At 34.8% G+C, this 144179-nt stretch overlaps 8 protein-coding genes and 1 long non-coding RNA gene across 10 annotated transcripts; 2 read left to right on the forward strand and 7 right to left on the reverse strand.

Moving 5' to 3' along the window:
* Window positions 1–2446: 2446 nt before the first annotated feature.
* On the reverse strand, window positions 2447–4702 carry LOC117337535. Its single transcript, XM_033898563.1, has 4 exons — window positions 4654–4702; window positions 4346–4495; window positions 4018–4047; window positions 2447–2923 (listed from the first exon to the last, which is right to left on the reverse strand). The coding sequence occupies exons 1-4, from the start codon at window positions 4661–4663 to the stop codon at window positions 2517–2519; spliced, it is 597 nt and encodes a 198-aa protein (XP_033754454.1). The 5' UTR covers window positions 4664–4702; the 3' UTR covers window positions 2447–2516.
* A 16092-nt stretch (window positions 4703–20794) lies between these two features.
* Window positions 20795–24406, reverse strand: LOC117337527. Its single transcript, XM_033898551.1, has 4 exons — window positions 24380–24406; window positions 23429–23569; window positions 22977–23015; window positions 20795–22491 (listed from the first exon to the last, which is right to left on the reverse strand). Exons 1-4 carry the CDS (start codon window positions 24390–24392, stop codon window positions 21875–21877), a joined length of 810 nt encoding a protein of 269 aa, XP_033754442.1. The 5' UTR covers window positions 24393–24406; the 3' UTR covers window positions 20795–21874.
* A 748-nt stretch (window positions 24407–25154) lies between these two features.
* On the forward strand, window positions 25155–43981 carry LOC117337544 (solute carrier family 15 member 4-like). The gene is made up of 12 exons (XM_033898573.1): window positions 25155–25224; window positions 27418–27518; window positions 29466–29793; window positions 35997–36095; window positions 36355–36440; window positions 37127–37266; window positions 38107–38276; window positions 38611–38789; window positions 39968–40154; window positions 40895–41095; window positions 41783–41917; window positions 42420–43981. Exons 3-12 carry the CDS (start codon window positions 29490–29492, stop codon window positions 42671–42673), a joined length of 1755 nt encoding a protein of 584 aa, XP_033754464.1. The 5' UTR covers window positions 25155–25224; window positions 27418–27518; window positions 29466–29489; the 3' UTR covers window positions 42674–43981.
* A 3233-nt stretch (window positions 43982–47214) lies between these two features.
* On the reverse strand, window positions 47215–74040 carry LOC117337552. The gene is made up of 12 exons (XM_033898586.1): window positions 74009–74040; window positions 71255–71416; window positions 70638–70745; window positions 69555–69609; window positions 69149–69252; window positions 66708–66828; window positions 65882–65948; window positions 60750–60777; window positions 59632–59806; window positions 56424–56559; window positions 55593–56113; window positions 47215–55195 (listed from the first exon to the last, which is right to left on the reverse strand). Exons 2-12 carry the CDS (start codon window positions 71325–71327, stop codon window positions 55084–55086), a joined length of 1500 nt encoding a protein of 499 aa, XP_033754477.1. The 5' UTR covers window positions 71328–71416; window positions 74009–74040; the 3' UTR covers window positions 47215–55083.
* Window positions 74041–74274: 234 nt separating this feature from the next.
* LOC117337562 (epsin-2-like) lies at window positions 74275–87539 on the forward strand. 2 transcript variants are annotated; one of them, XM_033898598.1, is made up of 10 exons: window positions 74275–74337; window positions 75257–75323; window positions 76681–77335; window positions 78273–78381; window positions 79227–79432; window positions 81055–81081; window positions 82962–83226; window positions 83721–83975; window positions 84526–84687; window positions 86017–87539. In XM_033898598.1, exons 3-10 carry the CDS (start codon window positions 76838–76840, stop codon window positions 86220–86222), a joined length of 1728 nt encoding a protein of 575 aa, XP_033754489.1. In that variant the 5' UTR covers window positions 74275–74337; window positions 75257–75323; window positions 76681–76837; the 3' UTR covers window positions 86223–87539. The 2 variants fall into 2 exon arrangements, with proteins under 2 accessions (XP_033754489.1, XP_033754498.1); XM_033898607.1 differs by lacking the exon at window positions 81055–81081.
* Window positions 87540–99017: 11478 nt separating this feature from the next.
* On the reverse strand, window positions 99018–102350 carry LOC117317195. The gene is made up of 2 exons (XM_033871977.1): window positions 102324–102350; window positions 99018–100880 (listed from the first exon to the last, which is right to left on the reverse strand). The coding sequence occupies exons 1-2, from the start codon at window positions 102348–102350 to the stop codon at window positions 99018–99020; spliced, it is 1890 nt and encodes a 629-aa protein (XP_033727868.1).
* A 1700-nt stretch (window positions 102351–104050) lies between these two features.
* Window positions 104051–109586, reverse strand: LOC117337574 (inactive polypeptide N-acetylgalactosaminyltransferase-like protein 5). Its single transcript, XM_033898618.1, has 3 exons — window positions 109417–109586; window positions 106789–107442; window positions 104051–105072 (listed from the first exon to the last, which is right to left on the reverse strand). Exons 1-3 carry the CDS (start codon window positions 109578–109580, stop codon window positions 104118–104120), a joined length of 1773 nt encoding a protein of 590 aa, XP_033754509.1. The 5' UTR covers window positions 109581–109586; the 3' UTR covers window positions 104051–104117.
* Window positions 109587–111038: 1452 nt separating this feature from the next.
* On the reverse strand, window positions 111039–113967 carry LOC117337583 (polypeptide N-acetylgalactosaminyltransferase 1-like). Its single transcript, XM_033898630.1, has 3 exons — window positions 113672–113967; window positions 112193–112843; window positions 111039–112036 (listed from the first exon to the last, which is right to left on the reverse strand). The coding sequence occupies exons 1-3, from the start codon at window positions 113839–113841 to the stop codon at window positions 111082–111084; spliced, it is 1776 nt and encodes a 591-aa protein (XP_033754521.1). The 5' UTR covers window positions 113842–113967; the 3' UTR covers window positions 111039–111081.
* An 18519-nt stretch (window positions 113968–132486) lies between these two features.
* LOC117337590 lies at window positions 132487–135925 on the reverse strand. Its single transcript, XR_004534867.1, has 3 exons — window positions 135851–135925; window positions 133770–133917; window positions 132487–132769 (listed from the first exon to the last, which is right to left on the reverse strand). It is a non-coding gene; the product is annotated as an uncharacterized LOC117337590 (long non-coding RNA).
* Between the last annotated feature and the right edge of the window lie 8254 nt (window positions 135926–144179).

The following is a 144179-nucleotide window of genomic DNA, read 5'->3' on the forward strand; positions in this document are numbered from 1 at the left end:
TCATCATATCTACATTACACTTTATTTTGTCATCTACAGCAAAAATGGGACTACTTTTTCATAAAAATTAACTTACAAAACACATAAGAGAAGCAATATATGATCACAAGGCGATACACACAGGCCATAGAAATAGCTATGTAAGAACATTTTTACATTAAAACAATGAAAACAATGAAGACAGGAAAATTTAAGAAAATATCAATTTACAATGGGATTGGTTGATGCATGAAATAAACTCTCATCAAATGAACTTGATGAACAGAAGAAGTGCAAAACACAGAAATATTGCTTTACAGAGAAAAAGAAAAAAGGAAAAAGAAAAAAGAAAAAAAAAGAGCGATAAAATTATAATTATGACCATGCCTTTTGTGTCATTACCTTAGTGGTTAATGATTGTAGATACTGTATATTCTGTATATACAGTATGTTGTTAAAATTAACCTATGTATCTATGTTTCTACGAAATTTGGACTTTGGTATATTGATTATTGTGCATCGCAACCATTATTGGAAATCAAATACCACGATTCAAAGCTAGAATTTAAGGAAAGCGGAAAAAATTCCTTGATACATACACATGCTGAACACACGATAAGGGAGATAACTCCTGTAATTAAATATACAAAACTGCCACATCAAGTTTACTTCCTTAATTTAAGTCACAATACACTACGTGAGTGTGACTAAATTTCTACAAATACCACAGACATTCCTACTTTTACTTTCTGTCTTTATCTTCCGTCAGGAAGTGGCAGACCTGGATTTTCCACAAATCAGTATACTGATGCATGTAAATAATAATTACATGTAGCTCTACGACAAATTTAAAGACACAGTCAATGTACGGACTTGTGGAGTGAAATTGACAGGAAGTAAAGTAAGTGTATTTATTTACAAACGAATACATCATATGATCTGTTTAAATAAGATTATATTTTATGTATATTTCTTTTGTTAAGGAAGCTAATATTGTCAGCGAAAGAAAAGCAGAACAGATCTTTAACCAACTGATATCTAAATTTAAGACATTTCTCTTAGAATTTTGCATTGTACAGTACGCAGTTTGAACTATAATGAAATCTTATTTCAATATCATATCCGATGTAGCATGTCACTACAGTTGATATCTAAATTTTTTAGCGGTAGCCAAAAGTGGATGAGAAATGGGCTGATTTATCAATTGATTTCTATTAATTTATCTGAATTAACTCCCTCTACACTCATCTCTGTATGTAACCCTTTAAATCTACATGCCTCGGTTTCCTCAACGTTAAGTAGCTTATGTAAAATATTGGATTTAAAGGAAAATTCTCGGTTCAGCATCTCCACTTAAATTCAGGAATGTATTTTTATGGAAGATTTTTAGTTAATTCAGGAAACTGGTGCCATGCATATTCCTCTTCTTTCTTTTTTAATGTAGTATATTTTACACACTAAACAAATCGTATGCCATCTCCACAAAATTAGCCAATAATTATCATTTCAACATCCCATGATAGTTTTGATAATTTATGTAGTACAAAATAAGTTATTTACGCAAATCAGAATAAATATATTAAATATAGCAAAACATGAATCACCAGGCCCGCCCAGGGCGGGGGGGTCCAGTAATTTAGTAATAATGCGAGCACCGTAGGCGCGACCCGATTTTTTTTTTGCGGGGTCCGAGAGGCCGCCCAGCGGGTCCAGGGCAGCGCCCTGATATGGGGTCAAGGGGGTCTAAGCCCTCCGCGGAAAACGAATATAGTACATTTCCAATAATTCGGGATCAGGCGCGGATCCAGGAGTTTTCGAAAGGGGGGTCCAGTAATTAAGTGATCATGCGAGCGCCGTAGGCGCGAGACGATTTTTTTTCCTTTTTGCGAGAGGTCTGGGGGCCGCCCAGCGGGTCCCAGGGTGGCAAAGCCCCCCTGTAGATCTGCAATCGAAAGGGGGATCAGTAATTTAGTGATAAAGCGAGCGCCGTAGGCGCGAGCCGATTTTTTTTTTGTATTTCCTTCGTACCTGTCGGTAATAAGTATCACTCTATTCACGTTAAAACCGCGCATTCTTCTTCATGTTGTGTTTCTGTCTTTTTTCTCATTATGAACTCAATTAACTTCACAAATTATCATCAACTTATTGAATCTATGTGATGAAGTTGAGCAAATTTTTTTATAAAGATATAAATATTGACTTACCAGGCTGTTGCACAGGTCTGAGGATTGATATACTAGTATAAAAGTCGGAATGTTCCGGATGTACAAGATAAAGTTTTTATCGTTGCCTTCAAGAAAACATTATCAGTTCGGAAATATACAGATATTTATCGAAATGAATATATAAATTCGCGTTTTATCCCCTTTTTTTAGATTTTGGATGTCAAAAAGTGGGGGGGCAAAAAGATATGTTTGCCCCCCCCCCACTGAAAAAAGTGTGGGGGGGGGGGGGGGGGGGGGGGGGGGGCAATTGCCCCCCCTGGCCCCCCGCTTCCTACGCCACTGCTATTACATTAGCACTTGTTCAATTCATTTCTACAATAATTTTGCCTCTTCGTGAGGTTTAAGAGTGGTAGGGCCAAACTTGGGGTTATCACCAGTAACATTATCACTGGTATTAGCATCGTCTGATGTAACTTGAACCGGACGTTGATCGCCAAGTTGATCACCATGTTGATGGTCATGTCGACAGCCATGTTGATCGTCGTGTTGATCGTCCATCATTCCAGTTTCCTCATCGTTTCCATTTTCATCAATTTGTTGAACCTTGGTTTCTCCAAGCCCACAACAGGATAAAACAGCTCTAGTAATCCCGGTTAAGAGTTCACGAATCTTTGGTCTACGCCGGGTTAAACAAACTATCACCAGTACAGTGATAGAGATGATAAGAAGGATTGATATCAAGGCGATGAGCCAGGGAGGGTACACGACTATATCAGGCGCTGTAAACAAAACAACACGTATCTTCAACGTCAAAGGTAACTTCAGTTTCAACAACTGACAAAGTATAAAACTTTCGTAGAATTGTCTGTCCATATTCTTTCCTGTATCGAAGACATTTGAAACATTTTAATATCATGTTATACAACAACAACAACAACAACAACAACAACAACAAGTATTTGGTATGCATATTATTCTACCTATTGATATTTGTTTTACAAAATGTACTACAGTGTACGATCTACTTTCGTTTTTGAAATTCTCGGTAACGTTTCAGGCCTAGAAATCATGTGTTCATGTATGACGTCATTAATATAAACAAATCAAGGAAGTTATATACGGACTAGCATTGCGGAAGTTTATTTTGTTCAACATTACATTAAGATTTAGCGAATTCTCGTCAAATTTCCTCAATATTGTCCGTAATTGACAGGGAATAAGGAAATTCATATGCACTTCATTGATATCGCTTTGTCAGCGGCACATATTATGTGTAGTTCAACCATGGGATATGTTGTGTGTTTGTGTGGTACAGTCACCAGGGTAATGGTGGTGACCTTAGGAAATGTGTATAGTCTGTGTGATTTTATAACATGACTCCTGATCTACATCGTGGAGACACAACTAGATTATGGATTAAAAGGATTTAGGATTTCTACATAACGGCGATGAAAACAGGTATATATATAGCCGATTACGATTCTTCAGTTGTTGTTTTGTTTTTGTAGACTAGGGTTCGACGCTCAGCGAGGACAGGATGAGATTATCATTTTTATTTTATTTTATTTTTCCTCTCTTTTTAAAATTAACTGTTGTGTAAATACCAAACAATAAACGACGAAGATCGAATCTTAATTGTAATAAGTACTTTTCTCTATTTTAACGATCATTAGTCTTGCTCAAGTCTGATACTTTGCCCAGGGAGACGTCTATTTAAAATTAACACTTTACTCGGAAAGAAATCTATTTGAAATAAGCATACACTTTAAAACATGTAATCGATATATTGATTTGTGAGATTCAATAGTCCATGTATTTTTTACCTTTGATAAACAACTTATCAACTTGAATTTAATTTATTTTTGAAACTTACCGCTTTTGGGTCCGTTTTCCAGTTTCAGTGCTGAAAAATAGTGCAAATTAAGATGTTCATTTTTCCGTGCACATATAAATATTGATATCAAAGTTATAAATCATATTCATCAAATTCATAACATTCATGTTTATGTTATCCAGTTGAAAAAATGCAGATTCGTTTGACATTACATTTCAATAAATCTTAATCAAAATTTAAAAATAAATAAATAAAAAAATAAAACAGAAAAAAAAAAAATAAAAAAAATAAAAAAAAATTCATCGATTGCATGTAATATATTATTCTTGAACCAGAGAACCAGGGAAGTGCCTCTGGTTGAACTTACCTCTGCAAATAGCTGTACAGTTGGGTATGTGATCAGTTGTAAAACATCTCTCACTCCATGGTGGTTTGGTACAACTGATACAAAATCGTGAGAGTACGTCACAAAATTCTGCCCCTCCTTTACAAAAGTCGCCATAACACGGAATCTCGTCTGTAAATAAACAGAATGGCCTTTTGTTAACATTAAGTAATTCAACAACATAACTTAGTCAATGAAAAGTTGCACTAACAGCGATCGCATCAAAACCCGATGTTTAATGAGCGGAGTTAGATTGAATACAAATTGAATGAACAAACCAATAGGCCTACCTGTAGCCATCTTTATTGCGGGAGTTTCCCTAAATTTCCAACGTAGTATTAGAGCTACCTCCCTTTACCTGTAAACTACAATATTTCTATTCTAAAAATAACACTAGGAAATCCATCGTGTATGTTATTAGACATCTTCGCTAGCCAAGGCTTCTGATTACGTTACACTCCTCGTGGAGTGTAACGTAATCAGAAGCCTTGGCTAGCGAAGATGATTATTAGATAACTACGCTAGAATATCGCCATATAACAAAAACGTTTTAATCAAATGTATTCTATGATTTTTTTTTTTAATTTTTTTCTTATTTTCACCTAATCTAAAAAAACATTCAATCATAATTCATTAACATTCATGTATAGTTAAAGATATATCACATTAAAAGAAGAGTCACAATAATAAATCTATACCCCCACACCCCTATCTTGCTCTATCCGGTGAGATATCAATACCAATCCAGATACAACCAGATAAGCCCCGTCCCTACCCTATCAATTATGACTGAAATTCTAGTAAATGCACATTAAAAAAAATGGTTATGCGCCTTGTATGCATAATGATCACATATTTATAAACAAATCTACATAGAATGGGAAAATGTTGCTTGGACTTTTGCTTGGACAATTTTTTCCCATTTTTTTCTGCGCTATCTAAGACATAGAACATCATTGTTCTCTCAGATAACGTGGCTACCAAAAGTATATCAGTTGTTGGTCCTAAGGACGTCATTTAAATCTATGATTTGGGACCTTTTCATTTTCATATTCTGACAATACATTGGGTTTCATTTTACTGTCTCATGTTAACGCAATTAAGAAAGATATTTGGATCCTGACCCCCGAGATAAATGAAAACATTTATAAATGATACTTCAGCTCCTATGTTATTGTCAAATGTTTATCTGGTGAGATATCAAAATAAATAATACCGTATACAACCAGATATGCCCCTCCCCCATCCCTATCTAGGTCTATACCCACTCCCGGCACCCCAATCTGGAGATATCAATATCACATGGGATGTCTTCTTTCTGAACATTTTCATATTCCAGTTAATACCCTGCGTTTTGTTATATTGTCTTATGTTAACACAATTAAGAAAGATTGTGTGATCATGGACCCTGAGATATATGAAAACATTTAAATAAATTAATTATACTTCAGCTCTCTGCTTGATGTTCAATATTTTTTAGAATCGGACTGGTGAGCCCCCCTCCCCCCAACGGAGTTAGATTGAATACAAATTGAATTAACAAACCAATACCTGTAGCCATCTTCGTTCCAACATGTGGATATTACGGGAGTTTCCCTCAATTTCCAACGTAGTGTTAGAGCTACCTCCCTCTACCTGTTGAACTACAATATTTACATATATATTCTAAAAATAAAACACTAGGGAATCAATCGTGTCTATTATTAGATAGCTAGCACCTCGCCATATCACAAAAACGTTTTAATCAAATGTATTCTGTGATTTTTTTTGATTTTTTTTCTTATTTTCACCTAATCTAAAAACATTCAATCATAATTCATTTACATTCATGTATAGTTAAAGATATATCACATTAAAAAAGAGTCACAATAATAAACCTATAAATATACCCACTCCCACACCCCAATCTTGTTCTATCCGATGAGATATCAATACCAATCCAGATACAACCAGATAAGCCCCGTCCCTACCCTATCAATTATGACTGAAATTCTAGTAAATGCACATTTGAAAAAATGGTTATACGCCTTGTATGCATAATGATCACATATTTATAAACAAATCTACATAGAATAGGAAATTGTTGCTTGGACTTTTTTTTTTTTTTTTCTTTTTTTTTTTCTGCGCTATCTAAGACATAGAACATCATTGTTCCGTCAGATAACGTGGCTACCAAAAGTATATCAGTTGTTGGTCCTAAGGACTTCATTTAAATCTATGATTTGGGACCTTTTCATTTTCATATTCTGACAATACATTGGGTTTCATTTTACTGTCTCATGTTAACGCAATTAAGAAAGATATTTGGATCCTGACCCCCGAGATAAATGAAAACATTTATAAATGATACTTCAGCTCCTATGTTATTGTCAAATGTTTATCTGGTGAGATATCAAAATAAATAATACCGTATACAACCAGATATGCCCCTCCCCCATCCCTATCTAGGTCTATACCCACTCCCGGCACCCCAATCTGGAGATATCAATATCACATGGGATGTCTTCTTTCTGAACATTTTCATATTCCAGTTAATACCCTGCGTTTTGTTATATTGTCTTATGTTAACACAATTAAGAAAGATTGTGTGATCATGGACCCTGAGATATATGAAAACATTTAAATAAATTAATTATACTTCAGCTCTCTGCTTGATGTTCAATATTTTTTAGAATCGGACTGGTGAGCCCCCCCCAACGGAGTTAGATTGAATACAAATTGAATTAACAAACCAATACCTGTAGCCATCTTTGTTCCAACATGTGGATATTACGGGAGTTTCCCTAAATTTCCAACGTAGTGTTAGAGCTACCTCCCTCTACATGTTGAACTACAATATTTACATATATATTCTAAAAATAAAACACTAGGGAATCAATCGTGTCTATTATTAGATAGCTAGCACCTCGCCATATCACAAAAACGTTTTAATCAAATGTATTCTGTGATTTTTTTGATTTTTTTCTTATTTTCACCTAATCTTAAAACATTCAATCATAATTCATTTACATTCATGTATAGTTAAAGATATATCACATTAAAAAAGAGTCACAATAATAAACCTATAAATATACCCACTCCCACACCCCAATCTTGTTCTATCCGATGAGATATCAATACCAATCCAGATACAACCAGATAAGCCCCGTCCCTACCCTATCAATTATGACTGAAATTCTAGTAAATGCACATTTGAAAAAATGGTTATACGCCTTGTATGCATAATGATCACATATTTATAAACAAATCTACATAGAATAGGAAATTGTTGCTTGGACTTTTTTTTTTTTTTTTTCTTTTTTTTTTCTGCGCTATCTAAGACATAGAACATCATTGTTCCTTTAGATAACGTGGCAACCAAAAGTATATCAGTTGTTGGTCCTAAGGACTTCATTTAAATCTATGATTTGGGACCTTTTCATTTTCATATTCTGACAATACATTGGGTTTCATTTTACTGTCTCATGTTAACGCAATTAAGAAAGATATTTGGATCCTGACCCCCGAGATAAATGAAAACATTTATAAATGATACTTCAGCTCCTATGTTATTGTCAAATGTTTATCTGGTGAGATATCAAAATAAATAATACCGTATACAACCAGATATGCCCCTCCCCCATCCCTATCTAGGTCTATACCCACTCCCGGCACCCCAATCTGGAGATATCAATATCACATGGGATGTCTTCTTTCTGAACATTTTCATATTCCAGTTAATACCCTGCGTTTTGTTATATTGTCTTATGTTAACACAATTAAGAAAGATTGTGTGATCATGGACCCTGAGATATATGAAAACATTTAAATAAATTAATTATACTTCAGCTCTCTGCTTGATGTTCAATATTTTTTAGAATCGGACTGGTGAGCCCCCCTCCCCCCAACGGAGTTACATTGAATACAAATTGAATTAACAAACCAATACCTGTAGCCATCTTTGTTCCAACATGTGGATATTACGGGAGTTTCCCTAAATTTCCAACGTAGTGTTAGAGCTACCTCCCTCTACATGTTGAACTACAATATTTACATATATATTCTAAAAATAAAACACTAGGGAATCAATCGTGTCTATTATTAGATAGCTAGCACCTCGCCATATCACAAAAACGTTTTAATCAAATGTATTCTGTGATTTTTTTTGATTTTTTTCTTATTTTCACCTAATCTAAAAACATTCAATCATAATTCATTTACATTCATGTATAGTTAAAGATATATCACATTAAAAAAGAGTCACAATAATAAACCTATAAATATACCCACTCCCACACCCCAATCTTGTTCTATCCGATGAGATATCAATACCAATCCAGATACAACCAGATAAGCCCCGTCCATACCCTATCAATTATGACTGAAATTCTAGTAAATGCACATTTGAAAAAATGGTTATACGCCTTGTATGCATAATGATCACATATTTATAAACAAATCTACATAGAATAGGAAATTGTTGCTTGGACTTTTTTTTTTTTTTTTTTCTTTCTTTTTTTTCTGCGCTATCTAAGACATAGAACATCATTGTTCCGTCAGATAACGTGGCAACCAAAAGTATATCAGTTGTTGGTCCTAAGGACTTCATTTAAATCTATGATTTGGGACCTTTTCATTTTCATATTCTGACAATACATTGGGTTTCATTTTACTGTCTCATGTTAACGCAATTAAGAAAGATATTTGGATCCTGACCCCCGAGATAAATGAAAACATTTATAAATGATACTTCAGCTCCTATGTTATTGTCAAATGTTTATCTGGTGAGATATCAAAATAAATAATACCGTATACAACCAGATATGCCCCTCCCCTATCCCTATCTAGGTCTATACCCACTCCCGGCACCCCAATCTGGAGATATCAATATCACATGGGATGTCTTCTTTCTGAACATTTTCATATTCCAGTTAATACCCTGCGTTTTGTTATATTGTCTTATGTTAACACAATTAAGAAAGATTGTGTGATCATGGACCCTGAGATATATGAAAACATTTAAATAAATTAATTATACTTCAGCTCTCTGCTTGATGTTCAATATTTTTTAGAATCGGACTGGTGAGCCCCCCTCCCCCCAACGGAGTTACATTGAATACAAATTGAATTAACAAACCAATACCTGTAGCCATCTTTGTTCCAACATGTGGATATTACGGGAGTTTCCCTAAATTTCCAACGTAGTGTTAGAGCTACCTCCCTCTACATGTTGAACTAAAATATTTACATATATATTCTAAAAATAAAACACTAGGGAATCAATCGTGTCTATTATTAGATAGCTAGCACCTCGCCATATCACAAAAACGTTTTAATCAAATGTATTCTGTGATTTTTTTTGATTTTTTTCTTATTTTCACCTAATCTAAAAACATTCAATCATAATTCATTTACATTCATGTATAGTTAAAGATATATCACATTAAAAAAGAGTCACAATAATAAACCTATAAATATACCCACTCCCACACCCCAATCTTGTTCTATCCGATGAGATATCAATACCAATCCAGATACAACCAGATAAGCCCCGTCCCTACCCTATCAATTATGACTGAAATTCTAGTAAATGCACATTTGAAAAAATGGTTATACGCCTTGTATGCATAATGATCACATATTTATAAACAAATCTACATAGAATAGGAAATTGTTGCTTGGACTTTTTTTTTTTTTTTTTTTTTTCTGCGCTATCTAAGACATAGAACATCATTGTTCCGTCAGATAACGTGGCTACCAAAAGTATATCAGTTGTTGGTCCTAAGGACTTCATTTAAATCTATGATTTGGGACCTTTTCATTTTCATATTCTGACAATACATTGGGTTTCATTTTACTGTCTCATGTTAACGCAATTAAGAAAGATATTTGGATCCTGACCCCCGAGATAAATGAAAACATTTATAAATGATACTTCAGCTCCTATGTTATTGTCAAATGTTTATCTGGTGAGATATCAAAATAAGTAATACCGTATACAACCAGATATGCCCCTCCCCCATCCCTATCTAGGTCTATACCCACTCCCGGCACCCCAATCTGGAGATATCAATATCACATGGGATGTCTTCTTTCTGAACATTTTCATATTCCAGTTAATACCCTGCGTTTTGTTATATTGTCTTATGTTAACACAATTAAGAAAGATTGTGTGATCATGGACCCTGAGATATATGAAAACATTTAAATGAATTAATTATACTTCAGCTCTCTGCTTGATGTTCAATATTTTTTAGAATCGGACTGGTGAGCCCCCCTCCCCCCAACGGAGTTACATTGAATACAAATTGAATTAACAAACCAATACCTGTAGCCATCTTTGTTCCAACATGTGGATATTACGGGAGTTTCCCTAAATTTCCAACGTAGTGTTAGAGCTACCTCCCTCTACATGTTGAACTAAAATATTTACATATATATTCTAAAAATAAAGCACTAGGGAATCAATCGTGTCTATTATTAGATAGCTAGCACCTCGCCATATCACAAAAACGTTTTAATCAAATGTATTCTGTGATTTTTTTTGATTTTTTTCTTATTTTCACCTAATCTAAAAACATTCAATCATAATTCATTTACATTCATGTATAGTTAAAGATATATCACATTAAAAAAGAGTCACAATAATAAACCTATAAATATACCCACTCCAACACCCCAATCTTGTTCTATCCGATGAGATATCAATACCAATCCAGATACAACCAGATAAGCCCCGTCCCTACCCTATCAATTATGACTGAAATTCTAGTAAATGCACATTTGAAAAAATGGTTATACGCCTTGTATGCATAATGATCACATATTTATAAACAAATCTACATAGAATAGGAAATTGTTGCTTGGACTTTTTTTTTTTTTTTTTTTCTTTCTTTTTTTTTCTGCGCTATCTAAGACATAGAACATCATTGTTCCGTCAGATAACGTGGCTACCAAAAGTATATCAGTTGTTGGTCCTAAGGACTTCATTTAAATCTATGATTTGGGACCTTTTCATTTTCATATTCTGACAATACATTGGGTTTCATTTTACTGTCTCATGTTAACGCAATTAAGAAAGATATTTGGATCCTGACCCCCGAGATAAATGAAAACATTTATAAATGATACTTCAGCTCCTATGTTATTGTCAAATGTTTATCTGGTGAGATATCAAAATAAATAATACCGTATACAACCAGATATGCCCCTCCCCCATCCCTATCTAGGTCTATACCCACTCCCGGCACCCCAATCTGGAGATATCAATATCACATGGGATGTCTTCTTTCTGAACATTTTCATATTCCAGTTAATACCCTGCGTTTTGTTATATTGTCTTATGTTAACACAATTAAGAAAGATTGTGTGATCATGGACCCTGAGATATATGAAAACATTTAAATAAATTAATTATACTTCAGCTCTCTGCTTGATGTTCAATATTTTTTAGAATCGGACTGGTGAGCCCCCCTCCCCCCAACGGAGTTAGATTGAATACAAATTGAATTAACAAACCAATACCTGTAGCCATCTTTGTTCCAACATGTGGATATTACGGGAGTTTCCCTAAATTTCCAACGTAGTGTTAGAGCTACCTCCCTCTACCTGTTGAACTACAATATTTACATATATATTCTAAAAATAAAACACTAGGGAATCAATCGTGTCTATTATTAGATAGCTAGCACCTCGCCATATCACAAAAACGTTTTAATCAAATGTATTCTGTGATTTTTTTTGATTTTTTTCTTATTTTCACCTTATCTAAAAACATTCAATCATAATTCATTTACATTCATGTATAGTTAAAGATATATCACACTAAAAAAGAGTCACAATAATAAACCTATAAATATACCGACTCCCACACCCCAATCTTGTTCTATCCGATGAGATATCAATACCAATCCAGATACAACCAGATAAGCCCCGTCCCTACCCTATCAATTATGACTGAAATTCTAGTAAATGCACATTTGAAAAAATGGTTATACGCCTTGTATGCATAATGATCACATATTTATAAACAAATCTACATAGAATAGGAATTTGTTGCTTGGACTTTTTTTTTTTTTTTTTTTTCTGCGCTATCTAAGACATAGAACATAATTGTTCCGTCAGATAACGTGGCTACCAAAAGTATATCAGTTGTTGGTCCTAAGGACTTCATTTAAATCTATGATTTGGGACCTTTTCATTTTCATATTCTGACAATACATTGGGTTTCATTTTACTGTCTCATGTTAACGCAATTAAGAAAGATATTTGGATCCTGACCCCCGAGATAAATGAAAACATTTATAAATGATACTTCAGCTCCTATGTTATTGTCAAATGTTTATCTGGTGAGATATCAAAATAAATAATACCGTATACAACCAGATATGCCCCTCCCCCCATCCCTATCTAGGTCTATACCCACTCCCGGCACCCCAATCTGGAGATATCAATATCACATGGGATGTCTTCTTTCTGAACATTTTCATATTCCAGTTAATACCCTGCGTTTTGTTATATTGTCTTATGTTAACACAATTAAGAAAGATTGTGTGATCATGGACCCTGAGATATATGAAAACATTTAAATAAATTAATTATACTTCAGCTCTCTGCTTGATGTTCAATATTTTTTAGAATCGGACTGGTGAGCCCCCCCAACGGAGTTAAATTGAATACAAATTGAATTAACAAACCAATACCTGTAGCCATCTTCGTTCCAACATGTGGATATTACGGGAGTTTCCCTAAATTTCCAACGTAGTGTTAGAGCTACCTCCCTCTACCTGTTGAACTACAATATTTACATATATATTCTAAAAATAAAACACTAGGGAATCAATCGTGTCTATTATTAGATAGCTAGCACCTCGCCATATCACAAAAACGTTTTAATCAAATGTATTCTGTGATTTTTTTTGATTTTTTTCTTATTTTCACCTAATCTAAAAACATTCAATCATAATTCATTTACATTCATGTATAGTTAAAGATATATCACATTAAAAAAGAGTCACAATAATAAACCTATAAATATACCCACTCCAACACCCCAATCTTGTTCTATCCGATGAGATATCAATACCAATCCAGATACAACCAGATAAGCCCCGTCCCTACCCTATCAATTATGACTGAAATTCTAGTAAATGCACATTTGAAAAAATGGTTATACGCCTTGTATGCATAATGATCACATATTTATAAACAAATCTACATAGAATAGGAAATTGTTGCTTGGACTTTTTTTTTTTTTTTTTTTTCTGTGCTATCTAAGACATAGAACATCATTGTTCCGTCAGATAACGTGGCTACCAAAAGTATATCAGTTGTTGGTCCTAAGGACTTCATTTAAATCTATGATTTGGGACCTTTTCATTTTCATATTCTGACAATACATTGGGTTTCATTTTACTGTCTCATGTTAACGCAATTAAGAAAGATATTTGGATCCTGACCCCCGAGATAAATGAAAACATTTATAAATGATACTTCAGCTCCTATGTTATTGTCAAATGTTTATCTGGTGAGATATCAAAATAAATAATACCGTATACAACCAGATATGCCCCTCCCCCATCCCTATCTAGGTCTATACCCACTCCCGGCACCCCAATCTGGAGATATCAATATCACATGGGATGTCTTCTTTCTGAACATTTTCATATTCCAGTTAATACCCTGCGTTTTGTTATATTGTCTTATGTTAACACAATTAAGAAAGATTGTGTGATCATGGACCCTGAGATATATGAAAACATTTAAATAAATTAATTATACTTCAGCTCTCTGCTTGATGTTCAATATTTTTTAGAATCGGACTGGTGAGCCCCCCCAACGGAGTTAAATTGAATACAAATTGAATTAACAAACCAATACCTGTAGCCATCTTCGTTCCAACATGTGGATATTACGGGAGTTTCCCTAAATTTCCAACGTAGTGTTAGAGCTACCTCCCTCTACATGTTGAACTACAATATTTACATATATATTCTAAAAATAAAACACTAGGGAATCAATCGTGTCTATTATTAGATAGCTAGCACCTCGCCATATCACAAAAACGTTTTAATCAAATGTATTCTGTGATTTTTTTTGATTTTTTTCTTATTTTCACCTAATCTAAAAACATTCAATCATAATTCATTTACATTCATGTATAGTTAAAGATATATCACATTAAAAAAGAGTCACAATAATAAACCTATAAATATACCCACTCCCACACCCCAATCTTGTTCTATCCGATGAGATATCAATACCAATCCAGATACAACCAGATAAGCCCCGTCCCTACCCTATCAATTATGACTGAAATTCTAGTAAATGCACATTTGAAAAAATGGTTATACGCCTTGTATGCATAATGATCACATCTTTATAAACAAATCTACATAGAATAGGAAATTGTTGCTTGGACTTTTTTTTTTTTTTTTTTTCTGCGCTATCTAAGACATAGAACATCATTGTTCCGTCAGATAACGTGGCTACCAAAAGTATATCAGTTGTTGGTCCTAAGGACTTCATTTAAATCTATGATTTGGGACCTTTTCATTTTCATATTCTGACAATACATTGGGTTTCATTTTACTGTCTCATGTTAACGCAATTAAGAAAGATATTTGGATCCTGACCCCCGAGATAAATGAAAACATTTATAAATGATACTTCAGCTCCTATGTTATTGTCAAATGTTTATCTGGTGAGATATCAAAATAAGTAATACCGTATACAACCAGATATGCCCCTCCCCCATCCCTATCTAGGTCTATACCCACTCCCGGCACCCCAATCTGGAGATATCAATATCACATGGGATGTCTTCTTTCTGAACATTTTCATATTCCAGTTAATACCCTGCGTTTTGTTATATTGTCTTATGTTAACACAATTAAGAAAGATTGTGTGATCATGGACCCTGAGATATATGAAAACATTTAAATGAATTAATTATACTTCAGCTCTCTGCTTGATGTTCAATATTTTTTAGAATCGGACTGGTGAGCCCCCCTCCCCCCAACGGAGTTGCATTGAATACAAATTGAATTAACAAACCAATACCTGTAGCCATCTTTGTTCCAACATGTGGATATTACGGGAGTTTCCCTAAATTTCCAACGTAGTGTTAGAGCTACCTCCCTCTACCTGTTGAACTACAATATTTACATATATATTCTAAAAATAAAGCACTAGGGAATCAATCGTGTCTATTATTAGATAGCTAGCACCTCGCCATATCACAAAAACGTTTTAATCAAATGTATTCTGTGATTTTTTTTGATTTTTTTCTTATTTTCACCTAATCTAAAAACATTCAATCATAATTCATTTACATTCATGTATAGTTAAAGATATATCACATTAAAAAAGAGTCACAATAATAAACCTATAAATATACCCACTCCCACACCCCAATCTTGTTCTATCCGATGAGATATCAATACCAATCCAGATACAACCAGATAAGCCCCGTCCCTACCCTATCAATTATGACTGAAATTCTAGTAAATGCACATTTGAAAAAATGGTTATACGCCTTGTATGCATAATGATCACATATTTATAAACAAATCTACATAGAATAGGAAATTGTTGCTTGGACTTTTTTTTTTTTTTTTTCTTTTTTTTTTTTCTGCGCTATCTAAGACATAGAACATAATTGTTCCGTCAGATAACGTGGCTACCAAAAGTATATCAGTTGTTGGTCCTAAGGACTTCATTTAAATCTATGATTTGGGACCTTTTCATTTTCATATTCTGACAATACATTGGGTTTCATTTTACTGTCTCATGTTAACGCAATTAAGAAAGATATTTGGATCCTGACCCCCGAGATAAATGAAAACATTTATAAATGATACTTCAGCTCCTATGTTATTGTCAAATGTTTATCTGGTGAGATATCAAAATAAATAATACCGTATACAACCAGATATGCCCCTCCCCCATCCCTATCTAGGTCTATACCCACTCCCGGCACCCCAATCTGGAGATATCAATATCACATGGGATGTCTTCTTTCTGAACATTTTCATATTCCAGTTAATACCCTGCGTTTTGTTATATTGTCTTATGTTAACACAATTAAGAAAGATTGTGTGATCATGGACCCTGAGATATATGAAAACATTTAAATAAATAAATTATACTTCAGCTCTCTGCTTGATGTTCAATATTTTTTAGAATCGGACTGGTGAGCCCCCCTCCCCCCAACGGAGTTACAATGAATACAAATTGAATTAACAAACCAATACCTGTAGCCATCTTTGTTCCAACATGTGGATATTACGGGAGTTTCCCTAAATTTCCAACGTAGTGTTAGAGCTACCTCCCTCTACATGTTGAACTACAATATTTACATATATATTCTAAAAATAAAGCACTAGGGAATCAATCGTGTCTATTATTAGATAGCTAGCACCTCGCCATATCACAAAAACGTTTTAATCAAATGTATTCTGTGATTTTTTTTTGATTTTTTTCTTATTTTCACCTAATCTAAAAACATTCAATCATAATTCATTTACATTCATGTATAGTTAAAGATATATCACATTAAAAAAAGAGTCACAATAATAAACCTATAAATATACCCACTCCCACACCCCAATCTTGTTCTATCCGATGAGATATCAATACCAATCCAGATACAACCAGATAAGCCCCGTCCCTACCCTATCAATTATGACTGAAATTCTAGTAAATGCACATTTGAAAAAATGGTTATACGCCTTGTATGCATAATGATCACATATTTATAAACAAATCTACATAGAATAGGAAATTGTTGCTTGGACTTTTTTTTTTTTTTTTTTTTCTTTTTTTTTCTGTGCTATCTAAGACATAGAACATCATTGTTCCTTTAGATAACGTGGCTACCAAAAGTATATCAGTTGTTGGTCCTAAGGACTTCATTTAAATCTATGATTTGGGACCTTTTCATATTCTGACAATACATTGGGTTTCATTTTACTGTCTCATGTTAACGCAATTAAGAAAGATATTTGGATCCTGACCCCCGAGATAAATGAAAACATTTATAAATGATACTTCAGCTCCTATGTTATTATCAAATGTTTATCTGGTGAGATATCAAAATAAGTAATACCGTATACAACCAGATATGCCCCTCCCCCATCCCTATCTAGGTCTATACCCACTCCCGGCACCCCAATCTGGAGATATCAATATCACATGGGATACAACCAGTTGAACAGTATTGTTTCCTCAAATAACCGTTCTTGGCTACCAATAGTATAATAATTGATCCTAAGGACTGCATTTGAATCTACGATTTTTGACCTGTTGTTCTGTCTTCTTTCTGAACATTTTCATATTCTGGTCGATACCCCGTGTTTTGTTATACTGTCTAATGTTAACACAATTTAGAAAGATTGTGGGATCATGGCCCCTGAAATGAATAAAAACATTTATAGATAATACTTCAGATCTCTGCCTGATGTTCAATATTTTAAAATCATGATCATGTAACTTAAATATGGTACTTTATTGATATAGCATTATCTTCCAAATTCTTTTATTCATATGATGTAAGCTGTTGCTCCCTGCAGTACTTACTGTACAGTAGTAGATGATAGAATGTGTCTGTATTACCAATCTGACATAACTTACTGTACAGTAGTAGATGATAGAATGTGTCTGTATTACCAATCTGACATAACTTACTGTACTGTAGTAGATGATACAGTGTGTCTGTATTACCAATCTGACATAACTTACTGTACAGTAGTAGATGATTGAATGTGTCTGTATTACCAATCTGACATAACTTACTGTACAGTGGTTCACAATAAGGTAGTATAGTTAATTCGATGTCAGGTCACTACATCGTTACTAACAGACGGAGACAACTGCTATATGGAGGTCAGGAACAGCTACGATCATGTGAAGATGGTGTTCATGAATATCAATATGGCTACTTTACATACAACGCACTAAAAGGATCAGAATCAGAACAGGGTAGCATGCCATTCCTCTCAGGCACATTATAATTACAATGGTCTTGTATGGTGTTTCAAGGTTTAATTCCTCAGAACAGCTAAGAGTTTATCTTTCATGCTCGGTGGGGGTCTATTCTCTAAAAAGTCATAGTAAAACCTGTATTTAACGACATTTACAAAACACTCACGTTTTATCAACTCATTGAAGCACGTGAGGGGCCTTTATGGGGGAGGACAATCACTGTTCTCCAAAACATTTCGTCCAATCGTTTCAAGTTTTGAATCAGTAAAAGCCTGAATTCCAAAGGCACTGATTTAGTTTTTTGAAGCTTTGTTTTGTTAGCAAGGTATTAAAATTTTGCATTAGATATAGCTTATTTTTAGCAAGTTTTCTCCAAAAGTACTCGTCCATTTTTTTCTTTGTTTCAATCAGTTAAAAGCTGAATACATTTTACATTGCTTGATCAAGTTTAATAGCAAACGATTTTGAAAAAGAAAAAAAAAATGGCAAAAGTGTACGCTACGTTGAAGATAATATATAATTATTTAAAGAGTTTATTAAACTTCATGTTACATGTTCATAGTCGCGAGTGCAAGATTCTGTTTATCACATAATTCGTATTTATCAGAATGTAAGTGAAAATTTCAAATCTATTTTATGTGAGACAGGCGAATATCGATTTGGACAATTAGGACCATCGTGTGACGTCACAAATTCATTGTAATGTCGGTGTAGATGTGTGATCAATATATTTCGGTAAAACTCCACATAAAATACAAATTTAAAGAGATATGTTTGTCAAAATTATGGAATAACGTTAAGGCTGTGATTAATCCTTTATACAACTATACATAACTACACTTTATTCCACAAATACATTCAGACTGTCTGCCAAGAGCTTTTAAATCCCCCAAACCCAATCACCTTTGCAATGTCTCACAAATATATCCCGTCGCCCTTAGCAACGCCCTTCAAATATGTCCCATCACCCTTACTGACGCCCTACAATGTCCCATCCGCATCACCCTTAGTAACGCCCTTCAAATATGTCCCATCACCCTTAGTAATGCCCTTCAAATATGTCCCATCACCCTTAGTAACGCCCTTCAAATATGTCCCATCACCCTTAGTAACGCCCTTCAAATATGTCCCATCACCCTTAGTAACGCCCTTCAAATATGTCCCATCACCCTTAGTAACGCCCTTCAAACATGTCCCATCACCCTTACTGACGCCCAACAATGTCCAATCCGCATCACTCTTAGTAACGCCCTTCAAATATGTCCCATCACCCTTAGTAACGCCCTTCAAATATGTCCCATCACCCTTAGTAACGCCCTTCAAATATGTCCCATCACCCTTACTGACGCCCTACAATGTCCCATCCGCATCACTTTTAGTAACGCCCTTCAAATATGTTCCATCACTCTTAGTAACGCCCTTCAAATATGTCCCATCACCCTTAGTAATGCCCTTCAAATATGTCCCATCACCCTTAGTAACGCCCTTCAAATATGTCCCATCACCCTTAGTAACGCCCTTCAAATATGTCGCATCACCCTTAGTAATGCCCTTCAAATATGTCCCATCACCCTTAGTAACGCCCTTCAAATATGTCCCATCACCCTTAGTATTGCCCTTCAAATATGTCCCATCACCCTTAGTAATGCCCTTCAAATATGCCTTATCACCCTTAATGACGCTTTACAATGTCCCATCATCATCATTCTTAGTAACGTAATTTCAAATGTGTCCCATCACTCTTAAAATGCATTTAAAGGCCCCAACATCACACCCTTAGTAACGCTTTACAATATCCCATCCTCAATTCCATTGCGCTCTGATAAAAAGAAATAGTACTTTCATGTTTACATCCCCAAATAAAAAGGATCATTTTTTTCTTGTTGAGAGTATCTTTATTGTTGAACAAACAGAAAGAAAACATATGAATATAACAATGAAATGATATGATATAGTGAAATCAATGGTATTTCATAAAAATGTTTACACAATATCGCATAAAAGATATACACACAACATCGTAAAGGAGTTCCTTTTTTGATATGATATGTATATAACAATCAAATCGAAGCATTTAAAAAATCCGATCTCATAACTAAATCATTGTGCATAAATCCACAACAAACCTAGGTTTGTTTTTTTGTTTTGTTTTGTTTTTTTTACGTTAATTTGTTGAAATCCCATAAATTTTTACAAAATGAGATAATTATAATTAATAATTGATATATCAATATGTTTATGACATTGGACTAAAGAAGCTTACATATTAAAGAACGTTAATACGTAATGTTTCGTGAATCTTGAACCGTATACCAAAGAAAAGTGAGAAACGCGGACTCCATTAACCAAACTTAATGTTTCAAATTATCTTAAAGGTTAAGGATTGAACAAAAGATACACAAAAAATTAGCAAAAAAAAAAAAATAATAATAATAATAATGAAAAAAAAATTTTAAACAGTAAACAGTAAAGTTAAATGAATTATACTGCAACATACAGCAGCTGTAGAAGTTGCCAATGGTGCCAATGATACGAAGAGTATAAAAAGTTAAGGCCGGTTAATGACACAACACGAAAAGATCAAATATATATATTGGAATCTGTACAAACAAATGCCCGTATTGAAACACAATATCACAATCCAGTAAGCTTTAATGTTCTCTAAGGTGGTTCGCAGTGTCTAGAAAAGGGTGCATATCTTGAGTTTGAAGACTGATTATATTATTTAAATTCCAATCACAGTGTCCCAAACGGTAAATTAAGTTGTAGTATTTAAAGAGGGTTTTCGAAAGAAATGATAATAAACTTGGACAATGAACACTCAAAACATTCTCTCGATGTCCCACAACAAGCATTCAACGCTAACCCAGGCGGAGCGATGTAAAGAAAACATTGAATATGAGTGATCAATATATTTTGGTCAAATTTTACATCAAAAAAACATTTATGGATATATTTTTGGTAAAAAGCTCGTGAGCTGTGGTGATATACTTTTCTCCACAGAGATATGTTCAGAGTGTATGCCAAGAGTTATCGCCCAAATGCCAAAACTCTATCACCATTAGTGACGCCTCTCAATGCTCGATGTCCATCACCTCATGCTCTCAACGCCTCTCAATGCCATTAATCTCGTCTGTCAATGCACTCAGTAGATTATATATTGAGTGTTTTGACAGACGAGTCTTAATACCTATTTCTACCACAATGCCCTGTGCTATTCCACTCTCGCTATAATGCTCGTGTCTTTTGTAACTTTTAAAAAATAACTTACTCGTGTGAAATAAATTCCATATCCAACAACCACTCGTTGTGTAACCTCTATATCTCACCCTTAGAGACGCATCAAATTGCCTCATCTCCATCACTTCACCTCATTACAATTACATATTTTCATCGTATCGCTCGTTGACCAAAACGCAAACGTGAAAGACTGTTCGTACATGCAAAATAGTGATATTGAACGTGTTCCATTTAGCAGAACGGCCGGTTTGAACTTGAACAACCGAACGTTCCGCAAAATGAAACACGCTAATTTTCTGTCATTGTTCCTCAAACTGTCTCCCTTGGTTTCAGCACGTGACCATCAACTTTAACAGACCGACCATTATCTCCCACTTCTTTGACGGGTTTTTCAATCTGATAAAAATCCCGCACGTCTTTGGTGGTGCTGTTGGTATTTGGTGATTGGATACGTGCTGTAGGCCCATGTGTTGTGTTTTCAGATGACGTCGGCAGAAATGGTGGGTTTTCCGATGACGTCATGGAAGTTGTTTGTTGCATTAGATTGAGCGGTACCCCAGCAGGAGGGGTGACGTTTTGTGACGACATCGTCTCTGTTTCGTTTAAAAGGGACTCGAAACACAAAGAACCAGGAAGCATGTCTCCTTGTCTTCTGCCCAGTACACCGGGGTTTTGACGACACCGTAATGGCTCCATTTGCTTGACATAGGTTTGATCAACGTTCTTTTTGCGACGCAAAATGATGTTCGATAAGCGGTACATTTTGTTAACAAGAACAGTGGTAGGTTGGTTATTTCCGCGTTCAATAAATTTTCTGAAGAGACACACGGTAATCAAAATGGCAGAAATCAGACAGACAGCCAACACGGACAGAATCTGTAACCATGGTACCGAGTTGTCGCTTTTCAGATCCATAAGGGGTGCCACTGAAATTATATAAAAAAAATCAATATAAAAGGAATAGCAATCTTCAACAATTCATGCATTTTGTGATGAAATTATGAAACACTTCATTTCAAACAAAACCCGATTTAAAAGTTGTCTGTTATAGCAAAATACACATATTGTAATTCATGAAATTATATAACTTTTTTTCATGTTACACATTTTTTAATATATATTATCAGCACAGTATCGACACAATTCGTTGGATTTTGTGAAATATTTGCCATTCGTTCTTAATTCGGGTTCTTACATCAGCTACAATGTATGCTTGTAAGCCGAAGCATTCACAGTTTTTTTTTCCGAAAAAAATAGTAGAGAGAGAGAAAGAGAAAGAGAGAGACAGACAGACAGACAGACAGACAGAGACACGGAGAGAGAGACACTCACACATAGAGACGGAGGAGGGGGGGGGGGGGGGGTCTATAAAACACCACTGACTGTGACATGCTATGATAAATTAACTTACCTGTTGTAAAGGATGTGGTCACATGCCGGTTGATATGTTCTGTAAAGAGAAAGAGAAATATGCATTTACCAAAAGAAGGGAAGCAACTCGAACTAAAAAATCTTATCATACATGCACGTTATTAATGTTCTAGCTTGTAAAACACATACAATTCTTATTTTGATTTTTTTTCTAAACTATTTTTCGGTTTCGTTTATTTTAAACTTTAACTGAAATGTCAAAGCCATAAGCTTAAGTAACCAAGGGCCATAAAAAGACGCACATTTTTAAAGATTAATAAAATTAAAAGATGTATATAAAAGAATAGCTCGATACAAATCAAGACGAAACCAACTAATGCATTTCAGGAAAATAAATAGTTTACACGCTCAATTTTCAATTGAAATAGATGTTTCTGACATTACTTTTCTAGGTTTTTTTTAAATGTTTAAATGCACATGTAATACACATACCTTTACACACACGAGTGCACCGTGGTATGTGGCTGTCCGTAAAACATGTCTGAAGCCACAGGACGCATTGGAAACAAAACTTTGAAAGATGGTCACAGAATGAGTCTTCCATGCATACGTCTCCGTAGCATGTAACGTTTCCTGTAAATGATAAAGTTATTCCTTTATACAGCCTGTGGACGAAACACCTCGTAATTATTTCGTATGTCAAATTTTGTTATTAGAATGCAAAGGATCTAAGATATATTTTCACAAACTGGACATCGTCCATTTTATATAAAATAAAATGTATACCTTTTAATTCATTTTGCTCAACTTGATAATTTATATAATTTATCATGAAAATTTATATGAACCCAGTCATCTTTTTTTTTTTTTTTTTTTTTTTTGCCTGGCATTTGAGCTATGGGGTGACCATGAGATGAACTAATTGCAGGTACAATGTTAGGCTATAGAAAGCGGTTGATTCTTAGATGACCATTTACCTGTGTAAATTCATATCTAAACGCTGTTATTGCTCTAATATGACTTTAATATAATGTTTAATAAGGCGTGCCAGCCCCCTAGCTCCCTCCACGTTTTAATTGATTGTGCCCGCACTCTCCCAGCATTTCCCGGAGAAAAAATGGAGATTGCATGCACATGTACATTATACTGTAGTCGATTTCATCCTTTTGTATATTCTGATGGTTGTCTCGATAAATCGGCGGTAAAAATATTGAGAAAAGTTTCCTGAATGGATAATTTATAACTGACGATAGATCATCTGTTTGATTTTTTTAATCCTTGAATGAAAACATTTTTTGTTATTGCTACATATGGATGAATATCAATTTTTGAAACTAATTTTAAATGTAACTTAGGAAACAGTAATATATTCTATTCGTCCCATTTATAAATTCAGATGAAAATATTCATATTAATTACACAATCTTATTAATATTGACTTACCTGCGTTTTCCATTCTAGGTCGGTGTATAGTTCTTCAAGACTTGGGATGGGGATAAAATTCCCCGCGATAGCCCAAGTACGAGTTTGGGGGTTTTGTAACAAAATATACTTAATAACAAAACTTACTCATTATTTCATATCAGATTTATGCTACGCTCACAGAGTGTACTATAGAACTGGGTATTTCAGCTGTAAAATTAAGAATTTATATTTCAAATTGATTTAAAACGATACGCGATACATTAATAACACCTCGGAGGGCCTCTCGGGAATTCCCCTATTTCTCCATGCACAACATATAGTTTATTATTTATATGATTTAAAATATTACTATATTAAACCGTAAAAAAAAAAAAACTTGCATAAATGATAATTTTTTTATACATAATAAAAACATCTTTAAATCGCTGGCTGTTGTCTGATACCGTCATACCGAGCTAACATGAATCTCGAATCTCGGTGTACATAACATACACGGTATATATATGCCTACTTTCGGTTTAGGATTCGTTTACAAAGGAACGTATGTTACCTACACAGCCCCGAATTTCCTCTGAATATAACTCAAGACATTAGACATTCTCAAGATAAACACCTCATTTTATAGATATATTGTCTGTTGAAATGTCTTAAGCCTGGTATTTGGGATCAGAGAAAAAACATAGGATTTTTTCGACTAGAAATCAAAGGTTGATTAATGGGATCGATTGTCTATATCCTGTGACCTATTTAATCACCTGACTTCGCACATGACACGAGTTAATGTGTTTACTTCCCGTCATATATGTGAATTGTAGTGTTACAGTGGAGATGGGACAGGTGTTTACTTTATGCAGATTTTTGGTGTAAGCTTTACTTCATTAATTATTCTACCTACAGTTTCCTAATTAATCCGGTATACAGTGCATGTGTACTCGCCTTAGATTTATCAATTTCCAATCTGATTAAGGTAATATGTACATACGCGATTAACACTATTTATATATATGCAATGTTTATTGTCAGTCGACGTATGTAATGTTCTAGTGATACTGATATCAGTTCATTATCTTATTAGTTAATTTGATAATAACTTATCAAACTACGGAAGTTCAGTATACAGTCATCTTAAAATTATTTTTAGTAATTTATGTTCAGCTCCAGAACACTGGAACTTTATTATGAAAGATATCCGGATATCTATGCTGAATTGACACTAAATTTATAAATTAACATTTCAGATGTGTAGATCCTCGGGCTTTATCTGACATCTGATTATTATATCATAATATATTTAATGTACGGTATATATATGTATAGGTATACATATCATCTAATTGACGACTTGTCACTGTGGTTATCTCAGGGTATCGTGCTAGCCATCACTACGCCATATGCATTGAAACGAGCTGCGCGGGTATTCCTGGCTAGGCGATTGGGTGCCGTAGATCGTGTTTTTCCTATCCTACCTATATCATAATTAAAGTCTACAATTTGTTGATATTGATATTGTGATTGGTTCATATACTACGAATATCATTTACAATTTATAATAGAAACCTTTTAATTCAGGAGTAACTCGATGAAGGATTTAAAGGAATTTGTTTTTGTGGACAATGGATACGTGACGTGTATTTGATGTGTAGCTAGAATGTACCTTGCATTAGTTTTAATTGAGTGTACTTATATATATATATTGTGTACATCGTTTATAAACCCTAATTTGTAGTATGGTAGCAGTGTACAGTAAAAATGCCCAATTCTGAAAAATATGGCACATGTTTTAGATATGAAACATTGCCAGTTAACCCTACATATTACCTCTAATAAAGTATATATATTTGTAATCTGTACAACATTTGCAATTTTAATACAGCTCTGAAGGATAAGTAAACTTTTATTTTCTGTGATTTTCAGACCTGTGAATACCATGGTAACAGCTTAAAAATACTCAAAAATTGCAAAATATTATGATATTTGACCCAAAATGACACAATTCTCTACATATTTTTTTTCTGAAACCTATTTGAAATTAAATATCTCTATCCCAAAGACAGAATTAGTCTTGTTTTGACATATGTTGTAAATTAAGTTTTTCTGCTATCTTACCTTTTCGGTGGGCTTCCATTTTTCGCTGTAGGCAAAACTAAAAAATCCAGAAATTTAAAATCCGGAACCAATTTATTAATTTTTGTTTTAACAAATGTGAAGCCTGTATGTACTACTTCATACTGAATTTACCAATTATAGTGTACATTTATTTTTTTCATTTTGTATGCATATCATAATAAGGAGTTATTTGCTTAACAAAAAAATCGTCCATGGTCAGCCTGTCCTAATGTAGCAAAATTCATCTTACTCTTAGATCTCTAGATCTATCTTTCTTCCTGATATTCTTCTTTGCTTTTCTTTCTCTATAATCATTATTCAGTATACTGTGTCGAGTTCATAAAGTTGGTTGTCTTTCTTCGTCATTTTACTGGAGAGTGGGGAACTACATACAATGTAACATTCGTTGACGAGAATATTTGTTTTAGATTACCCCCCCCCCCCCCCCCCCCCTTCAATATTCCTTAAATCTGAGGTAAGATTTATCATAGACCTACAGCGTTATACCACCCTCCCCAATTAACCCTCGCCCCCCTTACCTTATCAAAACATCATAATTTGCAAACATAAATGTTAACAAAATAATAATAATAATAATAAATGCTTATTTCGCCAAGATTCCTAACCTTGGTTCAAATATTGATGAAGATCGTGTGTGTGCATAGTCATACATTCACAAATTGTCCATATGCACATCGGCATGATAGGCAGAATTTAGCAGACATGATATCCGTGGGCGGATGGTTCGAATGTGATGGTATGGGTATGAGTTTTTATCGCCTTACACTCTACCAATCCCATCTTTTTAATTTGCCACATACACTAACATTTTTTTACGAAATAATATACCCCAAAACACCCATTGACTATTTATAATATTATATGCATTCCTTGATGTTTATACAGGTGACGTTGTGCTATTCATAGATTGCTAACGTACTTATCGACAGATGACTATGGTGATGAAGACTGCAGCCTGATCATGAATACATTTCCAAGATTTCTGCTGTAACACGACGTCATCATCTAGTTGTGAGATATATCTGATCAGGTTTGTATATGAAAATACTGGAGTAGCAAAATAACTTCGCCTTTTATGCTATAGAAGTACTGGATTTTCAACAGTTCAGTTATATGTAGGTCTGTTTTGATATCGAGTAATTAAGGAAATAACAAAAGACTTGCATTATTCATGCAAAAAATAACTTGTCAACGATGATGTGGAAGGTCTCCCTCCAATTCCCATCTCCCCAGCTAAATGATCAATATGTTGGGTATAGATTCTAATCCAGCCTACTGGGGATTGTTGCTACCAAGTCCAGTACCAATTGGACTGCGACAGTTTATAAATGTCTTAATGCTGTACCCTACACCCCTATTCCCTTCCTTCCCCTCCACAGCATCCGACCCATAGGGTTGGTCTGTTTGAATTTTCACTGCGTATGCATTCGCATTCCAACTTATCGAGGATCATTACTATCGAAATAAGACTTGTTTTTCAGAGATGTTCATTCGGTCTTAAAAATTCACTATTTGACCCTTTTGGCCCGCCACCATAACTCAAAGCTACTTTCCTGGAGGGCATGCGGCAACTTGCTAAATACTTAAAGAAATAATAAACAAAAAAATTTAAAAAATGTATTAACCATCCCAAAAATAACTTGAAAACGATGATCTATATACGAAGTAAATAGAACATGATCTCTATATGGTTTAATATACATGTACTCGTCCATGCGTTGTTTTGGGATAATTAATTGAAGGTTAAGGTTATTTCTTAGGTTGATGTTATAAACTAACCATACGTAAAAAAGTCAGGGTGAATTTCTTTTTCTTTTTCTGTTTTTTTTTTTTTTGTTTTTTTTTACATTTTTTTAGCTGAATTTACAATAAGGCACTGCGGAAAATGAACTTAAGGTGTAATGTTCATCAACGTCAAAATAAAATTCCATTTCACACCTCATAGTTATATTACTTAAGATACAATGCATGAGAGGTAAAGATCTATCAGCATTGTGGAAAGACATTGTTGTTGGAATGAAATCGTAATAATAAAAACAAAAACAAAAAACAAAAATAAAAAACAAGAAGCTAATTCCTAGAATGTATATTGGACGAAAACATGCACAAATTACATTTTTGTAAATCAAGGGGCCATAACTCAGCCAAATTATGTCCGAGAAAAGTGGCGATCGATCTTGGCCGAGTCATTTAGGCATTTAATATGTTGTTACCAAGTTTCAAGACAATCAAATGATATTTGTTGCTGTTATTGCATGGAAACGAAGTGTGACAGACGGACAGACAAACTCAAATTAATATCACCCGTTTCGTTGAAAGCGGAGGATAAAAAAATATGTGTGTTGACGACACGGTACATGTATGTCTATTGCAAATTATCTATGTAGTTATTGTAATATCTTACTTTACGGGAATAATTTCAAATGGTTGTTGGCCATTTGTCTGTAACCAGCTGTTGTTTCATACAATGAGTGCTTAGCAAGATGATGCTGAATAATAAAGCATTGTTTTAATACAATACAGGACAGTATCTTATATGGCGGAAAGGGGAGTAATATAGCACCACAGAGGTATCAGTGAGAAGGTTTGTTAGATCATCTGTTCACAGTTCGGGAGTCTGGGGTTCGAATCCCATCGCATTTCCACTTCCTGTTGAAGCTTATCAATATAAAACCACCAATGCAGAGAGATATTGTTGTTTGTATTTCATTGAGTGTTGATTGCGAAGTAGATGGAACTGTGTACTAAATATAAATACGTGGAATCGCCAACTACATGACATTATTTGTTTATAGTAAACATCTCTTATATCTTGCACTATTGTATCTTTTAAATGCGTTCCTTATATGATTCGCTCTTTGAATGCTGTATGGACTGCGCTACGTCTATTTGGTAGAGAACCCTAGCTGTTTGTGCTGTTAAGGAGATACGCTATTCTGTCTTTACATTAAACTCATAGATTACATTTTCTTATCAGGGTACCCGTATAAAAGCCGTCAGCATGGCCCAGTTTAACCCAGACGAGAGAGAACCTCTCATCAGCGGAGGTGGTGATGGTCATAGCCAGTCAGACACTGTAGTATTACGAAGAAATATAGACGAAATTGACATGCCCAAGATGGAGAAAGAAGAAAAAAAGTCAGCTTTCAGTGGAAAGACTGGTCTAGTGGTAATATGTATTTTGATGACAGAACTTTGTGAACGTTTGACCTATTACAGTGTGGTGGCGAACCTTGTTTTATTCTGTACTTCCAAACTCGACATTCCCAGTTCTGATGCTGCCAACATAAGTCTCGTTTTCTCAGGTAATATACCAATATATACACAGCCATACCCCTTTATCTGGAACTCATATAAATCGAAGACATTCGTTAACGCAAAGTTAACATTCATTTTCAGCGGTAAAAAATATCTATTGGATTCTTGGTTACTTCGAAATCTCTGGATCTCATTTATATATTCATATATTCTGCTTGGTTCCACTGACTTCGAGATAACAAACTTAATTTCATATTCCTAGGATTTCTTTGAGATGAAAGTATGTTCTATTCATATGGATTATTTTTATTGAAAAAAAACAGCCCTGTGCCAAATTCCGCGCAATGTTTTCATATTACTTTCATAAAATTTACAAAAAAAACTTCCAGTACATAACATATATTTGAAAATTATCAGACATTTTCAAATGAACTGTTCTTAAGTCTATTTTTTACAATAAATAAAATGATAAATAAACTGAAAATGCAACTAAATATTGCACAGTACGATATTTTGGTGTTTACATTGACTATGAGCTGACAGTGATACTGTTACTATTAATGCGTTTGCGAATTATCTAAGATATATTTTATACAAGAACAGATAAAGTTATATTACTGATTTATTTAAATCATTAAGTAACACCATGAATTGATAAAATTTATTTCAGTACTTGGGGGATATTTACCATCCCGTATACATTTACTAAAATGTTAACTCAACTTATTGAAAACACCTGATATAATTAGTTCATTTACATTGTAACAGTATAATATAGCCGCCCAGAACCATTAAAATACGGGGTTATTTATCATACAGTATCATCTCGTTCGCGACAATGTTAAACATCAGTATATCTTCGTTTCCACGATTTTCTAAAACATACTAAATTTGCTATGTATACACCTAACTATAGCGATATGAATTGGTCATCTTTTAGATAATGAACTAAACAATACACACATAACAAGCTGTAACTAATTAGAAATGGTCCACCTGTAACTCAATAGCTAGAAATTGTCTATTTGTAACTAGATAGCTAGATATTGCACACCTGTATCTAAATTGCTAGACATTGCCAACCTCTAACAATTTAGATAAACGTGTCCACCTCAAGCGAAATAATTAGACATTATCCACCTCAAACCAAATATTCAAATATTGCCTGCACCTGTAACAAAATTGTTGCTTTACAAATATATTCCTACACAATTGACAAGTGGGAACCAGTCGAGCCTTAATGAATACAAGTCGAGCCTTAATGAATACCAGTCTAGTCTTAATGAATACCAGTCGAGCATAAACGAATACTAGTCGAGCATTAATGAGTACCAGTCGAGCATTAATGAGTACAAGTCGAGCCTTAATGAATACCAATCTAGTCTTAGTGAATACCAGTCGAGCATAAACGAATACTAGTCGAGCATTAATGAGTACAAGTCGAGCATTAATGAGTACAAGTCGAGTCTTAATGAATATTAGTCGAGTCTTAATGAATATTAGTCTAGTCCTTAATGAGTATCAGTAGAGCCTTAATGAATATTTGTCAAGTCTTAATGAGTACCAATCGAGTCTTTTTGAGTACAAGTGTCTTTGATATTTATATATGCGACTAAAACATTTAACAAAATAGTCAAGAAGCATGCTAATGCCGGTAATGTATTATTTATAAGAATGTCCAACCTATATATACACTTACTACCATAGCTATAGTTTGCACATGAAGGGGTACGCCAGAGCTCATATGACTTAATTATTTGGTGGTACATATTTACTTTTCAGACTACATCTACTCTTTATCAAATATCTAGCATGCAACGCTTTCAGATAAACACAACAAACATCTTCTTTATCTATAAGTAGTTAAATAGACCAGATACTGTCCTGAATACCTGTGTTGTATTGAGCACGGACCTGTTTTGTTTTGCTGAGGGTTTTGGTATCTGAGCGCAAATGCTATCCTTTATGTTTGCTGGAACCAAATCTTCATAAATTTAGGGATAGTGCTTTTTTAAAATTTAATTTTAACACTTTTTTACCCCTCTAAAATAAATCTTATCAAAATATGTTTGTCAACAAATCTACAAATACGCAAATATAGTAAATTAACAGTAATTAATACAGTTTGGTAATTTATAATAGTACATTGACCATCAATTCATAAGATGTTAATCCATAATACATATGTAAACCAATTACACATATATACACTTGTATAAACCGACAATACAAATTCTAACGAGAAGAAATAACGTATAGAACAATAAAAGATAAAGTATACGAACGAGTATATATATAAAATATATACAATACCCCAACAATATACATGTATCAAAATATTTAATACATATATATATAAAATAATATTACATAATAAGATAAATGATATATATATATAAATCAATAGCACATATATAAATACAATAACACACACGTACATATATATACAATAACACATATATAGATACAATAGGATTAATCAAAAGCACATAAATAAATTAATAGTTATAATATAAACCGATAATAGATTTGAATTAATAGACATTATAAAACAAAAATTACAGAAATAACCAACAGTAAGTATATATATATATATCGATAACACTATGAAAAGTATCAGTATGCAGTAAACTTGATATAAGGTATTATAACGTCCCGGTATAAGTTTATGTGACAGGAGGACCTAAGGCTGGCCGACTACGTTATGTTATTTATCTACAGATAACAGGGGTACTGGGCTATTTAGTGCAGCTTACACTTGCGTTTCACAGTAAATGTCAAGAGCCGACGGAACCCGGGCAAGTCTATACACAATTTATCAATTGCGTTAGAGGAATCCCGAACGTCGTTGTTTGTCCAATTATCCCGGTTCGTGATGCATCATCATTTGTCTGAATTGCTGTATGTATAATATTAAACATAAACATTATGCATGCATCATCACGGAAATCAATATTTTCCACCATTTCAATTGAGGACTAATAATGTATTTAATTTCTACAAACACAGATATTAAGTTTTGTTAAATTGTCAGGGATGAGTCATCCAGACAGCACGTGATCGCTTTATTTAAAAATATTTTTCTATACATTGTATGATATATCTTTTCTGGACCCGCATTTCTCTTTCACAGGTTGTAAATTTATTACTTTACAACAGATAAAATTCCTTCCTCACTTTATAGCATGCTAGAATATAAATGTATTTATGGTACATGTTAGTAATAGAATATCACTGAAATTAAGAGCTTGCTAAATATTCCAATAACAACCATTTACTGGGAAAAGAACCTTAATTCAATTAACGGTTTAATAGGAATCTTTTACTTAGAAGAGACAGGTGTTAGGTATATTAAATATAAATTCAGAGTGTTTATATTCAACAAGTGGCGCTTAAAAATATATCGATCAGCCCTTTTGTTCATGCGTAACAGGTGTTTTTTTATGACAGAATCTACACACGTTATACGAGTATATCACTATAGCACAACATAAATCAACCGTCAAACTTATGGCCTACATTCACCTTGTCATGTGTTCAGGCACTTTAACGCCTGCAATGTTTATAGTCATCAAGTGGAGAAAATATTCAGCTTCATTTGAAATTCTGATAATGGATAAAAGGACGGTAATATTATTGTAACGGAAGTGTTGGAATATGAAATTATAAAAATGAGCCACCAGGACAGTAAGAATGAAATTGTTCCAATTTTATCAAAATGCTCAGAAGTCCGAGAAACCACGCTGAAAGTAAATGGTTTTCAGTTATTCGGACTTACAAAGACAACAGTTTTTATTCTGGCGATGGAGTTGTGTGAGAGAATGACGTATTATAGTGTGTTAAGTAACATGGTACTTTTCTGTACCAGCAGGTTAAATCTATCTAGTACTATTGCTGCTGAGGTAACCACAGTCTTTTCTGGTATGTATCTAACCTGATAAAGTATTCTTTTGGAATCCAATATTGAATCTTATTTTCTTTTCAGGCTATTGAACCTTCAATTCCACATTGTGACATCTCTTGTGGCTTATTTTGAGTTTTCTCAGTCCTTTTACGCCCTTATTATGAGCAACGAGTATATTAGAAGGCCGAAACAGCTACAGTACTGTAGAACAGGAAACGCTCGTTGTATATAAAGTTTTTTGTTCTTGTTTTTCGTGGTTGCAACTAATATTGTCGCACTAATTATTGTTATATTATAGTATGTTATACATGGGCTAAGCACGAAAGCTTGTACCTACGAAATAATTCAAACCACGAAGGATGTATACACGAACATTTCATGTCATACAGTATACGATGCTGCTCACTTTTAATTTGTATGCAATGGATGCTGATTTACGTGTGTATATACTTATCCCTGTGAAACTTGTACAGGTTCTATGGGCCTCTTCTCTTTATTATCTCGTCAATATTGAGGATCATAGATGACTGTTAGGGATATTTGCATCATATACGGAATACATGTATATGTATGTGTGTATTTCCACTCAACATTAAAAAAATATTTCTATAAAACAAATATACATTATAACGAAGTATATCAGCTGTGGGGTTTGCATATACCTTCCAAATCGTAATTGGTTGTTTTAGTTTTATATTTTTACGCACGTATTGTGCTGTGACTGATATTGATAGATATGACTCCATTGTGTAATGGTTCATTGGAAAATGAAGCGTTAACTTTAATTGCTATCATCTTTGTACTACCAATATGAATATAATCTGGTGACTGGTAATCTTCTAAACACTATCCCCGATCCAGCTTGTCGTTAAGGAAACACTACTACTCCAGAACAGCTGGCCTTTATTACCCTTGTACATTCTCATTGACATCTATGTATATGTATATAATAGTATTACTAATATATTGCTATATTTAAGAGCGTTTGAGTCAGAATCAATATGTGGTTAGTATGTTGGTATTCACTGCTCTAACTCTATATAATTGTTAAATGCATCTTTGACCTATCATTGTTATTTTGACTGTTTTGTTTTCTATTAGATTTAGATGAAACACCATTGTGTGTAAGTTAGCTTACTGGTCCAGATGTTAGGGGTCTTAATGCAAACAAGGAAACTCTACTACCCGCAGAAAGTTCCCTTTGGTCAAATAGGTGACCGATATTTTTTCCAACCCGATTAAGGAATTCACTTCATCTGACAGGCATGTAGCGGGTGTATTATCATGTTGGTCTTATAGGCTGGTACTCACAGTTTGTACTTTAATTGGCTGAGTTTTCTTGCCTAGATCCAAAACCAATATGGTTCATACTCAATCTGAAAAATATTATAATACCACAACAAACATACAGCCTACGTATTGTCGAGTTATGGGTATGATAAGACCTGTATTGATGACCTATATAGAGGACCAGGGCTATATAGCTATATTGTTAACCTATTCACGGTGAATACGTTATCCTGATAAAAATTATTGTTTTTAGTCTATGTGATTTACTTATTATCTTCGGTTAAAGAAAACACAGGAGATATTGTATTTATTACTTGTTGTCGGAGTATTATAAATGGTTGAAAGACGTAATTTAAAATGAATAAATAATTAAATACATAATAGTTTTAGTATAAAAAAAGATATACTGTATTATCCAGACAGCTGAGATCTGGCTAAGGGACTATATCTTTTTTTTTCTTCCTCTTTTCAAACTTACTTTCTATTTCCCCTTCTTTAGTCGATGTATTACATAAATAATGCAAATGTTTAAATTATTTCCATAGATATACCAAAACATAATTTTAAAAACCAGTTTCTCTGTCTAAAATGTACTTTTCGAGTCTTGACTATCCTCAAATAAACGTGCATTTTGAATAATCTTTTGAGATTGTGGCTAAGTGACTTCGTGAAACTAATTTATTTTTCAACAATTACTAGAAAAAAAAAACGGCAAACAAAGGAGAAAAAACGAAATACAAAGGAACTTGTTATTCTAACTAAAAATCTAAGCTGTAGATTTGTAAGGAGAACCTTGAAAAGGGACCATGGAAATTAGACCACATGTTCAAATAGAGTGAGCGTCTTCTTCATAGCCGAAACAACAATACAAATATAGGTCACATCCGGGTGATATCATCCTCAAAATGAGAACCATTGTGGTGACAACGATCATCGAAGTATGATCGAACACACCTAACTATATATCACACAAAGGGATATAATATTTCCAAATGGGACCATTTTGTCGAAAAGGACAATCTTAACCAAAATTAAACTTTATGCTTTCATTTATAGGTACCGTTTATCTCATCCCTGTGGTCGGGGGATACATATCGGATTCCTATGCAGGGAAATACAACACGATTCTGGGGTCTGGACTGATATATCTCCTCGGTAAGACTTACTGTTTACGAAATTACAAGTTGAAATAATTCGCTATGGGACACTTTTAAATGGCTTACAAATTCATTATATATATTCATACATGTTGGAATATTAAGAGACAAAATGTATTTGCAATCAATATATGCGACAAGCAAACAACCAACCAACCAACGCAATAAACCCCGTACTAATCTTTCGTCATATTTACGATAATACAATGTCTCAAGTTTCCTTAATATTTAATAGATTTTACCTCTTATAAACGCAGGGTTATTTCTGCTGCCGGCATCAGCTATAGATTACACCGGCTGGTTTGGGAAAGATGATGATGGAGCTGACTATGACCTCAGTATTGTAAGTTTGTTTCTAACTGTATATACTGGTAATTGTAGAGACATTGTCTAATAGATACATAAAAATTGTCTGAATCAAGGGACGTGAAAGCCCATGTGATTGTAAACAATTAGGTCATATAATTTCGTATAATTTATCAAAATATATCTGTATTACACTAAATGAAATAAATTCATTTCCTACTCTATTTTTGTATGCAAATGCTTAGAAATACATACATATTATGTGTACCTATATCACATCAGGTTAATGAATATTTTAATGATATAACAGATGATTTGAAAAGAAATAACAAAACTTTCTTAAAATAACAATTCATCAAGATTGATTAATTTTGTTATATAGATCGTTTTAATCATAATCCACAAATTTATATGTTTCACAAGAGTTCATCAAGTTAGTAGCACCAACTGCCTTGTGTTTGTATATTTGATAAGGAAAATAAAGTCACCAAAGCTAAATTTTATCATTTATGATAATTACATATTCATAGATTATATGCTCATATATTTTGGTTTTGAAAGAAAATTAGCATAGTAGAATCTTGTCCCTTTTTATTTAAAATCAGAAAAATAGACATATTAGCTCAAACTTCAAACAAAAGTTTTAATTATCGTACATCAGATGTTAATTTTCTTTAATAGAGATTTGGAACTTTTATGAATCGAAGTTGATTATCTTAACAGGAAACAAGAAAGGCTTACTTTTTCATGGGGCTGACCTTCGTTGCCATAGGAACAGGTGGAATCAAGGCCAACGTTGGCCCTTATGGAGCACAGCAGGTTACCGACCTGGGTCCAGAGGCTGTACAATCTTTCTTCAACTGGTCAGTGAGAATAAATTATACGTATTATTAAATTTTGTAATTTCTACAACCTCTATTTCTACCACAATACGCTGTGTTATTCTATTCTCAAGCCATTGTATAAATGTGCCGACTGTTGGATATACATATATGTTATATGTCACTAGTGGAATATGACCTTCCGGTCTTTTGATTGGTCAGGAATTCGAACTTTGACCCGAGCTGCAATTGTTATTGACGTCATTAATAATCGAATGACGATATATCACCGGGTCCCGGCCGTCACCTGTACATCTTATTTGCATACGCGAAATAAGCCGATATTATTGTGGTAGAAACAGGTCACACGACTCGTGAATTTTGGATATGGAATTTAATTCACACTTTAAAGCTATTTTTTTAAAGTTACAAAAGACACTCGCTAAAGCTCGTGTCTTTTGTAATTTAAAAAAAATAACTTCCATATCCAACACTCACTCGTTGTGCAACCTCTATATATACAATTGTTATAGAAATATGATTGCACATGTGCTTGGGTATATTCAAATACATTGTGTAAAGAAACCAAAACTCCAGCAGCATATTTCTTCATTCATGAACCTCCATATCACTTTCACTTTACAGCATACGCACTGTAAAATCCTCACAAGATTGATTAGTGGAATTGTATGAGAGAAAAAAACATAAAGGAAACATTAAAGAATACCGACATGCAAATGAAACTGTAATTCTAACTCAAAATCAATGGAACTAGGACAAAATACGAACAAAATAAAGCTTTACATGAATATTTGACTCTTGAAAAAACAGACGAGAGCGTTTTAACCGGAACTATATTGTTTGATTTAATTGTCTTCATAGGTTTTACTGGTTCATAAATGCGGGATCCCTAGTGGCCTACTCTGGTGTGGCCTACATCCAACAGAACATCAGTTTCACCATCGGATTCCTTATCCCTCTGGCCAGCATGTTCGTTGCTCTGATCATCTTCGTAGCTGCCCGGAATCTGTACATCAACAATGCAGTGGGAGGTAGGAATATTATGTTACAAGTTAGGTGCTTCAAAAATCATCCCTATTTAAACCTTTTGTTCTAATAGACACTTTACATTAAGTTGTCAGGTCTGAAAACTACAATATTAGTATCCGTCCTTATTATTAGTCTTCTAAAAGGCGATTTAAGAAATATATGAAATGTTTTAGGATATATAAAATAAATATGAGTTGAAAGATATATAGTTATTTTGAGAATTCAGCAAAAGAAACGGAGAATACCGATTTTTGAACCAATCTTACCAAAAATCGGTAGCTGAGGATAGAAATATAGTACCTAAATTATTTCAAAATGTTTGATATTATATTAAAGGAAGCATCTTGAGTAAAGCCTTCGGAGTATGTACTGCTACAAAATGTCATGGATTCAAGAAATCCAGAAAACAGAACGGAGGTCCCTACAGTGACGAGATGGTGGACGGTGTGATCTCGGTCCTCCGAGTGCTCCCTGTATTTTTACTAATCATAATGTACTGGGCAGTATATTCACAGGTAAATAAATAAAAAACTTATACAGGTAATACATGTATAATCATACAGGTATATTTATACAGGTAAAACATGAACAGTGATACAGGTAAACATATCTTATTCATTATAATGTACTGGCAGTATATGCACAGGTAAATAAATGTACATTTATACAGGTAATGCATGTATTATGATACAGGTATATTTATACAGGTAATGCATGTATTATGATACAGGTATATTTATACAGGTAATGCATGTACTATGATACAGGTATATTTATACAGGTAATGCATGTATTATGATACAGGTATATTTATACAGGTAATGCATGTATTATGATACAGGTATATTTATACAGGTAATGCATGTACTATAATACAGGTAAGCATATCTTACTCATCATAATGCACTGACAGTATAGTCACCGGTGATTAAATGTAAATACAGGTAAACACATTTACTCTAATCACAATACACGTGGTGACAATGAAGTACATGTACATGGAAGCAAATACATAACGGGGATTATAGGTAAATATGGAATTATAGGATAATAAATTTTAAACTGAGTCAGCTCAATGATGTTATTAATAGTATATGTAACATATGTGAAAGTAAATGCATCATAAAATGCAATGTACATCTGTGCCATCGTCCTACGACTCGTCAGTAATATACTGCTACTCAAATGTGTATCACATAGTTAGTACCACAGATCGCTTTTGTATGATTATGATATAACAAATGGAAATATGTGGAGTATTTATTTCATTTTTACCAGTGAAATATCGAAAGTTATTCGTTCTATAAAAAGTTATATTTTTCACTAGTGAGTGAAAAATATCACTTTTTCTGATTTTTTTTTTCACTAATTAAAAGTATCACATTTTCTGATTTGACCAGTCAAAACACTGCTTACAAATGAAAATGGGGAAACTTAAAAGCTGACCCAGTATATTTTGCAATAAGAATGTAATAAACAGAATATCTAACAGTATCTGTATTAAGTAATAAAACAGTATCATTAATACCACTATATTTCACTCGTGCAGCTCAAATTTTGATATTTTCCACTCGTGAAATATCACTCCTGCTGCGCATTCGTGGAAAATAACAAAATATCATCAGCACTCGTGAAATATGTTTGGTATTACTGAAGACACTGTTAGATATCCACCATTTCTTTCTGTTTTCAGATGCAGTCAACGTTTTTCCTGCAGAGTGAGAGGATGAATGTGATGGTTGGGGATGTTAAGATGCCAGCAGCTGTACTTAATATTTTCAACACTGTCATCATTCTCGTCCTCATCCCTATCATCGACCGAGGTGTCTACCCTCTCCTGGCTAAATATGGACGTAGTCCATCGCATCTACAAAGAATAGGTTGGTTAATAGTGAACATAATACTAACTCGTGATTATTTGGTAAGATGATTATCCCCTACGTTCTAGTTTTTTTTTATGATGACAATGACGTGTCATTTGTCGTTACCATTTATCTTGTATTTGCTGGGATGCAATTAATGTAATGTTGTTCAAATGAATGACCTTGCAACATTACAATATTATGATGTACGATAAAATATCCTACCTTGATTTCCAGTAGTGATCTTTCTCTTTCTTAATAGTTATATACCAGCTTCCCCACCTATATTGTGTATATGCTATATTTTATTTGACATTCGATCGTAGATGTTCTATATAATGAAACGTAAAACAATTAAAAATCAACTGTTGAATACCGAATAAAAACGATCTTAGATTATGTTATATGATATCGAAATAGCTATATAATACAATTGGGATATCATTTGTCTAATTGAAAAATGTTCATCAGACTAGCAAAAGCCAAGTGACCTGCACTCTTATCCTGTATATTACCCCTTCCTTCACAAAGGCGCCAGTCTTAAACACATTCACACCCACAGCCCAGATGATGAGGTCTAAAGATGCCTCTCAATCTCTTCTCCCATTTAGAGTACCAAATCTTTAATAGACAGGAGTTAAAACATATATTTTTCATATCAAAGTGTACGACCTGCACAAGGCGAAAGAAATTGTTATCACATGAAGTTTGTAAGGTGACCTAAATTCGCAATTTTAAAAACCCTTTTCTATTTCCAGGACTCGGAATGATATTGGCAGCTCTGTCTGTCGTAGTAGCTGGAGTATTGGAAATCTATCGTAAACAAGAGTTGTCAGAATCAGGGGGGATGATTCAAGAATTGGCCGATGACAAATTTAATGCCTCAACTTTATCAGTATTCCTACAAGTACCTGAGTTCGCCCTTGTGGGGGCAAGTGAGGTTTTTGCCAGTATATCCGGTAAGTTAAACTGAAATTGAAATCTTTTGAAGGCTATTTGTCTGTTAGTAAAAGTATAATTAAATTTCTAGAACAGCGAGGATCACTCACAGGCAAAATGCATCTCTCATCGTATATGTTTCCTACGTTTTTATTCCACGGGACTGACTGGCCTACTGTACTTTAGCTATACGTGGTGACGCATATTTCACTATTAATCAGAAAATAATTCAAATGTTGAATAGACATAAATAGGGTAGAGCTAATGATTACACAAGGACAGTTTATAGACGTGATGTAATACAGTATCTACAAATACGTTTCTTGTCGGACGATGTAACTGTAAAATATATGGCAATGTCATCGGTGGGATGATTGCTCTCTGTGAATTTCTTGTAAACCAAGACCCAAACGTAAAGTGAAAGTGGGAATTGTTTCATAAATATGCCTAAACTTAAGGAAACCTTTACAGAATTTAAGGAATGTCCCTAACTAAGATTTTTTCCTGAAATTCTGTATTGCTTTCCTGCTAAAAATCTAAGTGAAGGATTTCCCTAAAGAATATTGATGAATCGGAGGCCAGGTCTAATTGGCGTTTTTCTCTGAATATGAAATTCAAGGAAACTTTGTCATATGATTAAATCTTATCGTTATATTAATATAAATTTTGTAACAGCTGGTATGTATAGCCTCTTGTCTTTTTAACAGGCCTTGAGTTTGCGTACTCGGAAGCTCCAGATTTCATGCAAGGTTTGGTGATGGGTTTGTTCCTAATGACGTCAGGTATTGGAAACTACGTCTCTACTTTGATTCTTGTGATCGTCAAGGCTGCTTCTGTTGATGGTATGTTATTGTGTATAAATAGGGATCGAACGGTGTTTTATTGCGTTAACGATGGCATGAACGCAATGGGATACAGACATATTCTATATACCGCTTATTAATACGCTGAGCGTTTTTTTCACTGCTTTACGCTGATTTTAACGCAGTCAGAGTTTACTAAGCTGAAGAAGGGAGACATGTAAATATTAATGATATATTGTTAAACATGCATCAGGGAAAACTTGTACATACATAACAATGAAACCATAATTCTAACTCAAAAACGACAAAACAACAAGCACCAAACACGTCTGATTTCAAATCGCAAAAGGAAATGGAATATTTCCAAATGAGAATGATAAAACCTGAATAGACATGTTTAACAAGTGATCATATTCTCTTAATTTTTGTTTAAGATTTCAATAAATCTACAATGTTTACTTTCAGTATTAGACATAGGCCTATTTTGTCGAGTCTCAAATAAAACTAGCTTGTTTTAAACTTTTTTTTTTTTAATTTTCAGACCCTTGGTTTCCGGATGAAATAAATGAAGGGAAAGCTGAATATCTATTCTTTCTTATTGGAGGATTGATGGTTGTGAATTTCTTTGTTTTTATCATCATTGCCAAATTGTACAAATCACGTGCATCAGTAGAGGGTAAAAAGAAGGATATTGAAGAACCACAACTATACCTTGCTGACCCAATTATGGAAGTGAAAACACACGACGAACCCGGTTACCATGACAACCCTCTCGCAACAGATACAAAAATGTAGTACATATATGGTTCTCGTGGGAAAACAACTTACATTATGAGCTAAAAATAAAGTTATTTTGGAAATGCAAGATCGAAGATGCCCCTGTTTCAAATAACAATGCGGTACTGAATTTATTGCATGAGCGAAAATTTAGTTTCAGGAGAAAATGCCGAAGATATTTTTCAACGAAAGGTTTTGCTAAGGAAATGCGATGTCCATCATTAATATCCAGGAGATATCTGTATCAAGCTGTGTTCGTTACTGGTTAACCTGCCAAATGTTTGCTAGTGGCAAAAGGTTATGGAATTCAACTGATGAAACATACACTAGTCATTTGTAGTTAAAATGAAATGAATTCCAGGTTTCTCTGGCTCAACTGATATGTAATGATGTTGATAAATATGCTTAATTTCTTCCAAAGTAATACAAAATTAATTTAAATATTTGAAAATCGCAATTATAATGAGGAATACACAAAAACCGATTTGATGCTGACTTGACAAGTACACTTTATACAGAATAATTAATACTGCAAACATGCATATTTTAGCGGTGATATTATTTTGACGCTTCTCGCACTGACATCATTCTGCTTATCTGTTAAAGTTTATATATGCGCGAAAATGTGAGTGCGCCAAGAAATGTATAGATCATGATATTTCAAATTTAAGAAGAATAATGTTATGCTTGAAATTCCGTTAGTAAATTGAACAAGTGCCAAATGGAATTCGACAAGACGAAGATATAGACATGTAAAACATTAACTGTGACTGTCCGACAAGTACAATCAATATGTATCAACATTGTTCATAGCTATTGTCTTATATACTAAGTATCTTAATCATTGTGTTTAATCTAGTATCTAAGTCATTCGAGATGAATTGTCTTTGCATACAACGTCCATTATTCTTTGTATACAACGAGTATTCTTTGAAGGCTTTGAGTTGATGAATAGTCTATGTAATCAACGTCAATGCTTTAAGACATTTAAGTAGATAAACATTCTATGAAAACAACGTTCAAACTTTAAACATTTGACATCATTTTATCACTGGATGAAAAGGAGTTGGGAGTTACCCTGCCAGAAACATGATCAGTATATGAGAAGGAAATCAAAATTGTTATATGAAATATAAATATATATCGGGCATCTGTCGCTTACTTCAAAATCAGTATTTTTCTATTTGTTTAATTCTATATACGTCATAACATTTGAGCAGCTTTATTATCTTAACACTTTCATGCTGTCGCTGATTTATGTACAACAGATACTACCGGTACCTTTTGCTTGAGGTGATGTGATAAATCAGTATTACACAAACAGATCTGATGTACCATGAATTGCTAAACAGTGATTGAATGAGAATAAGTATTTTACAGTATTAATTTCTTTTTTTCTTCAAATTAATGTTTTTTTATTTATAATTTATAAAATTGTATATAATTATTATTTAAGGATTAGCATCAATTATTTTTCCTGTTATACAGTCATAACAGAAAAAACTGGAGTGTACTCTAAATAAACCGCGAAGCGGTTTATGAAGAGAGTACACTCCAGTTTTTTATGTTATGACTGTATAACAGAAAAAAATAATTAATGTTAATTCTTATAATTTAATTTCGTCTTATACACACCAAGATATTTCACTTTCTTTGGCGAACTCTTTTCTGTGATAAATTATTACGTAACGTCATCAGCCAATCTAAAATGACGTTACATTTCGCAACGTCAAAAATTTTGTTATGGAGGTATAACAAAATTATTTCAGCCAATGAAAATGCGTGTTTCATACAAAATTAAATTATACATGAATATTTCTAGTTATTGTTTTAGTAACAATATAAAAATTAGTCAGAAGAAGCTGAGAAGCTTAGATGGACGTCGATAAACGTTCTATGAACTACGAACTCTGATCTAGACTGTGATCTGCTGTTAAGATAATATTTTATCATATGTGATATTTTTGTCAATATGTTTTGTTGTATAACTTAATCATTCTACAACCAATCAACATTTAATTTCCTACTAGAAAATAATATGTAAGTAATAGGCTTGATTTAATGTCTGTGTTGATTATAATGAGATGTTTTCGCCCACTTCAAATGTATGTCCCCGTCTTGTTAGAGAAGAGAACTTTATATTAATTCCCTTGGTTTTAGAAAGAGGGATCTTATAAGGGGCAGATTCACGAGTTGACAAACACAAGTTTTGCTGTGTTTACAGAAGCTTAAGGATCTTACCCCATAGGTGCTAATCACGTTTATAAGACCAAGACCGTTCATCTATATATTAGTCTATAATCGGTCTTGGACTTGTGCTACTTAAGGACTGAGATCCTCTAGGGACCAACCAACCAATTGTTTTCCCATAGACTTTAGTGTTAACGTTTTGGAGTATTTCATTCAAATTCTTGAATTCAATATGACAATTATGGTTTGTAACAAAAGTTTAGGGTCTCATATAACACCTAATCAACGAAAACCAGTTTGGTCCTTCAGCTCAAATTTTCTCTAGGGTAGCCATTTTGAAAATTGGTGAATTTCGCAGTAAGAATTCTCAAAAATCTGAAATGTTTATCTGCTAATTATTATTGCATGAAATTTTGGAAAAAATTCAATCGGACTTACGAAATTTATATCAACATTTCTTATGGATAGTTACCTATCAGGCTACATATCTATTTTCTTACTTCATAGCATACTGGCCAATCAGTGGCTGCCAGACATTTTATCCTTGGCTCAACTTTCTATACACAGGGGCTGTTTCAAAAATCTATTTTTTCAATTGGTTGGTTGTTCCCTATAATGTCTCTGCTATTGTACTAAGTGATGCACAGTGATATGCAAATAGTATAGTTTGGGTCAATAACATTTTCAAGGTCATTGAGTCAAAGGTTAAGATGATTTTATCAATCATAACACTCATGTCAAAGTCTCGGATTATACATACAATGTATAAGCGAGACTTCGAGTTACATTTTCATCGACTGAAATCATTGATGTAGGTCCTTATAGCACATTCAGTTTGATGTGTTTTATTCTTTTTTAAAAGTCATTTACTTAACAAACAGTTAGAAACTGTCTTAGTGAAAATAAATCATGTACATATATTCATATAAATGATATAATTATTAAAATATTTTAAAATGCGTTTAAAACTTCATGAATGCAAGAAATATGAAAAAAATCATTGAATAAAGAAATCAATGTTTTTCATTGTTATTATTGATTAAAAAATAACCAAAATCTAAGTATCTATGTTTATCAAACGATGTACTTACGCCAACAGGAGATGAGATCAAATGTATACTCCATACTGATCAGCATTAGTCCCCGCAGACAGCATTGGTTAATGACCTGTTTACTCTCAATTTTATTAGGCGACCATACAAACTCAGGAAGGACAACGTACGTACAGACACTTATTGAATCGAACCGGATTACTGCATTGAGAAGAGTCTAAACTAACATTTGGTGGAGCTGTGCGCAATGAGTTGGTTGAAAAACCTGTTTGCGTTTTGTAGTCGCACCAGGCACATGAACTTCTTCTAATAATGAATACATTATCTGGAATCGTAAATTATAAGTCTGAATTCAAGCTAGTATAGAATTATCTAACACAGTAACGTTGTTTACAGACGGTGTCCACAAATGATGGGGACACTGACGGACGCTTTTATAGTGCAATCACACTAAAATGCCACATGTTGACAACATAAGGCACCCCCTCGGGTCATATTATGCTGACAATAGGCGATCAATTCATGACTGCCAATTTAAAAGCAAACGTTTAGCAGATAGCATGAAGTACCAATTTTATATACTTTGGCTTGTCCATAACATTCCTCGCGATGACAGACGCTCTACTAAAGGCCAATTGTCCATAACCTTCCTCGCGATGGCAAACTCGCCACTAAAGGCCAATTGTCCATAACCTTCCTCGCGATGGCAAACTCGCCACTAAAGGCCAATTGTCCATAACCTTCCTCGCGATGGCAAACTCGCCACTAAAGGCCAATTGTCCATAACCTTCCTCGCGATGGCAAACTCGCCACTAAAGGCCAATTGTCCATAACTTTTCTCACGATGACAGACGCTCTACTAAAAGCGAATTGTCCATAACCTTCCTTGCGATGACAAACGCTCTACTAAAGGCCAACTGTCCATAGCATTCCTCGCGATGGCAAATGCTCTACTAAAGGCTAATTGTCCATGACTTTCAACGTGTTGGCAAACTCTCTACTAAAGGCCAATTGTCCATACCTTTCTCGCGATGGCGGAAATATGGCTTGATTTCCTATTTTTTCCAATTTCCAACATTTCAAGTTTCGATATTAATAACTTCATGAACTTTAATTTCTTTCTAAAAAAAAATCTAATAAGGTCTTGAAATATATAAGCTCTTTTGCATGTACCAATTAGTCAAATCGATATTTAACACATGGGTTTACATAGGTACAATGTACCAGAAGAGACTGTTCAGTGTTACCTCATTGTGTGTATGATCGTACCACAAACTACTCTTTAAAATCTTTACCAAAAATAACCCGACATTATCAATCTTGATAAAATAAGTTTATTACTGAGTTAAGATAATTACATCATTATCGTGTATGCATCAAAAAGCACTTCATAAAATAACTGATATGACACACAAATACTTACCTAAGTACACAAACAAGCGCGTGCTTTGTCAGACAAACTAAAAATTGACTTTACAGTATTATAATTATATAATCTCACTACTTAGAATATTGAATGTACACTTTATTTACAAGTTTTATATCTTCCAGAAGTACTAACAGGTTCTAACACTGTCAGACGATACATTTCGTGGGTGGGGTTACAAAAGTAAATATTTGCTGTAAGATACAAGTATCTTTATAGTTTTTACTGTAGGCTTTACATTTCAAATGATCAATTCATTACTAGACTGAAAAATTCACATAATAATTATTCCTATATTTCCATCTGACTCAATGCCCTCTAAATAGACATAATCAGTTTCATCCATATTCCTTAGTCCATAAATTCCTATAGGCCTACTTAATTTTTCCCCATTTGAGAACATAACAGAATTTAAGAAATGTCATTAGCTAAGATTTTTTGGGTAGAATCCAATACTGCTTCCCCATGGAAAATTTTAATTTTGAGAATTCCCTTCAAGTTAAGAATGTAGAAAAAAAACCAGGATCTGGTCATACTAAGACACAAATTAGATACAAGTTGTGTTTGTTACAATACATACTTTTAATTATTTTTATATGTTTGAATTTTTTTTTTCGAAGAAAAAATTTAAATAAATAAAATTTTAAACACCTTAACCATATGGGTATTTATTGTAGAAACATAAGCTTTACCTCTGGTTCTCTTGTGAATTTTTGAAAGAGTACCTAACTTATTGCAAATTATTTTCAAAAATATGGCTATAAAATCATCAGTTTGATGACCTTTTTAGCTTGTCATTGATGTAGATAAACAGATAACATTTCCTCTTTCATAAAAAATGAGCAAAACACTTCATTTTTCTCCCAAATATGGAATGTAACAGATTAAGCTTATCCAATGATTTATCTTAAAGTTTGAAATGGCTTTGTATAATTATAAGTTTAATACATTGTTATTTAATCAAAATAAAATTTTCTTTCGTCAATAAAATAAAACTTGAGATTCACTGAGAAATACATTAGATTATCATTACAATTACCCTATTGTTTTCATGAAAAAATATATATACAGTATATATAACTACATTAAATTACATCCAGTTAGGTTCATATAGACTGTAGTCCTGATACTGTGTAATACACATAATTCTGGATAGACATATTTAGATATTTATTGTATGACTGGTACAATATATATGTAATTATACGGATTTCTAATTTTCTACGTATATGTTCATTTTTGTACACACATTCTTCAAACACCAAATCGAGAATTAGACACATCAATGCATGCCGCACAGCAGTAAATACAGTATACTTGTCATGGTAGGATCTCGGACTAATAGTTAGGTACACAGGGGCTTGACACATTCCATTCCTCTGACTAAGACAGAATAAGATATTCCAAGCAGAGTGAAATATTTAACCCCACGTTCCGTCTCCCAGATCACTTAATTATAAGATTACTGATATCTGGGGGTTGGGGATACCCCCTAAGGTTCATGGCCGGATCAGACTCTGGGGTCAATTATTTCATTCTGGGTCATAAGAACATGTCATGTCCCTGTGAAACCTAACGGTTGAATATAAATCTTGTTTACCCAAAAATAGGTGACCATGATTACTTACAACAGCATCCGATTCATCAAATAATCAATCTATTTAAGCACTGATGTCTTTATTTTTTTAGTTTCATTGGGTATTAAAAAATTTGTTTTCATAACCCTGTGAAACTAAAACATAATTGACATCAACGCTTATACATGTGATTAATTTTTTTAATTGATTTTTAAAATGTTAAATTTAACTGATCTTATAAGGGATTCTTTTTCACAAATATGCAACTTCAATGGCCATATTGTGATGTCACATTTCCACGCCATTTACATTTTTTTTTTCATAGAGGTATGAAACAAAATCTCAACCAATCAAAAAGCCGCATTCTGCGTACAAGCAATGGAAAACTAATTTTAGTGTGATGAGAACACTATCTTTACAAAAATCTGTGTATCTTGTATACAACTGAGGTATCATTTATATATCACACGAAGTTTGACATAATTACAACTAAGTATGAAAAAATTCAGCTACAATTTACAACAAGAATTCCTTGACAGTGGCAAACTATGAACACAGCAAGTCAATAAATTGACATCAAATAAGACATCCTTTAAAATTTATACTACTGTATGCAGGACAATTCTCACGGCAGTTAATGAAAACTTGACATTTTTCAACCTCTGTAATGATGGTATTTGCACACAGCATACTATAACATTTAAATCTGATTAAAATAAAGATCATTCTTATACACTACAATATCATAGTGTAGGTGTATAATGATGATATGTATTTTAATCTGATTGACTATGCATGGTTAGTATGTGTGGCAATTCAAATAACACATGTCATGGAATTTACTGAAAGACGAGAGATTTTAAGGGAATGTAGGTAATTCTTGGTATACAGTACATGTATATAACAATCAAATTCTCTATACATGTAGAGAATATTACATGAGTGGCCATGTCATATGGAATTTATTAAACTTATACAATAATTTGATATGCCAGGAGCCTTTAGGTGAATAGCATATCAACTTATCGAACAAGTTTTATAAATTTCATGACATAGTCACAAGTGTAAGATTCTATTTATCACATTACTACTATTTATGAGAATATAAGCAAAAATCTTTCAATTTTCATTACTATATAAGACAGGCTAAAAAAAGTTCCTGTCTAGCAAGAAAATCATGTGACGTCACATATTTATATGACGTCATAATAGTGTTATTACACTTGTCTTACGATATTTATGACATGGCCGTATGACATGGCAGAACGGGTCAGTTATGTGATAAATTAACATTGTACATTCTTGTAATTATTCAACATACTAAACATTGGCTTTTAAACAGTCTCTCACAATTTCTTCTTAACACCAAACTCTTGAAAATTTAAGATTCTTAGATGATTATATCATTTCCAAAAACAAAGGGTTTCCTTTTTGATATCTTTAAATTCTCCGTGCCCTTGGAATATGTCATGATAATATCCAAAAATTAAATGGTTAAAGTCAGAGTTTTTATTCTGTAATCAATTAAATAGCTAACTATAAAAAAACTCTGATTTTGCTGTGATATATTCCAAGGGTGTAGATGAGATAGCGACTCCTACAATTTGGAAAATACAATATCATATAATAATACGAAAGAGTCTCTATACATCAATATCTCATAGCACCACTTAATCGACTTGTTAAACAACTGCACACACTTATACAACCATTTTAACAACCCAGATTCTTGTATGAAGGACGGAAAAAATGAGAAAATATATGATTAATCAAAACATGTATTTTACATTTGTTATAGACAGCAAAACAATTGAATTTCATCTTTTTTTAATTTATTACTTATTAGAATAATAGAAATTATTTCAATTAATGATTATAATTAATTCTTTAAAAAAAATATATCAGTAATTGATTTTTGTTATCTACTCTACAGACCACTTTAATGTTACACCAATATTTTACTTAAAAGAATTAAATGAAAAACAGCTACAAAAACAAATTTTGTTATTGATAAATGATTAGATATATAATTACATAGTAAGAATGTATATATAAAGTGGTAAATTATAGATTGCTGTGATAATAAGTAGATATGCATGTTTGTTTCTCTTTTAATCTGTAACAATGAAATCGGAGATCTGCTCTAAATTAACCTGGAGACATATTAAATCGTGTCTTGAGACACAACATGGAAATTATCTTGAGACATATTATCAGGGAATTCATCAGACATTGATATTATCAGGAAGAAAGATAATTTTAATTTTCTTAATTTCGGAAAAGGAACACAAGAAAATAAAACCTCAAAGGGAGGTAACTCTTAAACAATTATGATGGCCTTTAAAAATGAATAATCTAGCACCTAAAATGTGTTATTTAATTATATATATAGATTGCTCAATTCAATATTGCGTTAATATTTTTCTTGAATGCATGTACAACTGTTCACAACCTTAATAATCTAACAAAGTGAGAATAATTAAGTAAGAGATTGAGATTACATGTGAACACACCACTGAGAATATATTTTGTGAGACAATATTAAGCTGAGGCAAAATAATAAATTGCATAATTTCTACAGGAATTCATAGATTTAAAATAAATATACGAAAGGAGTATATAACAGCCTCATCAACCCATATCTCACTAACGAGTTACAGTGTCCAACTAAGGTGGAAGTAATAGGAGACACATTCTTTTTTCTCTTTAAAAAGCAAAAGCAAAACCAGCCAAGTTCACAACCAGATAAAAATTGCGGAATTAACAAAAAAATGATTTCCTGCAACTTAATGAGAATAAAATTATGTATATATTGTTAAAAAATAAAAACCTTGGATTATTGTTATGGAACACTTGGATTAAATTGATATGTAACAATAAGTTTACTATAACATTTTTCTTCAAAAAAAAATTCTAGTTTACTATAACTTTTTTCTTCATAAAAAAAACTTCTATGAAGTACATATACATTATACATAATACATTTCTATATAAGGCACAATACTATATCTAAAAGTTACCTGGGTATTTAAAAACAATAGTTACTTACATGTAGTGTATGGATACTTATGTGTCAATAATCCAATTGTGCCAAACAATAGCTACTTACATGTAGTGTATAGATACTCCAGTGTCAATGATACAATTGTACAGCAGAAAATTTGAAACAGAGATAAAATATTTATTGACAGAAGAGATATCATTTTGAACTTCATTTCAATTGTGTTAAACATACAACATAAAATCTATATGGAATGTTTTAATAATACTTAACATTGAGATTGAACAGTCCTTTCATGATATGCATTAGTACTATGGAGTACAAAAATAAATTGTTTACTGGCAAGAAATGGAATTTGATTCTTGATAAGTAAATATATATTCATTACAGTAACTAGGTAAAATGGCAGATAGTGCATCATTTATATTTAACAAACAAAATATCTGCTTTTTTCAAAGAACACTAATAACTTGGATAGAGAACTAGATAGAGGACAGCTAAATGTATGTAAATCCATTTCAACAAGTGCAATCATTACAAATATATATCAATTTCAACAAGGAATGGTTGAAGATTCAATTCAGTTTTCAAAACTTTTCATAAATGGAAATTGAAGAGTTAGTGAAATTGAAACCACAAATGAACAAGATATTGAAACTGACAGATGAAATATCTAGGAGGTATAGAGGATACAATTCAACACAAAGAATAATAATGGTTTTACACAATAATGTGTTTTCAATATTACTGGATTTCCTTGAACAGAATGTCGATGCAGTGACAGGTAACATTTCATAAAATTTCATACATTCAGTATAATTTTATCAAACATTAATCTAGGAGCCTCAATAGAAACTGTGAAATTTAGTAGTGACATTGAACTATTATGTAATCTCAGCTGTTTACATATGGTTAGTTATAAAAGAAAAAAATCCTATACATATGATTTTCAATGGTTTAGATTTAAATTTGTGATTTTTACAGGGGAAATTAAAAATTTCTCAATTATTCTAAAAATAAATTACCTTGAAATAACTATTACGATAATTGATATTTAAAAACTACATCTTATTTATATATAATTGTTAATTTTTTAGTACAACCACGTTCTTCTAAATTAACTACAACTTGATTGACACTTTAAAATTAACTTTTTTGTTCTTAAAATTAACTTTTACATTTTCAAATAAAAATATAAAATCATAAATTAAAATGAGACAACAACCGCATTCAATAAATACATAAATATGATCCCTCAGTGACTAGTCTTGCCATATTTTGATTTATATGTGTATGCAAATCAGCACTGTTTGTAGAGTATGAATTGTTTTCATTTCTCTACATCTGATATTTTATATGGTGTATGAAGAGACAAAAAAAAAAAAATTCATGTTATTTTTGTTTATTATCACGAGAGAAAACAGGGTAAAATCATAACACCTTGTGGTGTTTATCACCCAGAGCAAGTATTTATTGCCGTTAAAATCTACCAACATATTAAAAAAGAATATATATTTTTGTCTGAAGTGGGTTGATACAAATGTTTGCCAAAGCATACTTAAAACAATCAATGATAAACAATGCATCATTTCAAAAAAAAAAAAAAAAAAAAGAGAGAAAGAAAATATTTGGAGCAAATCATGTAATACCCTGATATATATTGTATATGTGTAATGTACTTTATGAAAAAATCATAACAATATTTGAAGAAAAACAGTACTTTTCTTTTTGTTTAATAAAATTTCCATTAGATTAAAATAATTTCAATGTGATTCTCGTAGAAAAAGGACAAATTTCCTCCTTGTTCTCGTACTAAATTATTTCATAACCTGAATAAAATTGAAGTTTATCTAAAATCAAATGTATTATACCCGGCTGTGTACCAAATAATCATATTGTTGTATAATTAAGCAAATACATAAAAGGAAAGGTGTAAGCCTGTGATTGTCAACAAAGTAGGGCCATGGGATTTCAGCAGATATAAAAGAGTGAAAACAACAAAAAACAAAAAAACAAAAATTTTAGGACAATTAATCCCATATAATAGCTGCCTCTCTCATTAGCTATCTCCAGAGTTGTTTCCAAATTAATCTCTGTCTCTGAAATCTTAAATCCAGTTATATTGCTTTTTGATTAACATTTTGTTAATGAATAATAACCCTTTTTGTCATTTTTCTCTCTCTTTATATATATATATATATATATATATATATGATTTTGTCAAAGTTCATGTAACGATAGCAACTTTAAGGATTTTTGTGTACTAGAAATGTGTGAAATAGTTTAGGATGAAATTGCGAAAGAGTCAGACTCAAGGAGCTACGAAGTATCTCTACTGTTACACAGATTGGAATTGAACAACATTTTTATTATCACTCGATTATTTGCCAAGATGGAATGGAAAGGAAGTTGCGTCCAACATGTTGTTGTGCTTTTCGTTGCTTTGACATCATTGCAACTCTGGAGTAAAATATAATATCTAAACACTAGAAATTCCCCAGCAATTTTGACGATAACTCAAAAGGCAGCTATTTATTAAATATTCAGCAGAAGAATAAAGTTACAGGTATGGTGAAAAGCAATCATATAAATTAAAACAATTTGCAAATAAAAAAAGCACCAAATAATTCTGTTAAAATAAAATGACTTCCCCACAAGACGTTTTTAATTAAAACTGACTCTGACACTGTTTTGATTTATATCTTGCGGACTGAACTCAAAACTAAAAAAAAGTATGCGAATGTATATAAACAAAACAATAAAATTATCTAAAACATGAAGATTTCAATATTGCAGTACATGTCAAATAGTTTTATTGAAGAAAGAAACATAAGTTAAACTATTATTATTTCCCCTAAAGCTAACAAAATAAGCTTTTAAGATGCAAAAATGTTAACATTAATTTCTGAGAGTTATTTTTGAGATTTTTATTCCTGGATGATTTCCCAGATTTAGCAAGAAAGCAGACATTTCAAGTTAAATTACACAATCTACCTCACAAACACAAACACCACAACATCAATACCATGGGATTAAATGTTTATAACAAAATTACAGTATGGAAAATATAAACTACACACAGTACATTTATATTGTTGCACCAATATAGGAACGTGACACCTTAATGATATGTAATACTGACACCCTGTTTAAAATCGGTATCCATCCAATCAGTAGAAAATTCAGACCTCCATTGGTTCTGTAGCATCCTTAGGGTCAAAGGGCAAAGCCTCGTTATCACTGGTGTCTTCTTCACCTTCTACATCCCTATCTTCTCTGTCTGAAGCTTCTTGCCTGGAAAAAATAATAGAAAGTTAAAAAGAAACTCTTTTAGTTTACGAAAAAATCTAAACACAAAATTTGAAAATAAAACTTATTTTAAAACATTAATCAAGTAAATAAAATAATAACATTAAGTTAAGGGTATATCTCTCTAGAATAAAATTGAAAAGACTAAATAAATTCATTATTGTTTTCATATCATGGTATTAAACTGTGGTTTATTAAAATTCAATGTTCAATAATTTCATTCAAATTAAATGACATCAATAACACAATTTAGGTACAACTTTAAACACACTAATTAAAAAAAAATTCTGATGTTTAAAGATTCTTATGTGAAATCCACATAAATATTAGTTTGGCAGAGTTATCTCCCATTATTAAAATCCATTAAATATTGTATACATACAATCCATCCGAGTTGCTGAAAGAGGAAGAGAAAGACTGTGTGCGTGGAACTGTTACTGCTTGGAATGTTGACAAGAGGTGGTTGCTGCGATCACTATAAGAACTGGCTGGAGCATATATTTCGTGTTGTGGTCCCGGCTCATAATACCGTCCATTCGTAAAATACCCCATCGACAAGTCACTGCCCTGAAGATTGTGGTGTATATTGGTTGCACTCTTAGTCTTGCGGCTTTCCTTCCTTTTGGATTTTGAGGACTTGGGCTCGGGGTGAAATGTGCTACTGCGTGTGACTGGAATGGTATTGCTATGGTATTCTATGGGTACAGGGGTACTGCTGTAGTAACCAGTGTCCGAGTGACGTGACGCCGTGGACGGCTGTTTGCTGTGGCCGTTGTTGGCCTTCTGACGATTTACATGAGGGATAGCATACTGGTGGTATAGACTCTTACGCTGCTCCTCCGGTACCTCAATGTAAGAGATTTTACTAGGTGGGGCCTCCTCGGATGTGGGCGTTGTCTCTTCCTATGTAAATGAAATGACTTTGTCAATAAACTTGTCATGGATAAAGTCACCGATCTAAGAAGTTTAATGTTTATACTGTAACTAAAACAGAGATAACATAAATTTTAATAGACTGAAATGAAAAATGAATGTACACTTGGAATTTCCCATTACAGTGAAAAAGATAAAAAGGCCCAAAACTTAATGTAAAATGTTCAGAGAACGTTTTTAACATTACATATTATCATAATGTAGCTTTTATTATTTCAAGTCATTTCCAATGTACTGATATTTTCATAAATAAAAGAACTATATTAAGTGATCCACAAACCTGATTTTCAAACTGGTAGTCCTCCAGAAGTTGATGCGCCCATTCGAATAATCCTAAGGCATCAGCTGGGATGCTGGAAACTGGTTCTTTCTTATGGAGGAGTACAAGAACTCTACACAGCTGATGGATGACACCCCTGAAACGTTAAATCAATTAATATGTACAACAAGAGATCCCAGAGGGATCTTGGCGCCCACCATTGAATGATCTTCATAGGTTCCATGTCAGATTGATCTTTTCCCTACTTTTCCCTTCATTTTACTAATCTGTGCAAATTGAGACATCCCTCCAGTACTTTTCAAGGGAATCCTAGCTATATAAGAAATTTGAGATTTAACGATAATGGCTGTTTGTTTGCCAGGTTGTTTTCAGGACAGACTGGTCCAAAAATGCAATACAAGTTACCAAGGGGAACCTACTTATGAAATTTGAGAAAGATCCATTCAGTACTTTGATAAATAGAGATAACAAACTTCATTTGTCAAAATCCAAGATGGCGGTCTGTCGGCCATATTGTTTTCCAATTAATCTCAAAATGCAATAAGCATAACTAGGCACCAAGGGAAACCTTCATATGAAATTTGAGAAAGATCCCTTAAATACTTTCTCAGAAATAGTGATAACAAACTTCAATTGTCAAAATCCAAGATGGCTGCCTGTTGGCCATGTTGTTTTCAGATTGGTCTCAAAACGCAATATGCATAACTAGGCACCAAGGGAAACTTACATATGAAATTTCAGAAAGATCCATTCAGCACTTTCTCAGAAATAGTGATAACAAACTTCAATTGTCAAAATCCAAGATGGCTGCCTGTCAGCCATGTTGTTTTCTGATTGGTCTCAAAACGAAATATGCATAACTAGGCACCAAGGGAAACTTACATATGAAATTTGAGAAAGATCCCTTAAATACTTTCTCAGAAACAGTGATAACAAACTTCAATTGTCAAAATCCAAGATGGCTGCCTGTCGGCCATGTTGTTTTCAGATTGGTCTCAAAACGCAATATGCATAACTAGGCACCAATGGAAACCTACATATGAAATTTCAGAAAGATCCATTCAGTACATTCTCAGAAATAGCGATAACAAACTTCAATTGTCAAAATCCAAGATGACTGCCTGTCGGCCATGTTGTTTTCGGATTGGTCTCAAAATGCAATATGCATAACTAGGCACCAAGGGGAACCTACAAATGAAATTTCAGAAAGATCCATTCAGTACTTTCTCAGAAATAGTGATAACAAACTTCAATTGTCAAAATACAAGATGGCTGCCTGTCGGCCATGTTGTTATCCGATTGGTCTCAAAATGCAATATGCATAACTAGGCACCAAGGGAAACCTTCATATGAAATTAGAGAAAGATCCCTTCAGTACTTTCTCAGAAATAGCGATAACAAACTTCATTTGTCAAAATCCAAGATGGCTGCCTGTCGGCCATGTTGTTTTCAGATTGGTCTCAAAACGCAATATGCATAACTAGGCACCAAGGGGAACCTACATATGAAATTTGAGAAAGATCCCTTAAATACTTTCTCAGAAACAGTGATAACAAACTTCAATTGTCAAAATCCAAGATGGCTGCCTGTCGGCCATGTTGTTTTCAGATTGGTCTCAAAACACAATATGCATATCTAGGCACCAAGGGAAACCTACATATGAAATTTCAGAAAGATCCATTCAGTACATTCTCAGAAATAGCGATAACAAACTTCAATTGTCAAAATCCAAGATGGCTGCCTGTCGGCCATGTTGTTTTCGGATTGGTCTCAAAACGCAATATGCATAACTAGGCACCAAGGGGAACCTACATATGAAATTTCAGAAAGATCCATTCAGTACTTTCTCAGAAATAGTGATAACAAACTTCAATTGTCAAAATCCAAGATGGCTGCCTGTCGGCCATGTTGTTTTTCGATTGGTCTCAAATCGCAATATGCATAACTAGGCACCAAGGGGAACCTACATATGAAATATGAGAAAGATCCCTTCAGTACTTTCTCAGAAATAGCGATAACAAACTTCAATTGTCAAAATCCAAGATGGCTGCCTGTCGGCCATGTTGTTATCCGATTGGTCTCAAAACGCAATATGCATAACTAGGCACCAAGGGAAACCTTCATATGAAATTTGAGAAAGATCCCTTCAGTACTTTCTCAGAAATAGCGATAACAAACTTCAATTGTCAAAATCCAAGATGGCTGCCTGTTGGCCATGTTGTTTTCAGATTGGTCTCAAAACGCAATATGCATAACTAAGCACCAAGGGGAACCTACATATGAAATTTTAGAAAGATCCCTTCAGTACTTTCTGAGAAATAGCGATAACAAGAATTGTTTACGGACGGAGGGACGGAGGGACGGACGGACGGACGGACGGACGGAGGGACGGAGGGACGGACGGACGACGGACCACGGACGCAGGGCGATTTGAATAGCCCACCATCTGATGATGGTGGGCTAATAAAATATATCGCACTTATTAGAAAGGTTAGGGTGATATGGATTATTGGTACCCTAGACTGTACCAGGTATTATCATATCACCTGGAGATACACTGTGCTACTATATAGTATATTGGGGACAAGGATCTCTGTCAACCATGGCTACTGACCTCTATGCAAGAACACAAGGATCCCTTTGCTACCAGCTTGTATGTAAGAACGCAGGGATCCCTAACTAGCTACTTACTTGTATGTAGGAACACAAGGATCCCTTAGCTACTAACTTGTATGTAGGAACGTGAGGATCTCTGGCTACTAACTTGTATGTAAGAAAGCGAGGATACCTAAGCTATTAACCTGTATGTAGAACGCGGGGTTCTCTTGGCTACTTACTTGTATGTAGGAACGTGAGGATCCCTTAGCTACTTATTTGTGTGTAGGAACACAAGGATCTGTTAACTACTAACTTGTATGTAGAAACGCGAGGATCCCTTAACTACTAATTTGTATATAGGAACGTTAGGATCCCTTAGCTACTAACTTGTATGTAGGGATGTGAGGATCCCTTAACTACTAACTTGTATGTAGGAACGCGAGGATCACTTAACTACTTACTTGTATGTAGGAACGCGAGGATCCCTTAGCCTACTAACTTGTATGTAGGAATGCGAGGATCCCTTAGCTACTAATTTGTATATAGGAACGTTAGGATCCCTTAGCTACTAACTTGTATGTAGGAACGTGAGGATCCCTTAACTACTTACTTGTATGTAGGAACACGTGGATCACTGTTGCCCATGGCTCGAAGTTTACGGCGGATTTGGTTGAGAAGCATCAGTAGGATTTCGGCCTGCGGGAGCAGTTTCTCGTATTCAACCTGATACTGGTCACGGTCGACGACTCCACTCAGTCGTGCCCGCAAAATATCCACATCAGGCTCTGGAATAGGACAGTGGGCAGTAGAGGAATACATGTACTCTACAATAAACTAATAGTTATGGAAAGCTCTCAATCCAAACAATTTATTTTTAAGTCTCCCTAACACAATATGGAACAGAAGTTACTGTGCAGTTAGTTTCGGTTAAATTTACCTTGGAAATATGTCAGTCAATTTTTATTACACTTTTTATAGTTAATATCTAGATGCAAATTATACTTTTCATAAAATTTAATAGATAGTACTTTTGAAAGTAAAATCCAATATATTACTTTATCAGTAAACTAGTGTTTGTTTGGTGAATATTTGTTTTAATCAAAATGACATGTTAAGTTCTTTAAACATTAACAAGTTAAGTTTTACATACTAGCAATCTTAAATGTTTTAATAGCTTGCTGAGGTTTCTAACGAAGCAGGTCTCTAAACTTTTCAAGTTCTTGATGAGCAAAATTAATATGCAAGGAAATTTTTTGCAACATTTTGTGACAGCTGTAACAGCGGTGGTATCTGCACATTTCTCTTCTACATTATCTAGATCTGTGCCACTGGCGGATTTAAGGGGTTCCCCCCCCCATAAAATTGTATGAATCTATTGTGAAATACACTAGAATGCAGTATTTTGCATTTACCTGCTAAAATTTCTATTTTTCCCGGGGGAGTACCCTCGGACCCCCCTTAATTTGGCATGCCCCCCCCCCCCCCCCCCCCCCAACTGAAAATCCTGTATCAGACCTTTTGTGTTTTAAACATAATAAGCATAATTCTTGATTCTCATAAACAACACCAACTTTCACAACACTTGATTAGGAGTGGAGATTTACTTATAAGCATCTTTTTAGGAAATTTAACATACATGGTATTAATTCAAAAGTAGAAATGTTGGTTTAAATATCAAAACATAATCGTGAACTTGATATGAAAATAGTGTTAATCTGTACTACTTACCATAAGCTTTGTTGTCATAGGTAGGAATCTGAAAATAGAGGTAAAATATTAGGTTGATCATCATTTTTCTGTTTAAAAGTTAACAAGAGATCCCAGAGGGATCTTGGCGCCCACCATTGAATGATCTTTATAGGTTCCATGTCAGATTGATCTTTTCTCTACTTTTCCCTTCCTCTAAGTCTTACTAATCTGCGTAAATTCAGAAACAGCCCTCTAGTACTTTTCAAACAAGGGGAACCTATATATAAAATTTAAGATTTAGCGATAATGACTGTCTGTTGTTTTCTGATTGGTCCCAAAATGCAACACCAGGGACCAAGGGGAACCTACATATGAAATTTGAGAAAGATCCCTTCAGTACCTTCTGTAAAATAGCGATAACAAACTTCAATTGTCAAAATACAAGATGGCTACCTGTCGGCCATGTTGTTTTACGATTAGTCTCAAAATGCAATATGCATAACTAGGCACCGAGGGGAACCTAAATATGAAAATTGAGAAAGATCCCTTCAGTACTTTCTCAGAAATAGCGATAACAAACTTCAATTGTCAAAATCCAAGATGGCTACCTGTCGGCCATGTTGTTTTCTGATTGGTCTCAAAATGCAATATGCATAACTAGGCACCAAGGGAAACCTACATATGAAATTTGAGAAAGATCCCTTCAGTACTTTCTCAGAAATAGCGATAACAAACTTCAATTGTCAAAATCCAAGATGGCTGCCTGTCGGCCATGTTGTTTTCCGATAGGTCTCAAAATGCAATATGCATAACTAGGCACCAAGGGAAACCTACATATGATATTTGAGAAAGATCCCTTCAGTACTTTCTCAGAAATAGCGATAACAAACTTCAATTGTCAAAATCCAAGATGGCTACCTGTCGGCCATGTTGTTTTCTGATAGGTCTCAAAATGCAATATGCATAACTAGGCACCAAGGGAAACCTACATATGAAATTTGAGAAAGATCCCTTCAGTACTTTCTCAGAAATAGCGATAACAAACTTCAATTGTCAAAATCCAAGATGGCTGCCTGTCGGCCATGTTGTTTTCCGATAGGTCTCAAAATGCAATATGCATAACTAGGCACCAAGGGAAACCTACATATGAAATTTGAGAAAGATCCCTTCAGTACTTTCTCAGAAATAGCGATAACAAACTTCAATTGTCAAAATCCAAGATGGCTGCCTGTCGGCCATGTTGTTTTCCGATTGGTCTCAAAATGCAATATGCATAACAAGGCACCAAGGGAAACCTACATATGAAATTTGAGAAAGATCACTTCAGTACTTTCTCAGAAATAGCGATAACAAACTTCAATTATCAAAATCCAAGATGGCTGCCTGTCGGCCATGTTGTTTTCCGATTGGTCTTAAAATGCAATATGCATAACTAGGCACCAAGGGGAGCCTACATATGAAATTTGAGAAAGATCCCTTCAGTACTTTCTCAGAAATAGCGATAACAAACTTCAATTGTCAAAATCCAAGATGGCTGCCTGTCGGCCATGTTGTTTTACGATTGGTCTCAAAATGCAATATGCATAACTAGGCACCAAGGGGAACCCACATATGAAATTTGAGAAAGATCCCTTCAGTACTTTCTGAGGATTAGCGATAACAAGAATTGTTTACGGACGGACGGAGGGACGGACGGACGGACGGACGGACGGACCACGGACCACGGACGCAGGGCGATTTGAATAGCCCACCATCTGATGATGGTGGGCTAAAAAAGAATGATTTACTAGAACAGATGTAGACATAAAACAGGAAAACAGTTTGCAACATAATATGTATACATCCTGTATACATACATCCTGTATACATATATTTTTCACATATCTGCCATTTTGACCAACTCGAAGAATGAAACTTCAAACAACGATAATCCTTACATGTTTTGATGCAGATTTCATTCCTACACAAACAGAATACATAAACTGTCTATAATTGTTAGGTTATAATTTCATATTAATTGATTTGTTGTTCTTAATATACAAATAAATTCCGACGATAGATGGGGTAGGAGTTACTCCTACAACATAAGAGACCGCTGGTCGGCTCTTTTTCTATCGGATATGATTTTGCCGACTGCAACCTCTTATTTCCGAAGCACTAATTCTTTGATGCAGCTTGCGCCCGAAATCCAGGTGCAACGAAATATGCTTGAAAAAACCACTTATAAGTGGTTGACAGGTCATTACAACAATGTACAGTGGACCCTCGATAATCCGAACACCTTCGTTCCCAGTCGAAACCGTCCGGATTACGAGTTTTCCGGACTGCCGAATTTCGTGTACCAGGTCAAAAGAATTGTCGTGTAAGAGTTATCTCCCTTGATTATATACAATCCGGGACGTTTCATAAACACGTCTAATTGTCAGACTTTTTAACAATAAATATACTTATGTTTCTGATATGATTCTTGTTTTGTTTTGTAGAAAGTAAAAAATAAACTATGTTTTTAAAAGAACATGTAAAGTGAAAGTTGTTTTATTTATAGCGGGCATATGTGACCTACAAACAACACACATGTGTCACGTCCCGGAGGTTCACAAACAAGTAGAAATTACAAACGTTAAATACCTTAAATAAAATACCCGGATTTTACAACTTACCGTCAGTCCATGTTTTTTTATGATTTTTACGTACAAGAAACCCCAAGCTATCTATTTAACCCGTATTCACTTAACAATGTGACGCTTAGTTAAGTATCAGACGACTATTGACTAATTTGTGTGTAATCAACCCAGTTCTTGTGATCACTGCTTAATACGTAAATGTGTATGTAATTAATAACATGCATCTTTCAATGAGTCGTCGTTTCACGTAACGGTGTTACAAAGCCGATATCCGTGTCTACCCAATACAAGTAAGTGTTAATGATGTTAATTACCGATCATAAATTTATTACATGGATTTGAGAATGATTAATTATCGTATCACGTACTGTATGTTTGTGCATAAATTCTGTAACATTTAGGTCGTAGAGAAAAAGCAATGTACCGTTATACAAGAGATCCCAGAGGGATCTTGGCGCCCACCATTGAATGATCTTTATAGGTTCCATGTCAGATTGATCTTTTCCCTACTTTTCCCTTCCTCTAAGTCTTACTTATCTGTGTAAATTCAGAAACAGCCCTCTAGTACTATTCAAACAAGGGGAACCTATATATAGAATTTAAGATTTAGCTATAATGGCTGTCTGTCGGCCATGTTGTTTTCGTATTGGTCCCAGTACGCAAAACTAGGCACTGAGGGGAACCTACATATGAAATTTGAAAAAGATCCCTTCAGTACTTTCACAGAAATAGCGATAACAAACTTCAATTGTCAAAATCCAAGATGGCTGCCTGTCAGCCATGTTGTTTTCTGATTAGTCTCAAAATGCAATATGCATAACAAGGCACTGAGGGGAACCTGCATATGTAATTTCAGAAAGATCCCTTCATTACTTTCTGAGAAATAGCGATAACAAATTTTAATTGTCAAAATCCAAGATGGCTGCCTGTCGGCCATGTTGTTTTCCGATTGGTCCCAAAATGCAATATGCATAACTAGGCACCAAAGGGAACCTACATATGAAATTTGAGAAATATCCCTTCAGTACTTCCTCAGAAATAGCGATAACAAACTCAAAATGTCAAAATCCAAGATGGCTGCCTGTCGGCCATGTTGTTTTCTGATCGGTCCCAAAATGCAATATGCATAACTAGGCACCAAGGGGAACCTACATATGAAATTTGAGAAAGATCTCTTCAATACTTTCTCAGAAATAGAGATAACAAACTTCAATTGTCAAAATCCAAGATGGCTGCCTGTCGGCCATGTTGTTTTCCGATCGGTCCCAAAATGCAATATGCACAACTAGGCACCAAGGGGAACCTACATATGAAATTTGAGAAAGATCCCATCAGCACTTTCTCAGAAATAGCGATAACAAGCATTGTTTACGGACGGAGGGACGGACGGACGGACGGACGGACGGAGGGACGGACCACGGACCACGGACGCAGGGCGATTTGAATAGCCCACCATCTGATGATGGTGGGCTAAAAAACAAAAGGTACACATTGTAACGCAGGTAAACACCCGGGGCTATGACCTGGCAGCGGTCGCTATGACTACGCACAGTGTCAAGCGATAGTCTGTACAGCTGTCGACACGGGTGACTTGCCCCGACATTTTTTTCTCCTCGTGGTGAAAAAATCGTCTGGATTATTGAGGGAAATTTACTAATGAAAAGTACGTTCCGTTCCCAAAATGGGCTTCCGGAATCGGAATCTGAATTTCCGGACTGGTGAGTACAAATAACGTTACGGAAATCCATTCCCGTGCATTTCCGTCCGGACTGGGAGTTTTCCGGACTATCGGCGTCCGGATTATCGCGGGTCCACTGTATATGCATCATTTATGCAATATACATGTATATCCCTTATGTATGTCACAGACACAAATATATAGTATAATCCGGTATAGAACACACAAAATACATGTCAATTCCGCTAGTAGGACATAGCTTGTAATCCATTTTTGTATTAACCGGCAAATCACGTGGTATCTCTACTTTCACTACCGGCAGTATTGTCTGCTTGAGCTCTGCTTCGCTTCAGGAAGAAAAAAACTTCATAATTTGTGTGTTTGCTAAGAAATTCTTCTCATTTAATCATCGGATTATGGAAAGGAATACATATTGGACCCTGTTGATCATTTAAATGTAAGTTGACACGCTATATTTTTTCAAAATACAAACTTTGAAAATTCCATCGTCAGCATCGAAAATCAGCTATGGGCAGTTAGAGGTTACACGGCGCCTGTCAAAAGTATCTTGCCGTATAAAACCTTTAACATTGTTGGAATAGGGTAGGAGTAAACTTACGTATGGTCACAATTGCTTTTGACGCATATGCTAACAAGAAGAAGGCAGAAATAGAAGAGTCTGGTTGAGAACGATTGAACAGAAAAGTGATGACATAAGGCTACAGACCTCTGAAGAGGTCTTTGTCTAAAAATAAATTACATCATTATCTAAGATCTGTAATAGTTTACACAAACAAGTAGCAGCGCTAATCCATTAATTACTTGAATTACTTGATATGTATTATTATCTAGTTAAGTACAAGACTTACAGCTGTTAACTTTCCAAGTTGCATATTTTCCGCCTTGTACTTCTGTTGCTGTAGATCAATTTTTTGCCTGAAATTGATAAAATGTGCATTTAATTCATAAGAAAATGTTGAATTTAAAATGTAAATTTTATCTATTTTACAACAATTGTGAAACAATTTATACAAACTTAATCATTCATGCCTATGGGCATGGATGGAAGCACATATAAGGTACATGTATTCAGGTGGGGGGAACCTGGCCACCAAGAGGGAATAAAACCCTGGTCGCCTCTATAGCTATGGGGAAGGCAAGTGTGTTATCACTGTGCCACCTGAACCTCACAAACAATTTTAATGATCGAGTTGAAGAAGAATCTAGTACTTTTAGCATGTACATGAAATTGTGTATGTGTAAAACCTTTCAAAATAGATGTTACATTAAGAATTTGATATTTTTTAAGACTCAAGACATGTGATCTAAAGTGTATATAATTATGCATACAATGTGTGACTTTAAACTTAGACTGGCCATCAGACCCTAAGTTAATTGTAATACTAGATTATCTGCCCCTAGTTTGAAACTTAGGAATAAGAACATATCCTAAGGGACCAAAATCATGAAGCTTTATTTTATTTATAATTCTAATATTCTAGAGACATGGGGCCAGTCTACTTTAAACTACATATTTAATTACTGAGGCAAAATCACAAGGAACTCCCTAAAATTTTAAATATGTTCTATTTTCACTCAATAATATCAAATGAATATATTTAATTAAACTGTTACAGTATTACCAGTTCGGGTCAAAGTGTTTAAAAGACTAATATCAACAGTAAAGAGACCTACCTGTTTTTCCTCAGGTGGCAGTAGACTATGATTCCCATGATAAGACAGAGGATAATGGCCGCAGAAACACCAGCTGCTATGCCTATAATGATGTCCAGGTTACTCTCATCACTTTTCACCTCTTAAAAAGAACAAAATATAATCATAATAAGGCTCGATTGAGATACATATCAACTTATTAAAGGGGCATTCCTTCGATTAAATAAAGTTCCGGTCGTCAAAATTAAACTTACTGGAAAATATGTATTTTTCCCCAAGTAGTAAAAGTTATAATCTTTACATTAATAAGGCAGTTTTGCTCTCAAGATAAACCAAAGTTCTTTGAGTATTAAGTCCTGAAAATTCTTAATTCGACCCAAAGTAACACTAATTACTGCAAAGACATATGGTGTTTGAATACAATACACCTTTTTCTTGTACATTTTGGCGTTAATTTCATTAATACATGTAGGCACAAACACTCATATAATCATCGTTTCGGACATATACTTCATCAATAGAAATTGTATATGTTTCTGATGTCCAAACGAAGGAATGCCCCTTTAAAGGAAATAATTTGGAGGGAGAATCATGTGCACAATTTCGGAGCCTAAATGTAGACATGAATATTTAGCAAAATTATTTTATTGGTTGTATTTTTCGAAGATCTTGACTAATTATTCTGCAAAAAAAAAAGAATGTTTAAATAATTATATACCATATTTTAAATAATCAAGTAGTTTTAAGGCTTTTTTTCAAAAAAGGTCTATAAAATTAATGAACTAGACTTTTTCTAGAAAACTTGCCCTATGGACATGTATAAACACTCTCCCTCGAGGGAATTTCAAGGAGTTGGCAGTTGTGAAGATGATCAACTAAATTTAAACTAAGCTTTTTTATAATGTCAATCTGCTATCAAAAAAGAAAGCATTATTTTGTTGTGTGGTAGATTCTAGCATTGATTAAGATTAAGACTTAATTTCAGTAAATTTCTATTGCCTCTATATATCCCAATCCTTCAATAATATCAACATAAGACAAATCTTCGGTCGATACAGAATAACAACAATTTGAAAAAAAAAAAAAAAAAAATGAGAGGAAGTGCGATTTTTGTGCAGTTGTGGAAGTAATGTCAATAACGTACAGCTCATTTTTTATATAAATGAAACAAAATATCAATCTACAAAAAAAATAGAATTCATATCCTTTTTTTCTTCTTTTTTTTTTCTCTTTTAAATATTAATGACATGATAAAAATGATTAACCCGGAATAAAAAAGCCATCCCCATTGTGTACAGTATGTATTACTTCAAGTACTACAAAGGTACCGACTGTTGAATTTTGAGACTACTAATACAAAATAACACCTGAAATAATGTGCCTATATACAAACATATGTACTGACACAGACAGGTGTAATCAGGAAGGTTATAATAGTGTGAGTACCCGAGGCTACACACCCGAGTTTCTGTTATGTACCTGGGGTAGGACACCGTCTGGGGTCTCATGACATTGACAAACTCACTGTACCTGGTAACCTCGGGCTACTACATCAGGTCACACACCACTACCCATGAATGAATCATAAACCACATGTGTATAATCAGTACTATCATACAGGTATATATATATATACTGTCAATAGTTTAGACTTTATAGATATGTGCAAGTTATCAGTAACTTTTCATATCTGGTGATATGGCACTAAGCCATTTCATTATTATTTTGAAACACAAACAAATAAATATCTTGTAAATCACGAAGTCATAACAGAGTAAACTGCGGTAATTTTTAAAACACATTTCAAGAAATATTTCAAAACTATCAATTTTATTTATTTTTAAAACAATTGTGAAAGAAGTTGTTTAAACTTTTTTGGCCCGCATGGATGTACGCATGGGAAGGGTCTAACCTGTGCTAGCGATTGGATACAATTTCTTGTAGTCGTTAAGACTAATTTTTGTGAATATACTTAAGCCAAAACACATGAAATGCTTTGTTGTACTTTGCCATATTGGCTAAAAATCTAGTGAAAATAGCATTTGTCTTTAGCCAAACCATCTTAAGATAAGCAATTGGCTAAATGGCTAGTGCTAGCACAGCTAACTGTGGGAGGAAACTGGTCCAGGAATATAATCCATAGAAAACCCATATGGTTGGGCAGGTGACCATACTTTTTTCATGTCTGATCAAGGAATCAAATCCTGACCGCAGAAAGGTGAACGACATGTGATACCACCGTGCCTAACGACTACCCAGAAATATTTTGAAGTTAAATGACAATAAATGAAGTAAGAAGTAACAAAACTGATTTTTTTTCTTTGTTTTAGTGTGTCCTACATGTGTCAACTGATTTTTTTTCTTTGTTTTAGTGTGTCCTACATGTGTGTGCCAGAGAGTTTTTATACAGTGTAAAGATATAAGATAACATGAACTTGCTATCTGATGAAAACCTAACTCACCTGTGCAAACACTTCCCTGAAGCTCCCCACTCAGTATTATCTTAGCTTCACCATTACACTTCTCCAAGCACTCACGACTTTGCTCAGATAAGAAATGTGTACATCTAAAACATACAAAAGATAACAATTACATAATATTGCATGGATTTATTTGATACATATTGAACATGGGCTATTGTCAGTGAAGAAAATGTATACATCACAGTCATGATTCCAAAACCAAATTCTTACCCTGAATTTTGTCATAATGTTGTTGTTTTTTTTCTTATTGTGTATTCAGTATTTAACAAACGATTCACTCATCATGAGGTTTCTACAAATACTCAAGTTCACAAAACATAAAAGGAATTCTCTTAAATTGGGATAAAAGAAATAAGTTTTAATCTTTATTTCCAACAATAGATACCTTTGGCATTTTTTTTCTGAGTCACACTCTAAACAATCCTCGCCAACACAAACAGCTGAAATCAGAACGAAAGTCATTTCATTTATTTCTGATATACAGCTTATCAATTATAATAGATTGATATCGGAAGATAACTTCCTGGTTGTAATTGGTCGGTGACATGTTTTCTACCTATTTGAATCTGTCTATAAACAGGCTCTACCTCCCTTACAATGGTCAGTATTAGTGATCTTTTGGTATCTATGAAGTAAATTTCTACAGAATATTCCCACTAATAGTGATTATATATTAGTAATTTGAATTCTTGACAATATAGATCATTAAATCACATCAACATCAGTGAAGTAGCTACAATGTATGCTTATATGCCAAAGCATTAACATTTTTTTTTAGAAAAAATGAGTTAAATAAACAACAACCAAGAACAAGAGATAAAAGTCTATAAAGCATCCATAAAATTTTCACCTAGCTATGCCACTTAATGTTGCTGTCTAAAAGCAATTCACAAATCATTATCTTTAGCAACCAGCCAATATCTTTCTCAGCTGGAGATGCCATTTTTAAGCTAACAGCCTTCAACACTGTATTTCTTACACTGCTCTATCACATACTCATTTACATGTACAGCTGAGTCAAATAGAATGAAACAGAGTAAAGTATCTTGTTTGACAAGGATACCATACAATTCCTGTGCCGGGACTTGAACTATTGACCCTTCCGTCACTTAGCCCAGCATCCTTCCCAACCATACTTGTAATATTGGCTGTCATGAAGAATCCACCATACCAGATATACTATACAAATTACAGGTATCTTTTGCCTGCTTTCCTATATCACTAAAAATTATTATTATTGCATTATGACTAAGTCAAAGCAACATTTGCTCAGAGAAAAAGAAACAAACAAACTTTGTTTTCACATTCTGTCTTTCACTTTGAATTCATTCATGATTACATCAAAATACTTGAGAGTTTATAGCAGTCACGTCACTTTTCCTAAAAATAAAATATCATGAATTATATAATATTTTTATTAAATTATCTGAATTTAATAAAACATTTCATATATATCAACTGATTATACCTGTCTTGCAATCTCTCTGGTTAGGATGAAGAGTGTAACCCGCTGGACATTCACAGGTGTCATTTCTGCAATCTGCCTTCCAACCACATTGGAAATTTAGACAAGCCGCTGGCAAAATATAAAGTAATATCTAGTACTATGCACAGTGAATACTGAGTTATGATGAAATTTTTACAAATGAAGGGTAATTTTTCATCGGAAATAAATCATATAACTGTGCGCTGGTCTCAATTTTTAAACATGAATATGATTACCGTAAATGAAGCAAGCATTTTACCATTTTTTCTTTTTAAATATAAACGAAGTGGATTGTGCTCAGTTTCATGAAAAAAAATATTATGATAACCGGGATATTATAACTGCATGAGCAAGCAGTTACAGGCCTTTTGAATTGGAATTTTGACCCATTATAAATGTTTGTACTACGTATCAGTCCGAGATAAAGTGTACATAAAAAAAATAATTTGATTTCTCAACATAACTGTATCAATTTTTAAGGTAATATATTATAAATGTTTGTATTATATACACTGCATCAGTCTGAGATAAAGTGTACATAAAAAATTAATTTGATTTCTCAACACAACTGTAATATAATATAGGTAATATATACATACCATTAGCTGTATGTATACTAATCAGGATAAAGAGGAAAGCAGAAAACATAAGAAAAGAGGCGGACTCCTTCATCTTGTGTCCGAATGCTACACACACATCCTCGGTATAGCCATACTGTATAATGTCATGGAATAGCTACTTCCAAATCAAGCTGGTTAAAACTGAAAACAAAATAATTTCTGATTCAGATAAGCATTTAATGAACAAACACTAATTCAAATTATTTTTATCAGGATAACCAAAAGGTAATATCATAATTATCATTTTACAAATAAATTATGTCAGTAAATTTTACTGTATTTGATCTGCCCCTAGCAATAAGCCCTCAACAAAATTTGAATACTAAAAGTAAATTAAACTTATACACTAAAATGAAAGGAGCTTATTTGAGGATAAATAAGGTTTATACTAAGCAATAAGTTCATGTCTGGTAACAAGTCACTTGTCACTGAAATATCTATTGCAGTTATTGAAAATGATAGCAAATTCTATTTCATTGATATGCAGCAAATCTAAACCCATCATCGTATACCATATACGTTCAGTTAAAATTCATGTTGCAATTGGCTGTCAGGCTTAATATATAGGGTAAATACGGTATTACATCACTATTCCCACTGAACAAATTGTACCATAAATAATTAGCTACCTACTTGTTCATCATTGCAGAGTAATGAATTACACTCTACTACAATTTAATCCCATAAACCTTACTCATTCTATGTCAATCTAAGCATTGAAACTATATATACCAGGTATGCGTACAAGACTACATTAAGTGCAACCATAATATGTAAATGTCATTAAGCTTGTCATGGAGTAATGAATTCTTTTATAAGTGTTTTAATGATAGGATTAAGTTACAATGAATACATTTAACACTTCCTAAACTTTAAACTTATATTTCAATAGTTAATACAAAGCTGATAAATAAAACTGTGTATTCTAATTTAACACTTCCTAAGCTTTTAAACTTATTCAGATATCAGGGTTAATAAGTTGACTTAGCCATTAAATTTGAAAGAATGTACCATATTCATTGTAGATATATATGTGTCTATATAGTGAAGGTCAGTGATTGTATGACATTTATGTAAGTTATGTCAAAATTATGAATACAAAGAATTACCAGGAAGTTGCAGGAACTGATGTAATAAGGCATATCAAGTAAAGAAGCTGTTTTATTTGTAAAGACTTAAATTTACAATGGTAAACACTGATTGTCTTGATTCAGGAATTTACTGATAGGCCTTGGATTTATACATAACATGAAGAGTGTACAATGTATTTTTTTATAAGCAAAAAGCAAACTAAATTACCCATTAATTTTGTTTCAGCAAAAATCTTATTTTTTTTAATAACTGTTCAATAGAAGTTATAATATATTAATAAATATCTAATATAATGTAAACTCTTAAGTATTTTTTATATTTCTCAGGAGTCATCAGGTATCTTTTGTAATTAATTATGTACTAACTTTATTTGAAAATATCCAACTCTGAGTTTCTGTAAAGATTCATGCAGATTAATTATTTATTGGGATTTAATTGAAAGTATTTTGTAGTTCCAAACATTAGAAAGTGATTTAATAATTTACCACCAATATATGCGAGTGTTACTTATAAGACATAATCCATTCAGTGTTAATAAATGCTTATTGTTCAACATAAAAGCAAATTCATTATGCTGACTTTGTGAAATCACATTTTTCGTAAATCCTCATGAAAATGTTAACATATAAATTTTAACAGGTACCGCAAAGTAAAAATTATATGTAGAGCAAATTCTTTATTTGTTAGCGAATATGGTAAAATTAAAGATATTAAATAATGGATCCTTCACCTGTATACCAAAACAGGTTAGGAGCTTTTTTTTTTAACAATAATAGAGAATAGATGTGTTTTAGGATTCTTCAGGGTGTGTGTGTCTCTTCTCAACATATATTAATACAGTGTATAACAATTATATAAGACTGCTTTAGATTTGAAATTGTGCAGTCTACAGGTGCAGAGTATTTTGTGTAAACTTAATAAATGAATGATAATTAGCATTAATACATTTTAACCATATTAAATATACAGGTTTCAATATGAATTTTTTTATAAAATGTACACTTACCAACAGGTACATTTCAGCAAGTTAAATACAACAATAACAAAAGTTCTAAATCATTATGGTAGGTACTGGCAATGTCTATGTAAAATCATAATATATGTGTTTGTATAAACAAATAAAGAAATGGAATAACTTGATGCGTGCACAGGAATCGGACGTTCTATCATTGAACAGTTATTAAACTACTGTAATGTTACTTAAAATACATGTAGAAGCACTCATGATTACTCTACTGTAACCTAAAATAAATTTAGTATGTTCTACTTAATATTGATGGAACGTCCGATTCCCGTGCATGCATATCACCGGTCAGTGAACTATAACAGTGCTGTCATTGACACTGCAAGTACTAAACTAACTGACCAACACTTGCCTAATGATTATGATTGACAGGTAAGATCAAGCCCTACAGTACTTGCCCTACAGGTGAGATACACTGCCAATATACAGGATACAGTATAGCTCAACATCTAGCAGTTTATAGTTATGAAATAATCATATGAATTAAACTATTGCTATGGAAGAATAGACAAGAACTAACTAGTGTACATACAAAAGTTTAAGAATAGATTATTGTAAGTCAAAATCGTAACATTTTGTTTACAAAAAGACAGAAGAAATAGAAGAATGATACAAACCCATGGCTGTTGTCAGCAAGTGAGAACTCTTTTATTGCCAGAGGTAGAAAGCTGTTACATTTACCACCCCTTTTATTTCAAACTCATGATATTTTACCTTTGGAAGAATTTTCAAAATTACTCTAACCAAGAAAAATAACACTTTTTCCGATACATATCACAATTACACTGTTATTGCTTCGTGACAGACGGAGTTTGTTAAATTATTAGATGAAAAGTAAATGGTCGTATGGCTGTTCTGATTACCTCCACCGTATCTAACTAAACAGGAAGCTGCGGCCATTTTGAGAATTTATCATTTCCTGCTTTTATTCGGAATCACGGAAGAGGTAAAATGCGCATAAATAATATGTTTTGAGATGATTTTAAGTTATACGAATTGTAATTTTGCATATTGACCCCCGATGTATCCTACATTAGCTAAATTGATAGGATATTTGCGAATCCATGCATAATCTTACATTGCTTTATGTGACACTTCTCACAAAATTATATCGTGATGTCATGACTTTCTATTCGGTCAATGTTAATTGACGGACACACTGGAGGGAGTACTTTAAAGATTTTTCTTAAAACCCACAGACAGACATTATGTATCATTCAATGTGGATACGGATTGGTATCTAGAGAATGTAAGATGCCATGGTCCACATAATGCGTGTGTATTGTTTATTGTGTTGACGAAAATATAAGTTTTTGTTATGAACGATTACACAATAGCTATTGTGTTGAATAGCATAGCACGTGTACGGGTTGTTTTATTGTATATCTGCCAAATGTTTGCATATCGGAACATCTGCTTGTAACTACTATAATAATATAACTCATTCAAGAAGTCCACTGCTAAAAACTTAAATTCTGGTTTTAATTGTCAAGCATTTTCTTAAAATACCTGGACAAAAGTATGACAGTTTCAAATAAGTGTTATTTAAAGTTTCATTGCTTTGTCTGTAACATTGCTGTAAACATATCAGCACGATTTTATGTTAGAAAAGCAAAAAAGAAACGGATGATGGATAAGTGTTTTTAATACAGATTATAATGATATGCATGAAAAGTATATTCATTTCATCTTATATATATATATAATTATCTTCTAGTATGTACCAATAAAAAAATATAATGGCACCAGTGAAAAGTTGATTACTTTCAAATGTGTATGTATGTATAATATATATATATATTGTCCATATCATGAGCATGAATCACCTTAATATATTTGTCAACTAGATTATTTTTATTTTTCAGGGGAAAGCATACAAAGAAAAGATTTGTCAAAATATTACAACAAAACAAAATTAAGTATTCCACATTGGTAAGTTTGAAGTTTGGAGATGCATTGTATGTGATTTGGTTTTAGTAATATGCCATTATTTTTAAGTAAACCACCTCTGAGTGGTGAGTTTAAAACCCATGTGGGGCAGTTGCCTGGTTCTGCATGACTGTAGGTCAGTGGTTTTTCTCTCTGGGTACTCGGCTTTCCTCCACCTCCAAAACTAATCCGAAGGGTTCTGATGTTAATATCGCCTTTCAAGCTGCCTTGTTGCGATTTAACATCATGATCAGAACCTGACCCATACAGAAAACGAGCAATTTTTCCGACCCACCCTCAGGTCGGTGTTTGAACAATATTTCCCCTTATTCCATTCAACCTGGCACATAAAATGTATACATTGATTAAAAGGTAAGATAATATTTTATTAGCTTACATACATATTTTACTCACTGGTCATCGTTCACTATATATATCCGTCAACATTCTTTTCAAACCTGTTTTCAGCATAGTTTTGAAAATGGCCGCCATCGTCAGGACACAAGATCTCGCGAGATTTCAATGTAAACAGATCGGGCAAAAGTCCCTTGTGACAAGAGTTGGGTCACATGATTAGCTATGGTGGTAGCTTTGAAGTTCTCTGAAAACGAGATGGCAAAGTATGAGGACGGATATATTTAGTGAACAATATTAATGACCAGTGAGTAATATATGTATGTAAGCTAATAAAATTTTACCTTACCTTTTAATTGATGTATACCTTTTATGTGTCAGATTGAGGGGAAATGGAGTAAATGTTGTTCAAACGCTGACCTGAGGGTAGGTCGGAAAAATTGCTCAATTATTGTATGTAAGAAGTTCTGACTTATCTACGTAGTAAGATCGTCAGAACATTCGGACTACTCCAAAACCAGCTGGCACGTCCTTAAATGACCCTAGCTGTTAATAGGACGTTAAAGAATAAAAAAACAAGCAAACATGATTTTTAGCTATTTCAGAAGTAAAATCACTATTTCTCAAAAATCTGAAGGATCAAAACATGTCAAATAGAGACATCATATTCCTTCATATCAATCCCCAAGAGTCAAATCTGATTTTGGGGAGTTAAAACGTACTCTCAATGGTCTACAGCTGGATGCCTTGGTACTTAGTTATAGATACATATTATGATGTTTACAGCCCATTACATTTGTGGACATGGCTTTTTGGGGCAATAAATGTGCCCAATTCCGAATTCAATTATTTCATGAATGAAAATATTTCCCCATGGCCATTCACCAATTTTCTAATACCTGCTACTTGTAATTCATGCATCACTGACTTTAATTTTAATGTATGCAATTCATTATTATTTTCCTCTGAAACTTATTATTTTCATATATTTTTTTCTGTTTTGTAGACCTGTTAATTCTATCAGGAATCCAGACAAGTAAGTAAAGTGCTCAACACACGATATGCAGCTTTGATATAGCGACCGCTGCTGCTGCTGGCAATCATAAACAAAGCATAGAAGGATAGTCATCAGATTTGACTGGTTTCCACACAAAAAAGTCATCATGTCGAACATGCCACCAATTCGCCGGACAATTAAAAATGTTGTCCGGAATTATTCGGAGGCTCAAGTGAAAGTGCGCGAAGCGACTTCAAATGATCCGTGGGGTCCATCGAGTACATTGATGGGAGAGATCGCAGACTTAACATACAATGTTGTGGCATTCACTGAAGTCATGCAGATGATCTGGAAGAGACTAAATGATCATGGTAAAAATTGGCGCCATGTGTATAAGGCATTGGTATTATTAGATTATATTATCAAAACTGGCAGTGAAAAGGTTGCCCAGCAATGTAAGGAAAATATATATGCCATTCAAACTTTGAAAGATTTCCAACACAAAGAGGACAATAGAGATCAAGGCATGAATGTACGAGAAAAGGCAAAACAGCTTGTGGCTCTGTTGAAGGACGACGAGAGGCTACGAAACGAACGTGCAAAAGCACTGAAAGCGAAAGAAAGATTTGCACAAAGTGCAATGGGAATAGGAAGTGATAACAAGGTATAAATTTATATGTTTTCTCAAATTATATTTTCTAGTTTGCTCTACTAGCCTATCCAGGGCTTTTTGGGGCTGTTAATGGGCCCAATTCCCAATTTAAATTATTTCATATTCAAGCCAAATTCCCAAAATTTTCAGTATACTCCTAAAAGAATCTTTCCCAATTTACCAATTTTCTTCCCAAAATGAGACAAAAAGGCCCTTTCCCAAGTCTGGAAAAAGCCCTGCTATCGATCTAAACATTAGATTGTAGATCATTTACAGATACAAATCACATGATTTGCATAATCATAAATTTAAAGTTAATTAAACCTACCAGTATTACAATATATATCCATCTTAGTTTATTAAGAACCTCACAATGTATCAACACTGGCCTATAATAAACTGCATCCCATGTTATGATATTAATATTTAGGTGATCAAAAGATATTAATATGAAGGTGATCAAAGATTCAACAAGATACAGTCTGTGTTTACCCCACATAAAAAAAATCTTTTTGGTATTGTTAACCAAATTTGAGAAGCGAGCAAAGACAAAATATTGATTGTTTATTCCAACAAATTTGAGAAGCGAGCAAAGACAAAATATTGATTGTTTATTCCAATCTCCCAGCCATCAAACATATTGGTATAATTATATTTATTTGGATTGAAAGCTAATAAAATTAAATTTGTTTAATTGTATTTATTTGGATTGAATTAAAGCTAAAAGAATTGTAAAGATATAATAATGTATAAAGAGATAATTATATATATTTAATTAAGGTTCTTTGTGACTGCATTGTGAGTTATTATAATGTATGGTTCACTGATCATGAATTATCAAAGAAACAATGTATTGTATACATATTTATGTAAACATATTTTTGTGTATTGAATCATCGATAGAAATTGCTAATTAATGTACGTAATATACATTCAATATATTTTGTAGATTAAGTATGGTGCTGGAAGTCCAAGTCTAGAGACCAGCTCTGGTGGATATGCCGACCCATACGGAGGAGCTACAGGAGATGCACTTAGTGGTGGAGGCAGTGAAACTTGTACGTCAAAACTTGTATACAAAATATTGATTTTATGTGCTCTTCATGTACTGTGTATCGGGCTTTTCCATTGAAATATATATCTGACAGGAGGTGACTCCAGGAATAAAGAATGTTTCCAGATGTTGTATGCTGGAGAAAATGTATTGCACATGAGGTTTATTATGTGGTAAATTTGGATAGAATAAAAGTGTTCATTGATATCTGGAGTCTTCTCTTTGGGTTGAAATTTTAGTGGAATAGTCTTAAATAGGAATTATACTCTATGTACGTGTTGTTTTAATCTTCTTTTAAGTAAAATATTATAATATATAGGATTTTAAACATATTTTTGTTTTGATATTTATATAGATCTGTAGTCATGACATATTGAATTACTTTTAATCAGGATTTATTTGCAGTCAGGGTAACAATTTAGGTGAAAGAATCGGTCAACTCTGTTTTAAGCTGTCTCTTATATTGATATTGAAATCCATTTAGATTTTCTCAATTTCAGTTCGTATGATATTTTTGTTTATCCACACTACAGAAGGACTCCATGTTTGTCAAATAGGGACCACCATAAGGAGTGATTTGATTAATATATACGGTACCATATGATAGGCTGCATTTCCCTTATAGCTACCATGTATAGAATTTCATAATTTCCGGAACCTTTCATGGAATATGTGTTATATAAAATGTACTGGAGAAGCCCAAAGTATTGATTATAGAAGATATTTGTTTTATAATTAAAATTCTAAAATTTCAACGATTGGTTATATTACATAATACATTTAATCCTAAATAATACTAAATTGAGTTATGGAATGGAATTTTGACCAAAACCTCTTTGTCTGTGACAGCATCTCCAACAGAAGGAACGGGGAGACGCCTGTCGACAGATGTGGAGTATGCACGTCCATCATCTGTTGGAGAGGAGGAGATTCAGCTACAATTAGCACTGGCCATGAGTAAGGAGGAACACGATGAAAATGTCCGCAAACAAAAGTCAGACGACATCAAACTTCAGATGGCCCTGGACGAGAGTAGAAAACAAGCTGTGGAAGAAGTAGGTTGAACAAAATGTTATTGCTCTTCAGAATTATTTCAAGAACATATTGAGGTGAGGGGTGGGGGACTGTGCAATTAGACTGGTCTACTTGGGGTGAAACGGTACACCTTCAGTGTGATTCAGTACATATTGCAGTGCAATGTTAACAGGTTCAGTATTTTAGTAAGCAGTAAAATATGTATAGATGACTATTGCTATACTACAGATGCTTTATAAGCAATGTAAACTTTTTATTCCTGTTACTGTGCTAATTCAGGTATTGAATACCACACTTAAGCAGCATACACTAGCAGCTCGTTTCATAAGTTTGCTAGTCCGAATTTCCTGACTATCTTGCGATATAGCCACATTATTGAAGCTTAAGACAGTTTTAAAGACTGTATTAGCATCATAACCCTTCTGATTAATGTTGGGCTTGCACTGATGGTGTGTTCAGATTGATTGTCTTTCCATGTTTATTTTGTCTGTAAAACATATTTGGTTGTCGAGGCCTGTAAGATATTATATAAGAGGCCTCTGGTCAGCCAATTTATTATCCTATGTTGTGATGACTGTGCTGTGTGGTTCTCTAACAATGTTACATTTGGAGCACTCTGAAACTAAAGTGTTTCCACACATGACATCGGTATGAAGCCAATTGTGAAGTATCCTTCAAAATAGTTAAGTCCAATTCCATCTTCCCACCACAACACAGGTTTAATGTAAGACAGCTTGTGATTGGGTATCATTTTAACCATGGTCCAATCAGAAACCTGCTCTCATATAAGACTTATTACTGGTGCTTGATGAAATAGCCACCTGGTTTTAAAATTTACTACCCACAGTGTCTAGTTTGGAGCTACTATATACTGAACTGAACCAGAAGAAAAATATAACAGTACAACTGCACCGCAGTATACCACGTTTCACCTATATTCCATACTACCAAATTTATCACATACAGTATATCTGTTTGATAAACGTGGTTGGACATCTAGTATTTGGCTGAACTATTTTAGGTCTGTTTCAGATATGTAAGTGATCATGAGTTAGTAGTAGTTGGCTGAACTATTTAAGGTCTATTTCAGATATGTAAGTGAGTTAAAATAATTAGTATTTGTAAAATGTATTTGGTGTCTAGTGGACAAGCCTTGTGATCACAATCTGTTAAATTTTAATAACCGAGATATCCTTTTGATATTTTCTTTTTCTACTGTCGCTACATAATCTTATAGAGATTGCAATGTCCATTGACAGGAGTGTTACCTAGACTGAAATTAACATGTGCTGATTAATCTGAAAATATTTCCTGTGATGCTTAACAATGTATATCCAAAAAGGGTTACCATACAGGATTTTTATGCTCTGACAGTGGAGATGGGATTTCTCTATAATGGGCATGTTCAGGGTCTCAGAAGCAAGATTATCTTCAGAAAAAAAATTAAAATGTATTTTTTCCAGATACTTTTCTACCTTTCAATTTCTTTTGTTAACCTTTTTTTGCACCTTTACACATTTTTATTGAAACACTTTTTACATATTTTTCTTTTATTATTTGATATATTTATCAATTTGATATTTGTGGAGTTTGCTTTTTTTCTTGTTGGGATTTTCTTTTGCTTTTTTCCATGTTCCTTTAGGAAAGGAAGAAGGAGACAAGTAACAAGGTTAATTCATAGCTTCAGTTCTACCCCTATCTGTTTATCATATTTTGTCATTGAAAGAATTCTCCATTGTTGCACCATTTCTTTCCATAGTTTGTAATTTATATAATATTATAGTATAACTTTTCCCTTGTGTATGTTCCATTTTGTTTTGCTGGAATGCCTTCAGCTGTTGTATGCTTGTTACAGAAATTGAAACGTACATTTCATCATATATTTTATTTAGATAATCATCATATTAATTCCCCTATTAAACTCTGACATAAAGAAATCATAGTTTAGTATTTAATGTACATACTGCATTAAAGGAATGCATTTTTTTCAAGTATAATACTGTATTTGATTAATCATAAAAATTATTAAACTTAAATTCTAGTTTAAAACTTTCATTTGGTCATATTTAACTGCACATCATTCTCATGTTTATGAAAATGTTAAATGGTGTCATGATAGCATAATTTTTTGATTAGCATACTGATAGATAAATAATTTTTCAAATGAGGTTCTGCCCAGCTTGTCATTACCCTTCGAGCTGCATGCTTTCTGCACTGTCCATCAGTTGTCTCCCCTTCCCCATACAATCATGTCTGCTGATATGTTGTCCCCCCCTGAAGTGCAATGTCGCTGCTGACCACATACACATACTGTTTATGTACACATATTCAGCTGTGCAATGACATGTACACTTGGCTATTTCCCAAGATACACCCTCTAAAGGATGGATGTCTTGCATCTATTTGTGTTTTCCTGCAATAACGGACAATATCTTCGATATGTTATTCATAACTTGAACATTCTTATACACCTATCAAAAGTTCTTTGCACAAATATTTTGGACAAATCCACACAAAAAAACTTCAACCCAACACTAATAAACTTTTGGCATTGGTTTCAAAGTCATGGATACATAAAATTTCAAGAAAATTGTAAATGCTTGGTAACCATAGTTCCTTTTAATGAACACTATATATTCTTAAGTGTAAAAGCCAAAATTTCTTGCTCTGGTAATTTACAAAGTTGATTAAATATATATATGTGTTACAAGTTCCAACATGCTCAGCTATAGAACATTTGGCTAGTGTATGAAGAATGTTGGTAAAGATCCTTAAAATTCAGTGTTTTCATCATTTGATTGTTCAAGATCTGAATCTTCCATTGTAAATTGAGATAGTGTAAAATTTCAAAACAAACTCATTTCAATAAATAAATTGTGACTAGCTAGAAGTTAAGAGTATAAGTGTTAAAATTCTTAGATTAGGAAACATGCAAAAAATAAATTTGTTTTTAAAATGTTATTATAGGGCTAGTTCCATTAGTAAAATCTACGTCAGGGAGGACTTCAGAAAGATAAATTCTATGCACTATAGGATCTGGAGACAATATTGATGACATTTATTCAAGTATGGTACTGTAAAAATTTTAATTGAATCACTGCTTCAGTACATTTAGTGGTCCCTGTTAGTAACCTGGAGTCCTCCCATTGAGCAGATGTTTCACTGGAAACGCTCTTATTTTAAGTTATTTATAGATTATGCATTGATTGTTTCATAATTCATTTTTTAGTTGCATGTTTTCATATTTTTAGACTAATTAGGTTCTTTTTATTACTATTATTATATCAAATAAAATACATTTTTGTAAACTTATTTTTTATTGTTTTCTAAAGATGATTTGATTTTAATTACATGAATTACTAGTAAGATCATTGGTTATTTACTGAATACATTACAGTCAAAACAGAGCCACTAGCTAGCTGACAAAACCATCTATTTTCACAAATTTGATAATGCATATTTCTCCTTGTAATTATTTAAATATCATTTCATATCTAAACATAAACAAGATCCTCACTGCCTGTTTAAAACATCTTTTTTTATTTACAGACTGATCCAACCAAGACCACGAAGGCCCCGCCATCAGATCCCTGGGGAATTCCAGCCCAACCAGCTCCCACAGACCCTTGGGGAAGTCCCCTGCCAGGACCACCAGGCCAGGCCCCACGGGCTCAGCCTCCACCCCCTGGTGCCGCGGCAGATCCCTGGGGATCACCAGCTAAAGTTCCAGCTCCTGTCAGTAACACGGATCCTTGGGGAGCCCCAGCACCAGCTCCAGTGAATGTCAGTCCTGTGCCACCTCCATATCCTACAGGTATAACAAGTCTTCCTTACACAACATACAGTAGGGATTATAACACATGGTGATATTGCTGACAAGCCAGCCCGTTTGTTGTAATGATTGGACACATTCTTCAAGACCCATATTAAGCAATTGTTACTGATTCTTGATTTAAAGAAAATGGAAAGGATTACTTATTGAGGGCTTTCCAGTAAAATGTCTATCCAACGGGCAGGACTCCAAGTTTGTCAAGCATGGCCCGCCAATAGATGTAATTCCAGCATTACTCTATAAAAAGCTGCATTTTCTCCAGCAATACTGTGCATAGAATTTCTATATTTCTGGATCCCTGCTGTAGGATATATACTTTACTGATCATCTCTAATATCAGATCTTTTCAAAGTTCTTTACTCAATTGTGTTAAATATCAGTTTTAACTCATTGTAACACACACTTCATATTTTATTGAACAAATTTTCCACATGTAAGTTTTGAAATAATATAGTCTCTTCTATGTTTCTTCTCAGCCTCCAGTACAGATCCTTGGGGAACATCTAGTGGCACGTCCAATCAGAGCTCTCCGTGGGGATCACCGGCTCCTCCCCAACAAACAGTCGTGTCTGACCCTACACCATTTGATTCCAACTTCACAGCGTCCGGGGGCCCGCAAGTCACAAACGGATCAGGGGTGGATGATGCGTTTGATCTGATTGGCAATAGAAGTGCTGGAAGTTCTCCTGCTAAAACTAATAAAGAGTTGGAGGCTTTTGATCCTTTAGGGGGTAATCATATATATTCCTCTGATCTCTTGATTTTAAACTAATTTTTATCATGATTGGCATGGGGCTCAATCTAGCCAAAGTCTTTACCGCTTTTGGATAAAATTCCCCTGTAGAATTTAATGACAGTAGACTATCAAAAACATTCTTTTGTTTAAAGTCTTTCTCGAAGTTGTTCCCATGAAAGTTTCTGTGTTGATAATATATAATGTTTTCAAATACATGTACTTGAATTTTGCTAAATAGTTATAGAGATCGCTGTGGCATAATCTTGTTAGAATATTAAATATGTTAAACTTTCAAATCATTAATAACTTGAAGTTAAAATATTGTTAAAAAAACATGCAAGATTTAATGTGGTCTAACAATTTCAAAATCTATTTTAAGCTGTATCTTATGTTCATATCAACAATAAATATACTATTTGATTTTATGTACATAACACACCTGTCAATCAAAGTATGTTTGGTACATAATACTGACCAAGCATGCTAGATAAGTAAAACTGACTATGGAAAATATTATGATCAAGCAATGAATTTTTCCCCTACAGAACCAAAGAAGGAAGATGCATGGAACATGGGTGGTATGAATGACGGACTGACCAATGTCCAGCAACAACAACAGAAACATAGAAAAACTCCACAGGAGTTCCTTGGGGACAATGCCAGTCTAGTCAACCTCGACCAGCTTGTAGCCTCAGAAAATACTCAAGGTACACGTTAACAGCTCTTTATCACTAAAGGAGAACTTGGTTAATAAATTGTAAATAACCTAGCAGAGATTATTTACCTGATTGAGTGAATACTTCAGAATTGTAACAATATTTAGTCTCAAGGCTATATGGCATTGATAAATTGAATGGGGTGTAAACATCATTAATTTATCTTAATTTAAACAACATCTACTGGCACTCTGCTGATCAGATAATGGGAATGAAAGTAAGATTTTAGAAATTTACAAATTGAAATGTCAGCACAGAATTTGGCCTTTGGTCTGACTGACTCAGCTGCTAGAGACTTCATTAAATGGTTAAATCATAGAAATAATCAAGAGCTTCAGTCGTCAGCATTTGCTTTGTAAGCATGAGGAGAGGGTCACAATCATGCTTCTGAGATCAGTCCAGGGTAATGTCTCATGCCAGGTGACTTGAGGTCCAGTCCCGTCCCGTCCCGCCCCGCCCCGTCCATCCAATGTAATATAACTAGCTTATCTCAGGAACTGCTGATGTTGATCCTCACCACACTGTGTTTCGGGTTGTCAAGAGTCAGTGGGAGCATTTATGTCTTACAATCATTTTCTAGTTTAGTAAATAATTATACAGTCAAACCTCGATGATTCGAACTTCGTTGATTCAAATTTCTTGCTGTATCAAACTTTTTGCTTGGTCCCAAATTTCCTCACTATATAACGCTACTAACGAACCTATGCATGATTCAAATTTAAAAAATCGAAGTTTTCGATGTATCAAAATTTTTCATGGCCCGTTAGCTATGATATTATTGGTAATTGACATCTCGTGATTCGAACAAAAAGTTTACCTGTACTGACCACTGTTAAACGTGATATAAGTGTTTTGTAACCGATACATAGTTTGTTTAATTAATAAAATGCTTAGGTATAATTAATAAAAAGTATTTTTATTTTGTTGTGTTTGAGGTATAAATTAACATAACTTTTCCATGTGAGTCTGACAGGCGACGATCAACATGAAGACACCAAGGACAGATATATAACAGATATGGTCATTATCAAGAAAACATTGACCTATTGTCAACCATGAATAATTTGAAGTCCCGCTGTTTCTAAGTTTTTCTGTTAGTTCCTTGAACTTCGAAACATCGAAGTTTGACTGTATTTCATCATCTTTTTAAAAAGTGTTCACTAGGTGGGGGATACAGGTCCTTAGGCATCTTGTCATTCTAAGGAATACATATTCTAATTTGAATAAATACACTACTGTACATAGAAAATATTATTTGAAATATTTGTTCTAAAACAAAATTGTATAAATTCATCTTAATTTATATTTTCTGTGTTTCAGCTAAAAACCCATTTGCGGCTAAAACTACCAACCCTTTTGAACTTCAACAGCAACAACAACAACAGATGACTAGAATGACCCTTAATCAGATGCAGACAAATACATACAATTCTGGATTCTCACAGCCGAGTTCTTCAACCCTACTACCAAATCCCCTCGTTCCAATGAATAATGGCTCTATGCAATCACAGAACCCCTTCTTATGAAAATGTGATACTATAAGATTAATATATTGATGAATTTGTAATTATTATAAATATATATATATATGATTGAGTTGTCTGTATGTTGTAGTATCCCATACCACATGGTGTACACAATCTTTGTAAAGCGATGAATCAGATTTCACATTTTTATCTGTTATTAGGAAAAGGAATTATTATAAAAGTGAAATGAACTGAATATGTTCCATGCATTTTGTGATGATTGGTAAAATGAACTGATTTTTGCCCAGCCTGTTTTGATGTTAATGTGTTTTTTCATGCTTCATTTGCAGTTTAAGTGACCCAGTGTAAATTTGAGCCTCGGAAAATTAAGCAGCATTAACTTGTAAATGTGTAACTTATAAATGTGAATGAATGCGTTTAAGAAAATAAAATTAATGTTCGAAAATATTTAAAGTTGAAAACATTAGAAAGAATGATTAATCTCAAAGAAAATCTAATTATTGGGGCATATTCTTGCTTGGAATTTATTATGATATCAAATTTTTAAAAATATGATTTCCCTCAAGAACATATAAATTGTGGGGTGCATAATTTTGTTTTGCATTTCAATATTATTGTTTATTCTGCAAGGATGATTTTGTTTGTGATAAAGATTAAGGTAAAGTTTGTGGTGTTGATGAATGGCTTTCCGTTTAAGTGCTGTAGATGAACAAAAGAATGACAAAATGTTATTACGTTAATTTTGTTGTCAAACTTACCAGATAATTGTTTTTATTTATTTGTTACTCTCTGTGTGTTCGTGTTTAAAAAGTTTTGTTTTTGTATCATCTGATGATGTAAACTAGTTTTAGCAAACGTAAGATGAAAGTAGACTTTTATTTGTCAAAGGTAATGTACAATAACTGAAGGAAGAAAGCGGCATTTGAAGAACATCTAGTCCATATATGTATATATACCAGATACTATTGTGATTCATTTTCATTTTGTTCGAACGATATTGTGGTATATTGTACCTATTCAGAGCTAGTAAATTTTAAAGTATTTCAATGATATTGAAAATTAAACTTTATGATTTAAGGGAGCATGGTATTACAGGGTATAATGAAATTGATATTTTTTTATTTAATCATTTTTGATAAAAATCAATCATTGTCCAACTCGGTATTTTGGAGTATAGATTATTTCATCATTTTCAAATCGACTTTGGACACATGTTTGTGTGGAGATCAAAGAAACAGAGCACAAATGTGATGAAATATGGTTCACGAAAAAAATAATAATACTGACAAAAACGAAACCATAACCGATTCAGTGATTCAAAATTTCTCTTTGTAATATTTTGAAATATATGTAGTTGTGATTATACTGGATTTTTAGCCCACCATCATCAGATGGTGGGCTATTCAAATCGCCCTGCGTCCGTGGTCCGTCGTCCGTCCGTCCGTCCGTCCCTCCGTCCGTCCGTCCGTCCGTCCCTCCGTCCCTCCGTCCGTAAACAATTCTTGTTATCGCTATTTCTCAGAAAGTACTGAAGGGATCTTTCTCAAATTTCATATTTAGGTTCCCCTTGGTGCCTAGTTATGCATATTGCATTTTGAGACCAATCTGAAAACAACATGGCCGACAGGCAGCCATCTTGGATTTTGACAATTGAAGTTTGTTATCGCTATTTCTCAGAAACTAATGAGGGGATCTTTCTGAAATTTCATATGTAGGTTCCCCTTGGTGCCTAGTTATGCATATTGCATTTTGAGACCAATCTGAAAACAACATGGCCGACAGGCAGCCATCTTTGATTTTGACAATTGAAGTTTGTTATCGCTATTTCTCAGAAACTAAAAAGGGGATCTTTCTGAAATTTCATATGTAGGTCCCCCTCAGTGCCTAGTTATGCATATTGTATTTTGAGACTAATCGGAAAACAACATGGCCGACAGGCAGCCATCTTGGATTTTGACAATTGAAGTTTGTTATCGCTATTTCTGAGAAAGCACTGAAGGGATCTTTCTCAAATTTCATATAAAGGTTCCTCTTGGTGCCTAGTTATGCATATTGCATTTTGAGACCAATTGGAAAACAACATGGCCGACAGGCAGCCATCTTGGATTTTGACAATTGAAGTTTGTTATCGCTATTTCTCAGAAACTAATGAAGGGATCTTTCTGAAATTTCATATGTAGGTTCCTCTCAGTGACTAGTTATGCACATTGAATTTTGAGACTAATCAGAAAACAACATGGCCGACAGGCAGCCATCTTGGATTTTGACAATTGAAGTTTGTTATCGCTATTTCTCAGAAACTTATGAAGGGATCTTTCTGAAATTTCTTATAAAGGTTCGTCTTGGTGCCTAGTTATGCATATTGCATTTTGAGACCAATCTGAAAACAACATGGCCGACAGGCAGCCATCTTGGATTTTGACAATTGAAGTTTGTTATAGCTATTTCTCAGAAACTTATGAAGGGATCTTTCTGAAATTTCTTATAAAGGTTCGTCTTGGTGCCTAGTTATGCATATTGCATTTTGAGACCAATCTGAAAACAACATGGCCGACAGGCAGCCATCTTGGATTTTGACAATTGAAGTTTGTTATAGCTATTTCTCAGAAACTTATGAAGGGATCTTTCTGAAATTTCAATTGTAGGTTGCCCTCTGTGTCTAGTTATGCATATTGGATTTTGAGACCAGTCAGAAAACAACCTGGCTGACAGGCAGCCATCTTGTATTTTGAAAATTGAAGTTTGTTATCGCTATTGTACAGAAGGTACTGAAGGGATTTTTCTGAAATTTCATATGTAGGTTCCCCTTGGTCCCTGGTATTGCATTTTGGGACCAATCGGAAAACAACATGGCCAACAGACAGCCATTATTGCTAAATCTTAAATTTTATATATAGGTTGCCCTTGTTTGAAAAGTACTAGAGGGCTGTTTCTGAATTTACACAGATTAGTAAGACTTAGAGGAAGGGAAAAGTAGAGAAAAGATCAATCTGACATGGAACCTATAAAGATCATTCAATGGTGGGCGCCAAGATCCCTCTGGGATCTCTTGTTTTAATCAGTAAGAGATGTGGCACATTTTTCAGTTACTGCATAATTTGTGTTTGTTGTGGACATGTTTATTTGTTAAATCTTATAAGTCGTTGAACAAAACAGGCTGGGCCAAATTTAATAAATGGAGACGAACGTCAGGAATTTTTAGCGATGATATTCAGACTGTAATATAGGCGTAGTATAACCAGAAGTGTAAACTGCTTTTCTCTGTTACGAAACAAATGGTTGGTTGTATTGTTTTCCCTAAACACTGTATACATGTATTGTTCATGGCGTATTTATAGTATACTGTGTAATTTCATTTCATTTACTCGACATGTGGATGTATATTGTTAACTGGTCAGTGTGGAAAAAAAAAAGATCAACTTTTTAATCAATACGTGTTGCATTGGAATATCATGTGAATATATTCTTTTGCTTTTTAGTACATCTAAATCTCTGAATACAACCGAACAAGTATGGTGTTAATGTTTTTTCCAAGCACGTCGTACAAGCAGTTTGATACAATGTATTCTGAAGAGTTTTCAGGATCAAGTTGAAAGCATAGCCATGCTCGTTATCAGTTATTGGCTGGACCAGAGTCGTTCGTTATGAAATAATGATTGACCTAATGATTCTTTTTTTCCAGGAAATCTTGACAGACATTTAAGGCCTGTAACAACATCTGCAGGTCCATCAAGATGTATGTCTGAAATGATAAAACATTATGGACTTGTTTGTCCACATAAATGTTCATGGACTTGTTTGTCCACATAAATGTTCAGGCCCCTAATAATCTGAAGAGTTTTCCAGATCAAGATGAAAACCTTTCCATGTATTCTGAAGAGTTTTCCAGATCAAGATGAAAGCCTTTCCATGTATTCTGAAGAGTTTTCCAGATCAAGATGAAAGCCTTTCCATGTATTCTGAAGAGTTTTCCAGATCAAGATGAAAACCTTTCCATGTATTCTGAAGAGTTTTTGTGATCAAGATGAAAGCCTTTCCATGTATTCTGAAGAGTTTTCAGGATCTAGATGAAAGCCTTTCCATGTATTCTGAAGAGTTTTCAGGATCTAGATGAAAACATTTGTTCCTGTGTATAAGGATCCTTTCTGTTTGGGTTCTGCTGTTCTATATGGCTAGAGTGTGAACATTTTGTGTATCTCAATATCAGCTGTGCTTGTTTTGTCATGAGCTGGATTGAGACAGATATTCTGGTTGTGCGTCAAATGACAGTTGCTATTGAAATATGATTGGAGCGACCAATATTCAGCTTCAAAATTGAACACTACTTGTGGTGGGGATGGTGGGAGGGGGGTGTTAGGAAGAATGATGTTGGAACGATATCCCAAAGCACCATGTTTTTGTATATATAACAGGTGGATGTGTTATACTAACACATCAATGTAATAGTTGCTGACTGTGATTCTGTAATGTTTTTGTGTCGCTTATCAACAGGGTTTGGATGAATAGAAACATCAGACGATAGAAATATAAAAAAAAAAAGACATTTAATACACAGTATAAACCTCATGTAGATTGATATTCAAAATACAAAAGCATCTGTATAAATCTTTGATCTATTAGTAATTGACATATTTCTTATTGTGCCAAATGCTTTGGATTTTGTAAATCTTGCATGAATGCTGTCAGATAAAGGTGACTTGTTTGGACAATTAATGGTCAATTTTCACATGAAGTTTTTGTCCAACTTGTCTTTATCCTGTAGTTGGAGCAGTTTTCCAAAATAGAATTTTGTATGTGAAGCTATTTTCTAAAATAATCTTGAAGACTTCTTCTTTCTCTTTTTCTTTTTAGAATTAAAAAAATGACAGAAACTTCCTGAGAGTATGTTCCGTCCTTTCTCATGCTAATGTTTATGAATACTCCAAAATTATTCCTATTAAATTAAAAAAAGATTTGTTTAGAAATGGGCTTTTTTTGATACCATTTTAGTCTGCCCAGTTGTTCGTTGTGCCCTATAGATTTTGTGTTCAGTCTTCACGCTCACTGTGTTTAGAATTTAAAGCACAACACTGTATTTCTTGTTACTAGATATTAGTTTAATTACAAAACAAATAATATGTAAAAAAAAAAAATCAAACAAGTCTTTTTGATTTCTACAGTAACTGCTGCATTCCGATTCAAACAAGAACAACTATATTTCAAACAAATTATTTTGATTTTATTAAAATTCAAAAGTTCGATACAACTATGCATGTTACAGCTGCATTATGATCCAAATATTAAGTATGTCAAATAAATCTTTTTAATTCTTTTAAGAAGTTGAAAGTTTATCCAAAATCGTGGTTTTCTGCAACTCTTTGTGTATTGAAAACAATAATATTTGTTGTGTCATTATGATATAGATCTGATATAGTATGTGGCACTTGGTGCAAAATAATCCTGCAAAGATCTGAAAGCTATTGTTACACAGCTAATTGTTGTCTTACCTGAATGTCACCGTGACCACCACATCTGATGAATAGAAATCATTTGTTGAGTCTTCACTGTAACCAACACACTTAAATGTGGATTTTAGTTGATCCTCAATACAATCATATCCCCAGTAGGGCAGTTGCTTCTGAATTTATTTTTTTTTTTGTATTTTTTTTTTGTAACTTGTTATACAAACAATAAAATCATGGAAAATCATAAAAATCCATTCTGAGCTCCCATTGGCTGTCGAGTGATTCAACAGTTAAATCATGGAAAATTATAAAAACCCATTCTGGGCTCCCATTGGCTGTCAATGATACCATAAGATAAAGTGGAACAAAGGGAGATAACTTTGGTATATCCGAGATGATAAAATTCATAAAAAAAGTCAAGATTGATAACATTATTGTATAATGATGATTTAAGTTGTACTATTACATCTATGTATAAGTTCAGAACTTTTCAATAGAGGAACCCACCATACTATGATATTGTGTATGTGCATTATGTAGAATGTTAATCTGAACTCAAGGATTCTGGTGATTAGCACCACAATCGGCAGTAAACAGTTGCACACTTCTACACATTCGTGTGTAGTGTGTATACTAATAAATATTTTTAATTTGCATTACAATTATTTGCTGGCTATTAATTTTCACACTTTATATCCTATGACTGCCAATATAATGCCCCTCTAATATAACCAATTATACAGTATCAGCTGTTTCCGGAGTTTAATTTTACGGTTACTTAGGACTTAACCTCCCACTGATGACAACACCTACACTACAATTCTCTGTACTAGATCACTTTGTGTTTTACCTTGCTATTGTATATGTATTTTTTCCAAAATAAATTATTCATGTGTCAATATTTGCAATAATAGGTCCCAGTTTCGTCAATATTCCTGAACTTAAGGAAATTCATCATTCAAAATAAGTCTTCAGATTCCCAGGGTATTTACAGAATCTTCCATTGTCAAACAGTAACCAAAATGTGGTTCACACATCACAAATGAGGTATTCCCAGAATTCAGAACTAATATTTTGTGCTAAGGGAAATGTATGTTTTTGTTTTTTGTTTTTGTTTTTTGTTTGAAATAAAAACAATTTTTTTAATTTGCACAGGGAAGCTTTACCGAATTTGAGAAAACTTCCACAATTTAGATTTTTTTTTTTTTTTTTTTTTTAGAATAAATCCATTTTTTTCCTACAGATTTCAGGATAAAGAATTTCTCAAAGTTTAAGAACGTTGATGAAAATGGGGCTAGGTCTGTTCCAGACCATAAAACCTGTCGTAACTGACCCCTCTCTAAACTGATGGGTTTCATTATGATAAAATGTGACTTACAACCACCTGTGTATTTTCTACACCCTGTAAACTTCCGTTCACAAAGCAGTCGGATGGGACAGGTTTTAAAACAATTACCTCTAATGTTGTTTTTTTTTTCATGTTTATATATATTAAGTATAAATCATGTCCTTGTAATTGGTAATAGTCAACTTGTTTGTCCTTATCGATCATTTGTATATATATTCATCTTACTCTCACAAATCGATTGTCTATAAAACTATTTAACCCTTGAGAACATTTAATCTTATTATTATCAATAATTCATTCAAACATTATGGAATTTAAAATCTCAAGTTACGTGTATAACTAACATGTGTTGCCTGTACTGGTTGGTTGGATAGCTAAATGTATTGTGTTTGTGAATATAAATCCATTCTCCTCTGCTCTCGATCATTTGGCTCTTGTCTATTTCCATTATTACTCTAGAAAGATAATTTTTCTCCTTTATTGCTTGATACAGAACAGTCATTGTCCGTCTATTTGTTTTAATCAAGAACCAGTCCAGGAGAGTAACTTTTGTTCCAGACAAACACTGGTTTTTGCACTGAAAGTATTTTGTAAAAGAAATCTCTCTACTGAGTGTTGCTTTGAAAATAATGCCTTAGGTCTAGCGAGATATATTTTATAACTATGAAATTTGATTTGCAAACTTGCAATGTTATCAAATATGACTTAATTATTAGTCATTAAATATCTATGAAAACAGTTGATTTGTCTGTCGTTATTTGTGTTACCATTTTAGGTAAAATACTGCACTTAGTCAATTACTCTACTGCGTGTTCCATGTATTTCTGAAGTGAATTGTTGTCAATTGTTTAATGCAGATGACACAAAATACCAATATGCCGTTGGTATGGTGCTGCATTTGTCATCTTTTTAATTTGAATACTTAGTAATTTCTTCCAGAAAACTATTAGGGGTGGATTTACTGACTTTTCGCTGGGTGGAAATGAAGTGCTAAAAGGTTCCTCAAATAAATGACCTTGATCTACATTCAGCAAATACCTAGGATATGGTATTTTTTTTAAGATGAATTTCTGTCATATACATTTCCATGACTAATAATTTCAGGTTCAAGGTCACCAGGTTCAAATATATCAATTTTTTTTTCTGTTCTGGAAGACCCAGTGTCATGGCCTTAGGCTTGTGGATACCTGGGATGGAGCTGTGAATTTGTCTCATATAAATCACACTGGCTTATTTTCAAGGTCATAGGGGTCAAATATGTTCAACACATGAAGAATTCTCTCTTGTTGCATTTTACTAGCAGTTACCTTAGACTGTAGCCCGAGTTTCCTCTGTCCCTGACACCATGTCTGAAGAAACAGAGGAAACTTGGGCTACTTAGTCTGGTGCTACATTATGTATAATGTTTACTGAAGTCAATGACTTAGCATTACACGATTCAAATGAAAAGTCACACAGTTTTGTTTGCGGACATGGCATGAAGTGTCTTTGAGCCTATGATATGGTGCAAGAGTGGGCATCCATCATCTTCTAACTTCTTGAAAACTATGAGCAAATTGGGATTGCTATTTGGTTTGGGGAAAGATTATAAAGTGTTCTTATAGGAATGACCCTGACCTTTTCAAAAGGTCATAATGGTGAAATTTTTAAGAGTCTTCTCACGTTCCTAGAGGCCTGATAGTTTGCCAGCATATACACCGGACAGTGGAATCAAGATCCTTCATGTAAATGACTTTGACCTGTTTTTAAGGTCACAGAGGGCAAACAGTTAGTTCCTTTGTGAATGTTCTGAAATACCCAGGGTATTCAACCTTTATCCAGTAGGTACCTGCTATGAAATTCCCTCATATTGATGACCTTGACTTTATATTCAAGGTCAAAGATGTCAATCATATATAAAAAAAAAAATCCAGAATCTTCTAAGTTCCATAAAACCCAGAGATTGATATTTTGACACCAGGTACCTAGAAAAGAGTTGTAATATGTTTCGTCATATCATTGACCTTGACCTATATTTAGAGTCGCATGCAAGTGTCAAATAATTTTAAAACTTCCAGAATCTAGAGACCTAGAGGCCCGATGTTTTGCAAGCAGGTATCTATGGCAGGGTTGTATTCAATTTCCCAAAAGACTTGATGTACCCATCTTTACCTAATAATTTCCTCATACAAATGACCTTGACCTATTTTCAAGGTCACATGACCAAATAGTTCAAAATCTCTTTGAGATATCATATGACCAAGTTCTAAAAGACTTGAGTTCTGATCTTTGGCCACTAGGCAAAGACGTACCTGCTTTGGAGTACTATACAGTTCCCTTATGCCAATGTCCTTGACCTGTTTTCAATGTCACGGGCGTCGGATAGTTAAAACAAGTAATACAAAAAAGTATCTAGAAGACCCATTTGCCTGAGATTTTTCTAGCAAGTACAGTTTTAACTAGGTTTAAGTGCTATAAAAACGACATACAAATGACCTTTTTCAAGATCACCATTGTGAAGTAGGAAATATTTGACGCACACTATGTATACTACAAATATAATGGGTTTCGCGGGGTTTCGTTTACAAAACGCCAACAGAGGTAAGTTTTGGTATTTCAATGTTACTGATTTGGAAAACCCATCTATGCTAAACACGACATTATGATATAGTAGCTATAGGAGAAGGGCCGATATGTTTTTTTTTTCTATAAAGTACTAACCAGAAGCAGACGTCTGCGATGTACAGGAGTCCCTCCATTATTCCATCAGATCAAATTTGGCGACGCGTAAAATGTTACCCGAAATATTTTCATGTTTACTGAAAAGGAAAACTGGTTTGTATACCAAATTAGGTATTTAATTCTGCTGGAAACATATCCCAAGAGTTGAATTGTATGATGATGTGTTGGTATAAATCGGAAGCCAAGCGCACAGGGACTTGATAATTAGTTACAATCTACATGTATTTGGACCTCCCCGAGTGGAGGTCCAAATACATGTAGACTGTAACTAATTCTCAAGTCCCTGCGGTTAAGCGTACAATACACAGATACTAATGTGCACAGGAACTTGGCTACACTTATTCTACATATATATGGACTGTGGATTGGGAATTTGTTCCAAGTCCCTGTGCTAGTGTGCACAATTTTAAAATGTTTACCTCAGTTTTCAATAATAAATCATGAGCAATGCATAATATACCGGCATTTTACCGGAAGTGTATATAGTCATGCTATATGACGTGTAAAATATCCATATGTAAAACAGATGTTGGAGGTATTTTTATCAATATAACGTCCAAATGTCCATCCGAGTGACCGACAGATTTACGCCACGTGTACAAACAACATACATGTATACTATACCGTAAATACATATGCATAATTAAAATGTCTATACGTTCATCATAATGGTAGAGACAGGTATATGGGGTGAACAAATCGATTTTATTGACTGAATTAAAGATGTCTTCATGGACAGATGTGGGTTATCTTAGCTGATTTAATCCCGGAATAGTTGCCATTCCTTTATCGGCTATACTCCGGGTCATGAATTAGTTACGACAAAGTAACACAATGAACTCGTACTGGAAGAATTGGGTATCGACACGGTCGTCCTGGATTTCTGTGGCTCAGCTGAGATCTCGGCCTAATTAATTGTTTTATACTACCCATACATGTCGTGACGATTGGTAATTTAATTTCCCAAAAAAATAGAATGTTGAAAAATATACTAGTTGAATGATGATTGTTCCGAATTTCCTCACGGGCTAATTTGATTTTTTTTTATTCCTGGATATTTCGCTTTTAGCTGTTGACATGATTAATATACCTGATCAAAATGTGCTTTTTTGAAGGAAAATATCACTGAAAAAGTCATCAAAATCGAAGAATTTATTAATGAAATAGGCAAACTGCTTAAAAACGAAATATCCAGAATTAAAATAAAAACAATAGCCTCCTTGGCGAGTTTTCCCCGTGGCCTCCTTTACAATACTTTGTGGTCAGATGTCTCATACCGGACAGCTGTCCGTCAAAATGTCTAACGGCTGGTGTGGAGGTCAAAGGAAACTCAGATTAAAGGACGATCTTTGACCTTTTGAAATATAATAGGGTAGAAAACAATAAATCATCAATCATAGTTAGCGAGAATAAAATTTGATAACAATGGTAATCATACTTGACGTTATCATATACTTGATTGTATATATATATATGGAAACAACATCTTCTGCTGGAAACTGGACATTATGTATCTAACGATATATATGAACGGGGGATCAAGAATCAAATTAAAACTACGCGGTGATTTGATTTATAAATTAAAATTGTATATTACATTTATTTCCGTTAATACAAAAAGATTGACAAAGCGAAATAAATGTAAAGTTTAAAAGGGGATCTAGGTAACTTATGAGAACATTCCTGTATGGGAATCAATGTTTTACAAAGATCCTCAAGGGACTATATATGGAATACACAAAATGACAAGGTAGTTGTATCACGAACACGAGGTCCGAGTATCTTTACACAACACGAAGCCTAGTTTATAAACACTGGTAAATAGTGATGGCATATTGTGTATATACCATTGAACCTATTTTGTATGTATATATATATGACCCCGTAATGCAAATAAAACAGGTCGATCGACATCTTCTGTCTATGTTTTATATAGAAATTTTTTTTTAAGTCCAAGTCCAACTCGTATCTTAATTAATAATTTAATTACATTGTATATCGAATAGAATTGAACGCTTAAAGGATATAACAACGATCAACTTGTCAGAATTACAACATTCATGGCATCTGTATTAATCAACTCAAGAATAAATTGAAAAGTACCTTGTAAACAGACTATATGTCCCATTCAAAAATTGTAAATCGTTACCGGAACCGGAAGTAACCACTGACGCATGAACGATTCACAATTTGTTCATTGATAATACATTGTACTTATATATATGTGTGGATGTAGCTATTTGAGCCAGTTGATTTTCTCACCGAGATGTCGAATTATATCGATTTTTCCATTGACATATCCGACCCACAAATGACCTTGACTGTCCACAGCCAGTGACGTTGGTCGGGTACATTCGTTAAACAGAGTACCGAGCAACCCTCCTTCTGCATCCAACACTAATATCCGCTTTCCTGTTATATTCAGCTATGACTATATTGCTGCTAGAGTCAAAACACGCATCTATAGGTATAAACTTGTTGTCGCAAATCGAACCGGAAGTCGTAACCGCGGCACTGGTCGTTTCACGCGGTGAAGTTGAAGAACTGAAATCATGTATGTTAGCTGCCGTGTATGTTTTCTTTCCATCAAATAAAAACCGAAAATTGAGATCTTTGTCGACAACAACGACTGATGATGGTCCCTGCCGATTGATGATGACGATGTTGTCATTGTTTTCGTCCCTTCTGACTTTCCAAGGATTGCCAATTATTGCCCTGTCACACCCTTTGCCGTCAAGACAGCCAACTATAACTCCCGTCGGGTTAATCAATGCGACCTTAGATGTCAGATAATGGCATACGACAATGTTACCGCTATTCAACTGACACAGACTAGTCAAATCGTCTTCCGTTTCGAACTTGACAACGGATTTGTCAACAGCCAGCATCTGCCTTACGACGCTGTCCGTGCACGTGACAAACATTCCGTCATTTCGGTCAACAGAAATGTCCACTACAGCACGTGGAAATCCTGATGTTTGTATAACCTTGCCAGACCGTGAGACCATCTTGATTGCACGGAACACGTGTTTTCCCTTCTGTCGTGCAATCCACGCGCACTCCCCTGACATCAAAGGACAAATTGAAATCACTTCATCCCCGCCTTTGACCTTGAACGTGTGTAGTATATCCAGGATGTCGTGTGTTTCTGCATGTGAAGATTGCCTGGGAATATTCGATCCTCCGCCATCTTCGCTGTCAGCATCTACACTATTTCTGCGCAGACTTTCGCGCGCAAACATGTCGTCACGTGTCTCAGTGGCACTGGCAGCAGACGGTGCATACGTTTCCTTTGCTTTCTCTTTTGATATTTCAATGCCTTCAGCATGAGCTACATCTTTTTCCTTTGGGATATTCCTTGGAAACATCTTTGTGAACTTCCTCAATTTTAACCTGATCCTGATTTGCTTCGCGGCCTATTTCCTTTCTTTCTTGCGTCACAGGCACAGAGTGGGATAATGCTTTTGGTATGACTTTATCTTTTGTTTTTCCATCAGTGACTTCTGTATCACTAGATTGGTCCAACATTCCGTGATCAGTCTTTAACTTTGGTTTATCATCAATAGAATCCTGTCCAAGAGGAATTTCCACAGTAACTTGTATGGGTACTTCTTTCACGGGCTGACCTGTTTCAGATGACTGGGAATCGTCCTGATCCAACTTTATTTCCTCATCCTTCATAGATTTTTCGCTGTCGCGCCAATCATCTTTTGATATGGGTTTGCCTTTTGCTTTTCCATCAGCGACTTCCGTATCACTAGAATGGCCCAATTGTCCATGGTCAGTCTTAAACTTTGCTTTATCATTACTAGAATCTTGCCCAAGAGGAACATCCATGGATATTTGTATGGGTACATCTTCCGCGGGTTTACCTGTTTCAGACGACAGAGAATCGTTCTGTTCCAACTTGAATTCCTCATCCTTCAGAGATGTTTCACTGCCGCGCCCATCATCTTTATGGTCTGAATCTCCAATCAAAGAGCGTTCATCTATGTCTTTCGTAACGACGTCTTTAGAAAGAATATCTGCAGCATCTTTCGACTTTGGAAGACTACTAGATTTTGAATTAGCCACTTCTTCAGAACTACTGGCATATGAATATTTAGACTTTTCGGACTCTGGTTCATCTTCGGTGTCTTGCATAATATTTCTGTCGTCCTCTTTCTCAAGGACATGTGAAGTGTCGGTCACATCTAAATCCTCCTCTACAAAGTCTTCCGCGGCGGACTTATCTGACTTAGCGACTGATTTCCTGTCATCTTCAGACGAATGTTTTGAACTCGGCTCCGACTTGAGTTCATCAGAAGATTTCACAGGTCTCACTGACTTTGCTATTTCTCGATCAGATACAGGTTCTCCAGGTGTTGAAATCACCTCGCTCTGAATAGATTTTATCTCCGATTCTATATCATCCGACCCCGATTGTGCCGATAGCTTTTTGCTCGAGACCTGAGGCAGTTTGTCAGAACCAGCCTCGCGTGCGGATATATCACTTATAATGCTAGGATCTCGTATAGAATTTTCAACATCATCAAAATCACCGTGGTAGCTTCTTGCACTGGTTTCACTCGGAATAAAACTTTTCTCGGAAGCGATATCTTCTTGTATAGAGGTAGATTTTGGAGTTGCTCCGTGTTCAGAATCAAGAAGTGATGCTATGTCGGAATCATCGGCCATATCTACATCGGGTTCATCCGCTTTGTCTAAGAGCTCGTCGCCTCTGTCGGGAATAAGAATTTCGTTGCCACACATTTTACCAAATAGGTCTTTCAGTTCAGTTGCTGTTGTTTGAACTGGTTCAAAGAAATCATCATGGAGTTCAATATTTGGAAGACTTGTGTGATTAAGAAGTTCGTCTAGAGATTTAATTATACCTTCCACCTCCTGAAGGCTTCCGGATTTACAAACGTCCTCACATTTTGCTGATTCAGCTTTTAGTTTTATCAAGAATGACGAATACTCCGCCTCTATCTTCTTGATGTGCTCTGTTCTAGTGGACTTCAACTCGTAGTATTTTGTTTCGAATTCCGTAACGAGTGCATCGACTTGCTCTTTGAGAATACGTCCTCTATCTCTGATTTTGTCGACCTCTCGCTGAATAATTACTTGGTTCTCGTTCTTTTTCAGCTGATCCCGAAGGAAGCTAACTTTATTCTCGACATCCTCTGTTTCTCTCGTCCACCTCTGCCATATAGACACCAGTTAATGTTTTACGATTATACTCCAACACTTCGTCCATGGTCGGCGTCTAACAGAACTTTCACAATAACACAAAACACTCGTGAAGCCTAGAATGCTCACCTTTAACTTATCCCTGCTTTATAAATTGTTCACCAATACTAGCTTCCCTAAAAAGACGAACGCTACTGGTATAGTAGAAGTAATTGGAATGCTGCCAGTGATAAACTATTTACAACTCTGTTGCACATTTGGCGTTTGCTTTTTATCTGCACGATACAAACATTGCAGGGGCACTGTAGAACTGACCTACGTACGCACGTACATATACGGTAAACGATCGATAGGTCAGCTTCAGTACCGGGGCGCGTATAACATAACGATCGGGTTCGGAACTCGGAAGATCCGGAATTAATAATGCATCCCTACCGACTTGTACGGTTGTAACAGTTATAGTGACAGTTTTATCACTGGGGTCGGAGTTTGGTTGTGTAATGAATCAACACATGTGATAATCAAATGTTTTTTCCACGATATGTAAACCTGTGCATGGGCAGCAGTTGGTATCTAGGGACTTAAAACAGCCATAGCGACAGATGGCGGACACCATCAAGGTTGTGTTGATTAAGGGGATGCAAATACATTTTGTATTATACATGTGCTCATGGTGTCGACTAGCTAGTCCGTCTCGTTATTGTCTTTATTGACCGGTATTCGAGCAGTAACAGGTATGGTATACACGCTAACTATGGATATTTTGCTTTGGAAGCCAGCACAATTCAACCTTAGTTTTTTTTACAAAAAACAAAAACAAAAACAAAACAAACAAACAAACAAACAAACAAAAAACAAAAAGACGTCAATGATGCAGTGGACAATAATCTCGAGTTTCCTCTTGCCCCGACACCATGTCTTATGTAGAGGCCCTACACTAGACACGGTATCAGGGCCAGAGGAAACTCGGACTAGTGGAAAATATGGTGTAATTGGCACAAATTCCCAACTCAAGATCCATACATATGTATTACAGTATGTATAATATATATACACACTGTATGTGGACCATGGTTGAGAATTTGTACAAAGTCCGTACCTTTTGTAATTTTGTCACAATAGAAAATAAATCAAATTTATCGTCAACTTATATGTACAGTATTTTCTATACATATCTATATATTACATGGTACCCATTAATTATAAACATTAAACTTTAACAGGAATTAAAATTGGAAATTTTGAGCGAAAGCTTAACGCCAAGTTCCGGTTTATCGCTGTACTTAACGGCCACAGATAATATAAGATAGTTTCCGTCTTTGATATGCGAGTCACGTGACTGATACCCGTGATTTTTGTTGTAGTAAATTGTTTACACTGTACTCTATCATGTATGTGACAAGGTTTGACTATATATAGATTGTGATGACTGTATTATCTAACTGTCATAGTTACCATGCGGTTACCAACAGACGTCTGCATCTTGTTAGTATCTATCACAGGGGCTTGGCACGATTTTCCAAATGATGGTCCATATATATATGTATTATAGTGCCAAGCCCCTGTGGTATCTATAGAAACAAAACATTAGCTATCCCAACTATTGATACGGTTTTTAATTATTTGTTTTCTTTTAATAAATAATAACCAGATGAAGACGCCTGTTGATAAAACCAACATTTTTTGCTTTTTATTTTATTTTCTTTCCTTTCTTTTGTTTTTGCTTTTTAATGTGGAAACTTTATATATATATATATCACATAAACATATATATATACACATACAACTTTCCATTAATATTACACAAAGAATATAAAATATAAAAAATAATAATAAAAAATAAATTAAAGTTTAAATTGTTACGTGTTGAGAATAGTTAAGTATTATGCGGGGATTGTATTATACCCTACTTGCTATGCAAGAGTTGTTCAGAGTGATTATTTAATGTGTTTTGTTTATTGTATTATATTTTTCACTGAGGTCGTAATATCATATAATCTATATTTTAACATGTGCCTTACACGTGTTTAATGTAAACACACAACAATTTCTTTCCAGTACATGACGTTGCACCTCGTTTTATGTTTCAAAAGGGACACCATTTTATCTTACAGTTCAAATTTTATTAGTTTTGCTCATTGAAAAATTTCTGATCGGTTGATTGAACCAATCAGTCGCTAGCAACATAAGACATTAAATATGTATATATGACTTATCACTCGGAGAACCACTCGGGGGTTTCCGTCATTTCTTCGAAAGAAATACCTCTCGAGTTATTGTTCAAGATTTGACGGAGGCACCCTACTGATTTAAATTTTAATATTATTCCTGCTGAAAAGAGGCCGAACGGGTCTTTATTGGTTGTTTGTACTCGATAGTTCGTAAATATTGGCTATAACGTACGCATAATTCATGTAGTTGCAATTTGCAATTAATTATGTTATTATTTTATCGCAGCAAATTTCTGTCGCTGGTACTGTTGTGGAGACGGGGCATATGGGGTAACTGTTTATATAATTCGGTGTATTTTGTTTAACGTCCTATTAGCAGCCAGTGTCATTTAAGGGCGTGCCAGGTTTGGAGGTGGAGGAAAGCAGGAGTACCCGGAGAAAAACCACCGGCCTACGGTCAGTACCAAGCAACTGCCCCACGTGGGTTTCGAACTCGCAGCCCAGAGATGGAGAGCTGGTGATAAAGTGTCAGGACACCTTAACCACTCGGCCCCAGTGTATATGTTTTCATAAATACAATTATATAGAGGCCGCGATAGCTCAGTCGGTTAGAGCGTCACCATGTAATCTCAAGACAGTCCTTAACTGACATTAGCTGTTGATAGGACGTTAAGCAGTATTCAGTTAAAATGAACATAACCCCAGGGTAAAGATACGTGGTTCGTGATCCGACGCTCACTACCCGTGTCAGTTTGTGTTTTGGGAAAAACTGAGAAACGAGTCGATCTGTGCCGTGGTGGTTGTTTCCTACGACACACTTAATTTACCCCAATTGCTCTGGATGGCATGCGACGGGCCACCTGTATGTTGTTCAGTGAGGTAGTCACCAACTACTACAAAAAGACCCCGCATCAACGTAACCATGTCTGTTTTGTTTAAAACGGGGCGATAAATACAGCAAAAAACAAAAACAAAACAAGTAACAACAACAACACAAAATCAGACAAATACAATGCATACAAAAATCCCGGAAAAGGTAAATTATGCTTTATTTATCACCAGCATGAAACATATTCACTCATAAGTCGGCCAGTCTATACATGAAGGACCAAACCTGATAGGCAGAACCGTTGTTGCAAGGCAATGCCTGCGCCATCTGCTCTTTAAAGTGAACATCCGGTATCGCACCTGTCACGTGCGTCGCACACCACGCGCGCGTATTGTCTCTTTGTTCAAAGCTGAGAATTCCCGTATTAGATGTCAGATCTGAGGTCTGAAATGTCCACTTTCCGGGGACCACATCTTTAGTTTGATCACATTTGCCTTTCCTCATGAAATAGTTTACGGAATCAATAAATATACAGTGATTTTCGAACATAAATTCACCGTTTTTTGAGAATTTAAATGAGTTTTCTGGTATGATTCTATATTTGAAACATGCATACGTCATCCCTATATAAACGTCATCGTTTAGAACAACAAGACAGGCTTTAGTTTTTAAATTGGTTATCTCCCCAAAGAATTCGGCGTCGATAGGGGGCACTTTTTGTTCCGGAAGTACGTTCTTGAGGAACCAACTGAACGGTTTACAATCCATACTTTTTAGCAAGCCTTTATGCATTATAATTGAATCCTGGTCAAATTCAGGAAGGACCCGGTTTCGTCCTGCAGTCGCCCTATAGAAGACTTCTTTATATTCGTCCATCCATATTTCTGCTACCCTCATAAGGTTTTTCAGGATGACGGTATGTCGATCGCCACCGAAACTGTAACTCTGGACGCCTAATTTGAAGAGATGGCCAACTTTGGAACAAGGGACGGTCAACACTCTCCCGGCACACAGCCAATTCTTGAAGGAAAGGTCAAAATGCTCCCCTCCCCAGATGTCAAGCCCCTGGTCGAAGCCTCCGATTTTGAAGAAGTGGTCCCTTCGAACGGCAATGGCGTTTCCCACCAGGACGGGTGTAATAAACGGCTCTGTTTTAGACTTCAACGCTAATTCAACGAATTCTGGAACCTCAAACCATGCATATCTGAAAAGAGCAAACAAATTATTAAAAATGGTATATATCAATTTGAATTGAAAATGGCCGCTTATTATATTAAACGATGGTTGTTAAAGAATATAACATCATAAATGAAGGAGCTTTTATTGATGGTGCCTTCAGCAGAACAGCAATTTGAGTCAACAACAACAGCAACAGAACAAAAACAACAACAACAAAAAAAATCCACTTGATAGTATGCAATCCTCATGTAGATGCATTGCAAATAAAATACTAAATATCACAAAATCATTTATTTTCAAATTTCAACTAAATATGCCATTTTTACCCAAAAAATCACTCTTTCTGAAACATCTACTTCAATTTAATTGATTCCAATTTCACTATAAACTAATTTGTAAATCAGTTGGAGAAGATTTACATAAACTCAAAATCTGAAGTTTTTAACCCAGAAATACAGTATACATGTAAAAGCATGTAATCTGTAGCGTGTGTTGAGATATTCCCGGTTTTGTTGAAATAGCATTGATTCTTTTTGAGAAACTGAGTTTAAAACGAAGCAAAAAATTCCAGATTCCAAGCATCCCTGAATTTCCAGAGTAACTGAACCATGAATTCTGGATTATATTCCGTAAATGAAGACTGAGATGTCAACTATGTGATCCAACGGTAAACCAAGTTCAGTTTAATTTGGACTGATATGCTTTCTGAACAACGGAAATAAACGCAAAACTTTGAAGTGAAATTTTGAAATCGACGCCGGAAAAGTAACACCGAAGTAGCGTCCGATATAAGACATTAACATTACGCAGACGCAGTAGTATATACGATACTTCGCTTAGGACGACGGGAGTGACATAAAGGGAACAACCAACCAATCGAAAAAAATAAACTTTTGAAACATCTCCTGTGTATAGAAAGTTGAGCTAGGGATGGAATGTCTGGCAGCCACTGATTGGCAGGTATTTATGAAGTAACAAAAGCTATCCATAAGAAATTTTAATTGCAAATTGTGTAAGTCCGATTGAATTTTTTTCCCAAAAGTTCAGGTAATAATAATTAACAGGTAAACATTTCATAATTCTGAGAATTTTTACTAGGAAATTCACCCATTTTAAAAATGGCTACCCTGGAAAAAAATTGAGCTGAAGGACCGAACTTTTTTTTATTACGTGTTATATGAGACCCTATACTTTTGTTATAAACCATAATTGCCATAGTGAATTCAAGACTTTTAATGATATACTCCAAAACGTTAACACTAAAGTTTATGGAAAGACAGTTGGTTGCTTGGTCCCTCTAAGACACCAACATGAGGCCAACCGAGTGTCATATAAGACACCTGCCCGACGCCGACGCAGTCCCTTATAAGACAATTGCTAGACGCCGACGGATTGCTAAATAAGACACTTGCCCGATGCCGACGTAGTCCCTGATAAGACAATTGCTAGGCGCCGACGGAGTGCTAAATAAGACACTTGCCCGATGCCGACGTAGTCCCTTATAAGACAATTGCTAGACGCCGACGGAGTGCTAAATAAGACACTTGCGCGATGCCGACGTAGTCCCTTATAAGACAATTGCTAGGCGCCGACGGAGTGCTAAATAAGACACTTGCCCGAGGACGACGAAGTGCCATATGTGATACTTACCAGCTTGATTTAGAATATGATCTGATCCGACGAAATGCAATTTGAAAGCAGTACGCACTTCATGCAGACTTTATAACTAGGTACAACTTACCTGAGGTCCCATCCAAATCCTCCACGGGAGCGACGTTCGCCGTCCTTATAACTAAAATATTCCATTGTGTCAGCTTTTATTACATCAACATCCGGTTGTACAATTGCATTAGGCTCTTCATGGAGCGCGTGAAGCATAGGTTCCAGCCAGCGCGTGTTACACTCCATGTGGGCGTCAAAGAACACCAATACGTCACCGGTGGCATTTCCAGCACCAGCCATCCTCGACCTGACCAGACCCTCCCTCTCCTCGTTCCGTATCACCCTGGCTTTGGGTACCATGTACAAATACATATCTAGATCGCTCTGAAGATATGACATGGTGCTGGCGTCGTCTACGAGAATAACCTCCTTGAGGTTTTCCGTGGGCGACCTGTCTATAATACTATGGACAGTCCGGAGAAGAGTGGACAGAGCCTCGTTGTGGAAGATGGTCACTACGGATACTGTTATTGACGAATCGTATGGAAACTTGGTGTAATGACATTCCGGGTTCCTATTATCCGGAACTGGACGCCGGAGAGACAAAGTGTCTCCGAGAGATACGTTGTAGTTGAACTTAGCGGTGTCGATCCTCCCTCGATGACGATCGAGAATTCTTTGTAGAGTCTGATGTAGCTGTGCAGTGTATATATCGTCCTGCATGGCACCCAGCCTAGATACAAAGAAAAAATATCTACTATTATTACAGAATTATAGGAAATTACTCATAATCACGTTAATATCAGTATTTTTGTTTTTATTTTTTTTTATTCTACCCCCCCCCCCCCCCCCCCCCCCCCCCCCCTCTCTTATTTATCGAGATATATCTCAAACCAATCGTTCAATTATAGCATTCATTCTTTTTCAGACTTTACGAATATGACAGCGTATTCGAAGATCCCATGTGAGTGTTTTGTTCTTAACCGGGGATGTTTTCAGGAAGCTGAGGTCATGACTATTTTAAATGCTGTTTTGGTGTGTAATTAGATGAAACACTTAACTCTCATCCCTATATCCCTCCCGACTGGGCTCTCTTTCAATGTATGTTGTTCAGTGAGGTAGCCACAAGCTACTACGTGCTCCATCTGAAATTGACACTGACTGTTTACGGGGCGATAAACAAAGCCAGTGAATATATCAGTATCCTAATATACTGGCAATGTTAATTACCCTTACAAATAGAGACGGATTGATTTACTGGATCTTAAATTACATGTAATGAACGGTTTATTATATATGTATAACATATTCATGCGTCAGGTCCCTGTGGTAAAATAATTCCAATGGACATACATTTCTCGTCCCGCGGTCCAGGCATTGTATTTATCACGTATATCATATGGACTTTGGACTGGGAATTTGTGCGAAGTCCACGTGAAATATGTCCATATATATAGCCTAGCCCCAAAGTCTTGTTTTAAATCATTTTTTATACGTTAACCTTCGCAAGGGCAGGTTCCCCTTTTATATATATATATATGATTTTTAGTTCATTTGACTAGTGACTACCAGTGCAGACTTTTAAGTTATTTTTTCATTTTTTTTTATTGTCTGCCCTTCAAACAAGGTCATTTCCCTAATTTAAGGTCAAAGGTACAAGTCTGGCATTGTGTTAACATTCTAGACAAGAGACCAGCCAATGCTATAATCTAATTTCCTGTTTTAAGCATTAACTCATATCATGATGCACCAAGCTGAATTTTAATTGTTTTAATTATTCACTGTGTTCTCCGCCATCTTGTAAAATAAAATATGTTATAATTTGTATGTATATATATTATAATCCTATATGCTGATGCATACGGCAAAAATAAAGAAAATGCAAAACAAAAACAAAACTCTAATTTCGTTATTGACGTTTTATCTTAAACACCGGTACTGTACTACCTGTACCTACATGTTGTTTAACTATCGGGCAGTACAATTAATTGAACAATTGATTGTATCTTTGTATATTACAAATGTATAATGTTGCCAAAGTGATGGGCGGTATATTGAATTACCTTTAGCGAAAGGGTTTAAATCTTTAACTGTAAATACGTTTTTGATCATCTTTATATTGTTTGTCTACCATCTTAAGAATATATGCTAATAGCACACGTACAACCCGTTTAATGAATAAATTAATAATATATAAACGTTGTCAGCGACCCGAATTGTCCTCACGTGCTGCATTTTGACCGAGAAGTATCCCCGACACAGGGACTGGCACGATTTTCCATCCCATTCATATATTATATTATTATAATATACATACAATTAGTGCGAAGTCCCTGTGGTTTACACTAATAGCACACTAGCCCGAGTTTCCTCTTACCCTGACACCATGTCTGGCGTAGGGGCCCTACACCTGGCATGGTGTCAGGGCCAGAGGAAACTCGGGCTAATAGTACACATGCTGTCCGGAGGACGCCAGGCATATTGAAAAAAAAATAGAAAAAAAAAAAATGAAACGTGGAATCGGGATGTGTTGAAACAAATGAGGAGTAGATCATATAATTTAACAGATAGTGAACACAGGAACTCGGCATGAATTTACAACCCAGGGTTTGATATCTTTATCATATTAATACAGATAGTATGGGACATGGATTGTGTGTACCTAAACTCGATGCGTCAATACCCTGAGTTTACAGTTTACACTCACCTTGCTGTCTCGAAGCGTTGCATACTGACGGTGTCGCGAAGGTCCCCCTCCATCAGACGCGGGGAATTTGGCAGAGATACAAAGATAATCCATGTCTGTCCTACGACAAATAGAAGCAAAGCGGGTAGAAGTCCGCACCGCCTTACACGGCCCAACCTCGCCATCGTGTCACGCACGTTCGCACGTGTAATTGTTACGTGTACACACACGGAGGTCAACAAGGTACCAACAGGCACGGTAGGCCTGTTGTCATTAGAGAATATCCAGAACCAAATTAAATAAGATATCTTATATGGATGTACTTTATGAGACAGCTTTTATGTTTTATAAGATGTCTGATAAAAATAATGAGATACAAGAAAAAATTATGCGAAACGTTATTTCCTGAGCGAGATATACATGTATTAGATATTTTATATAATAAGGTATCTTAAAACAAAATAAGATACATATTATAATATATCCAATATACTTTGAAATATCTTATATAATTTGGTTAAGCACTGTTCAACATTATATTGCTCTATGAATAAATGACAAATTGGCTCTACCATACACCCTTACTTACCACCCCATATACCCAACCTAACTTCACGCTGTCACTGTGAGCACATACATCTTGAAGTAAAAAAATGAACTAGGGATTTCAATTTTATAGCATAAATGGAATTATGTTGTCCAATTTGACGAAAAGTATGTAAATATATAATGAGAATCGGCCATTTTCGTAACATTTGTTTTACAATTTCGACAAAATGACCACCATTTCCTGGCCGAATTGACTTCCGTTATTACTCACGATTGCAAACTTTAGGTTATTTTTTTTAAACAAAAAAATGTTCCGCCACTTTTGTCCACGGCTTATCTTAGGAAATGATCACCCTACTATACATACATAATCAATATGATACATGTGTACTATACTCTGTTTTTTTTTCCGGGTCAACCATCCAAGATAGCCGACACTGCCTCTGATCGGCCGAAATCATATCCGGTAATAACGTCCGTTCTGTTTAATGTGACGTAATGAATCTTAGTGGAAATGATGATACCTAGACAGAGCTGGTTTTTCTTACAGAAAGAGACGTCTTTTGTTTTATTTACGAAATGGCCGCCCAACACAGGGTCCTGATTGTTCGAAATTTAAATTTCATTCGATTTTAATGAACTAGGTAAGTATGTATATCATGGGTCACCGGTCACTTTCGTTTACCTCCGTATCAAATTAAAATACAAGTTCCGTCATTTTCTGACCACCAATTGGTCAAAATTGATATACCTTCAGGTTACATGGTAATTAATACGTCCTAATTTAACTGTTTCTCATTCAGTTTTTACCGACTACACGACGGCTAAGTTTTACTGTACACCAAATCGTTCTAATTCGCCAGTCCATTGTTCAGGGACATTCTACTTATGAATATAAATATACGAAGTTCCGGCCCAGTCCACAGGGACTTGGCACGAATTCCCAACACACAGCCATATTATATTATTATAGTATCATGTATACATACCGTTGGTTGGGGATAAGTGCCAAGTCCCTGAGTTCCAGTCTATAAATATTACCCATAAATAACTACATAGAGCGAATTCCCAATAAAGATTAAACACATTATTACATTTTAAGTACTTTAATATACTTTACATGATTTCAATAATTTTTCAAACAAGTTTATACATGAATGACCAGTTCTGATAGGACGCCGCAAAATTAGCACTGTTGTTGCACTTTATAGCCTGTGCCATTTGTTCTTTGAAGTGGACGTTTGGTACAACACCCGTGACGTGTCGGACGCAAAGCATCTCAATACCGCCTGTTATCTCGAACATAAGAGTTCCAATCGACGAGACGGGATTTTCGGTCGGGAACAACCACCTTCCGGAAAGCACCCCGCGTGCCGCACCGCAAGTGCCTACTCTCAGAAAAAGGTTCTGGCTATCAACAAAGACACACTTCTCGTTGTATTTGAATTCACTATTCACTGTAAAGGTAAATGAATTGAAAGGAAGAATTCTGTACTTAAAACACTCGAATGTAATCCCTATGAACTGGTCATCCAAAACAGTAAAACATGCCGACGTTCTCACATTGGTTATCTCCCCGTAGAAAGCAGCGTCAACAGGGGGCACTTTCTGTTCCGGAAGTACGCTCTTAAGATACCAACGGAAAGGCTTACAATGTAAAGACTTTATGAAATCCTTCTGTCTTTTCAGAGATATTTGGTCAAGCTTAGGAAAGAAGGCATCTCGTGCTCGACTAGTTTTGTAAAATAAATCTTTATACTCATCCATCCATATTTCCGCTACTCTCATCATATTTTTTCTTATAATGGTTTTGCGGTCACCATCGAAACTGTAACTTAAGCCCTCCTTGAAAAGATGTCCGACTTTGGAGCAAGGAACGGTGAGTACTCTCCCGGCACACAGCCAGTTCTTGAAGGACAGGTCAAAGTGCTCCCCTCCCCAGATGTCAAGCCCCTCGTCGAAGCCCCCGATCCTAAAGAAGTGATCCCTTCGGACGATGATGGCGTTCCCCACGAGGACAGGTGTAATGAATGGTGTAGTCCTGGATGTCATGGCCAGTTCCAAATACTCGGGTACCATAAACCAAGCATACCTGCAAAAGAGGGAAATGCAAAAATGCAATATTTTTTTTTTTTTATTACACATAGTAGGAAACAAAATATTACGCTATCTTCTAAACTTAGCGCATTTGAACATGTATCATACCTTTGGTAGCAAAAGATCAAGAAAAAAGTGGGGGAATATTCACCTTAGATCCCAGCCGAAACCACCCCGGAACCTTGGTCCCCGGTTGAAGGCATAATATTCCATGGATTTGGCAGCTATTATGTCAACTGAAGGCTGTAAAACGGCAGTGGGTTCGGCCTGGAGCATGTGCAATAGCGGTTCCAACCAGCGCGTGTTACACTCCATGTGGGCGTCAAAGAACACCAAAACGTCACCCGTGGTATTTCGGGCCCCGTTCATCCTCGACCTGACCAGTCCCGCCCTCTGGTGGTTCCTTAACACCCTAGCTTTGGGTACCAGCGACAAATACATATCTAGATCGTCCCAAAGATACATAATCGTGCTGGCATCGTCCACGAGGATAACCTCCTTGAGAGCTTCTGCGGGGGACCTGTCTATGATACTATGGACAGTCCGGAGAAGAGTGGACAGAGCCTCGTTGTGGAAAATCACCACAACAGACACTGTTAGAACAGTTTCCATTGGATACGAGATATTTAGACATTCCGGATGTCTGGTGTCTGGGATGGAACGTCGGACGGAAATGGAGTCTCCAGCCGATATATTGTAATTGAAGGTTTTGGTGTCGACAGAGGTCTGATGACGGGCGAGGATAGTTTGTAGAGTTCTGTCCAGTTTTGACGTATATTTCTGGTCCTCAATGACACTTAGTCTGAAACATAATCGTACATTTTAATCATTGTTTTTAAATGAACCATGTAACATCCAATCGAGTCATGACGGAAATTGGCCTTTACGATCGCATGTTGCTCGTAAGTGGCGGACAATATATATAAATCATTCAGAGGTTTGACATAAATCCATATTGAAGATGGTGTCATAAAAGATGGAAATTATCATAGCTAATTTAAAAAAAAAAAAAAAAAATTTAAAAAAAAAAAACAAAAAAAACAAAGATCGACGAGCGCAAAGGAAGTCGAAATCGCCTTGCAATGAGAGGCTGTTCTGTTAAGATTATAAAATACTGATTTGGAGTGAAAAAGTTGATCTTAAAAACAAAAAATTTGAAAAATACGTTATTAAAAATACGCGGGTTAGAGGACTGAATTTCCAGCTTTACTGTTCATACAAATAAATGAATGACTGATGTCACATTATCATAGTCGTAATGGGGTGGGGTGGGGGTGATGAAACATATTTCAGTTTCTCTCTGTGACTATTCCCTTTCAATTTACGACAAGAAGGGACATTTTAGTGCATTGAGGCGACTAATGTGATATTGACGATCACTATAATCGTTACCATTCATTACAGCCCTGTAGACCTCTTTTTTAATTCTATCTATTTATTATTGTTTTTTTTTTTTAATTTCTGACCTACATATTCGGGACACGTAACATGACTTAATTGCACGATTTTCATCCTCAACAGAACTTTGTTTGTCACCCTGTCAATATTTTATTTTATGACCTATTTCGAGAACCTACACTCAGGAAGGTTCTGGCCTCCGCGATACACATAACAACAACCCAGAACTTACCTGTGCGACACCTCACGATGTCTCTGTGCTAGTTCGACGCTCTCGATTTCCAACTGTCGGAATGACTGGGGAAGTGACATAAGGATGATCCAAGTCTGTCCTAGGATAAACAGGAGCAGGATAGACAGAAGTTTCCGAAACCTGCACGTCGCTCGCGCTGACCTCGCCATTATGTGTCACGTGCCTTTACTGACTTAACACACGCGCACGTCAACAGGTACAGATATCGGGGCTGTCTCAGTGAATCGTACGGTTATTTTTAGCTGTTTTACGCTGAATAGTGAGGTTGGTGTTTCGGTAGGGGCTAATTTTCAGTTTTGAAAAAGAAGAAGTACAAGAAAAAGAAAAAACTGAAAATCAAAGAAATGCAGTAATAAAGTTTGCATTTTAACTGCAGAGTCGTGAATATTGAGTATTGGAACTGTCATGATTACAGTCGGAAGTCTACAGTGCTACAGCAAAAACCAGTGTTTCATTGTCTCAACCACTAGTCTATGTGAAGACCACCGGCCTGTATATATATAGGCCATTTTCTCCGCTTCATCGAGTGACCTTAATAGACAGGTTTGAATGTAGAGCGATTCCTGGCTTCGTTCAGGTCACAGGGGCTCGGTTTCGGGATGCGAAGTAATATATGACCACAACACGTAAAATCCAGTATCTACTCAAGTTCTGTAACCTGTTTTTATTATGTGTCTTTTTTATTTTTTTCTTGTCACCTATTTTCTTCGTCTAGTTTTTTTATGTCCGTTCTTTCTTTCTGTTCTTTCCTCGGCAGATTCCGTACATGTACGTATGGAGGATACAGGAGTCGTATTATAACATATACGGATTGCTTTTGTAAAACCCTTTAATGCACGTGCTATACGTGTAATATAAATGTACATATTTTAAATATAACTTGCGCTATATGTTCTGAGCTTAAATTAAATTGCTGAAAAACTGCAGTGTATGATCTTCTACTTCATATGGAACTTAATTAACTATTGATATAACCTGCTCGTGAGTTCAGATAACAGCAACATTATGATATATATTTTCGCATTTTCTATGGTTGCAACATAAAACTGATCCACAAATCTCTATTCGTAACAGAAGCCAGTAAGGATCCTACGACTGCTTGTGGCGTATCTAGTCAGAGTTATCTCGCTTTGCTTCATCACTTCTTTTCATGTAGGGTTGTTTGAACCCATCCATGTGATTGATTTACGCATGATTAATTCAGAATGCTCGACATCAACGATAGGCCCGTGACATTAGGAGGATAATTTCACAAACATCAAAGAAATTGCAATATTATTCATTTCAGTGTTTTTATGTCGGTACATACTCATGGGACACCATACCAAAAGTATCAATCAAAAAAACTTTTGGAAAATGATTAAATCGACAGATATAAAAGACATTTTAAGAGTTTCCGGTTCAATTTTCAGTTGGGGGGTACGTACAAACTTTTCATTATATTTTATTGATGGGAAACACTATATTCGTAAATAATGGTTCATTGTAAAGATAGGATAACATGCACTATACAAAAATGAAAGAGCAGACGATCCTAATTCACATAATAAAACACATAATCTGACATTTTCTTCATTCAAAAGTCGACTTGCACAGCATTAGTTTATAACGCCACATTGCCTTGTAAAAGGTAGATATCAAGTTGTGAAATAATAATAAAAAAACAAAAACAAAGGTTGGGGGGGGGGGGGGGGGGGGGGGGGGGTCTGACTTGCCTCTGAATTAAAACTATGCAGAACTGTGAACAAAACTTAAAATAAATATCGCCGCGGTCCGTTCTATGTATGAAAGCCACTACAAGATCGTATTTGAAGCGCCACGAACTCTTCTTCTGACTTGACCTTGTTTTTGTCCACTTCAGAAATATCACGACGCCTTACCGAATCGTTTAGGTGAAAACAAGATATTACCAACACTGGCCTTCAGAAGGATCACAGTTGACATGATTAAGATCTTCCAAATTACGAAGAATTTATGTGATGGTAAGGCAGTGGGTTTTTGAAACTCTTAAGCAACAATGTCCAAAATCCTAAAATTATGGGTCACTCAACAAAGTGAAGTAAGCTGGACATCCGGGAAAAAATAAGAACTTCTGTAGAAATGGAACTGTTTTCATAATTAATTTATGTAATTATCATTATGTTGTATATTTGATTCCGCTGTAGGTGACCTTGATTGATCCTGTACTGAATTATTACCTTTTTATGCAATATATACATGCATACCACTAACATAAAAATGAATAGGCCAAGGGATAGACCCCTGGGGTCCTCCTTCAATCAGAAAACATCTAATCACTAGTATTATAAGCCCAACCCACTTCCTCATGTTCCCTCGATGAAATTTAGCTGCCATGATGCTCAACGCCATAACCATATCATAAGTTCTTTCTGTTCCAACGGTCTTGTTAAAGACAATCTAATTTAAAGGCAAGTTCTCGGTAAGTAAACTTAATATAAATGTAACCATGCGAAGCCCTGCTATGTCTGTCATATGTCCCTTCTTTATGCTGGTCAAGAGATCAAAAGCCGATATAAAATGTAAACAATGTATGTAAATTCGTCAGAAAATATCCTTGAAAATACCAGAAAGAACGCTAAGTGTAACAAACCTAAGATACTTTTTCTTACGCATAAGCCTTGCTGGTCAGCTAAATATCCTCAGCTTTAGGATCATCGCTTCAAAATCATTCTGTTATTAAGTTTTTGTAATCTTTTTACAGATTACTTTAATTTTGAACAACATATACATGATCTTAGGACATTTTATCACTTTAACAGTCTGCGCCATTAAAATGATTTTCCGTGTATCCTTGAAGAGAAATCCAGTCTTATCCCTTTTGAAGATGATCTTGGGATGGAAACCATTACGTAAATTTGGTAATTCTGCTTCAAATGATAGACACAGTCCTCACTGACGTCTCCCCTTTTACTACCGTTCAATGTGCTAAATGAGGTATTGTTACTCTTTGTAAAACTGTCCAACCCAACCATCAATTTGAAGCTTAGAATTGCTGGGATTTCCTTGATGGTCGGCAAATCTTAGCGAATTTCCTTTAATACAGCCCCATCGAGTTATCCTGTGGTCGGCGGTGTCCCGAATCTATACCAAATACAGTCCTTCTTTAATATTCTCATTGGCGCGAAAGTGTCGTCTGCTCGTCGTACCACCGAGGCTGCTGTGTTCGTAATAAGCAAGTACTCGCATGTGTATGGTGGCTGATTTCTGCCATTTCGTTGTTTCGTTCTGGCGCCCCGACAGAACGATAATCTTCGTCTTTTCGCCCCCGATAATTAGCGTTATGGCGCCGCGCCATAACGAAAAGACGCCACAACTCAACGCGAAATAACGAAAACGTGAAGCCGCTAATCAGCGGGGCGAGTTAATTCGCCCCGCTAATCAGCGTCTTTTCGCCCCGCCATAACGCTGTTTATCGTTATGGCGCCCCGATAAACAGCGTCTTTTCGCCCCGACAAGACGATAATTATCGTCTTTTCGCCCCGCTGTTTATCGTTATGGCGCCCCGCTAATCATCGTCTTTTCGCCCCGCCATAACGCTGTTTATCGTTATGGCGCCCCGCTAAACATCGTCTTTTCGCCCCGCCATAACGCTGTTTATCGTTATGGCGCCCCGCTAAACATCGTCTTTTCGCCCCGCCATAACGCTGTTTATCGTTATGGCTCCCCGCTAATCATCGTCTTTTCGCCTCGCCATAACGCTGTTTATCGTTATGGCGCCCCGCTAAACATCGTCTTTTCGCCCCGCCATAACGCTGTTTATCGTTATGGCGCCCCGCTAAACATCGTCTTTTCGCCTTCCGGTATGCATGATATGCCCATGCTTGCTGTGGTGTATTAAACATGTTACGAGATATGAAGGGAAAGGTACGTATCAGAGTTTTATGGTGGCTGATTTCTGCCATTTCGTTGTTTCGTTCTGGCGCCCCGACAGAACGATAATCTTCGTCTTTTCGCCCCCGATAATTAGCGTTATGGCGCCGCGCCATAACGAAAAGACGCCACAACTCAACGCGAAATAACGAAAATGTGAAGCCGCTAATCAGCGGGGCGAGTTAATTCGCCCCGCTAATCAGCGTCTTTTCGCCCCGCCATAACGCTGTTTATCGTTTTGGCGCCCCGATAAACAGCGTCTTTTCGCCCCGACAAGACGATAATCATCGTCTTTTCGCCCCGCTGTTTATCGTTATGGCGCCCCGCTAATCACCGTCTTTTCGCCCCGCCATAACGCTGTTTATCGTTATGGCGCCCCGCTAATCATCGTCTTTTCGCCCCGCCATAACGCTGTTTATCGTTATGGCGCCACGCTAAACATCGTCTTTTCGCCCCGCCATAACGCTGTTTATCGTTATGGCGCCCCGCTAAACATCGTCTTTTCGCCCCGCCATAACGCTGTTTATCGTTATGGCTCCCCGCTAATCATCGTCTTTTCGCCTCGCCATAACGCTGTTTATCGTTATGGCGCCCCGCTAAACATCGTCTTTTGGCCTTCCGGTATGCATGATATACCTATGCTTGCTGTGGTGTATTAAACATGTTACGAGATATGAAGGGGAAGGTACGTATCAGAGTTTTGTGTTTTTATAGCATACATCATACATTAAATTGTTTGTTGTTATGGCATACATTTCATTGTGTATGTTTTGTGTAGACTTATTAGTTTATAAATGGTGTAGATAAAATACAAATGGGTGATAAATAGAAGTGAGTCACATCAAATCTCAACAAGAAAACACAGGTACTCAGTAATTAATTTGTCTTCTATTCTTTATTCAAATTGATATATATGCATATCAAAGAGGAACGCATAACCCAATGTTTATCAGAAACGCCCCCATTCAATTTCAAATAAGTAATACCGACAGCACAAGGAAAACATAATCCAAACTTAAAATCGATGAAACAAGGACAATATATTAACAATTTAAATATAGATTTGCAAGGAGACCCATGAAAAAAATATCAGGAGAATAGAACCATTTATTTAGGAGCCTTGGTGGCCAAGTAGTTAAGGTGTCTCGACCAACTATCCCTCCAACTCTTGGTCATTAATTCGAGAACCATGTGGGACTGTTATAAGGTACATGTCGCAGGCTGGAGATTTTTGGCGGGTACTCCGACTTTCCTACACTTCAAAATCAGGAAACATAATTAAATAACCCTGGCTGTTAACAGGACGTAAAGCAAAATAAAACCAAACCAAGTGAAACCATTGGGTTGTTTCACCCAAGCTAGTCTACAAAAAATACACTGTATGTGCATGTCGCGTGTCCTGTCCATGAGCAGGATCATTTAACTTTACAGATTGTTTTTTTATTATTATTATTTATTGCTACTAGTCATGAAATACCATTCCTTTAAATCGTTGCTAGTCATAAAGTATCGAATGGATTTGAAGCAATGCTCGGATAGGAGAAAATATTTTCCATAAATGATGACCCGTAATTTAATGCAAAATGAATAAAATGCAAATAAGATTGTGTCATTTGCCTATTTCCCCGTGCGTCCTAGATAGAACAAGCAGGGACAGAAGAACACTACCGACAAGCTCTTAGTGATATCTCGGACTGGTGCTGTGACCGCGGGCTTTCCACCTTGCCATACAGAAATATAGCGGACAGGGAAAGGCTTATACAAGCTTTATTGAAGAATGAAACAATATTAAGATATAATCATTATTGTAGATACCAAAAATTAGTATTGTATAACATGAACTCTTCTTTGGTACTTTCTTCCATGGTTTGGAGCTTATTTTGAAATTAGTACAGAAATGCATGGTTAACATTGAAACTATTAATATTGCTTACACCAAATGTATTTATTCTTATATCCATTGTTCCACAGCAACCACGACTACAACGAACATTTTTTTACACAGCGTACATTTTTTGTTATACAGGATTACATTTTTAACTAAGCAAGTTAGTTGAGTCATCTGATATTATCTAATAATATGTTTCACCCACTCATTTGACTGAAAGTCCACATATTAGAACATTTCTTTTCAAATTTCATGTACTTTAAGCCACTGCAAATATCACTCTTGGAAACTTTCGTCAAAGGTAACATTTATCAAAAATGTATCATAAAAATAAGATATACCCATCATAACGAAAACACTTTTTGTTTTCTGTATTTTTTCTGTATTAGTCAATCAAAATCAACGCACAAACGTCGTCGTCATTTTTATACCATGTATATGGCATGACAGCATAGATTTTAAGCCGATTCAAATTCTTGTTTCAGTTATAAATAAATAATAATGTACGTATACAGAGATTGACCAATTCCGAAAGGGACTCATCAGAGTCGGGAGGTTGCTTGATGCAGTCATGCTCGCACCGGATGATTTCAAGACTCTTTTCTGTAAACTTGGGAACAAACCACTATCATTTAGAAACCTCAAGCAAAATGTACAAGGTTCAGTTTAGTTTTGAGGGCTCAAACAAACGGAGCCTTGATAACCAGGCAATGTACTGTCTTGAAGCATTCCTGGCTGACTGTGAAGGTATTATATTTAAGAACGTGCTACAGGGTTTAGAAATCCATAAATAATATACTCCATCAATAACTTTACAAACTTATAGAAACCGGACAACTAGACAACACGACATTATGAACACGCTTAATAGCGGGCATAGAGTATTATATTGTCGGGGTAAAATCCTCATATTGTCTAGTTGTCGGGTTGCTTACTTGGCATTATGTACTATTGAAAAATGCGTGTCTTCATAACTATATCATATCTGAAAAATTACTGTCGGGATTAATACAATATCATACTGCATTATAAAATATTTTGTCAATAGTGAGCTTTCAAAGAAGTGTTAACTTGCATTATTTCGTATGCATAGTCACCAGCAGTTGAATGTATTCATTGTGTTTATTATATAGGAGGGACCACTGGCGTTAGGTTGGAGGACGTACTGGCCTTTTGGACTGGTGCCTCCACTGTACCGCCTTATGATTCCCTAACAAGCTAGAAATAAGCTTCGGAAGTACTCAACAGTTCCCCACCGCATACACATGTGGTCTAGTGTTGTGCATTTGGTGGGGGTACTCGAATCCAGATGTCTTTTGCAATGACATGGTGAAAGCTATTCAGTGGTGTTGCGGTTTCCATCTTGCGTAGACTTTGAGATCAAAAGATGATGTTTGTGCAGTGACTTTTCTGAAAAAATCATGATATTATTAAGCTTACAAAACAAATAGTAATTTTGATTTTAAAATGTGATGGTTCGGTTTGGTTGGCTTTTCAACTCGCCATTCGTCCGTGACCCGTGGCTCGTCCGTCCTTCCGTAAACAATTCTTGTTATCAATAATTGTCAACCTTGCAACCTACGCACGGAATATGATTTGCATGATTATGTTCTTGTGTTTAAAATGTTTGTGTTCCATCGGCATTATAAGAAAGAGCAAATACATGATTGTCATTTAAAATGATATGCCAGTACCTGTTTGATTTTACGGCTTAAAAATCGCTTATACTTTATAGTTTTATGATTTACCAAATTGTGAAATATGAGGGAAGACTAGGACTTCTCCATTCGCCTGTCCGTCCCATTTATAGTGTTCCTTAGTCCTATAGATAATAACACGGATGTAGCATGCGTTATCTTAAATTGCAAATGAATTGTCAGCCATTTGACAATTTTGCAATACATATGAGACATGTTTGAAAAGTGAATTGTTTGCAAGCTATTTCAATCCTAAATTGTAATATCCTTTTAAATTCTTTTAAAATTATCATATTTTCCCTTTGTTATCAGATTTCAGATAATTATATATTAGTCAAATTTTATTGTATGGTCCCTCCCCTATACAATCTTTGACCAATCTATTGCTTTAAACTCCAAATGTTCATTGCTTTAAATGTTGCAGTACTTGTTTTCATTGCATTAATGATAAGTAATGATTTATGATAGTAACAACCCAACGAGTGAGTATTCATTTCTTAAATGTCACTGGAAAATGGTACGTATTTCATGTGCAATAATCACCAATATAATTCATATATATAAGAACATTTGTTACAAGATAGAACAATCACAGAAAAAAAGATAATAAAAATGGTTCAGAAATTATTAACAAATTCTTTTGAGCTTGTCAATGGTTACGATTATCGGAAAAACATACTTTAAATTTGACAATTTACATTACGTTCAGTCGTTAACACCCTTTTTTGACGATAATGTTATTCATGTAGTACTGTACTCGATTACATTTTTTTGAAACTTAACATAGCTAAAGTGAATAATTGAAACTGTACAAAAAAGGTTATCTGATAATATTATAAGGAATCTTCCTTTCGAACTCCCTATTTTCCAACATATGTGCAAACTATAATAGCTTTCGATCAATCAATATAGTATAAATTCAGCTATCATTTCGTAACAGACTGAAACTATTTTTTCTTTGTACACTTTTAAATGTAAACGCCGTACTCCATACCCTAAAGTACGTGACGAGAAATAACAATAACAATGAATTAAGGGCAGACTATGAGTGAAGGCTACTATGAGCAACATGTCCTTTTATTGACTAAACCAATTGTGAAGAAATAAGAACGGCTGTTGAAGCTGAATGTTTGTCGTACACAACCGTGATTCATGTTTTTCGCATCAATGTAAAACTGCGAAGAACCGAATTTAATTCATCAAATTCTAACAGCTCACTCCATTTTACTTTGAATATGGTACCTCATTACAGAATAAACTCACCTTTCGCACAAATAGTGCGAACGAAATGTTCAATATATAAATGGACATACCACAAACGAATAATGCTTTAACAATCCTACTTGTTGTTAGATATGATGACACCAGGCTTAACTGGTTTTTATCGCAATAATAACTCGGACTTTCCTTAAAATTGCCCGAAGAATTTTATCACCCAAATATTTTCAAAGTTGATATTTTATGGTTTCTGAGCATTTATGTTTGTCGTAATAATGACATTTATTCAATCATTTGCATGATGCCAGGTAGGTTATAATTACTTTGCAAAATTTTTATTACTTTTTTTTTGCATGTGAAATACGGATGTGATATCAGTGTTTTATGAATATTTCTAAAAATCGAAAAATCAATAATTATTAATATATCTGTTAATGCCGGAATATATTTCGTAAACAAAATACTCAAGTGGGGCTAGATTTTCCCCAGCAAGGTAATGCATGTTGCTTTAATTACCAAAGTTACATTGGATATGCAAATGTATACATTATGATATTTTTCTTAAAGAAGTGTAGTTGCATGTAAAATAAAAGAAATGTTGGTATACAAATGAGTTCAGGCTTACTACAAGAATTTCGAACTGAAATTCGCTTTTGCCTTCAAAACCTATTAGTATTTCTCTTCACATATGTTGATTACTGTAAATATTATCCTTTATACGCTGTCTGTACGTAGGGCTGATAGTGAGACAGATAAAAGCACACTCAAATTTTGCTCTACTATGCCGTTGTGTAGGCTATCTGTAGATTGTTTTAGTACCAGTAATGAACTAGTTCTCAACAGTTCCAGAGCTTCTCTATATGTGGATGGCTCTCTAGGCCTCTTCTCACCCATGTCCTGTTATAATACAGTATAATACTTCAGAATTAGCTTGAACAGAAGTACAGAGTTCTTTCACTCCTTCGATGTCTTCATTACCCACCAGTATTTTGTAATCAACTGTGCCTACAACAACCAAAGCGACAAATAAATATGTACAGTTCATAAAGTTATGCATGTTCTTGACTTATTTGATTTGTAAAAATTGGTTTCGTCTGACGCCTCCTATATGTTTGCAATAAGAAACAAGTTGTGTGTTGCAGTTTATTTTACCATATGGCTTGACTGTATTCAATTCTCCATTCTCAACCATGAAGATTCTTTTGGTCTTTGGTGTCCTTCATGAATCTCACAAAACATTATTTTATCCCATAAATGACCTGCTTTGTCATGTCATTATATTATAATTAATATCATAAAGCAAATATGTACAAGGTATTGTTTACGTCACAGAATTCTTTGCGATGCGTTGGGGGTAAATCAAACGTAGCAAGGATTTGTCATTAGAACCATCGTGTAATTTTCATTCTGCCGCTTTGTCTACCATCACCAGGACGATTCCTTGAAATATGGCTGTGTCAGTTTTGAATGCAAATCAATCACAGGAGGTTAATGGATTTTATATTTGCCGTTTTTTAATGAACATAGACTAGGGGAATGGCTGAACATTAACTACAGATTTAGTCAAAGGAAAACTTTACGTGTGTTAATGTAACATTATATTTCCTTGTCACCCGGATTGCATTCACCTTGACTATAAATACAATCTACCAATCATTTAATTGTTAAATAACAACATGGTGACATTAAAAACACTTTGTGCATACCGTCAAAACACGTGTGATGTCGCTTGAATGTCGTTGTAAACAGACACGACTATTTCGTAAAAAGAAACGAAATTGGAAGTGTGTGCCTATAATTTCATTAATACTTACATATGTGAAGTTGATATGAAAGAAATTTTTTATCCAATATTGTTTTCATCAAGAAACTTAATCTACCGCTACATACAATGTATATTGACCTCGACCTCAAAATAATATCGCACATATTCCATACCTATTTACATACTGTACTTCAGATAGAAATGAAAAATAAGCTTTGATGTGAAAAAAATACCCGCATATTGCACCGTGAATGGCAAAGCCAAATCGTTTCAGTTTGTCATAGCCATCGACATGTATAAGGTAATTCGGCCCTTCGGTGCATCTGTCTGCTACGAACACCGTCCGGGTCCAGTTCGCGCTGAAGAGTCAACACATTGCTCCTGAAGTGAAAAAAGCAAGCCAACTCAACATTTAGTCAAGTAGTGTTCAATGTTAATCAAGTATTTCATCGAATTAAACATCTCTATTGAACATGAAATGTCTGATATATTTAACATGTTATTTCATTTGCAATCTCTCTCTCAGCATGATTCAACTAAGGTATAATGCAGAATTTCAAGGTCAAGATGGCGACGATATATCACTTGGATAATGGCATTTTGATCCATTTGATCCGTTTCAGTGCCTTTATGTTTTTCATATATTTCAAGGTCACTGTGTAGTGTTAAAAATGTAAATTTTCACGCCAAAGTTAGGGATGTTTCAGCTTCTTTAATATTTCACAAACATACTTGATATTTAACATCAATTGCGGTATTGTATAATAACTACCAAATGTATATCTGTGCATTGACCTTGGTCTTAATTCAAGTGCACATGCTTCGAATATGCTGAAGCATTTATATAACTTTCCCTATAACCAAAAGGCACAAACACTTCATATTGGGATCGATACTGGTAAATAAAGTTTTAGTCACTTTATTACAATTTATAGACGACGTCAATCGAAATGAAACAGGGATATCGCGTATGAGTATTAACTATAAATTTTTAAATGACGAGTACACGTATACCGGATACACATGTCACCTACATACAGGTATACCGGATACACATGTCACCTACATACACGTATACCGGATACACATGTCACCTACATATACGTATACCGGGTACACATGTCACACACATACACGTATACCGGATACACATGTCACATACACGTATACCGGGTACACATGTCACCTACATACACTTATACCGGGTACACATGTCACATACATACATGTATACCGGGTACACATGTCACCTACACGTATACTGGGTACACATGTCACCTACACGTATACCAGGTACACATGTCACCTACATATATTTATTACATTTTTACTAGTGAAATATCAAAAATTATTCATTCTATAAAAGTGATATTTTTCACTAGTGAAAAATATCATATTTAGTGAAAAATATCACTTTTGCTGATTTGACCAATCAAATTAATGATTAGAAAATACCAAAATAATTGACCAATCAGAAAGCCCGACATATATGTCAGCACCTGAACAGGGAGAACTACTTTTTTTGTATGCAAACTTTCGCTGTAGGCCTAGTTAGCATACGGGGTAGGTTTTTCGTTTTCGTTGATAAAACATGTTATAAACAGAATATCTAACAGTGTCTTCAGTAATACCAAATATATTTCACTCGTGTGGCTAATATTTTGATATTTTTCACCCGTGCTGCGCACTCGTGAAAAATATCAAAATATTAGCCCCACTCGTGAAATATATTTGGTATTACTGAAGACACTGTTAGATATCCTCTATATCATTGCTGACCCTTTTCATGGATATATGTGTGTGTACATAGTTTTAAGTGATGCAAATATCCATACTGTGAAGCCTTGTTTGCTTATTTTTTTTAAATAGAAACTCGATCAACAATACATACGACATATGCGAATGGCGGAAAATTGGTTGCTCATCACAAATGGCCACAATTATTGTTTTTTTTATTAACGAATATGCGACAAATGCGATAACAATTATAAATGCATCTGCGTTTTATACATTCCTATCAGGGCTTCATTATAAATCATACTGGAATAACTTATCCGAAGTGAGTATATGAACTGAATAAAATGACACTTTTCACCAGGTATGTATTTACCAAATAAGGAGGATACACTTACCTGTATAGCTTGAACTACGTCATCCGTTACCGCATGCTGACGACGAAGACCTAGTGATCTGAGTACCAATGTAGTTGTCTACAGCTGAAATAACAGTTTATAATTAATATTACATAAATATAAACGTGGCTTTGTAAACTCACTATATATATAACATGCAATGCTTTTTCTCGCAAACATGTCTTCTCAACTTTCATTCAAAATACATTAAAGATATAACATCCTCATAAAGAGGGAATCAATGATGTGGTAAAAAAACAAATATTTAAAGCGTTGTCCAAATAGTCTGAAAAACAAACATACAAACCTTATAGATACGTGATGTTGGTAGAAGAGAATAAGAATAATATCGGAGTACGTGTAGCCAGCAAAATGATATTCTCTAATTAGATCATGTTCTGACAATGTTTAAGGAAAATTATCAGAAATTGTATTTAACAACATGTTACACATTTTTACTGAATATAAATTATGATTTCAAAATGTAAAATTGAAAAAGCAACTTAACCGTATATTCGAACATATAGATAACAGCACAAGTGAACATAAGCGGTACAATGTGTACCAAACCATTTTAAAACTCACCTAAAAGGTTATTAAAGCTAAATAAAAAGGATACTAGTGGTATTGTCTCCGTTCAAAAGGCTGGTGTAACTGCTTTGCTCCGCCATCTTCTATGAAAGATTGCTCAGCGCATGACTAGCCGGAAGGCGCCATAACGATAAACAGCGTTATGGCGAGGCGAAAAGACGATGTTTAGCGGGGCGCCATAACGATAAACAGCGTTATGGCGGGACGAAAAGACGATGTTTAGCAGGGCGCCATAACGATAAACAGCGTTATGGCGGGGCGAAAAGACGATGATTAGCGGGGCGCCATAAAGATAAACAGCGTTATGGCGGGGCGAAAAGACGATGTTTAGCGGGGCGCCATAACGATAAACAGCGTTATGGCGGGGCGAAAAGACGATGATTAGCGGGGCGCCATAACGGTAAACAGCGTTATGGCGGGGCGAAAAGGCGATGATTAGCGGGGCGCCATAACGTTAAACAGCGTTATGGCGGAGCGAAAAGACGATGTTTAGCGGGGCGCCATAACGATAAACAGCGGGGTGAAAAGACGATAATTATCGTCTTGTCGGGGCGAAAAGACGCTGTTTATCGGGGCGCCATAACGATAAACAGCGTTATGGCGGGGCGAAAAGACGCTGATTAGCGGGGCGAATTAACTCGCCCCGCTGATTAGCGGCTTCACGTTTTCGTTATTTCACGTTGAGTTGTGGCGTCTTTTCGTTATGGCGCGGCGCCATAACGCTAATTATCGGGGGCGAAAAGACGAAGATTATCGTTCTGTCGGGGCGCCAGAACGAAACAACGAAATGGCAGAAATCAGCCACCATAGAGTTTTGTGTTTTTATAGCATACATCATGCATTAAATTGTTTGTTGTTATGGCATACATTTCATTGTGTATGTTTTGTGTAGACTTATTAGTTTATACATGGTGTAGATAAAATACAAATGGGTGATAAATAGAAGTGAGTCACATCAAATCTCAACAAGAAAACACAGGTACTCAGTAATTAATTTGTCTTCTATTCTTTATTCAAATTGATATATATGCATATCAAAGAGGAACGCATAACCCAATGTTTATCAGAAACGCCCCCATTCAATTTCAAATAAGTAATACCGACAGCACAAGGAAAACATAATCCAAACTTAAAATCGATGAAACAAGGACAATATATTAACAATTTAAATATAGATTTGCAAGGAGACCCATGAAAAAAAATATCAGGAGAATAGAACCATTTATTTAGGAGCCATGGTGGCCAAGTAGTTAAGGTGTCTCGACCAACTATCACTCCAACTCTTGGTCATTAATTCGAGAACCATATGGGACTGTTATAAGGTACATGTCGCAGGCTGGAGATTTTTGGCGGGTACTCCGACTTTCCTACACTTCAAAATCAGGAAACATAATTAAATAACCCTGGCTGTTAACAGGACGTAAAGCAAAATAAAACCAAACCAAGTGAAACCATTGGGTTGTTTCACCCAAGCTAGTCTACAAAAAATACACTGTATGTGCATGTCGCGTGTCCTGTCCATGAGCAGGATCATTTAACTTTACAGATTGTTTTTTTTTTTATTATTATTTATTGCTACTAGTCATGAAATACCATTCCTTTAAATCGTTGCTAGTCATAAAGTATCGAATGGATTTGAAGCAATGCTCGGATAGGAGAAAATATTTTCCATAAATGATGACCCGTAATTTAATGCAAAATGAATAAAATGCAAATAAGATTGTGTCATTTGCCTATTTCCCCGTCCTAGATAGAACAAGCAGGGACAGAAGAACACTACCGACAAGCTCTTAGTGATATCTCGGACTGGTGCTGTGACCACGGGCTTTCAACCTTGCCATACAGAAATATAGCGGACAGGGAAAGGCTTATACAAGCGTTATTGAAGAATGAAACAATATTAAGATATAATCATTATTGTAGATACCAAAAATTAGTATTGTATAACATGAACTCTTCTTTGGTACTTTCTTCCATGGTTTGGAGCTTATTTTGAAATTAGTACAGAAATGCATGGTTAACATTGAAACTATTAATATTGGTTACACCAAATGTATTTATTCTTATATCCATTGTTCCACAGCAACCACGACTACAACGAACATTTTTTTACACAGCGTACATTTTTTGTTATACAGGATTACATTTTTAACTAAGCAAGTTAGTTGAGTCATCTGATATTATCTAATAATATGTTTCACCCACTCATTTGACTGAAAGTCCACATATTAGAACATTTCTTTTCAAATTTCATGTACTTTAAGCCACTACAAATATCACTCTTGGAAACTTTCGTCAAAGGTAACATTTATCAAAAATGTATCATAAAAATAAGATATACCCATCATAACGAAAACACTTTTTGTTTTCTGTATTAGTCAATCAAAATCAACGCACAAACGTCGTCGTCATTTTTATACCATGTATATGGCATGACAGCATAGATTTTAAGCCGATTCAAATTCTTGTTTCAGTTATAAATAAATAATAATGTACGTATACAGAGATTGACCAATTCCGAAAGGGACTCATCAGAGTCGGGAGGTTGCTTGATGCAGTCATGCTCGCACCGGATGATTTCAAGACTCTTTTCTGTAAACTTGGGAACAAACCACTATCATTTAGAAACCTCAAGCAAAATGTACAAGGTTCAGTTTAGTTTTGAGGGCTCAAACAAACGGAGCCTTGATAACCAGGCAATGTACTGTCTTGAAGCATTCCTGGCTGACTGTGAAGGTATTATATTTAAGAACGTGCTACAGGGTTTAGAAATCCATAAATAATATACTCCATCAATAACTTTACAAACTTATAGAAACCGGACAACTAGACAACACGACATTATGAACACGCTAAATAGCGGGCATAGAGTATTATATTGTCGGGGTAAAATCCTCATATTGTCTAGTTGTCGGGTTGCTTACTTGGCATTATGTACTATTGAAAAATGCGTGTCTTCATAACTATATCATATCTGAAAAATTACTGTCGGGATTAATACAATATCATACTGCATTATAAAATATTTTGTCAATAGTGAGCTTTCAAAGAAGTGTTAACTTGCATTATTTCGTATGCATAGTCACCAGCAGTTGAATGTATTCATTGTGTTTATTATATAGGAGGGACCACTGGCGTTAGGTTGGAGGACGTACTGGCCTTTTGGACTGGTGCTTTCCACTGTACCGCCTTATGATTCCCTAACAAGCTAGAAATAAGCTTCGGAAGTACTCAACAGTTCCCCACCGCATACACATGTGGTCTAGTGTGGTGCATTTGGTGGGGGTACTCGAATCCAGATGTCTTTTGCAATGACATGGTAAAAAACTATTCAGTGGTGTTGCGGTTTCCATCTTGCGTAGACTTTGAGATCAAAAGATGATGTTTGTGCAGTGACTTTTCTGAAAAAATCATGATATTATTAAGCTTACAAAACAAATAGTAATTTTGATTTTAAAATGTGATGGTTCGGTTTGGTTGGCTATTCAACTCGCCATTCGTCCGTAACCCGTGGCTCGTCCGTCCTTCCGTAAACAATTCTTGTTATCAATAATTGTCAACCTTGCAACCTACGCACGGAATATGATTTGCATGATTATGTTCTTGTGTTTAAAATGTTTGTGTTCCATCGGCATTATAAGAAAGAGCAAATACATGATTGTCATTTAAAATGATATGCCAGTACCTGTTTGATTTTACGGCTTAAAAATCGCTTATACTTTATAGTTTTATGATTTACCAAATTGTGAAATATGAGGGAAGACTAGGACTTCTCCATTCGCCTGTCCGTCCCATTTATAGTGTTCCTTAGTCCTATAGATAATAACACGGATGTAGCATGCGTTATCTTAAATTGCAAATGAATTGTCAGCCATTTGACAATTTTGCAATACATATGAGACATGTTTGAAAAGTGAATTGTTTGCAAGCTATTTCAATCCTAAATTGTAATATCCTTTTAAATTCTTTTAAAATTATCATATTTTCCCTTTGTTATCAGATTTCAGATTATTATATATTAGTCAAATTTTGTTGTATGGTCCCTCCCCTATACAATCTTTGACCAATCTATTGCTTTAAACTCCAAATGTTCATTGCTTTAAATGTTGCAGTACTTGTTTTCATTGCATTAATGATAAGTAATGATTTATGATAGTAACAACCCAACGAGTGAGTATTCATTTCTTAAATGTCACTGGAAAATGGTACGTATTTCATGTGCAATAATCACCAATATAATTCATATATATAAGAACATTTGTTACAAGATAGAACAATCACAGAAAAAAAGATAATAAAAATGGTTCAGAAATTATTAACAAATTCTTTTGAGCTTGTCAATGGTTACGATTATCGGAAAAACATACTTTAAATTTGACAATTTACATTACGTTCAGTCGTTAACACCCTTTTTTGACGATAATGTTATTCATGTAGTACTGTACTCGATTACATTTTTTTGAAACTTAACATAGCTAAAGTGAATAATTGAAACTGTACAATTGTACAAAAAAGGTTATCTGATAATATTATAAGGAATCTTCCTTTCGAACTCCCTATTTTCCAACATATGTGCAAACTATAATAGCTTTCGATCAATCAATATAGTATAAATTCAGCTATCATTTCGTAACAGACTGAAACTATTTTTTCTTTGTACACTTTTAAATGTAAACGCCGTACTCCATACCCTAAAGTACGTGACGAGAAATAACAATAACAATGAATTAAGGGCAGACTATGAGTGAAGGCTACTATGAGCAACATGTCCTTTTATTGACTAAACCAATTGTGAAGAAATAAGAACGGCTGTTGAAGCTGAATGTTTGTCGTACACAACCATGGTTCATGTTTTTCGCATCAATGTAAAACTGCGAAGAACCGAATTTAATTCATCAAATTCTAACAGCTCACTCCATTTTACTTTGAATATGGTACCTCATTACAGAATAAACTCACCTTTCGCACAAATAGTGCGAACGAAATTTTCAATATATAAATGGACATACCACAAACGAATAATGCTTTAACAATCCTACTAGTTGTTAGATATGATGACACCAGGCTTAACTGGTTTTTATCGCAATAATAACTCGGACTTTCCTTAAAATTGCCCGAAGAATTTTATTATTCAAATATTTTCAAAGTTGATATTTTATGGTTTCTGAGCATTTATGTTTGTGGTAATAATGACATTTTTTCAATCATTTGCATGATGCCAGGTAGGTTATAATTACTTTGCAAAATTTTTATTACTTTTTTTTTGCATGTGAAATACGGATGTGATATCAGTGTTTTATAAATATTTCCAAAAATCAAAATCAATAATTATCAATACATCTGTTAATGCGGGAATATATTTCGTAAACAAAATACATCAAGTGGAACTAGATTTTTCCCAGCAAGGTAATGCATGTTGCTTTAATTACCAAAGTTACATTGGATATACAAATGTATACATTACGATATTTTTCTTAAAGAAGTGTAGTTGCATGTAAAATACAAGAAATGTTGGTATACATATGAGTTCAGGCTAACTATAAGAATTTCGAACTGAAATTCACTTTTGCCTTCAAAACCTATTAGTATTTCTCTTCAAATATTTTGATACGCTTTCTGTACGTAGACCTGATAGTGAGACAGAAAAAAGCACACTCAAATTTTGCTCTACTATGCCATTGTGTAGGCTATCTGTAGATTGTCTTAGTACCAGTAGTGAACTAGTTCTCCGCAGTTCCAGAGCTTCCCTATATGTGGATGGCTTTCTAAGCCTCTTCTCACCCATATCCTGTTATAATACAGTGACTACTTCAGAATTAACTTGAACAGAAGTACAGAGTTCTTTCACTCCTTCGATGTCTTCATTACCCACCAGTATCTTATAATCAACTGTGCCTACAACAATCAAAGCGACAAATAAATATGTACAGTTCATTAAGTTATACATGTTCATGACTTATTTGATTTTTAAAAATTGGTTTCGTCTGGCGCCTCCTATATGTTTGCAATAAGAAACAAGTTGTGTGTTGCAGTTTATTTTACCATATGGCTTGACTGTATTCAATTCTCAATTCTCAACCATGAAGATTCTTTTGGTCTTTGGTGTCCTTCATGAGTCTCACAAAACATTATTTTATCTCATAAATGACCTGTTCTGTCATGTCATTATATTATGATTGATATCATAAAGCAAATATGTACAAGGTACACTGTATTATTTACGTCACAGAATTCTTTGCGATGCGTTGGGGGTAAATCAAACGTAGCAAGGATTTGTCATTAGAACCATCGCGTAATTTTCATTTTGGCGCTTTGTCTACCATCACCACGGCGATTCTTTGAAATATGGCTGTGTCAGTTTGAATGCAAATCAATCACAGGAGGTTAATGGATTTTACGTTTGCCGTTTTTTAATGAACATAGACTAGGGGAATGGCTGAGCATTAACTACGGATTTAGAAAAAGGAAAACTTTACGTGTGTTAATGTAACATTATATTTCCTTGTCACCCGGATTGCATTCACCTTGACTATAAATACAATCTACCAATCATTTAATTGTTAAATAGCATGGTGACATTAAAATCACTTTGTGCATACCGTCAAAACACGTGTGATGTCGCTCGAATGTCGTTGTAAACAGACACGACTATTTCGAAAAAAGAAACGAAATTGGAAGTTTGTACCTATAATTTCATTAATACTTACATATGTGAAGCTGATATGAAAGAAACTAGACTTTTTCCCAATATTGTTTTAATCAAGAAACTTAATCTACCGCTACGTACAATGTATATTGACCTCGACCTCAAAATAATATCGCACATATTCCATACCTATTTACATACTGTACTTCAGATAGAAATGAAAAATAAGCTTTGATGTGAAAAAAATACCCGCATATTGCACGGTGAATGGCAAAACCAAATCGTTTCAGTTTGTCATAGCCATCTACATGTATAAGGTAATTCGGCCCTTCGGTGCATCTGTCTGCTACGAACACCGTCCGGGTCCAGTTCGCGCTGAAGAGTCAACACATTGCTCCTGAAGTGAAAAAAGCAAGCCAACTCAACATTTAGTCAAGTAGTGTTCAATGTTAATCACGTATTTCATCGAATTAAACATCTCTATTGTACATGAAATGTCTGATATATTTAACATGTTATTTCATTTGCAATCTCTCTCTCAGCATGATTCAACTAAGGTATAATGCAGAATTTCAAGGTCAAGATGGCGACGATATAGCACTTGGATAATGGCATTTTGATCCATTTGATCCGTTTCAGTGCCTTTATGTTTTTCATATATTTCAAGGTCACTGTGTAGTGTTAAAAATGTAAATTTTCACGCCAAAGTTTTTAATATTTCACAAACATACTTGATATTTAACATCAATTGCGGTATTGTATAATAACTACCAAATGTATATCTGTGCATTGACCTTGGTCTTAATTCAAGTGCACATGCTTCGAATATGCTGCAGCATTTATATAACTTTCCCTATAACCAAAATGCACAAACACTTCATATTGGGATCGATACTGGTAAATAAAGTTTTAGTCACTTTATTACAATTTATAGACGACGTCAATCGAAATGAAACAGGGATATCGCGTATGAGTATTAACTATAAATTTTTAAATGACGAGTACACGTATACCGGATACACATGTCACCTACATACACGTATACCGGGTACACATGTCACCTACATACACGTATACCGGATACACATGTCACCTACATATACGTATACCGGGTACACATGTCACACACATACACGTATACCGGATACACATGTCACATACACGTATACCGGGTACACATGTCACCTACATACACGTATACCGGGTACACATGTCACCTACATACACGTATACCGGGTACACATGTCACCTACATACACGTATACCGGGTACACATGTCACCTACATATATGTATAACGGGTACACATGTCACATACATACATGTATACCGGGTACACATGTCACCTACACGTATACCGGGTACACATGTCACCTACACGTATACCGGGTAGTGCGGGTACACATGTCACCTACATATATGTATAACGGATACACATGTCACATACATACATGTATACCGGGTACACATGTCACCTACACGTATACCAGGTACACATGTCACCTACATATATTTATTACATTTTTACTAGTGAAATATCAAAAATTATTCATTCTATAAAAGTGATATTTTTCACTAGTGAAAAATATCATATTTAGTGAAAAATATAACTTTTGCTGATTTGACCAATCAAATTAGTGATTAGAAAATACCAAAATAATTGACCAATCAGAAAGCCCGACATATATGTCAGCACCTGAACAGGGAGAACTACTTTTTTTGTATGCGAACTTTCGCTGTAGGCCTAGTTAGCATACGGGGTAGGTTTTTCGTTTTCGTTGATAAAACATGAAATAAACAGAATATCTAACAGTGTCTTCAGTAATACCAAATATATTTCACTCGTGTGGCTAATATTTTGATATTTTTCACCCGTGCTGCGCACTCGTGAAAAATATCAAAATATTAGCCCCACTCGTGAAATATATTTGGTATTACTGAAGACACTGTTAGATATCCTCTATATCATTGCTGACCCTTTTCATGGATATATGTGTGTGTACATAGTTTTAAGTGATGCAAATATCCATACTGTGAAGCCTTGTTTGCTTATTTTTTTTTAAATAGAAACTCGATCAACAATACATACGACATATGCGAATGGCGGAAAATTGGTTGCTCATCACAAATGGCCGCAATTATTGTTTTTTTTATTAACGAATATGCGACAAATGCGATAACAATTATAAATGCATCTGCGTTTTATACATTCCTATCAGGGCTTCATTATAAATCATACTGGAATAACTTATCCGAAGTGAGTATATGAACTGAATAAAATGACACTTTTCACCAGGTATGTATTTTACCAAATAAGGAGGATACACTTACCTGTATAGCTTGAACTACTTCATCCGTTACCGCATGCTGACGACGAAGACCTAGTGATCTGAGTACCGATGTAGTCGTCTACAGCTGAAATAACAGCTTATAATTAATATTACATAAATATAAACGTGGCTTTGTAAACTCACTATATATAACATGCAATGCTTTTTCTCGCAAACATGTCTTCTCAACTTTCATTCAAAATACATTAAAGATATAACATCCTCATAAAGAGGGAATCAATGATGTGGTAAAAAAACAAATATTTAAAGCGTTGTCCAAATAGTCTGAAAAACAAACATACAAACCTTATAGATACGTGATGTTGGTAGAAGAGAATAAGAATAATATCGGAGTACGTGTAGCCAGCAAAATGATATTCTCTAATTAGATCCTGTTCTGACAATGTTTACGGAAAACTATCAGAAATTGTATTTAACAACATGTTACACATTTTTACTGAATATAAATTATGATTTCAAAATGTAAAATTGAAAAAGCAACTTAACCGTATATTCGAACATATAGATAACAGCACAAGTGAACGTAAGCGGTACAATGTGTACCAAACCATTTTAAAACTCACCTAAAAGGTTATTAAAGCTAAATAAAAAGGATACTAGTGGTATTGTCTCCGTTCAAAAGGCTGGTGTAACTGCTTTGCTCCGCCATCTTCTATGAAAGATTGCTCAGCGCATGACTAGCCGGAAGGCGCCATAACGATAAACAGCGTTATGGCGAGGCGAAAAGACGATGTTTAGCGGGGCGCCATAACGATAAACAGCGTTATGGCGGGGCGAAAAGACGATGTTTAGCGGGGCGCCATAACGATAAACATCGTTATGGCGGGGCGAAAAGACGATGTTTAGCGGGGCGCCATAACGATAAACAGCGTTATGGCGGGGCGAAAAGACGATGATTAGCGGGGCGCCATAACGATAAACAGCGTTATGGCGGGGCGAAAAGACGATGTTTAGCGGGGCGCCATAACGATAAACAGCGGGGCGAAAAGACGATAATTATCGTCTTGTCGGGGCGAAAAGACGCTGTTTATCGGGGCGCCATAACGATAAACAGCGTTATGGCGGGGCGAAAAGACGCTGATTAGCGGGGCGAATTAACTCGCCCCGCTGATTAGCGGCTTCACGTTTTCGTTATTTCGCGTTGAGTTGTGGCGTCTTTTCGTTATGGCGCGGCGCCATAACGCTAATTATCGGGGGCGAAAAGACGAAGATTATCGTTCTGTCTGGGCGCCAGAACGAAACAACGAAATGGCAGAAATCAGCCACCATACATGTGGGTTAATGTTGCGTCTCGTTTTGTTGCTCATTAGTGTATTCATGTAAAAAATACATTGTTGTACATTGTTGCAACTTGTACATTCCAATGACGTCACATTGTTTACAGATCCCGCGTTGTGTCTGCACTGCCTGACACGAAGGCTTCATTCTGTGTTTTTTAGTGTTTTTGTTAGTTTTCTTACAATTCAATTGATCAGGTATGATTAAACAACCCCAATCAATATAAGGTGTGAATGTAATTTTAAGTTTAAACGGCATGTTGCGAAAAATACTTCAACTTTCACTTTGACAGTGCATTCGTGATCGGAGCTTCGATCGGCTGTAATGGCAACGACGAGGACGGTGGTTTTATCACAGTGTCGAATTTACAAGCTTGCATGTACAGCCGAAAACGTCTAACTATACCTTATGTCTTTGGAAATCATCTGTAAATAATTATTTGAATTAATTACGATCCATTGCATTCGTTTATTAACGTTTGTTCTTTTCTATATGCCGATTTTGTTACTTAAAACACTGAAGAGTTCCAATATTGGAGAATGAACATTAACACTTGCTCTATAAATCGTTCTAGAGCACCCGACTACCCTAAATCAATAATTATGAAACAGGTAAGAGCGTGAAGGTAATTGTATGAGAACAACGAAAAGTGCTGTACATTCTTACGAAAATGACAAACATCGTCAAAATTACTTAAAAAGCAGTCAATTAATCGGCACTTCGTCAATTAAGACCAGTTTATAACGCCGTTATGTAACCATACTTGAATCAATAGAAGAATGTACAGCACTTTTTCTCGGTTTCTTAGCACGATGAATAAGTGCATCATATTTGTTTGTACGACAAAATACGTTGGTCGGGTGCTCTGGCCATCCTTCGTGCCGGTCACGTGAGAACAGGAGGACCGACGAAAACATCCCGATAAAGACGTTGGACACCTAACATTAAAATCCGATCAAGAAAACAAACAGAACTTACCGGGAAATCATTAAATATTAAATTTATATAAAAACATGACGATTTTTGTTCTTTTTAATTATAAATGCAACATTAACCCACATGCGATCTTCATTGGGGTTTCAGTTTGTGTTTTCCAACTACAAAATGTTCTGCAAGTTTGTATGTCCATCCATCCTGGTCCAAAAAATTGTCTTTTTTCTCTGATCCAGAGTAAGAATTCTCTTTTGTGTCGCCATTTTTGTAACTAGCGTAAATTGCATTATTTTGTCATATTTATTCGCGAATACAGGAATTACAAGGAGTGTTCTATAGAGGAGAACTTCAAACTTCTACTTTCATCAAGATTTTTTTACCGACATCCGACGAAGAGATGTATCTTTTACTTCAGTGGATACTCGTTACAGTGGCGTTATCAGGAAGGGACATCTTGTAAAAGTTAGAGGAACAAGAAGTCGCCGATGCAGTGGGCCGGTAAGGCAGATTTGACTATTGGAAGAAAAAAAATTCTGTTGATCAAAACATTTCCAACTACGATATTAAGCATATCTGATACCGAGTTGCATTGTTAGTCACGTAATTATATACCACACATACAGGTAAAAAGCTTGTATGTAAACATTGTCGGTGTGGTTAAAATAACATCATTACGTGCTGAGAAACAATTAATGACATGACAGGTTGTTAACTTTGTCAAGTGGATTAAATGAAAATATAACAAATGCACTCAGATTGCAGTAAACATCCCTTTAGACAACATAAAACATTTCAGGGTTAAGACCTCCCCTGGAGAAGCATGTTACTATCTTGTCGGTGCAAATAGTAACCACATTTTAAAAACATGTCCATTGGAAGCGGTCTATGTTATACACTTGTGCTTGAAGTTCTTAAGAAATCCGATATAGAAAATTGTCAAAGTTATTGAATTATAGTGGTTAGTGCACCACCCAATCCAGGTTTTGACATTTTTTCGACCTGCTTTGCATCTGATTAAGATTCGGATTCTTTTATTTCTTTGTGTTTTTCAACACATCAGAGAGAAGACATTACAAAACAATACAATGTAATATAGTATGACACAATACAAAACAATACAATGTAATATAGTATGACACAATACAAAACAATACAATGTAATATAGTATGACACAATACAATGTAATATAGACACAATACACAATACAAAACAAAACAATGTAATATAGTATGACACAATACAATGTAATATAGTATGACACAATACAATGTAATATAGTATGACAATACAATGTAATATAGTATGACAATACAATGTAATATAGTATGACACAATACAATGTAATATAGTATGACACAATACAATGTAATATAGTATGACACAATACAAAACAATACAATGTAATATAGACACAATACACAATTACAAAACAATACAATGTAATATAGTATGACACAATACAATGTAATATAGACACAATACACAATTACAAAACAATACAATGTAATATAGTATGACACAATACAATGTAATATAGACACAATACACAATACAAAACAATACAATGTAATATAGTATGACACAATACAATGTAATATAGTATGACACAATACAATGTAATATAGTATGACACAATACAATGTAATATAGTATGACACAATTACAAAAGTACATGTCCATTACGCTTAATAGTCAAACATACACATATATGTATACATACTCTTTAGTATTACTATATATTATAAAAATGAACATAACATCATATGACAGTACACAATTATCACTTTTAACTCGACAATTTAGGCTCATAGGATCACTGACATTTTCTAGAAGGAAGAGAGAGCTGCATGACACAGTTTAATGAATGTTGGCTTTACTGTATCTAACCCTCATTTGAATTAAAAGGTTCTCATATCTGATGTGTCTAATAAACAATCCTTACAGATCATTTCCACTGTTTACTTTCATATCTAACAAGAAACAAGGTTTTGCCAGGCTCTATTGTCATCATTCTTATATCTTACTGAAAGCTTGGTCATGTCCGGCTTTACCGAAGGACTTGTGCACACTGCACATGTACAAAATTTGTCCTTCCTTTCTGTTCAAAACTCCGTTTTGTCCTATCACAACAAAATAAAGTGAGCTGCGTTAAGGACCTAAAAAGACACATTCATCACTACTAACTTACGCTGATCTTGTGATATAGTCATACATTTTAAGACATCCTCTATATGGGTTTCCTTCAAGCGTAGCTACCCACGCATAATCATAGCCGCCCACTCGTGTCCATGTCATATAGCAGTTTCCCTGCAATCATTTTTTGCTTTGTCTTTAAGCCTCTGTCCGTAAAAGACCATAGCTGTTAATATTACGTTAAACAATATCCCATGCATCAAACCGTAAGTTGTTGCGGAGCCAACTCATACCAGACACTACTTGAGTAGGCAGACTGGTGGCCGTGTACGAGTATGAAACAAGCAATTTGGCAAGGATCATGCACCGTCCAGAAGGCGATCAAAACTCATTTCTAAGCAAGTTATTTTTAACGTCGAAGATGTTTAAAAGGAATTGTAATACATACGTTAAGATAGCTACCACACCTCCTCTCTTCCTTATGATATGTTTTATGTCATTGTAGTTTTATTAAAAAATAGAAATATCATACTCATATGCAAGAGCCAACTAAAGTTGGATCTTATTCCCCGACCCCGACCCCGACCCCGACCCCTTCCTCTAGAATCTATAAACTTGGTAGTTATTACTCGTGCTTCATGCTCAGCATTTTGAGTGTGGTACGACTTGTTTGGCAGCTGTTAGCATTATGTGACCAGGCGAGGTCATCGGTAGTACCTTTCAGTGAGGTAGCACTATAACCTCGATATCAGTTCTACGCTATAACACTATCATCCCGCAGCCACCCCAAAATACACATAATTTACCTTATGTGTGAATCTCACACACAGGGGAGGCTATCCTTAAATGACTATAGCTGTTGATAGGACGTTAAACAATATCAGACCAAATCAGACTACTCACTTTCATGAAAAAAATTACATAGGTTACGTGTTCTTGTTTATATTGGTTAGTTATGCTTATCAGACATCTATCAAGGAGCTGTTATGAGTAAAAAAATCAATAAATAGATCTACCATTTCATGTTTTGATCTGAGTAACCTGGGACCAAAGCAAAGTTCTTTTTTTTTCTTTTTAATTTATAATTATTGAAATGCTGTTCGAAGGCCAGGATTATAATTACGTTAAAGAAAATATTGAATTTGTCAATGTGACACAGCAGTTTTATAACAGCTTTTAATCAGCTATATATTTATTCACAAAAAGAGACGAACCTAAAATATAGATTTTTATAAATCAATGTTCACTAACCTTACTTTGTTTATAAAATCATTTATATGACATAAAGATTTTCCATCTATCTTACCGAGTTTAAGATATTTGTGTCGTGTAATGACGGATTGATAAAAGATTACACAGCCGGTAGTGTATACTACCATAAATTACCTATATCACATCGTAACGTGCTGATCCATGTGATTTTACCCCCCTATTTATCTGACAGAAACACAGGCGATCTCTAATAAATCAATGTTTAACCAATGTCTGGCAGTATGTTTCGATTACGCGATACAAAAAACACTATTTAAGATATGTCTAATTCAATTTGTAAAGCAAACATATCAGTAATGCTTACACGAATGCATTTGTAACGTCCAATAAGGAGGCGGGGACCCCTATCGTGGCCCAGGCTATTATATACGTATCAAACAGTCACTGTGCGAGGTAGCTATATCTTTGATATTAGGGTAGTTAATCTACTTAAGCCATATATCACCTGATATTGTCGGTAACCACGTGTTAAACAGATCAGAACACTTTTGGACCTTGTCCACAGTTCGGGGCGAATTGGCTGATGTAGCAAGGTTAATTCAATTAAAAACATAACACAGGTTGTTATTTGTAGGGTATTTTTCATACGCCTTGTTATACACAGTTGAGATATGACACGGCGTTTTATATAGAACTACAAGATTGTCTGTCCTTCTGCGTTTTGATCACATTGTTGATCTGATGTCGTCACCTTGTAAGGGGCGTCCTACTTCATGTTAGACAAGCTTATAAAGTTGTAATACTAAGGTCCCTGACCGACCTAGGTCGTATCTAGATACCCCCTCCGGTAGATAACAGTTTTCTGGCAAATTGTAAAATAATTCAAGGTGTGATATATGTCAGCTGGCTTAATACCTGTAGGAATTTAAGGTAATAAATCGAATGTATAAAGTGTTTATCTAATGTGGTGTAGTGACAACCCCACTTCTTGTCATTTTACAAATGAAGATTCTGATTTTTATATTGGTTAGAAAACTATTGTATGCTTCTTCTAAAGATAGTGTTGACATTCGGTTCATTTATAGCACAGGGACTTGACACAATATCCAAATCCACGATCCATATATAATAATACATTTTCAATTGAATTCAACGTTATTAGCACTTTTGTAATTACAATATTACGGATGCAATTTAATGACGAAATATGAATAAATATGTAATACATATTTATACCGTTTATAATAAATGTAATGAATACTATACGCATATACATATATATACCGTTTATAATTATAGTTTGTTTGGATTTTTGTTAATTTTCATTATGTATGATATAAAACATGATATAAAAATATATGTTATATTGATTTACAACATTAAGTTAAATGATAATGTTATATCGATTTATAACATCAAGTTAAATAGTAATAATGTTATATTGATTTATAACATCAAGTTAAATAGTAATAATGTTATATTGATTAATAACATCAAGTTAAATGGTAATAATGTTATATTGATTTATAACATTAAGTTAAATTTTATAATCAATTTCTGTATAGTTACAGGTACTTAATTAAACACTCATTAATGATATACAATAAAATATATTCATGGTTGAAAGAACTTAACCATATGACGCTGCGTGACAATAGGGGTATATTTTGTAACAAAGGGTCAAATGATACATCTAAATTATGAATTATTACGTGCGACAATCTGTGTAAAAATTATTTATGACGACAATTTGTCGAAACAAGTATGAGTTACTGATATATATTACAAAGAAGAATGTGCTGTAGGGAACCCCACATACCTCTCTGGGTGTAGATAGTATAAGATAGCGGTTCACCTTGTCGCCATTTTGCTTGCTTGAACAGTAATTAGTTAAGTTATCGTTGGCCCGAGTTGAAGATTATAGATTATCTTTCAATAATGAAATACAATATACCTGAACATAGTTCTGTCTACTGCTATCTATACGTATAAAAGACAGGTGTTTGATACCATGTTTCGCATATACGTAGTGTACATAGTACTACCCATAAAATAGACTAACATGGAGAGAGAGAAAAAAGTTAACTGGCAAGTAGAATCCTGTCGTTTATTTAGATACAGAATAAAATAATCTTTGATCATCTTTGGGGTGAGACAAGGGGATCTCAACCAAAGAGGAAGAATCTTAAGATGCCAAACACCAGGCTTGCTGAGTATTTGGGGATGAGATAGGGGGATCGCAACCAGAGAGATAAGAAAATCTCACACTGGCAATTTTGTGGATTATCTTGTCCAGGGTAAGAGAAAACACAATCTTAGTACTTTTATTTTAAAGTGATTGTGACGTTGATACTGAAGTTGAAGCTTCTTTCTGTCCAGATGTCACAAAATGGCACATTTAGTCGGCACCTGTTTACCATTACTGCATAACACGAAATTATCGTGGTGAACAAATATTCAAGATGTTCGTAGTTGATAGGAACAGCGCGTAAATCAATACAACGAATTTATGTTGGAAAAAATATAGTCATTTGTGTAAGAATGGGATATCAATATAGTTGGTATCACGGAACTGTCTAAATAACATGAAACCTCGAAAAAAGATACCAAGGAATATTCCATGATACTTAATAACCATCTTTATTACTTATATTATTATCAGTACTGCAAAAAATGCAATGTTTCTTCATAGGAGTTTGCATGGCTCTTTTGGCAGAAACATATTGAGATTTAATCCCAATCATTTCTTTAG

Source organism: Pecten maximus, chromosome 1, assembly GCF_902652985.1.
Source record: "Pecten maximus chromosome 1, xPecMax1.1, whole genome shotgun sequence".
Taxonomy (NCBI): Eukaryota; Metazoa; Mollusca; class Bivalvia; order Pectinida; family Pectinidae; genus Pecten; species Pecten maximus.

Excerpts from the sequence above, each read along its gene's own strand:
- LOC117337535 (XM_033898563.1), bottom strand. Across the intron at positions 4,048-4,345 it reads CTGTACAGCTATTTGCAGAG|CACTGAAACTGGAAAACGGA; the intron begins GTAAGTTCAACC and ends ACTATTTTTCAG. Across the intron at positions 2,924-4,017 it reads GGAAAACGGACCCAAAAGCG|CGCCTGATATAGTCGTGTAC; the intron begins GTAAGTTTCAAA and ends TTTTGTTTACAG.
- LOC117337527 (XM_033898551.1), bottom strand. Across the intron at positions 23,016-23,428 it reads GTGCACTCGTGTGTGTAAAG|AACATATCAACCGGCATGTG; the intron begins GTATGTGTATTA and ends TTCTCTTTACAG. Across the intron at positions 22,492-22,976 it reads GACCACATCCTTTACAACAG|TGGCACCCCTTATGGATCTG; the intron begins GTAAGTTAATTT and ends ATATAATTTCAG.
- LOC117337544 (XM_033898573.1), top strand. The coding sequence starts at position 29,490 with ATGGCCCAGTTTAACCCAGACGAGAGAGAACCTCTCATCAGCGGAGGT. Across the intron at positions 36,096-36,354 it reads TGGACTGATATATCTCCTCG|GGTTATTTCTGCTGCCGGCA; the intron begins GTAAGACTTACT and ends TTATAAACGCAG. Across the intron at positions 40,155-40,894 it reads ATCGCATCTACAAAGAATAG|GACTCGGAATGATATTGGCA; the intron begins GTTGGTTAATAG and ends TTCTATTTCCAG.
- LOC117337552 (XM_033898586.1), bottom strand. The coding sequence starts at position 71,327 with ATGAAGGAGTCCGCCTCTTTTCTTATGTTTTCTGCTTTCCTCTTTATC. Across the intron at positions 60,778-65,881 it reads AACTTGGAAAGTTAACAGCT|ATTCCTACCTATGACAACAA; the intron begins GTAAGTCTTGTA and ends CTCTATTTTCAG. Across the intron at positions 55,196-55,592 it reads TTCAGCAACTCGGATGGATT|GCAAGAAGCTTCAGACAGAG; the intron begins GTATGTATACAA and ends TATTTTTTCCAG.
- LOC117337562 (XM_033898598.1), top strand. The coding sequence starts at position 76,838 with ATGTCGAACATGCCACCAATTCGCCGGACAATTAAAAATGTTGTCCGG. Across the intron at positions 79,433-81,054 it reads GAAAACAAGCTGTGGAAGAA|GAAAGGAAGAAGGAGACAAG; the intron begins GTAGGTTGAACA and ends ATGTTCCTTTAG. Across the intron at positions 83,227-83,720 it reads GCCACCTCCATATCCTACAG|CCTCCAGTACAGATCCTTGG; the intron begins GTATAACAAGTC and ends GTTTCTTCTCAG.
- LOC117317195 (XM_033871977.1), bottom strand. The coding sequence starts at position 102,350 with ATGCAGACGTCTGTTGGTAACCGCATG. Across the intron at positions 100,881-102,323 it reads CGTCTGTTGGTAACCGCATG|AGGTGGACGAGAGAAACAGA; the intron begins GTAACTATGACA and ends TCTATATGGCAG.
- LOC117337574 (XM_033898618.1), bottom strand. The coding sequence starts at position 109,580 with ATGGCGAGGTTGGGCCGTGTAAGGCGGTGCGGACTTCTACCCGCTTTG. Across the intron at positions 107,443-109,416 it reads CAACGCTTCGAGACAGCAAG|GCTGGGTGCCATGCAGGACG; the intron begins GTGAGTGTAAAC and ends CTTTGTATCTAG. Across the intron at positions 105,073-106,788 it reads GGATTTGGATGGGACCTCAG|ATATGCATGGTTTGAGGTTC; the intron begins GTAAGTTGTACC and ends TGCTCTTTTCAG.
- LOC117337583 (XM_033898630.1), bottom strand. The coding sequence starts at position 113,841 with ATGGCGAGGTCAGCGCGAGCGACGTGCAGGTTTCGGAAACTTCTGTCT. Across the intron at positions 112,844-113,671 it reads CATCGTGAGGTGTCGCACAG|ACTAAGTGTCATTGAGGACC; the intron begins GTAAGTTCTGGG and ends ATTATGTTTCAG. Across the intron at positions 112,037-112,192 it reads GGTTTCGGCTGGGATCTAAG|GTATGCTTGGTTTATGGTAC; the intron begins GTGAATATTCCC and ends CCTCTTTTGCAG.